General features: G+C 35.9%; 1 protein-coding gene across 1 annotated transcript; it reads right to left on the bottom strand.

The window, feature by feature from the left end:
* Positions 1–6,786: 6,786 nt before the first annotated feature.
* Positions 6,787–92,682, bottom strand: pard6a (par-6 family cell polarity regulator alpha). Its single transcript, XM_039763043.1, has 3 exons — positions 92,498–92,682; positions 82,380–82,602; positions 6,787–13,622 (listed from the first exon to the last, which is right to left on the bottom strand). Exons 1-3 carry the CDS (start codon positions 92,597–92,599, stop codon positions 12,808–12,810), a joined length of 1,140 nt encoding a protein of 379 aa, XP_039618977.1. The 5' UTR covers positions 92,600–92,682; the 3' UTR covers positions 6,787–12,807.
* Between the last annotated feature and the right edge of the window lie 20,287 nt (positions 92,683–112,969).

Here is a 112,969-nt window from a genome sequence, read left to right as displayed (position 1 = left end):
AACCTGGCAGCTTTAAACAGCATGGTCCAGCCTTCACATACCAAACAGCTATCTTTCAACCCCCCTGCTGATACTTTGAGTTTTAGGATTTCCTATGAATGAGTAATCCTGGAGAGAGGATGAAGAATACATAACAGCACTTCTTTTTTCTCTGCTGGCCTCCAGCTGTTATTAAAAATTCTTTTCTGGGCTGAACACAGAGCTAACTTGGCTATTTGGGAACTGCAAGTCTCATCTCTGACATATTTTTAGCACCTTGACGTGTTGAGACGATAACAGTAAAGGCCTGCCCACCGCATTTCCAATCCGGAATGAAAGTTCTATTCTGGGACTAAGGAGGTTTTGTTATTAAAATCCGCCTGAAGATTAAATTCAAATACTCAGCAGGAAACCTGCCTTCATAAGAAATACATTTTTTTTTTTTTTTGCCTGCAGCTCAACTTCAACAATGTAATTGCTTCAACTCTTTATATCAGCAGTGGGAACAGATAAAGCTGCTCAGAGGCTGAGCCTGCCTCCATATCTCTATAAAAAAAAGAACACAGCATGTCTTTGTTACCAATGACTCAATAATCCAGTAATTAAAGACAGCACAATGCAAAAATGGTTCCTTTTAAAAAAAAATCAGGAGTGGCCTCCCCTAGAATTTCTCGAATACTCCGATATGGGGATGGATATTTGAGGAGTAAACCACAAGTCAATGATTATATTTTTATATTATGTACATCGAAGAACTATCAAAAACAATTAAAGTAAATTAATAATATATTGAACAATTATTATAAAGCTACAGTTGAATAAATCAATAAAAAGGTGAAGTACCACTTCCGGTTAGTGGAAATAGCCCAAAAGTTGATAGAAATCTACGTTTTGTACCCAATATTTGTATGCAAAATTTGGTTGACCTAAGTGAAAGGTCTCTCAAGTTTTCACATTTACATTCACACACACACACACATGGACATAATTCCAAAAATGGTATTTTCAGACTCAGGGAGGTCTAAAAACATTGAAATTCGTCAAAATCTCGAAATGGAATTTTTGGACGATTACAATACTTTCCCTATATTTCGTATAAGAGAAAGCCGGGGAGGTCTAAAACGTCGAGATTCATCAAAATCGACATCAAATCTTTAGACGATTACAATACTTTCCCTATACTTTGTATACGAGAAAGTAAAAAGAACACTAACTAAGAAACTTCTTAATTCACACATTCAAAGTCCAATGCCCTACTATGCCAGCCAGCCAGTTTTACGCCTTTATCTGCTCAAGAATAACACATACACACACTTTGAAACTTTAAGCATGACTAAAATCTATTTTTAATTAAAAACATCCTTAAAAAACAAATATATGTAACGTATGAACAAATGAACTCAACAAAGTACTAGTCTAGCGCTAGAACACCAGCATTACTTGTATGCTGCAGAATAATATCTACTGGCGGTGGTGGTGTGCTGTACAATTGTTCATAAAAAGTCAGCCAGATCCACATTTTGTAGGTTTATAGGGCCATTAACGTAGTGGGGGGCAGATCTGGTGGCTAAGAAGGTACAATGCCTCCCATAATATTTTGGACAAAGACACAGGTTTCGTTGATTTACTCCTCTGCTCAGTATCTTGAGTGGTTTTATTCTTATAATTCAGCCTCAGATGGTTGGGGCGAGCGCTCTCTTCTACACGGTGGTGTGCTGGGGAGGAAGCATAAAGAAGAGGGATGCCTCATGCCCGGACAAACTGGTGAGGAAGGCAGGCTCTATCATAGGTACAGAGCTGGACAGTTTGACATCTGTGGCAGAGCGACGTGCACTGAACAGGCTCCTATCAATCATGGAGAATCCACTGCCTCCACTGAACAGGATCATCTCCAGACAGAGGAGCAGCTCCAGCGACACAATGCTGTCAGAGTCCTTCTCCACACTATGCGACTCTTCAATTAAACCCAGGGGAAGAAAAGTTTGCATTATACAAAATTATTGTCTGTTATACCTGCATCGAACTCTCCACCTTGCATTTTTTTTTTAACTTGCACAGCATTTTTATTTAATTAATATTGTTTTTATCAGTATGCTGCTGCTGGAGTATGTGAATTTCCCTTTGGGTCTTAATCAAGTATCTATCTATCTATCATTGGCACAGCTCTTGTCCTCATGTTAAACAATGGCAACTACAGACTACAAAGGGTAGAAATAAGCCGAGGTATCTTATGCCTTCACTAATGAAGGAATGAGCAATCAAAAACACCAATTTTTTTCAAACATTATGGTGCCCTGAATTATGGGGATCATGTAGAAAAAGTGTTGTCATTTCTACATGGTGTATCTGAAATGTATGCAAATCCCCATAAATGAAAGTCTACAAGGTCCACTTTAATCATGTCTGAATTGTTTGATTTGCAATTTTAAACCATGGAGCAGATGGGTAAATCAAGTAAAAATGTGTCTTTGTCTCAAACTTTATGGATGGCACTGTATATGGTGTGGCCCACCAGGCTGGCACCGGCAGCTTAACCCAACACAGACATGCGCGGGACACAAGTCCAAGGCATACACGGTTTTTATTTTCTTTTTCCTCATGGTAAATAGCTTCCCTGTTTCCCACAGGTACAACAAAGTCCAAACCACAGCACGCAAACAATACTCTTCTGCTTTGTTTTCTCTTTCCTCCTCCACTCAAGCTTCATCACTCCTCCTCCCGACTCTGGCTCCCCGAGTAGTCACTGCTGGCTCCTTTTATAAGGCACCAAAAGTGCTGCAGGTGCTTGATTACTCATTTCCGGCAGCACCTCCGGGTGTGGAGGAAGAACTGTCCATAAGGGCTTAGCAGCTCCTGCTGCAGCACCCACTGGTTTCGCCTGCGGATCCCAACAGAGCTGCACCACACTCAAATTCCCATGAAACCCTGCGGAGTCCGAGGCACCACTGCAAATCAGGGGGGTTGCCATCTAGCATCCTGGGGGAAGTAATTCTCTGGCCACACTTGCTCCCCCAGTCCTCCCAGCGTGGAGACGTTCTCGGCCGGGCAAGGACCCCAGGCTGCATACTACAATGGCAAATGTTATTACCTTGTCTGTCAGCCATTGAATGGGGCACTGTCTGAGGACAGACTCATTTTTATCCAAAAAAACAAAAACTCCCAGGAGGAGGAAAGAAATGCTTAAACATGGGATGAAGACAGTCACTTAAAACCATACATGAATGCATCTTCATTCAGATAACATAACACTCCATAGACAGTGACTGCTGGAGCCAAACAATTAGGCCATTTGAGGAGGAAATTGACCCTTATTCCTATCGCATTTCTCAGACGCTCAGTCTATTACTTGTCTTTGTATTATCAACCTCACAAACATGCATTACCAAAGGCAATGAATGTGTTGCACGCGTTAATTATTGTGAAGCTTTTGATGAAACACTTGAGAAACTGGATGTGTGGGGATTTTATTGAGTGTTATAATCTATTCTTGCATTTTGCCTTGTAGTTTGTACTGTTTGTATTGTATTTCTGAAGTGGCACTGATAGATTGGCCATCTAGCTCTGCAAAGAGGATTACTTGTATTCTGTTTTGTGCATTGCACACCCAACCTGTCTGGAAGGGGGTCTCACTCTGAATTGCCTTTCCCAAGATTTTCTTCCCCTTACAAGGGTTCTTTTTTAGGGGTCTCATCTTCTTTGAGAGTCAAGGCTGAAGGGCTGTCAAAAAGCAGGGCCTGTTAAAGCCTATGGACACATTCCTTGTGTGATTTTGTGCAGTTCAAGAAATAAACTGTTGTTGTTGATCTGCTGATTAATCTGTTTAGCCCACTCAGATCACTTCCAGTGCTTCCATCCAAAGTAGTGACATCCATTTCCCACATTTACTGTGTATGCGGATTCTAGCCATAATATTGAGCAGCATTGTCATTCCAGCATTTTACAATGGTACAGGGATACAATAGTAATTGTTGAATTCATTTCGAGACTACGCCATATTTATCTACCTCACTTTTCACATTTTTGGTCAAAACATTTACACTTTAGACAAAAAGTATCAAAAGAAAGCTATGTATAATACTGAAACATGATGATGGATGGATATGACATGAGATTTGTCTTCATGTACAAAAGCTAGTCATGTAAAAAAAAAGAGGGTACATCATATTAAAGGGCAGTTCTAACAAATAGATTTCCTTTTTCCGCCCTACCCCTAATAATTTACCAAACTGGTAATGAAAACTTCTGTAAAACTTTGTAAAAAGGAACAAATGCCAGCAATTTGAGGCACTTTCTTTCCAAAGGACTGCCTATGGCAGATATAATAGCAATGCCAGCACTGGATAGACACCTCACGCATGAGGCACTAGCCCATTTTTCATAATATTCAGTTCATCAGTCAGGTTGTTTCCATTGCTATGGTTTCCATAGAAGCCAAAGATAAATTTCAGTGTATTTTATAATTCTAATGAGGTCAAATTAGTTCATAATGACACTGTGCACTGAACCTGAAACGGCGCTTGGTGCCAAGCCCTCAAATAAAGCCCCCTTTGTATTTCACTAGAGTGAGAGTGGTTTATTTTTTTTAATAATCTCCGCCCGCCCTCAGAGTGATCAGAGATTCAGAGTGTGCCGACCATCCTTTCCCGGCAATGCTAAGACAATGCTATCTCTGGAATTTCATCTTGCCGAGTCACTGGCAGCCCATAAAAATGGCCTCTGCGAAGAGATAACTTCCTGAAAATAAGCTTTAGTAATATTAAGACATGCTGTTTAGGGTAGACAGCAGAGCCAAGTCAAAAATCAAAGCACCCTTTTTGAAATGCCGAGGACTTCCTTGCTTTGTGTACAGTTAGAGTGTAGGTGTACCCAAACACAGATGGTATAAAATTCCTAAGATTTCATTGCGAGTCTCTACAAATTAAGTACTGCTGAAGCAAACAAAGTAAACACAGATGCAGTCTTATGCACATTTTAGGTTCAGATCAACATCCCTTTGAAAATTTCATGTGAAGCAGTGAAGTATGCGGACCACGCCACCCAACTATATAAACAAGTTTCCTGGGATGGTTTAGATGAGATGAAAACAGACCCATTGAATCTCTTCTAAATATTGTGGTAAAGCGCATTAGGGATCTGTGGCAGTGCCGAGTTTTAAATAAAAGCTTATTGCTTGTTAACTTGTTGGTGTGATTGACTTCGCGGTTTTTCATTAACACTCGGCAGGATATTAAGCAAAGAACCTGCGCCCACAAAATATAAAGAGCCTTAGTAGAACAGAGACGGGGTTGAATTGAAATTGGAGGAAAAAAATAATGTACCGTAGAACAAGCAACAAAAAAGAGTGAGAATCGGTCTATTAGGTCCATCTAGTTCAGTGCAAGGACTTACCTTGAGAGCAGTTTGGGTCCTGCCGATTGTTTCAGAACCACAGGCTGGGATCAGGTTTCTGTAGAAGCAAGGAGGTTGAGTCTGCTGCAGATTCTTTAAAGAGCAGGACAAGACGAGGTGTTGCTGCTAGAACCAATGGAGAATGCAGATATAGAAAGAGAAAAGAGAGAGCTGAGGCGATGCAGCAATGGACTGTGACCACCAGAAGGGCTCTTTGCCTGTGAGGTGCATTGCAGCAATAAGGTCCCTGGCTGAGGAGGGTTACTGAGGATCTTGCTGGGTTTCCCCCATTTGCAGCTCCAGAGTGTGTGGAGAGGTTTGCACAATAATGTAATGGAGGATTGTTTTTATCTGGTTTTAAATCAATTTATTCATTGATTTTTTTAATTCCCAGAAAGAGCACTTGTTTTAATGGCTTATTTATTTGATTGGAGACTGCACAATGTATTTGGGTACTGCCCGTTTGAATAAAATGCACTTTCTGCTGCACCAATCTTGCTGTTTGCATCCTAAATGCACTAGTCTATCCTGGTCATGTTTATGACCCGGGTTCAAGCAGATGCTAAAGCAGCTGGTAACCTGGGCATTACATATACAGTATATGTATTTATGGTACCAGACATTTTTTTAGCAGCTTGTTTGAAAATTCTGCCTCAGCATCTTACCTGAAAGCTGCAATTAAATAGAAGGAACAAGAAATGTCCAAGAGGATAACAACTACTTTAAAAACAAAGGAGTGGGTGCAGATAGCTTTATCAGAAGGCTTTGTGTGAAGGCACAATAAAGACTTAGTATTTCCTAAAAAATCAAAAAAGGCTATGCATATTATAGGTGCCTCTTTGATAATGAAGGATACTGGTGTTTAGCTCAACTGTAGCTTTTAACTTCATATAAAGTCCAAACTCTTAGTTTGATTTACTCACCAAAAACGCTACTAAAGTAGAGATTTCAAACACTTCAAAAATCATACACATTGTGTGCAGGCTATAAATGCCTGCCGTACCTTTGCTAAAATATAATTTAAACGGCTGCAGACTGAATACTGGTTACACAGAAGCACATATAATTTCAAAAAGCACAACTGAAAAACACGCAATTGACATTTTTAAAAATCAAATACAGTATGGTGGGAAAGAATACAATGAGTGGATGGTTTAATTCCGTCAAACTATGGCCATCATACCTTTACTTTCTTTGCATGGTTGGGAGCATCATACTAGGTTGCCATTTGACTGGCATAGGGTTATAGTTCCATTACAGAGGTATATTTGGTGCACTGTGCATTTAAAGACTGCCAGCACTGCAGAGTTTCGATTTTATGGGGCCATATTGTCAACAGCTGTATATGGACCATTAGATGCAATTTTTTAAAAATAAATGATCCCATCTTTCAGATCACAAACCAAAACAAACAACTGCTTTAAGCATCATCTTTATTTTCTTAGATAATATTTTATAATCAGGTTACATGTATAACATTCACAGTATTTTACACCCAGAACCCTTTGATTCAGTAATATATTATAAATTTGTCTTGATTTCCCCTCCTATCCCTCCAAATCATGATGGATACAGAGACGTCAAGGAATTCTCATATACAAAAAAGTACAAGAATATGAAAAAATACTGTCCATATTTTAATATATAAAACGTCTTATAGAAAATCTCCCATGGTAATAAAAATTTCCCTTCATTGTTTTGTACACATATATAATGTACGTTTACCTAAAAAAAGTCTATAGTTAAATACAAGTCGGGCTTAAGACAAGCCTCAGTTAAAGATTAGAGCGTACTGCTCTTGGTGTTTGACATCAAGTTCTGAGGATTAGTGTGTCTCTTTGTCAGCCTGAAGAGTACCAACCCTCTGTCATGTAGACTGGATTCTGTGCCCAACTTTTTATTTATTAAAATTGCCCATTGAGCTCTCTTGATGTGAAATGTGAATGCAATGACAGAAGCTTGTGACTCTAAAATATACCCTTTACACCATCAAAAGTAAATGTTTTGAAGACAAGTCAAATTTACATGATCAGTTAAGCTTGGAAATGTGGAAGTTAAAAGTCAGCTAAGTTAGACTTAAGATCAATAAATCATATTTTAAAACATTTTTTATGTTGTCTTCAATATAACCCACAGGTCTCTCTGCAATTAGATTAAGCAAATTTATTATCAAGAACCATTTTTTGATTTCTATGTCCTATGCAGCACATAAGAGGAAGAATCCTGCTGTTCAGCATACTTTTTGTTGGTACTTCCACAATCTGAATTAATGGCAAACGGACCAAGGACACAAGCATCACTGCCACAACACAAACGTCTTTTATGTAAGCCATTTAAGAATTTCTGCATGTTTTAATAGATCGTACAAGTATGGAGCATCAAGGCAAGATCAAGGCAAGCCCTATGGCTGATGTCAAGAGGCTGGGTAAAGACCACATTATTTTTTAAGCCAGAATAGCTCAGTATCGGCATCTCAGTCCCAAAAATAAAGATTTTCACTACAAGCCGTGTCCTCAATCACCTTCAAACTGACTGTTTGCAATGTAAACCTGTAACTACCATGCTCACCCAGGACTGAGATTGAGTCCCTCTAATATCTGGGAATCCCAGAAACTAGTAAATCAGAATTTACTTAATCTCAGAATTAGGGAAAAAAAAAAAAGTCTCTCAGTAAGAAATTGATTGGGACGATGACTTGAAACCAGTGGAACTATCCAGGACTGGAATGGAGAACCCCTGCATTAAGCAGACAACTGTGCTAAAACAAGCATTATTTAAACTTCAGACCATATTAGATGGTTGTAAATTATATAACGGGGTAGGAGGAAATTCTCAGAGTTCTACCCCTTTCATATACTAAACCTTCATACCCAATTTTTCAAAAAGGAAAAAAGAAACGGAAACATGATAGGCTTCATATCTGAAATACATTATACAGTATATTATGCATTTCATTGCAGTTTCAGCAAAATAAAGATACAGCAAACAGCAGGATTAAGATAGCTGATGTAGAATGTTTAGTCTGTACCACTTCCCTAGATATCTCTTATGTTACATAACAGTTGAGCAAACTCTGGGTTTCTAAATGGAGACATCACAGTAAAAAGAAAATAAAAAGTTATATTCTTGGCTCGCCTTAACATTTCTGTTAGAATATCTTAAATATTGTGTGCATTATGATAAGTCACAGTTTATAATATTGCAGATACACTGCACCGTATGGCATTTTTTACTTTACAGAGTCTCTTCAGAAGTAAAGTTAACATTCTGAACCTCTATAAAGTGTCTGCCTTTGTCCTGTCTTGCACTCCCAATAGCTTTTGTTAAATCTGGTGGATGTAATATCATTGAATTAGCATGGTCCCTCCAAACAGACCATTCAAGTACCCAAAAGGACAGGTCTTAATAGCCCTGGCGTTTATAGTCAAGGGCATGGTGACTTTATCTTAGTTATAAATGCGTTATAAAGTTGGAAAAACTTGTAAATATTATAGGAATTGAGAATCTGATTATTTACTGGTAATTAAACAATCTTGGTGAAAAAAACAAAACAATTTGAAGAATGCAGAAAAAAAAGAATGTAAATGAGACCTAGTGACATACTCCAGCATGTGCAAACGTAAAACTCATAGTTACAAATAAAAACAAGAAAATCAGTATATCACCTCCCATAAGTATGCAATTGTGCTTTAGCAAAGTTTATTCTCCCAATGAGCCCCATAACGATATCACCTAGAGGTCTGGTTTTTAATAATAAAAAACAAGATTGACTAGCCAGTACAAGTCTCATGTTGGCCAAACCTTTGTGGAAATACAGTAAATCAAAGTGGGGAATTTGAAGGATGGAGGGAATGGATAGGTTTTGCTCAAAACTAATATTTTCGGATAGACAGTAGTGATAAAAGTCAGTAATCTGCCAGGCTTTGTGCTGTAATGGCTTCAAGGTTAAATCTGTACTGCACAAGTTGTATTAATATTATAATACAAAACTTTGACTCAAAAATTAAACAAATCATTTAAAAATTGATTTAGTATTTGGCTGCTAACCAGAGTCAAGTCCAAACTAATAACCCTAAGCCCAATTAACTTTTTACCCATTTATACACCAATGGAAGCTCTCAGATCAATTTTAGGACAAAACCAAGAAAAAACAGAAACTGTCCAGCAAATGAATAGCTGTTGTCCACCCATGTGCTGCACAGTTTGTGTTTTGATGGGAAGAAACATTCAAAAGGTAGACACATACATACAAACAGTCCCAAGGCTTATCACTATAACTTTCCATTTAATGTTCAAACTGTATGAAAAGTGTCAACTTAAGTTCTTGAATGTCTTGCCATCAGTTGTGTGTATATAAATTGGGCATTTTTATTGCCTTGCAAGTCACTCAGAATACATATGTGCATCATGCAAATCAATACATTAATTTTCCAAGGCAACGTTAGACAGGATGACTTTCCATCACAGGGTAATATTAACCACATACACATATCATTGGAGTGAAAGAGGAGGAAAATCAAGCTGTTGCAGAGAAAACAATGGGAAAATGGATTGAATGTGCAAATTCCACTCAGGGGTGAATGGGGTAAATTTTTAACCCAGAATCAAATATCTACAAATCAGCAGCACTCTTGTGTAAATCTAATGCAAGATTATGTTTTTATATTAGATTTCAACTCCACATTAATTTAGGGAAACTCATATTAGGCAACTGGCAACAGAAAGTCTGTACTGGTAGTCTAAAATTTTTCTTTTGCAAGAACAACTCATGAGACAGCAGTATATAAAACCAGTTTTGACAAAGATTTCACCAATCAGTAATTGGAAAATGAAAAAAGTGGTTGTAAATTTGCAAAGGAGAAACGAAAAAAAAAAAAGGATCAGATAGTCGAGGTTCCAGTTATAAACAAAAAAATATTTTGATGAACAAAAAAATATATTCCTTCATTAAAATTCTTCTTTAAACAGGAGTACACATCAGCAGCTGTATTTGTCCTTGTTAAGGATTTTATCCATAAGTGTATTCAAATGTCACTTACATTTTGAGATCTGTAATGTGCCCATACACTTTGAACCAAAGAAAAAATGGTGCAAAAGCTTTCATTTAAAACTTGTGCAAAATACATTTTTGCAGTGCAGTGTACCATTTGAAGCCAACATCCATTGTAAGAAGGCCTCACAAACAGTATTTCAGAGGCTGTAACATACACCATACCTGATCCTTGTGAGTAAAAAGAGGTAGCAAATAAAATTCTTGGTAAGATCTGGAATGACAGAAAGTGCTTTGCAGGCCATTTTGTCCAGCCCTTCTAACAAATACAACACAAATGCTCAAATCCAACTGTCAGTCACAAAATGTCTGATATACGCCTTGTGATGTCCACAATTATGATAAAAGTTTTACTGTATTGTAGGTCCTTTGTAATGTTAATGAACAGGGAACAACAGTAAACCTCACTGTTTTGCAGGATGAACCCCTCTGCATAGAGCATTGTTTCCTTTACTTTAAAGTAGCACAGCCTTTTTTTTACATATTTGTGGAACATTAGTATTATCCTATCTAACACTTTAAAAACTATATCGGTAACCTATATATTATTTCAGAAACATTTCATATATCTCTGGAAAAAGAAGTTAGTGCCCTAGCAGTTATCTCTGACATGCAAATCACTTTATATCAGACTTTCTTTGCCTTTCAACCAGGAAAAAACACTAAATTATGTTTTCTGTATATATTAAATTTCCTTTTATCGAGGTTTGCAGAAACAGAGGAAAATCCAAATTGGACAGCCTATTCAAGGAAAGCCCTAGACTGTGAGAATATAGACTCTGATGCATGTGCATATAACTGAAAGGGTGGTTTCTTGGGGCAGTTGTGCTCATATGCCTGCTAGGGGCCATGACATGGTAATGCCTAGGGATTTCTAGAAATTAAAGCCATATGCCCTTTATAAAAGACAAGTAGCGCAAAACTTTGTAAAGCAGAGTTAGGGTATTACACTAAGGTTGTCTGTTATAATATTTTATATATGCATTATCTTAAACAAGGAAATCTCTTCATACTGTGTTTGTGTAATCCTGGAAGCCAGCCCCTATCTCAAACTATTAGAAAATGTATAAAATTAAACCATTAAAATTAAAAGAAACTGCAAATAATTAATCAGCATCAATAAATCTTTGAAAAAATCTCCAAATTCAGTTTTAATATCAAATAGCATTTTATATATTGTTCTTATTTTGGGCATTCAGCAAGCAAAATGCATAATTAAAATGATGATCATAGAAATTAATATTAAATCAAGATTTAACAAATGTTATTGTCGGAATATGAATATAAAAATAACATTTCATCTTGAAATGTGAGTGTCTGAACCTAAATCAAACTTGACTAATTTATAGCTAAGCAGTGGGAAAACATTGTAAAGCAGACTAGCGTGCCAATTATTTGTGTGCTTTCTTATATTTTATTACTTCTCAAATTCAAACCACGCCAATAGATTAGAATAAAGCAATAAGTATATGAATGAGCTAAGACTATCCATGATGGCAGTACCAGTTATTATGTTTGTTATTTTATATGTATAAATATATAGAATATACTGTACCTAATAAAAGGAATATATTTCAATGACAACTTACAGGACAAAACATTTTCATAAATATAATAAAACTGTGGGGCATAATTTGCATACAGCTAAGATAAAAGCCTATCCAGTTTGCTTGAGTAAGCACACATACTGTGTGTTTATTTATATATTCATTTACCTGGCAAGCATTTTCCATTACAGACATACACAGGGAATCAGGGCCTATCCCAGCAGCCTTTGGTGTAAGACAGGGACAAGCACAGACTTATGTAAATGTTGGTCAAAGTACTACAGATTAAAATGAGTAGTGATTTATATGTCAGAGATGTGAAACATCATGCTTCACCTGTCTATAACTTAGCCTAACTTTAACTATATAAAAGCAATGGTGTCAAACATGTTTACAGAATGGCTGTACAATCAAAATTAAGGCTTAGTCACTAGTGGTCTTGTCTGGCTGGAGAAAAGAAATAAAACCCCACAGAACAGTATCAAGTACAAAAATTTAGAACTCAAGGTTTCTTGTAGTCTCCCCAAATCATAAACACCACTTTGACAATAATTTGTGAATGGTCAAAAAAAAAAAAAAAGTGTGATGTTAGGACACCAATCATGATTGTTGAAGGACTAAGAAACATTTCTCTTGTAGTCCTTCAAGGATGCATCCCCAAAAATTAACAAGCCATTGATTTTGGGGTTTAAATATTCTGGTTGTTGATTAAGTTTTCTTATTTTGGAAGAGACAAAAAACTGCTTGATGTATTCTCTAGCTTTGACAGAACAGGTCATCTCAATGCAATCTCCTAAAAAGGGCACAGTCAGTCTTTCTTTTCAGGCATGATAATCCAGTTTGTTAGAGGGTAAGAATATTGCCATCTTCTCTCATACTCTCCTGACTGGTGCTAAATTTGCTGGGGCTCCCATTGTGAGTGTTTGTGGAGCTCAGTGAGGCTTTGCTGTCAGAGAGTGAACTATGAAGAGAAAAACTTTGCTGAAAGTGCTGAAGGAGACTCTGATGGTCACCATCCATAAAACCTGATGCAAGGTATGGTGGTAAGCTGTCATTCTCAATGATCAAGTCTCCCTCATCATCACTCTCTCCTTCATGTGTACTGCAGTTACTGATATAATGGGACGCTGGGCTGGGAGTTGAGTCACTTGAGAAACCAGAACTGCCTGATGCCTTGCTACTACGTACCACATTGTTCCGTTGATTTGCTGGCTTCACAGTCACAATCAAATTGTGGCTATTAGCCACCATCATGTCTGTCACTTGATCCAGGGATTTTCCCACAACATCAATTCCATTCACCTCCAAGATCTCATCATTTACAGCTAGTAGGCCTGTACTCTCAGCTAGCCCACCTTTAACCAATCGGGATATGAAGACACCTGGCACCTTCTCCAATCCTTGGGGTGTGACCCGCACACTTACTCCATCTCGAATGTAAAAGCCTAAAGGCATATCAGTGCCATGTTTGTGTAAACGGACACGACGATGTGTCTCTGGAAGAATATCTACGTCAATAATGGAAGAGATCTGTCTGAAGTCTTGTGGTAATCCGATAGGAAGGTGTGGCTTTGACTTGTGAACTGGACGAAGGCCATGAAGCCCCTTCTTTTTACGTGGGAGAGATCCATATGGGAAAAGTCCTATGTCTGCTTCAGCTGAAACAAATAAACACAGTGTTATTATCACATTATATCACATTTCCATTTAATGCACTAAAAAAATGTATAACATGAATGAATACAACATTAGTTGTTCTTGAGGTTCATTTTTCTTTGTCTTATCAAGGTACAGTAAATGTACAACAATTCTTTCTTTAAATACTATTACCTCCAATATAAGAAAGTTGTGTATAGTACCTGTAAAATGGGCAAAATTATTATTTAAGTACAGGCAGTCCCCGGGTTGCGTACGAGATAGGAACTGTAGGTTTGTACTTAAGTTGAATTTGTATGTAAGTCGGTAGAGGTACATTATTTTAATAAATGCTATTGTTGACCGACTGAAACCGAGTGCTCTGCCGATGAATAGTGGAGTTTCACCTCTCTCTGACCTTTTTATTATTTCTACTTTATTTTCAATGGTGATGGTTTTTCTCTTCTTTACTGTATCACCAGCACTTGCATCACATTTGTGTTTCAGAGACATTCTTGAAGGGTGAAGACAAAAAGTTAAGATGAGCTCTTCTGCACAGCACTGTACATGCTATCACAGCAGGAAGGAACCCCTCGTCAGCACATCTGGTGTACTGACAACAGACAACTTCCTGCTATGTGCGTAACAGTACAAGCAGGCTTGCTATTGAGAATGACTGGGGGCAGTGTGGGGTGGTTTACCACCCGCCCACCAGACAGTCACCTCCACTACAGTATGCTGCCTGCAGCGTCCGCCCACCAACAACAAACACGGTGCAGCCAAAGGCGGGTAGTGAATTGCCCGCTACCACCCCCATTCAACAGGCAGCCAGCAGAGGCACATTATAATGCTACCCCCCCTGCCGCCATATTCACCCTCAATGGCCTCCGTTCAGCCACAGCCAGGTCACCACTTGCAGCAGTACCAGCCGCACACCAAGAATGAACAGGGCAGCAGTGTGTGGTGGGCGGGCATTAAAACACCCCCCCTCCATTCCATTCAGCCTGCGTGCAGTCAGGAGCAGTAGCTGCGGCGGCGTAGTGGACGCGCAGCGAACCGCCCCATTAAGCCTCCATCTTGCACACAAGCATTAACTGTGGCTCCGGTGACTATGGACCACAGGTCACCGTTTGCTGCCAGGAGCCGCCCAAGTGACACTACACTGCGCAAGCAGCAAAATGGCCCCCCTCCAGCCTCCGTCCAGCCACCGCTTGCAGCATCCCCAGACCGAAGATGACGAAGCAGCAGTTACTGAGGCGCATGCATCACAGCTGTGGCCCTGTTCGTAAGTCGTTGGTCGGATGTCCATAACCTGGGGACTACCAGTACTTTTTGCTCTGGAAGAATAGAATTCTACATCCATGGTATGTTTTTTTTTATTTTAATAATATCTCATTACCTTTTGACAAACATTTTCATATTACCTTTTACTCTAAGTATACAGTACATATTTTGATCAACAACTGATTATAAACACACACAACATAACCCATCTGCCTACCTATCTCAAGATATATGGTCACAAGGAACTGGACCAATCTTGGCAACATCAGATATAAGTCACAAATCAACCATAGATAAACATCGAGTCCATTGCATCACAAACTATAACCTTTGAAATGTTTTAATGCCTTTAAACAAGCGATAAAATAAGGCTCAAGAGCACAACTTAAAAAAATAACTCATTAAGAATAAGTAGAATAAATAGAAATAAAAATACATTTTAAACCTTTTAAAATAACACTAGTCATAACAGTTGAATATGAAAGTGCACTGTTCATATATTTAGACTTATCAAAACTTCATCGATAAGCTCTTCTCAGTAACGTCACTATCATTCATACAATATGTGAATTTTCTTGTAATCTAATTTACCTGGCTTTATGTCATACCATTGCCTGGTTTTTAAATTTCTTTTTTCTTCAGATGAAAATAACTACATACAACTGAACCATTAATTGCAAAATATATGCAATCAAGTTTAACACCTTGGAGAAAACACTTTGGAAGTGGGTAATTTTATACTTTAACACAGAATTACCATAGCCTACGAAAAAAACTCGTAAATCCGGCCCACCTTAAATCCCTTCACACCTCTCCGTCACAGTCATTTGTCCTGTAAATGTGCTGTTAAAGACAAGCAGCCTACTATTCCATCCCCCCCACCGCCGCAGAACGTGCAAAAATGTCAACCAGCACATGCCTTGATTATCTGGGAATGAAGTGCTGGAGTTTTAGAGTGGAAATAATAAATTGTTATTGGAACACGTGCATTTCACGTGTGTTCCGTTTCTAAAATAATCTGTGTAAACACATTGTTAAAACAAAAACATTTTTCATATTTTAGTAATAAATCAAAAAATGTAGGCATAAAGTATATAATGTGTGAAGCCTGAAGTCCAAAGATCAAAAAAACACTTTCATAAAAGGTTCAAGGACAATACAACAGCTTCCGTGGCATAGCAGTAAGAATTGCTGACATGTACTCAAGAGCCCCTGGTTCGATCCTGACTGCCTCCTATCTTTACCGTTTTCAGTAATGAGCTGCTCTTATTTTTAATATTATACAATAAACACATATAATTGTTTTTTGTCTGTAAGTGTAGGTGTACATTTATAGTACTTGTAATTTTTTTTCACTTTTATTCTCTCAGTCACGATCACAATACTTACAACCGCCCCCTCCACCTTTTTTTCCAGATTTTGCAAGTCCCCACATGTTGCTGTATGGTGGTGTTTCTTTTGTACTCCAGGACATGCAGAGGAAAGAATAGTACAGAGAGGTAAGTTCTGCCTGCTATATTCAATCATCAAATTCAAATGTTAACAGTTCACACACACGCAAGGACCGTCCTTTTTAAACGACATGTGTACCTGTTGCAATGTACACTTTGCCATCATGGACCATAAGGTGCACACTAATTCAACGTGAGCAGGAACACTCAATAAAACTGAATAAAAAAAAAATCAAGTGATGGTGAGATACAAAGAAGTTAGATTCACCAGCGTTTGTCGGCTTTTATCCCTCCAGATCACAGAATTTCCAGTTCCATTGTCTCAAAACACCACTCACATCTACAGTTATTCCCAGTTTCAGATAAAAAGTAACCGTGTCAGATCTGGGGCAGGGGTGGGTGTTGTATTGTGATCGTGACTGAGAGAAGTAAAAAAAAAAAAAAAAATATGCTAACTTTTACAAGTAGTATAAATTTACACTGGCTGGTACAGACACAAATCATATGTATGTTTTTTATTGTATAATATTAACAATAAGAGCAGCTCACTACTCAAAGAGGTAAATTTGCTGGGGAGCACGGATTATAAGTCCGTGGATCTTACCGCTACACCATGGAAGTTGTCATATTGTTCTTGCACCTTTTGTGAAAGTGTTTATTTGATATTTGGCCATCAGCCTTCACACATTATACAGTTCGTGTCTACATTTTGTTATGTACTAAAACATGAAAAACGTTTCTGTTTTAACAATGTGTTTACACATATTGTTGTAGACGGTATAGCAGGCTGTTTGCCGCTTAGGCTTATCGACACATTTAGAAGATAAAAGACGCTGACAGTGAGGTGCAAAGGGATTTAAGGTGGGCTGGATTTACAAGTTGTTCCAGTGGCTCTGGTAATTCTAGTGTTAAAAATGTCACTAACTATTATTAAAAAAGGATGTATGCCGGCTGTTCAAGAAGTGTATTTCAGTGTTCTATAGACACAAATTCTTTATTGGAGTGTCCTTTGTACATCCATCACTAAGTGAAAACTGTGATGCCTCCATTCTCACCAAAATCCAAATTACTACTCAAAACCACAAGAAGGATTGTATTATGGTCAAGCTACTGGAGCACAAGTAAATAAAATGGGGTTGCATTCAGAAAAATGTTAATAACCACTGTCATATAGCTTTTTAGCCAGCTGCAGCAAAGCACAGATGTTATGTGCACATTCAAAAGTGTGACATGCTAACTTTGACGAAAACGTGATTAAAGAAAACAAAAAAAGTATCTTGTCACAAAAATATAACATTAGTTATGCAATGCAGAAAAATGTCTCACAAAAATATTCAGTAATATAGTAACAGTAAGAGACAGCATCAAGATAAACCTAATGTACAAAACGGTTTTACTAAATAAAGGCCAAAAGTCCAGAGACCAGTTTTATATTATTGCAAACATTCCAAAATACCCTTCATAGTAATCTGACTTGTATTTCAGTAAATTAATTCACATATTTAAAAGAATGTCATATGTGGACAGGATAATTTTTACTGTAATTTTCCCTGGTACTATTTTTGTCTTCTGAATATTTTATTTTAATACCTCCTAGTCCAAGGGGCATGGGAAGATGTTTTAGTGAAAGGATACAGAAAGTCAATGTGATGCCATCATCCCATATTTAAGATAGTACTGGGCATGTTTTGCTAAAATTTATTTGGGCACTATCTACATTAGATAGTGAACATTAGAAGAAAATGGAGTACTGACTTACACTGTTATGTTTACACAAGCTTACTGGGGAGAGAAGTCACTATAATGAGCAACTAATTATAGATAATGTCAAGGGAAAATCATAATTTAAAAATATACATTTGAACTGTAATTTTAACTGTATAAATGGCCAGCTAGATATGCACAGCACAACTTAATATGTGTCCAATGATGACATCATTCATTGTAGCTTAACAAACATTATATTTAATAATAATAATGTATTTTATTTATATAGTACCTTTCCCTAACTCAAAGATAGTCTAGAAATAAAGAAGTAGATAGAGTCCTGATTAACCCAGAGATGGAAATTGATCAGTAGGCTGAGAGAAAATGGTAAGAAAGAAAAGAGCATTAGCAGCCAATGAGATTAAGCCAATGACAAATCACAAAGATCCTGCGGAGTTGTTGCTTTGGCAACATCTCCTGTGGTCCTAACAGCAGAGCAATAGGGTGTTTGTCACAATATTAATTCCTTTCATGATTTAATGCTTCTCCTAAGGAACAAATTACTGATATACAAAAAGCTGTCTACCAGCAAAAAGATAAACTTCTTCATAAATATATAGTCCCTTCCACAATTACTGGCATGCCGAAAAAGATTAATTAAAAAAGGTTATACAAAATTCACCTTTTGTTGAATTACCTTACTCTCACACTGAAAAAAAGATACAAATCTAATCTTCTAACCAAATTAAATTTATTCTGAGAAAGAATAAGCTCTCATCAAGAAATACAGTCATATGAAAAAGTATGGGAATCCCTCGTAATTCTTTGTATTTTTGTTTATCATTGGCTGAGCTTTCAAAGTAGCAACGTCCTTTTAATATATGACATACCTTATGGAAACAGTAGCCTTTCAGCAGGGACATTAAGTTTATTGAATTAACAGAAAATATGTAATATGCATCATAACAAAATTAGACAAGTGCATACATTTGGGCACCCCAACAGAGATATTACATCAACACTTAGTTGAACCTCCTTTTGCAAATATAACAGCCTCTAGACACCTCCTATAGCCTTTGATGAGTGTCTGGATTCTGGATTGAGGTATTTTTGACAATTCTTCCATACAAAATCTTTCCAGTTCAGTTAAATTTGATGGCTGCCATGCATGAACAGCCTGCTTCAAATCATCCCATAGACTTTCGATGATATTCAAGTCAGGGGACTGTGATGACCATTCCAGAACAGTGTACTTCTCCCTCTGCATGAATGCCTTTATAGATTTTGAACTGTGATTTGGGTCATTGTCTTGCTGGAATATCCAACCCCTACATAACTTCAACTTTGTGACTGGTGCTTGAACGTTATCCTGAAGAATTTGTTGATATTGGGTTGAATTAATCCAACCCTCTACTTTAACAAGGGCCCTAGTCCCTGAACTAGCCACACAGCCCCACAGCATGATGGAACCTCCACCAAATTTGACAGTAGTTAGCAGGTGTTTTTCTTGGAATGTGGTGTTGTTCTTGTTTGTTATGACCGAATAACTCAATTTTTGTTTCATCAGTCCAAAGCACTTCATTCCAAAATTAATCTGGCTGGTCTAAATGAGCATTTGAATACAACAAGTGACTCTGTTTGTGGCCTGAGTGCAAAGGGGCTTCTTTCTCATCACCCTGCCATACAGATGTTCTTTGAGTAAATTGCGCTGAATTGTAGAATGATGTACAGATACAACATCTGTAGCAAGATGTTCTAGCAGGAGGTGATCTGTGGGTTGCCTGTAACCATTCGCACAATCCTGCGCATATGACGGTCCTGTATTTTTCTTGGCCTGCCAGACCTGGGTTTAAAAGCAACTGTGCCTATGGCCTTCCATTTCCTGATTACATTCCTTACAGTTGAAACTGACAGTTTAAACCTCTGAGATAGCTTTTTGTAGCCTTTCCCTAAACCATGATACTGAACAATCTTTGTTTTCAGATCTTTTGAGAGTTGCTTTGAGGATACCATGCTGTCACTCTTCAGAGGAGAGTCAAAGGGAAGCACAACTTGCAACTGACCACCTTAAATACCTTTTCTCATGATTGGACACACCTGTCTATGAGGTTCAAGGCTTAACAAGCTAATCCAACCAATTTGGTGTTGCAAGTAATCAGTATTGAGCAGTTACCTGGATTCAAATCAGCAAAATTACAAGGGTACCCAAATTTTTGCACAGCCAGTTTTTCACATCCGATTTAATTTCATACAACTAAATACTGCTTCACTACAAATATTTGTTTGGAAAACACCCCAGTACTCAGATGTTCCTGGGAAATGAGAGACATACCACTGTTATATTTTGTGTTGAAAGGAGAGTAAATTATTATGCAGGCTGAGAGGGGTTCCCAAACTTCTTCATATGACTGTAATTATTTTTTAACAAAACCACATTGTTATTTGTCAATAATCAACTCATTCTGACAAATAAATGTTTGTTGTTCACTTTCTACAAATCTAGTAAATATATTGCATATAATTATTTATTGCATATGCAGGTTTACTTAAAATCTACTCATCTATCCATTAATGCTTCGATTTTCTACATACATTTATTACATTGTAGGGCCACTTGGAGCCACACAAGGTACAAAGCAAAAAAACAAAACCATGACGTTTTTATTTAGGACATACTTGAATTATCTTATCCTTAATGTCTTTGCAGGCATTATTTACACCAAATATTTTCCATTACAAAGTAGTCTTTAAATAATAAAGATTTAAAGACCTAATAAAAAAATTAGGTTTTAGACGTCAAGGTAAATATATACTGTATTGCAGGTTGGTTTTGCTTTCAGTTTTATTGGGCCCATGTAAGTACACAAAATAAATTTTAATGTATAATGTTTTTAAAAGAGATATCTTTTGTTGAGATTATCATCTGTCAAAATCTTTGTCTATGCCTCTGATGTGCACTCTCCATTTCTGATTTAGTAACCCCCCTCCCAATGGTTTAATATCCCTTACTGAATGAGAAATGACACTCAATTTAATGGGTGAGTGAAGCCACTTCCTCCCCTGTACTGTGTGCTACAACATTTGGAAGGATGACCTTGATCATACTTTTCAATGATTATAAATCCATTCTTTCCAGAAAGACCTCAAAGTCAGTACAAAACAAAACATCACTCCTTGCCTAAACCCTAAACAATCCAACACCAGAAGTGCATGCAATGTTTAAATAGTGGTATATGTATACAGTATATCCTGGTGAAATGGTGAGCTATAAGATGAATGCAGGTGTGTCTATATGCACATTATTATCAATATAATATTAAAAAAAAAAAAAAGTTTGGATGTATTAAGGAGAAAATGAGGTCAAATGAAATATGGGACATTAGGACTAAAACACTTTATGTTGCAAATGTAATTACTTCTTCTAAACCAAGCAGTTCTGCAAAAACAGCCTCAGTGATAAAAACTAATAGACAGATCTTAGAGGCATTATTTAAATGAAATCAGTCAACATATATTTTGAAAGCATATGCTTGAATCACTCCTACCATTCAAGCAGGGCCAAATAATTATGCTGGCCCAGTGTAAAACTAACTAAAATTGGCCTCTAGTTTCCTATGAAACATTAATCTAAAGAAAGTGGAATACAATTTAATCTGTGATGTATTTAAAGAATACAGTCAGTCTTTATCCAACCCGCTATATATCCTAACACAGGGTCAGGGGGGTGTGCTGGAGCCAATCCCAGCCAACACAGGGTGGGCCAGGGACAAACACTGGGCAGGGCGCCAGCCTACCACAGGGCGCGCACACACACACACCCACACATCAAGCACACACTAGGGACAATTTAGGATCGCCAATACGCCTAACCTGCATGTCTTTGGACTGTGGGAGGAAACCTATGCAGAGAGAGAGAGAACATGCAGACTCCACACAGGGTGGACCCAGGAAGCTAACCCAGGTTTCCTTACTGTGAGGCAGCAGCGCTACCACTGCAGCCCTCAAAGAATACAGATATAAGCCAATTAGTACATTATAGAGTCCAAATAAGAAAATGAATTTTTCAGTAATCATGATGTTAGGCAGAGTATTTTTAATGGTGGTATATTACCTTTGTACAAAGCATTAATTTAGGGTCACTCAACCTTAAACTGCACTGTGTCCTTTTTTTCCTGCCATTTATAATGTGAACCTCCATTAATAAGGTTGATGGTCTTAATTTAAAGCTGTGATAGTAGATTAAATTGTAGCACCAAGTGCTTTTAAGTCTTATATGTTCGGGTTTCATTTTCTCATACCCTCATAACATTTCAGCCTCAAGGATGTGTTACTACATAAATCCCTAAACACTTATTTAAAAAGCACTTTATATGCAAAAGCAAGAATTTATATTTGACATGCAACACAGAGACGTACACTGATGCGTCTACAGTAGCTCACCCTACTGCCCCTGCTCCTTCCCTCTCTTTGGCCCAAGCACCCTATCCTGACTGATCACTTCCAAGGACAAGTGCATGTCTCATTTTCATTTTAAGAAACCGAATAAAAAAATAGCAATAAGCAACATATTTTGTTATAAAGCTAGGCAGGTTAGTTTAATAAACTATAAGGAAATTTAATTACAGTTTATGATAATTATTGCTAAGAATTTTACAAAAAGTGTTAACATTAGCATGCGTGTTAAGTTGGTTTGCATGAAGTTATGATGTGGAATGTATGTAGTAGTGTTTCCTCAAGTCTGCTTACTCTGTCAGCAAATGAGAAAGAAGCAGTTTTGGCAATACCATATGAGCTCAGTCAGTTCAAATCTAGATTTCATTCTAGTGTCAGCAGGCTGTACCTGTAAGAGAAACACCATCTCAGGTTTTTGCAGACTGCAGCTGGATGCAATACCAACTGGCCTTCGTGATTTGACTCAGTTGCTAAGTGGTGCTATAAAGCAAGCACTAACTTGTAAACACTTCTGTATTGCTAAGCAGTAATGGCCTAGGTGTATGGCTGCCAATGAACTCTTAGGTAGAATACTGATTTGGATCAGCAAATGGCACTGGGGAATGTGTTGCTGATCATGTTGTCACTAACATATAAGGCAAACTGGCATCATGAACTTGCATGCAAGAGGTGAGGGTGAACAGAGGAAGAACCAATTGTTTTTTTAAGGGCTACCTACCATCAACTTTGTCAAAATAGCAATAGCCATTCTTCCATCTTTCATCAATGCTAGGATTATTTGTGTATATTCAAAAGACTTTCAAACTAATTTTAGTGCATCCAATACTGTTTCAGTTGCTGAAACTGATCTTCCCCTTCATCCTATCAGTTTCTTCTTCTTGTGTAGGACACCATACTCACTGACCCTTTGATTTTTTGCAATTACACTAAATAAAAGACCTATACTTCTAACAGTAGTAATGTTCTGCATCATTTTATTTGCAAATTGCTGTTTTCTTCCCATTATCACTGGACTTTACAACTTTCTACAGTGTAATATTGTCCAAGTAGTACTTCATAGGATGTAGTAGTGTTGTAGTAAACTGTTTGCTACAACTTGCAATTTTCCAAAATTTGTAAGGTTAGCCAGTTGCCCCCAGATCTACTTCCTTCACTCTCTGAGGTGCAGAATTTCCCATAGGGTAAGACCAATACATTTTATATCATCTGAGACCACCTACAATCACATTGTTTTCAGACTCTATCTGGGTGTTTTGACTTCTACCTCGATCTTTAAAATTCCTAAATTTGTACATACAAAAAAAAAATTACCAAAATTTCTAAATTCATTTAAGTTACTGGAAACATTTAGTTGTAGTTTTTGCTGAACATCAGTTACTGAAAACAAATATTCACATACTTCTTCACATACAAATAAATAGAAATAGATCATTTTCCTCAACAGTACTTACAGTATATGGAGAATTTAGACAAAAATATCTGATTTTGTAACATAAATGAAAACAAATTAATTATCTAAATGCAGCTTCTTGACAGATGTATCATTATATACTTTTATAACTATAATTCAAGGCAAAACCTCACTCTTTCTTGACTTTTGGAAATGAAACATGATATTTCACTTAATTGAGCCACCAACTTAATAGACATGAAAGCAAGCCTACATGAGTACAAGCTGCACCATACCATCCAATTACCGTATTTTAATCATTTGTAATGTGTTGGACTTTGGGGGATTGGGGGTGTTATGTGTTTTGTCTTGGTGGAGTATTATATTGCTCTACTTTCGCCTATTGTATTATTAATATGTAGCCTTTGTCGAATGCTTCAAATCTCAGACTTACCACTGTTTATAAGGTATTGTAGTATATAACTTCTTCCCACCTTCCCTTCTACATCTATAACCTCTGGCAATTAGGTGTAGTAAAAGACAAACAGAAGTTAAGTTACAATTTAAACAATGTATTATTGATAATATTAATAAATTATAACAATATGCAAAGTACATTTGAATACTGGCAACCATACAACCTGATAAATGGTGATGTGTAGTTTCAGGTGACACACAGACTTGTTAGTTACTTAAAATATCTCTAGTTACGGCATCATTTTGGTGTCAGCTTTCTTCAGAACAGGCCGCTTGCCTGTCTCAATATGGCTGCTGAGCTGTGCTCTTCATTGTGTTGTCCTTTTCAGTTCATGATGTGTGATGGTCTTTCATCAGTTTGGTAAGAGAGAGAGTGAGGTAAAGCAAGCAAATTTATAGGTTTTCTGTCCAACCCCTAGAGCCAGTAGGTCATCGTGGTACTTAAAGCTTTTTGATACAAGCCATTTCCAAACAGCCATAATTCCATACTTCAGACCAATGAGGGAACAGAACACCTTCACACCTGCCCTCCAAACTATATGCTAAGGTAAAGCTTGGCAGTTAGGCCACCTGGCTTTCCTGCGGGGATTGAGAGAGAGACTTTTGTAGAGAAACACTTGCCAAACTGGTTTGAGGCACTTCTCCCAAACCCTGTCGTAAAATCCAAAGAGACCCATTCCTAAAAGGGGGGTAAACATGAATGTTTCTCACTAATGTAGCACTAACATTACAGTGCTTGGCCAAAGTTATAAATAAAGACATACAAAATACTGTATTTATCAACTTGTATGCAAAATTTCACATCACAACATTATGAAAATGTTTTGAGCTCAGCTAATATTAAAAGAAAGGGTGCTAGCAAAATATATGCCATTGTTAAGGAACACTTTACTAGAAAATGACAGAACTACCAAAAGACAGAGATTGACCTTGAGTAAAAGTTTACATTATTTTAAAAACTGGAAACATAGTACTAAATCTCAGCATACTCGTTAAGCCTGTGATCTCAAAGAAAGAGTTATAAGACAGCACACTTGAATTAGCAGTCCCATTTCTTTAATGCACTGCAGTACAAAAACAGTTTACATTTAATCAATGGCAACCATTTGCAAAGCACAGAAAAATCTATGGAAAAGGAAAGTGACAACCACACTAAAATCAATCATCATGGTCTGAAATAACTTGTTTATTTTTGTTTATAGTTGCACCAATGATTCATGCTTTTTATGCTATAAGCTTCAAATTTCAGTCCCTTCCTAAATGTACTAATTCAAAATGAAGGAAAAAATATTTTTATTTTAAATTTTATACTTTTCATGGTTCACAATTATTAGTGATATCCGTATAAAACGTGAAATGATCAGTCATAACATTTTCCATTACTCTGTTTTCAAGAAATAAAGCAATCCTTCCATTCTTTCTCTGAACTTTGGCAACACACCTATCCATTTTTTTTCATTTACTTGGTTTGAACATCTTAAAAATATTAAGAAAAAACAGTACCCAGAATGGATGGACTTTACCCATTATTTGAAAATTAATAGAGAAAGATATTTACAAATACAATGAGTGATCACTAGAAATGTCAATAAAATATTGTTTTTGTGATTTATCTGACACTGGTACACATATTAGACCCTTTCACTATTTCAGCCAGCAGATGGCAGCAATGTTCTCTTTCAGTGCACAACATCCAATTCCCTGATCCTTCAGGTTAAAAAAAGTGATGCAATCCACCTCATCAGGGTGCTTTTTTACAGACTCTCTGTTCTGCATCGGCCGTTATTCCTCCTTCATTTTTCAGCTGCTTTGAATTATTGAAATTGCATTTTTGCTACAGACCACTCCCACATTTCCATGTATGAGATTTGCACACTCCTCCACACATGATACAGGAGACAGGAATGCTTAACTTTCATAGGTCTGCTTTTTTAATGCCAGGAGAGGTCAGAGGCCCTCTGCTGCTATTTTTGGAATGCTATCTTTTGTGATTTAGATAGCATGAGCACATCTGCAGGTTAAATGTATTCTTAAAAAGCATTGGTCTGTAGTACGGTACACCATTAAGAGAATATGGGAGCGCCTTCTATACGTTACATTTTACTTATCATTGTCCAGTTTAGCACGTTATTAGATATTTACATTCACATGTGCAGACCAAGAATGACCTGCGATTATGAAAAATACAAAAACATTTTCATTCACTAGAAAAAGGTCAGACATTATATACACCTTTGCTAGAATGTTGTACTAAATAACCAGTTATTTCCTAGAAAAGGTATACAGTTTTACTAAAACCTTATGAACCATTAGTTTATAGAAAATGTGTTTAACTTCATCTTATGAATATTCTATGAACCATATGAAATAAGGAAAATAGGAAAAAATAAATGGATATTTGTAGTTATGCAGAATGTAATTAATTAATAATCCAGGAAGTATGCAAAATGTAGCTGTGAAGCAAAGTTAAGGAGGTACTGTTTCATGTCTGGTGAATCATGCCTTTTGCCAGTGGAAGAGGCATTAACTATCCACAACACTTTAAGGGAAAAAAACTGGCTTATTATCTGGTTAATTATATGAATGGATATTTGGATAGCCATATTCTATAGGCCAGCAAATTAAGGTTGTCAATCCATTACTGACAATTAAAGGGGACTGGTGAAAAAACCTGGAATACATGGCAAGACTTGTGGAGGAAAGAAATGCATACCTACTAAAACACACTGAGAAATAAAAATATGAATTACTAGGGCATCTACACAAGATAACTTACACTAATGTACCAGGAATTCTTTATTCTCTAAATACTGCCCTTGATAATGTTACTCACTTGCTGTCTAATACTGTAAGACACATTGTTGCAACTCTTGGTGATTCCCTCTCTATTAATTTTCAGACTTTTCAAATTGTGACATTTAAGGACATTCTTTCTTCTATACTGACGTTACTATCTACTGTGTGTCTACTGTTATACCAGGCATAGGCCTAATTCAGTTTTTCAGTCTGTGTCAGACACTTTAGATGCTATACCAAAATTATACTTATTTTTCAATTAACATCTCTCTATTATAAAAGGAAATCCTGAAACGAGACTTTCTCGGAGATAATTTCAACTCCTGCAAGAGAATTTCAGGTTCTGCGAGATGAGACTTTTTGCCAAGAGATTTTGACAAGTCCCGCCCTCCTCTTAAACATTTACAACCACACCCACGGTCTACTCACTTCTCATTGGTTTGAACGTTATTGTCAGACACAGTTCCTGCGCTCTCAGCTCCAAGTGGGGTCGGAAATAAAAGACAAAGTGTAGAAGACAAAGTAGAATATCGTAAAGAGGTTCAAAAACGTTGGCATCGATGCACATGCAGAGCAGGTCAGAGATAATGAAAGTACTAAAATTCGAAAGTCTCAAAAAATTGATAGTAAAGATCGCATTAGCACTACCAAACAGAAATTATTACTCGGTCAAATAACGGAACAGTGAAAAGAGATTGAATATATGGACATACAGCAGGTGATATGATAAAAGTATGTAGATATTGTTCGGCTTTAAATTTTAAGTCGAAGACTTGTAGATCATCTAATTCATGTTTCCATCAGGGAAAAGTAGTGTTTCTTCCCAATGAAGAGGCGTATCCATGAGAATTATAAGATTTGTTGTTTGGTGAAAGTGAAATCCACATACACGAGCGGCAGAAACACAAAGTCTGGGGGTTGGCGAGCAAAGCGAGCAGGGGGTAAAGTCCCCTTGTCTCTAAAAACCATTACATCCGATCTAATTTTGCTCTTGATTTTTTATTAGCTGCAGTGCCATTGTGTAGAGAGTCATCCCACAGGAAAAAGACCCAGATAGGTACAAATATTCCGGCCTTGCGTGGTGTGCTGGCTGGGATGGCTCCAGCATAACCACGTGATCCTGTGTTACGATATAGCGGGTTGTAAAATGGATGGATGGACAAATATTTTTATATACTGTATTGTAAACAACATATGTGGTGGCATTTAACAAATATCAAATGACGTTATTGGCTGTCAGGAAAAGGGGTGACCTAGGGATACTTTGGAAATGTGAAACTATGCTTGAAATTCATTATAGAGTTATCTAATTTGTCATCATTTGCAATTTATAATAGTGTAATCCGACATCCTCAGGAAACGACATTAGAAACTTCTCAGCTAGAAGTCATGTAATGTGATCCTAGCTTTACATAAATTGATCCATTACAATAGATTACATTGCTCAAATGAGAGGTGTACAGGAGTTCTTGTGGGATGTGCTTCATTGGAATGCTTTAACAGATGTCATTACAATTTCTACATCCTATTCCTCACAAACTATTATATGTTTCATTATACACTTTTTCATATGTGACAATAATAATATATTATTATAGTTATAAGTAAACTGCAACTTATATAGTAATTAATTATATTTTTTATATAATAATATTCTATATATTATAATTAATTATATCTATATTGAGACCTCCATATTCCTGTTTCTTTTTTAAATTTTTGCAATACAATGTTCCTCATGAATTGGTGTCAAAATTCACTTTTTTCATAATTTGAGTCATCTCAGGCCCAGAGGGGACTGGGCAGTCTAATGGTCTGGAATCCCTACAGATTTTATTTTTTTCTCCAGCCGTCTGGAGTTTTTTTTGTTTTTTCTGTCCACCCTGGCCATCGGACCTTACTCTTATTCTATGTTAATTAATGTTGACTTATTTTATTTTTCTTACTGTGTCTTTTATTTTTCTATTCTTCATTATGTAAAGCACTTTGAGTTACTTTTTGTATGAAAATGTGCTATATAAATAAATGTTGTTGTTGTTGTTATCTGATGTGTACTCATCTGCATATGTATATGTAAATCATTGCAGAATTTTAGAATGCAAAATGGGCCCCAATTTCCAAAATATAAGGTGCTATACTGTCTGCAAGTGTCATTGGACAAATTCAAATCAGGATGCTGTTATGGCATTACAGTTGTAAATTTGTGCAAATGGTCTGAGCTTGTACTATTAAAAAGTGTTAGAGCATTAGAACAATTCTGAGGAGAACAGGTCATTCAACCCAACAAGCTTACCAATCCCATTCACCTAGATTCACCAACATAAAACGGCCTCAAGATGTGTGTCTTTACCACACTACTTATTAATTTTCTCCATGTTTTTGTTGTTCATTGAAAGAAGAAAAACTTAAAATCTGTATGAGTTTTGTGCATATCAAGTCAGCAGCTATGTCCTCATGTTCTTGTTGAAGGAGCATGTTCTTGTAACAGCAGGGACCCACAGTATTAATGCAACATTACTGAGGCCTTGAAAAACTTCCATTTGGACTCCATGTCCCTAATCTCTCCTGACAACATCCAGAGATGAGAATTAACTTCATCCTGAACGGAGTTATTTTCTAGTTCTCCATGCATATCCTCATAAGTAAACTGCAACTTACAAAAAATCTCCATCACAATCAAGGCTGACATGGACAAGTTAATTATCAGTGATAGGTTTAGCCCCTCGTGTCAAAGACATCAAAGAAGTAGATAGCAAATTCATTTTTTTCAGATTTATTAAATCTTAACGTTGTTCATTCATAAGATGCAAATACCAAAATCATGGCTTTGTTAAGTCAAGCAACCTTACTACGACAACCTTAACCAAAATATGTGGCTATTTAGAGTGGCATCCAAATTCCAATAAATATCCTTAATAGACCCTAGCCCTGTATCATCTGAATAGTCAATACTTGTATCCTAGTCTCTTTTCCCATTTACACCAATCATCACTTCTTGCTGCTTAGGTCAAACCAATGGTACTTACTCACTTCAACACACTATAGAACCCAGTTCTTCAGAGAAAAGCTGCTACATGGCAGTCTATGTTAAGGTTGTCCCACAAAAACAGGGAATTCTTTCCAGGACTGTATTTTGCAGAGTTGAGGGAGTGTCCACAATGAAAGAGCATATATAAAATGAATCTTGGCAGAAATCGAGTCTGAAAGAAAAGCGTATCACTAATAAAGCAAAAAATAGGATACAACATGCCAAAAATTAGGGTCAGACTTCAGACTAGGGGCTAAACTAGGAACTGGATTGGACAGGGTCCTGTTTCACACCCTTTTATGTTTTACATCCCAAATGCTTTCTGTAAAGGACAACGAACAGGACAGTAAAAGGTAGTTAGCAGTTTCATTTAGAATCACAAAATGATCTCCACAGTTGAGAGGGGGATTTAAAACTGCCACCAAAATGATCAATATCTGTCAGCATATACAGGTTGATTATGAGTATGCATTGTTTGATTATGAGAGCAGAGCTTCTTCCTTGTCAGGTATCCTGAATGTATGACAAATATTAGAAGCAAATAAACAAGACAAATTCAGTTGCTAGTGCCCATCTAAATGCTCTCTTCTTTTTTGTTTAATAATGCTGGAGTGACAGAAGTCAGTCCTTCGTATTGTTTAGTACACATCAACAGATTGTAAAGCTGCCACTTAAACACAGGATGTTGGCACAGAGAATAAACCACCTCGCTTCATTGTAACAGAAAGCCTTCAAACAATGTGAGTGGCCGTCTGCATGTTTAATTCCAATAGCTTCCTTTCTGCAGAATCAAAAAGGTGAAGAACAAAAGACAAAATCAGAAAGAAAGTGGAACTAATACAGGACATTACCCAGCTCTATCACTATTCCAAATTAAACTACTATGCAACTACTACAAAAAGTTTGCAAATAGCATACAGAAGGCAATCAGGACCTGTCATTTATATCACTGTGTGTATTCTAGAGAAAAGCCCTAATTGAAGCAGACGAGAACAAAGTACACAAGAAATACATATAGCATGAATAATTCTACATAAAATATGTAGATTTTTCCCTGATTTGTATAATACTAATGTGTGAATCAAATATTTTATTAAACAATAGTCGTAAAACAAATCCTAAACCAAAAAGAAATAAAGTAGTATTTTACAAAAAAATTCGGTCAAAGCTTAAGGAATAAAATTCCATTATAAAGATAAATGACTTTAGATACAATATTATTTTGTGCTTCTTTTAGAAGTCAATCTAAATGTGTCAGCAGCCAATGATTTGCATCCAGATTGCTAGCTTAAACTATAGTCAGCTCAAATGGATTGTACTAGCACAATATGAATTTTGAATTTTAGGCTGTCTATATTTGAAATAGGCATTATTATTATTATTAATTGGAACACAGAAGAGCAGCAGAGGAACTAAATCAAGAAAAGGAATTCAGACAAACAGGGTTCTTTACACACTTCTGTCAAGGACCCCTTTTTCTCTGTCCCTAGCAATGAACTCATTAGTGGCTCAGAAAGATAATATAAGAGGCTATCACTGGTGTAGCAGCAACATATGGCTATTGCTAACAGCATTTCATCATAGAAGTCCACTTCAATTTCTACAGTAAGCAGAGTATCCTGGATTTTAGATTTTCTTTTGACAAAACACAAACAATTCTCCCTTCTAAAAAACATACTGCCTCAATTTTGATAATGAGCTTAGGGAAAATACTTAATGTTGTGTGCATAGGACATGTGGGATTAACTTAAAAAGGAAGTTTAGTCATTGACAGTGTTAAGAAAAAAGGTCTGCCCATAAGTAATTGTCTTATTGTATTTTGGATCTTAAAAAAATGCATATTGGACAACATCTGTAGGGATAAAAAGAAACTGTCAGCAGTCCAGACATATTGAAGAATCAAGAGGCTTCAATGCTGTGTTGTATATCAACAATATACAACAATCAATATAAAAAAAAAGTATATCTATTTAACAAATTAATTAAAAGTCAAACAACCTTACCATTTTAATAACAGCTGAAAACTTGACAGACAACAAAGATATTTATAGGAGACACCAGGGCAAATATCATTTATAGAATCCATGTTTCTTTGTTTTACTTTGATACAACTACTCACTTCTTTACTTCGTTTTTAGGGAAATTATTTTTACTTCATGCAGGCAGTCAAGTCTAACAAATAGTGATGGAAAAGTGCCTCTCTGTGTGGAAACAGTAAAAAGGTGAAGGGACAAATGCTGTATTAGAATCCGTGAGCACTGGAGACCATTTTGTGGATTATAAACACCACCACAAAGCATATTTTATACACTGTTTTAACGAAGTATTTTATGAATGATCCCCAAATTGATTTATTGAATTAATTTGAGCCGACATGTTCAAATTCCTAGACTGGATACTAAACATACAGCCTTATGGTTTCCAGTCCCAAAACTCCAATGGTAGCCTATACAACCACTGGTAGCAAAGCCACATGTTACTAATAAAATACATACATATATTTGGAAAACTGTGTAATGCAGTTCTGTGACTCAGGATCTAACATGCAAAACTTTACTTTTGTCCTAGGTACAGAGATGAGTTACAAAGATAGGTTAAATTAATTAAATGAAACAAAATGACCAAGTTTAAGAACAGACATACTTGGCACCAGGGCTGTGGAGTAGGAAACAATCACTGGATTACTGAAAATGGAGTCTGTAAAACTGTACTCGCTCCAACTAATAGACATAGGACTAAGTCCTACATACAGTATGCAAGTCTCAAGTTAAGAAGATTATGTTCAACCAAGTTGAGTCGATTCACTAGGTTTAATCAAGAAAGTTGAATAATAGTTGAGAAGACCTGACTAAAAAATATGTTTACATATTCACTAATATCTGCAATTGTTCTAATTATGATAGCCTGTGTACTCTCTCGTGAAGCACCATTTGAAGCTATTTGTATATGTACTATAGTTTTTTCACAAGCGCAGTGTGTCTAATACATACAATATTTAAAGAAAGTAAATTGTAAAAGGCTATGTCAGCCAATCCAGTAAACCATAATACGCAAGGCATGAACAATCCCTCGACAGGACACCCTTTCATCACAAAGAGAACACAAACATGCACACTCTGGACAATTTAGTATTGCCAATTGACCTAACCTGCATTTCTTTGGACTGTGGGAGGAAATTCCATGCAGACATGGTGAGGCCATGCAGACTCCACACAGAGAGGACTCAGGACATGAACCATGCATGGAATTGCCACTGCATCACCATGACACTCACTTCAGAGTATCGTTACATAACCAACTGTTATTTTAAACATAGTTTATTTACATCATTTTGTGTATTTATTAAATCACTAAACATTTCCACAATTCCTCCATCATTTAGAATGCATTGCATTTGCAGAAAAGTACATTTTTCTACTTATTTGTGAACAATGTGGTCTCATTATCACCTCTCCAAAACCAAACACCAGCATTTCAAGGTAAGTGCATGAAGGTACTGCCAGTATTCTCAATTCCACTTTGAATAGTGAGGGAGATGGCTAGATTTTTCTGACCATGATAGATGTCCAAGTAGTGGATCAGTTAAACTAAAATACTACAACTTTTAGCACTTTTTAGCTACTGTATTTATGGTACCAAAAAAGGAACCCTGTGTGGAAGATGACACGTGCACAGACAGACCGACACGATAGGTACAAAATCCAACACACATTTGTTCATAGTTACATAAAGTGAAGCACAGCACACTATACTCCCCCCAGCACTTCTGGGTGTGGTGGAAGTGCGGAAGGCCAGGGATCCTCAGGCATTTGGAAGCCCCCTGGTGGTGACCACAGGCACCTACAGGGTTGAGCTTCCAAGCTCCTTTCCCGTGGCCCCCAAAGCCAGGAGGGCGGTTGCCCCATCGTGGTCTGGAGGAGGCGAAATCCCTCCTCCGGCCTTTCCAGGCGTCCCTTGCCACACCTGATGCACTACGAACAATACACTTAGCATCACAAAAATGTAATAACATGGATGTGCTGCCATTGTATGACACAAATCATCAACATTTGGTGTAAACTTTACTGTAGGTGTCACAGTCAATCTATTTTGATTGTTTTCATTGTCATAACAGTCGAAAATCTACTTTCATATATGCATGTAAAAGCAAACTGGATTAAGAACCTAAATGCTAACCCATGTAAAATCTACATTCACTATTATTCATCACCAAAAATTTGGCAAGAAGTAAATTAGTCTTCAAATTTTTTAATATAAAAGTATTAGTAAAGATCAGTCAACACATCTTCATTCATAGATAGATCATTATTTACTTGTTTATTAAAATTAAATGAATCCAGAACCCCAAAAACATTATTTTGAGTCCTGACTGTTAGAAAAATAGTTTTAGAATTTAAACTAATGAGATTTTGTAAACGATTGACCACAATAAATTTTAGTTGGTAAACATTTTATTCACCATCTCTCTTTTTTTTTTACCATGTAGCTTGTATGTTATAGGTTTTCAATCAAATAATAAATATATCAGTGAGTATAGTAAACATATTATGAGTCAGAGTCGGTGGTACCATAAATAGAGGAGTCAGAGTCAAAGGTTTTATGCATTGAATCTGCAGTCCTGCTGTGAAAACAATTGATAGTCAATATTTGGACTATGAAGAAAGTTTATGCACTCACAGAAAATTAAAAACTAGACCCCACAAAGAAAATTAAATACACTTTGTGAGTTTATATTCTGTAACCAATCTGTATTTTTTATACGTACAAGCTCTGAATTTAGCAATTAGTATATACTTGCACCTTGATAGAGTATTGTTCATAGTGCTCTGTACATGCACTCAGTGAAGACGGCTACACAAAAAGTAAGTTGTCCTGTATTATACAAGAAATGAGCCAGGAAACAAACTGATGTAAACAGCTTGAAATCTAAAGAAGAAAAATGTACAGTATATTATCCATCATGTACAGCATGTTATATGTCAAACAACTATTCCATTGTTAGCAGCCAGTTATTTGACAAACTTTGAATTTTGAAAGTAATTCCATGAATACAATAAAAAGAAAAAAAGACAAGAAAAGCTAACATTTTTATTGGGGCAAAATACACAAGTCACCCACTAAAAAGTTCCCAGCTGCCCAAAACTGTTCTCATTATACAAGTACTGTAATTCCCAAAGGAATGGGTGAAACAAACCAGGTTATCTGTTGACTTTGATAATAAGCATGTTCTAACACTAAGCATGCATACCTCCTGAACTTTTATGGGAAGAAGGAAAGCCTTATACATTGACCACTATGCATCACTACTGCATCATTAAGGGGCTGAAACAGAGCCAGCTTCCCCTAATTTTTATGCACACATCCACCTCACAGATTGATATAGACCATGCCTATTAACAAGTAAATGGACTTCCACTGATTGCTTTAAAAGCAAAAATCACATTTTTTTATTTTTGTTACTGTAAAACATTAAAACATTTCAGTGAACTCCAAAAAATTAGTCTATTAATGGTCATCAGCGCCTTTATACAAAGGTGCTATTTTCTTGATCACTCATTAAATAGACTGTACGCCTGTAGCTTTTTGTGACAAACATTAAAAGCCTTGACCTTCATGGACTTCACTAAGGTTTTTTTTTTAAAAGCTACAGCATTGCAAGTAGCAAAAAAGCATATCCTGAGGGCTCTCCTTTATAGGCTGATATTCCATTTCAGGCTAAACGGAGCTTCTTTGTGAAAGGGAGCCAGTGCACTGAAAACGTTACTCTTTGCTGTATTATTTATTGAGTCCATTCAGCTGCTGAAACTGAGCCAGGGAGTCTGATCCTATCACTTAATTTTAGGCCATGTATTGTTACTGAAGAAGACAAGATGCAATTCTTTTTACACTCTACTGTACACAATTCTCTATCAGCTGTGCTTTATAGGAAGAACTCTTTTTATTACTTTTCTATTCATACTTGGCACATCTTGGCACATCCATATAATAAAAATTGAAAACACCCTGCAGTACCAACTCATGATCTTAGTTAAATCATGCCATGATATTTTTCATGATTTAATCTGATAATCTCAAATTTTAAACTACTTAAACAGTGAGCATTTTATCATGACTCACTGCAAGTTGCCATGCCTCAGTTAACGCATGTTCATTAGGCAAGGCATAAGTCTAAATAAAAAATCCCACTACCCACTTGGTTTATTTTACAATTTACATAGACACATTTACACAAATGCTTTAAAAGTCATCAAACATCACGTCTATAAAATTATGCCGCAACAAAGGTAAGTAATGTGATTTACTTTACCCCCTTTAGATTGGATAAATAAGGCTGTCAAATATAAAATGCAATTTACTGTATTTGTTTGAAAAATAATGAATCAGGGATTCTTTAAAAGATTATGCAAAATACTGTGATGATCAAGTTCACCTTTCTTCGGAATCACTTTTTGACTAGTCCTTGCTTTTATTTTTTTGACTATACAGCATCATTGATTAGTTTTCTTCATGTGGAATATGGCCCAAATTAATAGCTAAAATGAGGATTGAAATGAATTCTGCAGTGAAACCTAAACAAAAAAAGTCTGGGCGAATTTTGCTGAAATGTTTTTCCCACAATATGCAATAGGTGACTGCCGTCCAGCCAGAAACATGAGAAGATCAGATGCATAGAAATAAACAGGAAAGGAATTGAAAATTGCCAGCTGTCATGACTGCTATAATCAATAAACAGCACCATTAAAGCATCTTACGAATTACACAGCTTTGAAAGGCTGCAATGCTAGTGCTCCCTGGAGCCTCAGTCAGTGCATCATTGTGCTACTGTATGCATTCAGATTTCCAGTCCTTTTTCTGCTATTCCTAAAGTATAGCCCCAGGGATGAGGAGTTCCAAAGGCTGAGTTCATTTATTAATTGTAGCAGCTGCTGTGGAAAGGCAAAGTTGGTCTCATCTATACTTGCTAACCCCACTAATACAGACCTTAATGCTTTTTTGAGCCTTTAAAGAGATAAAAACGTAGGTTTAGATGAGTCAAAATAAATTTGGAGCCATCAGACATTAAGCACTTGCCACAAGACATGCACTATGAAAATAAGACATTTTACGTAAAAATGAAACGAGTTTTACAGCCAGCTCTTGAGTATTTCAGAGTGAAGTTTTCTTTCACTTAAAATGTTTATTTATATGCACAAAACAGCTGATGGTCAAGTTTCATTACTGGAATTTGGATATGCCTTTGCACAGCCAGTTACTCGTCTCGGGCACATCACTATCTTTCATGCTGGACACAGCATATAATAGACGTAATGTGTCCTGCTGGTCGGTGTACATCTTTTAAAATAAGTAATACACATACCCTCAGCTATAACACTGCTAAACAACCACAGGTCATGCTAAATCATAGCAGGCCTAGAGACACTATTTGCAATGGTATTGTTTAACCAAGAAAGGAAAATTTACTGGTAACTAAACTGTAAAACCAAGAATTATAAAAAGTTTCTTAAAATACACAAGATATATCAATTTTGAACATATTTTTTCTGCTTTCATGGCCAAAACAAAACTACAGAAGGCACAATACACAAACCACTTTAATGTAAATATGATTCACTTAATCATTTAATTGAAAGTCCATGCAAACCACATTAAAAAGTTTTGTTGACCCTTATAGCAATCATAACAGTCTTTAAAAGGATTAGAAAATGAAAATATCAATATGCAATCAGAGTAAAGTCAATTTAGACAATAGTATACTATGTCACATGCATTAGAGAAGTGTGCAGTTATTATCATGAAAAGTTAATATGTTCACATAGCATACAATATTGTAAATGTGGTGCCTCCAATTAAAAAATAAATATTAAAAGTCAAATTTTTTTCTTTATTGCACAGAACATTTAGCTATGAACAGGTACAAAAACAAACAAAAGAATATAAATAGTTCTTTATTAGAAATGAATTATTCTATATATACAGTAGACGTAAAGCTGTTATGAAAATTAAAATTAGAGTAACAAGCTTTGGAATGGTTTCTGAATCTTCCAAAAAATAGCTTTTACTTTATATTATTTCAAAATTACAGTTTTAAATAAAGTATGAGTGTAGAAATAAAATAAGAAAAAGAAAATCACACTTTCTAAACTGGAAATTTCAGTAAACGGACAATTTAACTTTTGTTTAGAACTTTTGCTAACTATGAAGCGTACAGTAAGAACTGACGAGGCTTAGTTATTTTATCATTCCTGTTTCTGCATATATGCTTGAAACCTGTATGTAAAGAAATTTACAAAATCACAATACCTTTTAAAAATTTTCATATACATTTGTATAAGCAATGCCAAGGCAGTTTAACCTTAAGTTTATGCTTAGGTTCACTCAACAAGTCAGCGAGAGGAACCGAAACAGCGGTCTCATTGCTTAAAATGCAGTTCTTGGATTAATCTATTACCTTCTGTATTGCTTTAAATACAAATATTTACTATAATATGTAATTTATATTTAGTAAACAGCTCCCTGCATTTCAACAAATACTGTATAGCTATTGCTAAACATAACTTGAGCATAAGATGTAGCTGGAGTGTAGCAGCAATGATTTACCTATATTCTGGCAATGATTACAAATGGAAGATTGCATCCATATTTTTATCTACCAGATAAACTTATTCCTTCCTATACCTATTATGGTGATGAACAAAAATGTTTTTCATGTGATGAGAGACTTGTGCTGGGACATATTAAAACAAAATATTTGAGATACTTATGATAAGCTTCAGTATGTGTTAATAGACTACAGCTCAACATTTAATACTGTACTGTCAAAACTGATAGCCAAGGTCCGAGACTTATTGGCATCCTCTGTAACCTGATTTTAGAGTGTTATACTCCACGAAAAAATGAGATTACTTTTTTTTTCTCCATTACCACTACACACTACATTAGCCAAGTAATTGTGACGATGCGGGTTCATTGTATGCTCCCATCGTCCATCCGGGAGCCCTTGAACCGGTCACCATCGGTAATGTTACCGCTGAGCTCAGCATTGAGGCACAAACAATGGAGCAAGGGGATGGTGCAAAAAGTGCCAAGTGCTTTTATTTAAAACCAACAACAAAAAGAAACAGTGTTCAAATAAATAGTGCAGTGTTTCAAAAAGTCTTCATTAAATAAATAATCCATAAAAACAAGTGCTGAGTGGGGTTGAAAATCCAATAGAAAAAAACAATGATCCTTTAAAACAAGGTTAAAACAATGCTGGAAGCAGTCTCTTTAAAACCAAGCTGGTGTCTTCTTTTGCCAGGCGCCTCCCCTGCTTCTCCCATCAGGCTTCTCAACAGGAGAGTCACCCTACCTGCAGCTAACCTTACTACTGTCCAGTTGCCTTCCGTTCCCTGGCTCCATACGGCTACCTTACCGGACCGAGACTTGGGTTCCTCAACGGCCAAGCTCACCTTCCCAAGACTCCACGATTCCGGTTTCCTTCTCGGCCTTACGTGGCCAGCCGTCCTTCATTTCCTGTCACTCCAGCTCCTTGTTCGTTCAGCTGGAGCGGCCGCTTCCTTCTGTGTCGGCCAAACACCCCTGCTAGGGCTCACTGTCCAGCTGCCTGCCTGCAAGCCTTCGTTCGCTCGCTCACTCACACCTGCTCTCTCTCTTCTCGCTGCTTCCTGCAACCTCTGTTTCTTTTACTCTCACTTTGACCTCTCCCCCATAAGCCTCCAGCTGCAAGGGAAGGCTCCAGGCCACCGCTAACCCAGTGCAACTGGCGGCCCAGGTCCACAGCTCGGCCACACTACAACCACACTGCACTAAAAACAATAAATAAAAGCACTAAAACAATCCCACAATAAAACCAATCCAAGCCCCCTTTGTAAAAACAGGACATTAAAAAATTTTTTAAATGACAATAAAAACAATCAATAAATAATTGTCCATTAAAAAGCTCTGTCCTTTAAAAATGTCCTCCTCCGGCTTGGGTCCGTGGGTTCTTTAAAAATGTCTGGCACCAATCCCACTTGCTGTTCAGTCTCCAGTTCTTCTGTCCCCACTGCCAGCCCATCCCACCACTGCCACCAAATTTGACAATGCGGGTTCACTGCATGCTCCCATCTTGCTTCCGGGAGCCCTTGAACTAGTCACCATCGGTAAGGTTACCGATGAGCTTCACAGTGAGGCACAACAAATAGAGCTTTTATAAAAGTGCTTTTATTTAAAAACAACAAAACAAAAACAAGTGTTCCCGTGCAGCTGGAGGCTTATGGGGGGTGGAATGTGTTTTTGATAATCTGAGTGTATAGAAAAGAGCATCTAATTACCGGTACTCATTAAAACAAATTAATGATTCTGTTCTGTGAACTTCATCTCTCTCTCTCTCTCTCTCTCTCTCTCTCTCTCTTTATTACAGTTCTTCTGTAAGACTGAATTTCAGCTTTAAAAAGCACAGTACATCAGTGGCTTTCAATACCTTTACATCCTGGTAGGAAATCTCTTTTATTTGCAATGTATGCAACTAGACACCCAGAACAAAGTGTGTAAAGATGAAATATACATAACACGTTTTAAATTAATTATTCTCTGGCCTAGAAATTAACAAAATTTTTAATGACTTTACAGGACATTTTCCTTATAATCTGCATGCAGACCTTCATTCTACCAAAACCTTGGGATGCTTTGATCAGGTGTTTTTAGGGCTGATACCAATTACCGATTTCAAGTTGCTGAATTGGCTGATTCTGATAACGATTTTTTTTCTTTATGCCTTTAAAAAACATTTTACCCCAAACCCCTGCATGACCAGGCACATAGAAGCCTTACGTTCTATATTAAACTGTTAACATTGGTATATTTATAATCAAATTATAGACAACAGATATTACCTGTTCATTTTCTAAATCAACAAAATTAAGTTGTGTAGGCTTTTTACTCAGTGACCATATATACTAAAATAAGTAAACTTCCCCTAAAATACCTTAACTAATAAATTATGTACAGAAATTATTATCCATAATACATCCATAATACATAAGGCATAAAAAGAAAATAAAATGCTTTTAACAATTTTAATCATTAATCACTATATCTTTTTTGCTGTTAAAATATACACTTAACCATATTTATACAGGTGTTTATTTTGTTTCAGTGTACAAGTAAGTCCTAATTCTTGAGATGTAATTATAAACATAAATACAATTTTAGTATCAAAGTGCATCAAACACACAAATAATAAACCCAATAAGCTTCAAATTTATCAAATGTCCATAAGATACAAAGATAACATACTTAATTTTACAAGTAAAATAGACAAACTTTGTTGTTAAGCTAACAACCCTACTGTTTACTAAGAAGCAATTTCAAAATTCTTCTTCATCTTTTCTTTTACCAATTGAAAATGTAAGCTACTGTAGGTAATACAAACTCACCCACCATCCAAACTCAACCAGTGCCCGTTTAAATTGAAAGACAAAATAAAAAGGTCTGAATTTGTTAAAGTTGCTTTTCTTGCCGTTTGTTTAATTGCACATGGCAACTCCTTATATTTCTTTTTCTCAGTTTATTAATTATTCCACTTTCTTCAGTGTAAAGGCTACTATTACCAAGAAATGTAAAATAAACTTTGTTACAGCAGATATTAAACTGATGGCTTACCACAACTTTCACTTTTAGCATTTAATTAATATCACATACAGTTCCACCCAATATGGTAATCCATTCAGAAGTTAATGGGGTCTGAGACCATTTGATTTTCAGTTTAATTCCTGAGTAGTAAGTACCTTGCAGTGTGATTGTGAAGACTGGATTTTTCTGCCTTTTGTCTTACATGGAAAGTTAAATGAACCCCCTATGAAACCTGAAAATGTTCAGCTCAAAACCAGTGCATCAAGCCACTGATTAACTGTGTCACCATAAATATTACTTTTTTCCTTTCACTTCCAAAATCAAAAGATGCTATGTTAAACTATCTAAACACAAGGAGCTCCAAGCACACTGTATATAACTCTATTGTATTTTGGTAAGCCTGATAACATAATTTCATTCCAATCAGATCAATTATTAATAACTATTAATAACATCTGTAAATCCAAAGCTGTAAGTAAATATGAAGCACCAGGAAGACCTGTGTTACAGTAGTTAATAGTTGGAGTAACTAGACATTATTCATTACCAGACCGGACATTTTATGAGAAGCTAATAAAAAGAAGAAGGTAAACTTACTAGCAGAGAAAGTGGAGTACCAAGGGTGATGTAGAATTCCTTGGTTTGGCAATGTACTACACTTAACTACTAAGCAGTTTTTTAGGCAAATACTACTGCAATCTCAATGCACTTTTCTTAATTATAAGTAAAATTGGGTAAGAGTAAAAATAGGCAAAAAAAAAAAAAAGTAATCTTTTTTCGTTAACAACATGCACAGTTAGGGAATTGACTCAACTTGAAAATTGAACTCTTAGCAGTTCTCCTGTAGGGACTCAACATTATTAACTGCATGAGTAGTTCATTTATTATAGTACAAGTTCCAAGTTAAAAAAAATTAAAAAAAAAAAAAAATCTGACATGAAAGCTTTCTTGTATAATTTTTGTTACGCGCAAGAATATAGTTTATTTATTTATGTCATTAAATGCCTTACAAAAGGCACAATTCTAGAATACGTAACAAAATAATACACTTTTAAAATCAAATATATATACTGCACAAACATTCTGTGTACGTATATTTTATTTACTTTCTGAAACAGTTTTGTCTACAAGGTTACAGGGAGCTACGGCTGTTACTGGCATTAAGAAATAATCATCATGGTTGAAATGCAAATGACCATTACTAATTCATAACCAAAAATTAATCAAATATTATAAAACATTACAAAAATTTTGATCAGAACAGGCCTTCCAGCTTAACACTGTTATCAGTTGTACTTTCAGATAAATATCACCAAGTTAAATTTTGAAGGTCTTTCTCCAATGTACTACTGACATCCACTACTACTGGAAACTTATTCCATAAGTCTACGGTTCTCTTTACGAACATGCACAAGTTTTTGGAATGCTAGAGAAAACCAGAGCACTTGCAGCAGCTCCAGATACACACAAAGGAAAACATGCAAACTAGGTATCGACAATGACCAAGGCAAGAATTAAACCCAGTTTGTTAGAGCTATGAGACAGCATCATTAACCACTATGTCACCATGTAACCCTATAAGGAACATTTTGACACACAAAAGTCAGAAATACATATAGGGATAGGATGTATTTAAAATGACCATACAGTAAATGTTTGTGGACAGCAGTTATACCAGCATGTTTTCACAGGTGGATGGAAAATGACCACAGATGGGACAAAAGAGATTTTTTCAAAACAATCTATGTAGAGCTGCTAGGAACACTAATTGCTTGCCAAAGGTTTAATAATAATTATAATTTATGTAATGAAAATTGATTCCTGGAAGGGTAGATTTTATCTTTGGGAGTTTGGCCTGCTGGCAGTGAACCAGCTTCCCAAACCCAACACAGACAAACACAGACACAAGTTCTTCAAGCACAACATAAGCTTTATTCAGTGGGAAACACTTTTCAATCATTTCCTAAATTACAGTACCAGCAGTACACAGTAACAGCACTTTCTCCATCTCTTCTTTCTTTAATTTCCTTAATCTTGCACATGGGAGTACTTCCGGTGGTCTGTTAGCATGGTCCAAAAATACTGTACTTCCAAGTGAGGAAGAAGCCCAAAGACGTAGAGCTCCACAGTCCCTTCAGCACACCCTGGTGGCACCCACAGACCTCAACAGGGCTGTGCTGAACTCCAACTCCAGTGAAGCCCTCAGGGAATCAGAGGCACCACTGCAACCCAGGAGGGCTGCCATCTAGTGCTCTGGGGGAGATAATGCATATTCTCTTCCCCAGTCCTCCTATTAAGAAGGCATCCTGGCTGAGCAAGGGCACAGGCCATCTGCCACAGGAAGCACAAGCTGAGGATAAAGTAATAATTCACTGTTTATTAAAATATGCTATTCACGGCTGTTAGACTGAGAACTCAGGAGCTTATACAAAAAATAGTTATTTTTGAACAGCTGCACTGAACAGTTGCTTGTCTACTTGTGGGTGTTTTTACAGGTCCAAGTAGCATTATGAATGTGACAGGTGACTGGACTGCAAAACAAAGATCACATCATATGACATCTGTTATCTCAAGCCCACCATAAACCACCTTTGACGAACTGCCAACAGACAGATCACAAGTGCCTTAAAGTGCATTGTCATTTATAATTTGTGTTTATTTACTTGTATCCTGCTTCTTACGGCAAGACCAAAAAATAATGCCAGATTAAAAAAATAAAACAAACCTTATTTCTATAGCAATTTTAACAGTATGTAATTCAAAGTGCCTTATAAGATCAAACAAATAGTTACAAGCAAAGAAAAACTAATTAAAATTAGATAATAATAATGAATAAACAACACTATGTCCAGGCTTCACTCATTCAAAGGGGAAACTCAGAGAAAAACATTTTTTTTCTTACATTGAGAATATATTCATTTCACAGAGACATTGACCAGACTGGATTTTTCAATCAGTCTTTTGGATCTGTGGGTCAACTGTACTAACCACTGCACCACCACAATGCAAAAATTGTTAAATGTATTTCACTAACTCTGACAATAGTCATGTACAGAGGTGTAGCATTCATAAGGTGTGAAATGTAGAGACAAAAATCAAAGTGTACTAAAGATAAAAACGCTATGTGATGAAGGATTAGCTATAAAACAATGGTACTGCAATGGCTTTTACATTCCAATTATGATTAATGCACTTAAACGGCTGCAGTCTTTCATTCATGCAATAGCAAGCAATCACAGACTGCCCTTCTGTGGATTTGTTAACTTCTTTGTTTTACACTTAAGAAATTGCAGAAGAGAATAATCAGTGCAAGTGTATTGCAATACAGATTACAGCATGCGGAGGTAGCTAGTGGTCACAACAGTGGTAATGCCCATATCTTTCATGTCTATCACTCAACCAGGGCTTAGACACAAGACAGTCTGAGGCTGAGGAATAGAAGCGTACAATCATAAAACAAACTGGCCATATGAGTTTTTGTCCAAATGTGGAAAAAACGTTCAGACAAAACTACCAGATCTATAGTTATATTAGCAAACTACAAATGCAGTGCCTTACTTAATGTATGACAAAATTTTCTGTATCCCTTAGTCAGCAATTAATCTCCTACTTTGTTTTACCCTCATGATTAAATTTTGGAAATCACTGACCCCTGACTGTTTTCTACAGTCATGGATTATGGCCTAAGGTGCTACATTAAAAAAATGAACTTTTATTGCCTAATTTGGTCCAGTAGCACAACACTTTTTAAAAGGCCAATACTAACTCTAAATGAACTGCAGTCCACCACAGCTGGGATGGGAAAACTTGGCATACAACAATAACTGCCTTGATTTTCAAATCTGGGGATAATAAGAAATTAGCCAAACAAAGGCCATTGTTGGATGGAGGCAATCTCAGAAGGAGAGATGACTCTGTGGTCAATTGTGCCTTCAATGATAAATGATGTGATTTGTGTATTTGTGACACTACATTATTATGTGAAGACTACTACTGCCATGAAGCATGAAGTCCTTGTGGGGCTGGAAACTGTTTTATTCTGAAAAAGACTAGGGAGTAGGCTCATTACCTAGAAAAAAAATTAACCGAAGCTACAATGCAGTAGCTTAGAAATTCACAGGTGGAATATCTGAAGCTAAAACATGTACTCTAACTATCTTCATTCAACATCCAAAACTGCAGATTATTTTTTATTATTTGTTTACTTATAATTTCAAATTGTTTACTTAGAATTTCAAATTATCTATACAATTTTCATAATATAATACATCACTATTACATATTATAACAATAAAATTTAAACAAATTCAGGGGGTTGCATATGCTATACATACTAAGATATTTTATGTATGTATGACCTTAATTTAGGCATCAGCACCATAAATAAGAATATTTTTTGAGGAAGAAAACCACTGCAGTGTTTATTTTAAAGTATCTTCTGTAAACTGAAAATAGGGGCACATTTTATGCCCACATTTAAGATGCTAACTGGAACAACTGTCATTTTTTGATAAAGTGAAAAAAAACGAAAAACAATAATCTATAAAACAGGTCAGAAAATACAAAGCTTCACTTGTAAATAAATACATATTTTTAAACTGAGAATCTCACGTTTACCACAAATGCTAATATATAAGTGGCCAGGGGCCTCATGTATAAACGGTGCGTCCAAACAAAAAAGTTGTGTCTTTCCACGTTGAAATCGCGATGCATAACACCTAAACTTGGCGTAAAGCCACGCACATTTCCACGGCAGCTCATACCCTGTTGTACACAAGTTACTCTGCTCGGTTTTGCAGACTGGCAGCACCCAGTGTCAAAGCCGTGCTACTGTTCCTATGTGGTTATCCTTTATTTTATAGATCCACATCCCAGATGCGGCTTTATAAATACATTGAAATTAACCGCATATTGTTTATTAGTTGAATGCATCTGATTGTAATTAACCTGTAACAATATAATGGTCCACAGAATGGTCAAACTATTCCAAATACCATAACTGCTTTAGCGTTCTTACTCTCATCTTTTTCCATATTACTCTCACTACACCGCTCGGAGTATATATATCACTGTATGTACAGCAGCTGATCAGAAACAGAATTATTGGTATACAGCATCAAGCACACGCTGCCTCAGCCATGCTGTCTATTGAACTGCGCTCATATGACAAATGCTTCAGAGCCTTTCCTGTACTGACCTTGCAGTTTAGAAACAGTTTCATCCCAAGAACTCTAAACGCATTCCATCAGTCCATCAAGTGCTCCTTGTAGAACTGTTTGTACTTATTAGTACAATCACCTCACTGTAAATTTGCACTACAGTTATAACATTGCACAACCTGAGCCACTTTATAAAGCACGTATTTATTAATGATGACAATATAATTTTTAAGATGAAATGCAGCAAAATATGTTTATTATACAGATAAAACTTTAACTTTAACTACACGGTGCCGCAGCGCTAGCAAGCCACTGGCGCTCCGTTCACAGATTCTTCCTGCCTCGCTCTGTATTCTTGCTTGTGCTGACGCGACACTGGAAGGATAGACGGATAGAATAATTACACATGTACTACAAAGATATTTCGATGTTCCTTAAAAGTTTTGAAGAATCGGCATTCTAAGCTTACAGGTGGCTTAACATCTATTACAGAGCTGATTGTGTGGCGATTGGGTATTTGGAGAAAGAAAAGTAAGGACAGGAATTGGAGGTTAGTACGTTTGAAAGAGACAGTACTGCTACAAATAAAGTATTTCATCAAGGTAGCACACGGCGCAGCAAGCATCTTACAATCACTGCACCTCCGTGTTCCCATGTTTAATAAAATGCTTTAACTCCTATCATCATGAAAATGATATCACGTATACATCTCAGTATTTTAATTATTCAGAGAGCTGTAATATCACGAATGTGATTACAAATGTAATGGATTCTGTGTCCTGTGGGAGGAAGAGAAAGCCCAGAAGCACGTAGTGATTCACACACATAGAGCACACAGAAGATCAAAAACAAAACAAAGCATTTAACGTGCTACTTTAGTTAAGATGGGATTGAGAAACTAGTGAATTAAATGATTTTAAGATTAAAGTTTATGATGTTCTGCTATAATGACAAAATAAACTACGTGATTAAATTGTAAATTTAGAGATTAAAGTTGACATTTCATGCTTTTTACCCACTGTGTGCCTTTATTTTTATCTGCACCCTAATAAGCTTTCATATGACACTCAGACAGTGGGCCAAGACTCGCCTTTTCACGGCGACATTGATATCTGACAAGTTCTTTTTTCATTTAGGGCACTGTGTAACTTTGTGAACTTGAGCTTTTGAGTTACTCGCTATGTCACTCAATCAACTTCCTTTTGTTGTTTATACCACTGTTTAAACCAACAAATAGTATGTTTTTCTTTGCCTCCACTTGGTATTCGCTGAAATTCTTCTAATTTCCCTCTTGCTTTTGCCATTGCCTTTTCACAGAAGGCTGAGCTTAAGGGCTATTTATATTGATTTGCATATTCAAAGAAGCGTAATTCTGGGAGGAGTTGGGGTGGGACAGCAGGCGCGTGAATTCACACTAAAACATGGCATACAGACAAAAACAGAAATGTGTGTATCCACAAAAAAATCAGATGCAAAAAACTGTGCCTAAGCAAAGTTCCATACACTTCCCTTTATAAATTCCAATCAATGTGAATTTTAACACCCATTTCAGAGAATGCGAAATGGAGGTCCTACTCAGTGAAATACATAGGCAAGGAAAAATGTACTATCTGGTGGCTTAGGCAGTGGTATGAGCACAAAATTAAATCGATGGAGAGGCACTCAAATGTTCATGTTCAGAAAGTCTCACAGTGCCCAAAATAAAAAAATAATTGGTCAGATGTCAAAGTCAACGTGAAAAGGTGAGTGTCCGAGTATCATACAGAAGCATATTAGGACCACAGAGAAGAAAACAAAAATAGGGACATAATAAAGAAAAAAAAACAACTTGCAAAGTATCAAGCTACAGTCAAAGATTCTACAATAAATGGAGCACAAAACCAATTTATAGGTAGCATCTTTATTATTAAATGATTGTGTTTTGATAATATGTGAAATAAAACTGCCAACTCGGTTATAAAATCTATATAAAGTCAAGTATGCAGATAAATGAATCCTTGTTCACATTTTTTTGTTCTGATTTAGCAAGCATGACAAAGTGGCAATAAGTTTAACTGAACTGCATTTTAAATATTTTTATTCACAACATTATATATACTGTATGTCTCTGTATGTTCTTTTCTTATATAGGATGGTTAAAGCCATTACAGGGAGATGACACTGCAGCATTCTGTGCTGTCTGCAAGTGCCCACTGCATGCTCACAACAAGGACCTTCTAGTTCATGCAAAAACACAGAAACATATTGCCTATATTAAAAAAGAAAAATCGGCAACCAATTTAGCAATATTTTTTCCAAATATTTCAAATGAACAAAAAAAGTCAGAACTAAAGCTTGCCATTTTATTGCTGAATATTGTTCCATTACCACAGTGTACCACTTGTCTGATTTGCTGTCATTATTAGATGCCCAGTCCAGGGTATTAAATAACATCACTTCATCAGACCAACTACACTGCTCTTATTATGAACATTAACTTAGGTCCACAACTACACAAGGAATTGGTGCAAGATATTGAGAAGTGCAATTGTAAGTGATGAAATCACTGACATCTGTTACTCAGATGCTATCTATAGTCATACGTTAGCCAAGTTTCACAATACAAAAGATAGTATCAACATTTTTTAAAGTAATCCTAGCTACCGAAACAGATGCCACTTCTCTAGTAGTTTTGCTTGTAACAGCTTTGGTTTGCACTTTTGGGGCAAGTGTTAGGGTTGGATGCAGCAATTCTATATATAATCTGCTGAAAGAAAAGATTACACATCTTGTTATGGTAGGATTTATTTGCCATTCACTCAGTCTGGTTGGCAGTAAAGCATCTGAGGTAATACAAAGACGTTTAGAGTTCCTGGTCCGTGAAATTTACAATTGGTTCTCAGATAGTACAAAAAGGATTGACTATGCACAGTTGTACAAGACTTTAGAAGGCTCCATCCCTAACAAAATGATACAGCCTGCAAATACAAGGTGGCTACAAAGGTGTGAAAGCATAGTAAAGATTTTAGACCAGTGGGATGTCTTAAAACGTCCTTTGAATACAGCAAAGGACAAAGAGAAGTGTTACACAGTAAGTCTTCTAAGTGATATGATGGCTGATCCATATAATAAGCTGTACTTAATATTTCTAAAATTAACCCTTTGTAAGCTAAACAAAACAAATCAGCTATTTCAAGCAGACACAGCCAGCCCATCTAAACTCTTCCTGGACTTGACCATGTACTTTCGTTCTGTACTAATAATTAATCCACTTTACCTAGAAAAACTTTCCACTTCAGATCTAGGTACTTTCAATTTGGAAAACTCTCTCATTCCAACAGCAACTACAGTATCTACTGTACTTGTGTTCTAAGTATTCCTGCTTTGCTGACTCTCTTCCCAAGAAGTCTGCTGTTGAGGCAGTGAAAGAAAGGTGCAAAGTTATGCTTGTGAAGTTAGCTCTTGAACTACAGAGTTGCTTGCCAGAAAACCTAAACATGCTGGAGAAGCTTGATATGCTTCATCCAAAAGAGGCTCTTTTCACATATAAAGACAACAATTACATCCCTGGCAAAAGAGAACATTAAGCACTGTTAATAATTCAAAGACAAAGTTCAATCAATCAATCAACATTTATTAAATAGCACATATTCATACAAAAAAATGTAGCTCAAAGTGCTTTACAAAATGAATAGAAAAATAGAAGACACAATAAAAGATAAACATAAGTCAACATTAATTAACAGAGAATAAGAGTAAGGTCCGATGGCCAGGGTGGACATAAAAAACAAAACAAAACTCCAAAGGCTGGAGAAAAAAATAAAATCTGTAGGGGTTCCAGACCAAGAGAACAGACTTCAAACTAAAACCCTAAATGGTCTTTTACATGTAAAATATGGCCTACAGTGGAAGAACCATGACTGTGGGAGCTTTTCTCCAAGTGATCTGATGCTCCAAAAATTTACAAATCAAATATATATCATTTCAGCCACTGAAGATTGCTTGTACCATTTTCTGCATGATTACTAACAAATTGTTCATTATAACTGAAAATAGCAGTATTACAATAGCTATTTTTTGAAGAATCTAAATATGCAAACAGGTTAGTTAGATTATTTCGAATGATGTTTATCAAGATCTTAATGGTAACTTCTTAAAATGTTTCAAACACTCTAGCTTGTAAGTTAAACTAAGAAACTGTATTGTCTTATATTATTATATTTTAGGCTGAACAGTCTTCACTTATTTTTTCATTTCATTTTTTTCATTTGATGCACAAAACATTGCATCACATATTTAAAATTGGGTTTCTTATGAGAGATTCACGTGCAATATGTTCAGCAAGCCTTAATATATTATTAAAGAAAATTTCACTGTTTTTCTCTCATTAGCATGATTGTTTATCAAGTACTGTAAAATACTTTAACCTGATTTGAATGTAGAGCGAAAGCAGGCATGGTTATTGAAAGTCTGAAAAGATTTTTCATTTGAATAATTTAAAACAATAGTTTAAGTGTACTTGTACAAGTGACAAACCTTTTTTTTTACTTCAGAACAGTGCTTAGTTTTTTAGTTTTTAAAACAGTATTTATTAAGCATGTAAATTAGTTCTTGGAATTGGGAGGAAAAGTATTAAAATGGGGGGGGTGGTGGGTGATGGGTGGCTGATGAAGGGATGTTTACTGTCATACCTGGCAACCATGCCACCAACAGGTGCTGTCAACCTTTGTATCGGGGTTCTGTTCCCTGCCGTCGTTCTTTTGGCATAAGCAGAGCTACCCATCGAGCCTCTTCCACCACCTTCACCTTCAGCCCTTGTGAGAAAGGCCGTCAGTCAGACCGCTCCTATTCCTAAGAAAGCTCTCAGAGGGAGTGACCCTTTCAAATACTCTGGCTTCCATGACCATAGACATATTGGATAGACGCCACATTCACTTTGTTGCCCCGTAGACTCGATACATCAGCGTGTCCGCCATATTGAGAGTGGCAAAGTGCCATTTAAACTAATACAGGTAGACGTGGAAACTGGGTTTTCTGATGAAAAAACAATAATGTTTAAAACAGTATCGTTTACATAGAACAGATTTTTGTGAATCGTTTAAATGCAGTTGTTTATATCCATTTATACACTAATAATGGCAATTATTAAATAATAATAATAATTATTATTATTAAATTATTCCTCCCATATAAGTAACATTTCTCAGACTGCCTTCTTCCATCTCTGAAACATTTCTAGACTTTGTCCTGTTCTTATACAACACAGTACTGAAGTATCGGTTAATGCCCTAAACACCTCAAGTATAGATTAATGTAATTCTATTCTATCTGGCATCCCACAAAAACTTATCCATCACTTACAACTTCTTCAAAATTCTGCTGCCAGGATAACAACCTGTTCTAAATCCACTGAACATATTACACCTATTCTCTCTTAACTTCACTGGCTCCCTGTTAACTACAGAATACAATACAAAATACCACTCTTAACATTTAAAGCTCACAGTCTTGCTCCCCCCCCCACCTCACTGATCTCCTCCAGACTGACACTCCCTCTCGCTCACTCAGATCCTCATCTGCAGCTCGACTTTCTGTACCACATGTCAGACTCAGTGCTCTGGGAGCTCGAGCGTCTCTCATAGTGCTCCTCAACTTGGGAATTCTCTTCTCTCTCATATACATCAGCTCGATTCAATAACGCATTTTAAAACTATCAAAACTTATCTTTTCAAACTGGCATACCAATTATGAATTTTGCACTGTTACTGCCAGTTATCTTTGTTTGTTTGCCAATTACTGCTTTTTGATTTATTATTCTTGTTTTAATTTTACTAATGTTGTTTAATTTTGTTGTAAGGTGACCTTGAGTGCTAAGAAAGGCGCCTATTAAATAAAATGTATTATTATTATTAATTATTGAGACGAAAACTTGACCAATGTCAAAGTCAAAATATTAAGACTGCAACTGGCAGAGCAAGACTGTGGAGAGTTTTAAATGTTAAGAGCGGTATTTTGTATTGTATTCTGTAGTTAACAGGGAGCCAGTGAAGTTAAGAGAGAATAGGTGTAATATGTTCAGTGGATTTAGAACAGGTTATTATCCTGGTAGCAGAATTTTGAAGAAGTTGTAAGTGATGGATAAGTTTTTGTGGGATGCCAGATAGAATAGCATTACAGTAATCTATACGTGAGGTGTCTAGGTCATTAGCCGATACTTCAGTACGGTGTTGTGTAAGAACAGGGCAAAGGCAAGAAATGTCTTTCTTTTAACAGTGAAATGATACACTCAATGACACAAATACACTATTTTATTGTATACAAATTGGCTTAATTTCTGAAAACATTTCACTCATTCCTTTCTCAATCTCTCTCTCTCTCACACACACACACACAATGTGGTTACTTAAATATATACAGGATAGGATCTAAAATCCTTGAAACAGAACTGTCTTACATAGCTTTTTTTGTGTGTTGCCACTCTAATTTGAGAGTATTCAGTCTGGCAATATGGTGCCGTGGAAGACTGACACAACTAAACACATGAGCATAAAATGATGGTTGTCAATTTCAAACTGTGCTTTCTCAATGTGCTCCTTGATAAAAAACACATCATCTGAACCAATCTCAGCCCGAACAAACTGACTGATCAAAGATACGCTGACAGCTTGCCCTAATGTCAACTGCTGGATAACACTCTCAGCTACTTTGACCACCTTGACTGTACCCTCAGAAGGAATCATCAAACCTCCTTTGTTTTTTAATGTGAGCAAGTGGTAGCTTTAATCATATGATGCCAGTACAGCATCTGTTACCAAACTAGCACGGCACATATCATAGGACAGCTTTCTCTAAATCCCATCTAAGTGCTACCTCCCACTGCTTCCTGAGGTGGATTTCTCTGGGAAACCTTCAAAGTTTGAGAAATATTAACAGCTAACAATAATCTACATAGTTAGTGACTAAATACGTTTAGACAAAACTTTGTTTGGAGGCTCACTTGAGCACATAAATGCATAGCTTTGCTAGCCTGCTTTAACTAAAGTTAAGATTATAAAACGGGATTTTCTGTGGCCAAATATAACCAAAATAATTGTTCAGCCTTACCTATGAAATGTAATCCCCCGGGATCTTGTTTGGAGCGTACAGCGGTTTGTACAATCCCAAGCAGCACATGCGTGAGGCATCTTTCTGCATTACTTCACTCCATAGCAGTGCTACTCGCAATATGGCAGCAATGCTGACGTACAATGCTGTTGGTCATGCAGCATCTAGTAATTCTATGTCTATGCCTACGACCCTGAGGCTCACTCCCAACCATCTGCCTCACTCCATTCAGCTTGGGCGCTCTCGCTCTCCGTCATTACCTGTCTTCCGTTTACTTTTAACCTCCATTGCATCTCCCATTTCAACTTCTCTCAGTCACTGGCCAGTCTGTTTCCTTCTCATTCCTTTAAGACCGTCTTCGATCTTTTCACACCCCCTTCTCTAATGCCAACCCCCCCGTTATGCGTCAATTTTTAAATTAGTTTAGATTATGCCTGGGCGGCACGGTGGCGCAGTGGTAGCGCTGCCGCCTCGCAGTTAGGAGACCTGGGTTCGCTTCCCGGGTCCTCTCTGCATGGAGTTTGCATGTTCTCCCCGTGTCTGCGTGGGTTTCCTCCGGGTGCTCCAGTTTCCTCCCACAGTCCAAAGACATGCAGGTTAGGTGGATTGGCAATTCTAAATTGGCCCTAGTGTGTGCTTGGTGTGTTTGCGTGTGTCCTGCCCTGCCCAGGATTGGTTCCTGCCTTGTGCCCTGTGTTGGCTGGGATTGGCTCCAGCAGACCCCCGTGACCCTGTAGTTAGGATTCAGTGGGTTGGAAAATGGATGGATGGATGGATGGATAGATTATGCCTGAATTTATAGTTTCTTTTAAGCAAATAAGAAGCTTATTAACAAGAAAAAAATTATCTATGCATATGCAGTAGTAACATTCTCTAGTTATGCAGTGGCACTGTCTAGAGGAATCTAGAAAAACAGGATATGCAGCTTACAGCACTTTAAACTTATTTCAGGAATGTCCCAATCATTCAGCATAATTCAGAAGCTAGAAAAGCAGGAACTGTATCTCTCACACTCCCTCAAAAGCCAGTAGGAGGCTTGCATTTGTTTTCTATATAGTCTAGTGTCCATAGAACACTCACAAAATGCCAAAAATCATTCTTATTAATTTGTCATTATGCTAGGTGTAACTAGAATGCTATGCCATTCACAGTGAATAAAAGTGGTGTGATGAGGTTCTTAGCACTTTAGGTTAGCAGAAATATAGCTGCAAATATTAGTTGTGTTGCCTCTGAACCAGTATCTAGCTTTGCTCAATGCACTTAATTTTTAACAACTCGTAGTATTTACAGCACATAAAAGTGGTGTGCTGAGGTTCTTAGCACTTTAGGTTAGCAGAAATATAGCTGCAGATTTTAGTTATGTTGTCTATGGACCAGTATCTAGCTTTGCTCAATACATGTAATTTTTAACAACTCTACCTTACTTGCCAAAATATTACATTTAAAAATTTGTTATAAAACTTTGTACTGGGATCAAAGCCCTAAAATAGGCCACTCTTAAACTGTAATTTTTGGTCCTGATAAAAAATGATGAATGACCAGTATCCAGTGATGATGGGGAATATGAACAGTACAGGTTTTGTAGAATATTCTGAATACAAATACAATGTTTTTGAGTACTCTATATAACCTTCTGTTGAAGTGTTTCCTATTAAATATTCTTTGGTTGCTACAATGAAATACCTACTAACTGTGCCAAGGTGGACAACAATATCAAAATACAAATAAGACTATTTCAAAGGGATACAATATATATTTGTTTAATTCTTTTTTTAAAAAAATCATGCTTGTCAAGCGTTTATATACTGAGACTCCAACCTAAGAACTTAAAGAAGTATGTACCAATACCATAATGGTTCTCACTTTTTAAATCAATTAAGACTGAATGCAAAAACTAGTCCATTTTTACTGCATAGCAATTAAACACGAGGCAGAGAAAATAAATCAGGAATTATGTATTCCATACTCTGCCAAAATAAATAAAAGCAGACAGCTTTATGTATTTCAAAACAGAACTGGAAAGTATAATCATGATGGCTAAAGGAGGTTATTATATACTGTGCAAGTTGGTAATACTGTGAAAACACAAACAAAACAAAAAGCCTCTGGACAAAAGTAGCAAAGGTGTAACTAACAACAAATTACGTCCCTAATGAGTCACCGTCAATAAACAGAGCTTTACTACATCTCCCTTGGGCTGCTTATGTAGTTTTTGGCTTCAGGTGCTCTATTACTCCAAGTTGTATCTTGAATAAATTGTATCCACAGCATAGGAATACTTAATGTTGAATTGTGACAAAAACTTGTACTGGTTTTTCAATTTAAATTTAAATAATTTTCAATAGCTGTTAAAAATTTAGCTAAAAAAAAAAAATCAACAATGCTACATGTCTATTTGCTTACCAAATGATGCAACTACTTATTGGGAAGAACACAATCAATAAATACTTACTGTAAGTGATGATGCCCTGTATGTCAACAGCTGAAAAGACAGACTTACTGAAAACAGAACTAACAAATTAAACAGCCAGTCATGCTGCCTTGTCGTTGAATATTGACTTTGATTCAGTTTGGTGATACTGTGCTTCTTGCAGGGTGAGTTCCTAGCCTACACTCATTGCTATGACTCCTTTGTTGCCTCCTTGTAAAAATGAATTGAATAAGGAGGTTGAGGAAAAGGCTTGGCAGAAAGTAGTTTCAGGGTAGTAAGTGAATGTAGCATTTCATATTTTTTGAAAAGGAAAACAAGATCTTACTTTTTCCAAAAAAATGTATTTTACAATGTTATAGTTTTATCGTATTTCACAATACAAGGAGAAAGATTAAACCATTTAAATCTAGAGACGCCATACATTTATAATCAACATCTTTTCAATCTTCCATATAGCTTTGGCACAAAAGTATGTCAAACAAAACATGGCATTCAGAAGCAAATAAGAAGAAGTGAACTACAAAACTATTAGGGTTTACAAAAACCAGAGAAAGCTTTCTGAACTCTGTTACAACTGCTAAACCAACTCAAAAAGCACAACACTGAATCCAGAGAATCACCTCTAACCGTTTCTTCAAAACCCTACAAGAATATAGGTACTCTTACTAACTTCTCTTTTCAATTAAATATGCTTGCCCAACATCATATTTGAAAAGAAGACGGGCACTCAATTTGTCAGTGATCCCGGCAGCCCCCAAGAAGGTCAGTCAATAACAACATAATATAGATGTGCTACATGAGACTTGTAATAAACGGAGGTAAAAAAAAATAATACGTTTATTTCCACTTTGATATGACATTAATTTGTTTTGACACATTTTCTAACAATGTGAATATATATAACTCAGAATATGTATTATTTATTTACAAATAAAGGAATGAAAATGGATTAATAATTGGGAAGCGATTATCTATCCCAGTAAATGATGTAATATGCTAAATATACATTTCACAGTATATTGGAACCATTTAGAATTATTACTTTATGCCTCCCCCCAACTCTGTCTCTTTGCTTTGCTCTCTCCTTTGGTCTCCAATTTTTACCAGGGTCTAGTTTAAAAAACATTCTCCAATAGTCTCTGTTGCTTGCTAATTTGAACTATAAAAATTAAAATATATTGAAATGCATTGTATGTGTAGGGTGGTCCAGATCTAATTATGCAATTTTCATTACACTATAACTTATTAAGTTTATTACACAGAAAATCACCCAAAAAATCCTGGACCATCAAGAAGTGTGTGAACTGACGACATGAAGAATCATCTTTGCTCCGAACTGGAATTGTCCCTGCATACAGTAAATCAAAGTCATCCAGATGATCTGGATCTGCATAATTAGATCTGGACCACCCTGTATAATTGCCTTTGTATAACAAAAAAAGAAAGATGCTCAACAATACTCTCAAATTTACAGCGTCTAAGAAGTATTTTCTCCTTTACTAAAGTAGTTTTCTTTTTCTTTTAAGAGTTATTGTTTTTACGCCCCTTAAAATTTCTTGATCTTTATGGATAAAATCGTAGTGCATCATGCTGATACATATAAACTCACATTAGAAGCACATTACAGGAAAAATCTAAATACTGTAGTTAAGAAATTGTGACTTCACCTTTACTTGCATTACTGAGGCACTGCACATTTTATCTAAAATTTAGGTAAAAATAGTGATAGGTCTGCTCTCACTAAATACTGGGAATATTACAGGAAGAGTTAATAAAATTGCAAAATAAAATTCCATATTCTCAATAAAAAACAACAATTTCAATGTACTACACAAATGGCCTGCTTAATATAAACAGGTAATAACATTTAGGCTGACATGGTAGCATCCAAACATTACTTGTATTAGGGATAGCATCCTTCATGTCCCTTTTGTGCAGTCATAAAGGTCAAGATTTTTTCATTTTAACTATAATGCTGGGAATACTTTCCTCAATGATTGTTCATATAACGGTAGCAGAAATGGTGGACCTGTTTTGCGGCTATTTAATGGAAATGTCTATACCTCTAATATCTACAAATGATTTGTACTTTAAAATCAGAATATCCAAGATGATTAAAAATGATGACAAAAAATTATATAAAATTACAGCACCCACTACATTCGAATTTAAAAATTAATTTCATAATCCATAATAAGTATACATTTAGTACAAGCGCCTCTGAACAGATGAATTAGATTTAGGTAGAAATTTGCTGAAGACAACTTCACGGAATCCTAATCCATGTAGCTGTGAGGTCAGTAGACTAGATTACTGTAACGCACTCCTCTCAGGACTACCCAAAAAAGACATAAATCATTTGCAACTAGTGCAGAATGCAGCTGCTAGAATCCTAACTGGGAAAAGAAAATCCGAACACATTTCTCCAGTTTTGATGTCACTACACTGGTTGCCTGTGTCATTCAGGATTGACTTTAAAATACTGCTTATGGTTTATAAAGCCTTAAATAATCTCACTCCATCTTATATATCGGAATGCCTGACACGTTATATTCCAAATCATAACCTTAGATCTTCAAATGAGTGTCTCCTTATAATTCCAAAAGCTAAACTTAAAAGAAGTGGTGAGGCGGCCTTCTGCTGTTATGCACCTAAAATCTGGAATAGCCTGCCAATAGGAATTCGCCAGGCAAATACAGTAGAGCACTTTAAAACACTGCTGAAAACACATTACTTTAACATGGCCTTTTTATAACTTCACTTTAACTTAATACTGATACTCTGTATGCTCAATTCTTCATAATAACTATTCACAGTGGCTCCAAAATCCGTACTGACCCCAACTCTCTCTTCTGTTTCTTTTTCCGGTTTCTTTGTGGTGGCGGCCTGCGCCACCACCACCTACTCAAAGCATCATGATGCACCAACATTGATGGACTGAAAGCCAGAAGTCTACGTGACCATCATCATCAGGTCCTTCCATGAAAACCCTAAATACAAAGAGGACTGTTTGACTTATGTTAGGTAGATTGCCCAGAGGGGACTGGGCGGTCTCTTGGTCTGGAACCCCTACAGATTTTATTTTTTTTCTCCAGCCTTTGGAGTTTTTTTTTTTTCTGTCCACCCTGGCCATCGGACCTTACTCTTATTCTATGTTAATTAATGTTGACTTATGTTTATTTTTATTGTGTCTTCTATTTTTCTATTCATTTTGTAAAGCACTTTGAGCTACATTTTTTTGTATGAATATGTGCTATATAAATAAATGTTGATTGATTGATTGATTATGCCTGCAGTAATATTATAGGTATGAACAGCCTTCAATCCATTCTATGTAAATAGAATGGATGGAAAATCAATGAAAGATCCAACTTTAAGCCAACCATGCTGAAGATATGCACAAAATTTAAATGCCTCTCCCAACAAATAATGCTTAGTCTCTGAGCCTTCTAGCATAGACAGAGACATAGACACAGACAGAGACAAACATATCCCTGTGACCCATCTGCTTTCAAGGGCCGGAGAGACAGCATCTTTGCCAGCATGTAGTAGACAGATTAAAGGAAAGGATTATACCTCTCCATAGTGTTCAACCTGCTCACATTGGCTAAGCATAACCTGCCAAGTCAGTTGTTATCAACTATTCTGAAAATTTGATTTTGTTTTTCTTAATGTGAGATACAACAACCACAGAGCTTATCTGAAATATCATTTTTTTGTACTGAGGCTATATTTATTATTTAACAGATGCTTTTAATAAACACAAATTAATAGAAATGAAACGTGATTCACTGATTACTGCTGTAGACATTTATTACATGCATACCTGTTCCATTTATAAAACATGAACAGACTCACAGACACAGTTTCTAGCAACATGGTAGAGCATTGAGCAACAGCATAAGACTTAAAGATGGTATGTAATGTCTTTAATTACAAATAATTTTGTCAGGTTTTCTGGCACAAAAGTCACTAGAATATGTGCATAAAGAGAGAACATGACACCCAGCATGAAGTTCAGACTTCTCTGCTTTAATATGACTTTGAAGTATTAATCAACCTTCAAGCACCACTCTTTCTGTCATGTGGAGTCACATGCCAACTAGCTGCTTAATTTGAGAGAAGATTTTGCAGTTGAGACCAAATTTGAAAAGGAAAAGATTGTTCTTTTTATCTAGGCTCTAGACTACTAGTTCAATTGATGACAATGTAAATTATCCAGCATAAAACATGAACAGGAACTTCCTGGAAGTTGGATACAAATGTTGCGCTAAAAAAAACAACACATAGAGCACAAAGACCTGTAAATAGTAATATTTGTGCAAGTCAAAGTAAGCATTGCTTCCTATAGTATCCACTGTCAATTTACGCCTTTGAATTATTTAAATAAATTAAATTTACATGTTAAAATTAAAACTTTCTACATTGATTTCAGGTCCCATCCAGTGATGTTTCCTGTATTGCTCTGTGCCAACATAAGGCTCTAAGAACGTTCACATCAAAATCCGATCACAAATACTAAAACTGAAATATCTGGATTCAGTAAAGAAAGAAAAGCAGCAAATGATAAATATTTGCCAAACACTGTACAAAAGGACACAAATACAGAAATGTTTCAATTTCTGCTTCCACTGGACAAAATCACACAAGGCAATGTGAACTAGTTATTCGTCCACTTTCTAACATTATTTGGTTCAGAATCATGAGCCTTACAAAAATATGGTACATAAAGACTACTATTAGTAGTAGTATTATTAATGACAAATACAATACATATGGCCATGTAATGATAATTTAGAATCAGAATAAACTTTTCCAGATAACAGCAGTTAAATTTACTTCTAGAATCACTTCTTCCCCCTCACCCCTTTTTTACAACTGATGAACATTAGATCTTAAAATGCAATGCATATTTTTACCGGTTTCAGCAACTAAATGGAAGCAACAAGCAAAGAGGTAGTCCCAATGGGCTGGGAGCTGATCAAATCAAAGCAGGCCCATATATCTGCTTTTCAGAGTATGATCTAATGCTAAAAGCCTTATTAATCACTTTAAGGACCTGTGCAGCTGGTGAGAATTTAATGCCATTTTAACTCACAACATGCCACATTGTAGCCTTTTTTTCTCCATATTAGGCCTACCTACATGAAATAAGTATAACAGACAACCATACTGGACTTTTTTTTTCCACTCTACCTTATTGCCTACAATTCTGTCTGGAATGACATGCTCTAAAGATTTCTTATAGGTTCTATTTAGGAATGTTAAGCTTGAAAAGATTCTAAACTTGCTGGATCTCATTTAATCATATACAGTGGATGTCAGCATTTTTCATGATTCAACTTGTCTCCTTTCAGGAAGCAATTAAATATATATACAGGAAAAAAATACATCTGCATGGGACAGTTGGGTTATTTTTAGTAATAATGGAGAGTTGTGCATCCTTATGTGAGAATAAAATGCAGCAAGGACTCTCTGGAGATTCTCAAGAAACAAAAAAACTAAACCACTATAAATAATCTGAGGTAACACTAAACAGCTCAGAATCATTTGTAAAACATTATTCAATATGGTACATTTTGTAAGAAACATAGAAGACTATGTAGTCCAATATATCCTATTAGGGACCTTTCACAGCTGATTTAATCAAAGAAAAATAAGTTTTAGTTCACATTCTTACTAATCTGTATTTATTACTTTTTACAATCATATGCTCACTGATCCAAAAAAACAAACATTATTTAAGCCATCATGCCTAGAAAGACAGTGTATTCTGGGTGGTGATTTTAATAATGAGAGGAATGAGAGGAATTGCACAAGTTAAAAGAATGAGTGAGGGGGAAAATAATGGGAAAGTCTGTATTCAAAGAATAATCAGTTAAGAGATCCTTCAGAAATATGTATTTAATATCACAGCCAATCTTGGAATAACTAGGTGCAAAGCTAAATCCAACCCCAGATGGGATGTGAATCAATTGCAGGGCATATTCACACATAACCACATTCACTTCTAGGGGACCAATTTATAGTTGTCAAAAAAATCTAACACAACATTTTAAGCCATGAGAAAAGAATCTGACGACCTTTTAAAAGACAAAAACAAGAAAACACAGAATTGGGGTAAGGGATTGGGGGCTGGGGTGTATTCAAACTCCAAAACAGAGACCTAGGATTCTGTAGGTACAAAGGAGCTACAAATTAATTTCAATATGTATTTTCTTAAGTCCATATGTCAACAGATCACAAGATCAACTGTACTTTATTTAAGCCAAGGAGAAATGTAGCTGTTACAGAAACTCAAGAAAACAAAGAAATTCTAAAACAAACAACAAACATCATCCACTCAAACAAAAACATGAATTAAAAAAAGAAAAAAAAACTTTGGAATTGGCACTAATAATAAGAGAACACTAAGAATAAGGCATTATAAAGGCATATTGCCTTAGGTATGAAGGAGCCCCAGTTGCTTTTCATGACTAATGGGAATAATTTTTTGGTTAAAAGTATTTAACAGAAACTTTTCTATTTTTTAATTGATGGAGACCTGATATGTAAAGATACACTTGGCTTATGCTAACATACATTGGAGAATGGACCCCTTAAGTCCAAAAGATATTCTTTATTTATTGCAGCATAATGTATGCCAGTGACAAAAATGCCTATTACATTATAACTGCTTTATTTAGATTTCTGTGTATAGTTTGAATATTCTCCCTATTTGTGTTGTTTTTCTCTTTAGAATGTGTATGCTTAAATTGGTCATTTATGAGTGGGTATGCATGTGTGTGAGTAAGCATGTTCTGCAGAAGGCTTGCACCTCATACCTCAGGATTGCTGCGTGCCTATTGTTAAAAATAATCTATTGATGAGGATTTTTTTTTTTCTCAGAATAAATTTACTTCAGTTAAAGATTGGATTTCTCTCTCTTGTTTAATGTGAGACTGTGGTAATTCAACAAAACAAGACTTTTTTTTTATATACAGTAATCCCTCGTTATATCGTGCTTCGACTTTTCATCTTCACTCTATCGCGGATTTTATATGTATGCATATATAAATATATAATGCAGATTTTTCACTGCTTCATGGGTTTCTGTTGACAGTTAGTTTTCCCTGGTGACTTCATACAACGGGACACTATTGGCGGATGGCTGAGAAGCTACCCAATCAGAGCACACAGTTAAGTTCCTGTGAACTGATTGGCTCAGCGACAGAGCGCCGAATTCAATTATGGTGCGTTAACCAGGAAGTCTCATCTCGCTCATTCAGCATCAATGTGTTTCGCTGTGTAAAGAGTTAACTTTTGTGCTCTTTTGTGTTTATCTTTGTGCATAGTCAAGCCTTTCATTATGGCTCCAAAACGATCTGTCTATCGTAATGGCTGTAACATGTGATGTCGGACACGCTCGATATATTTAAAATGATATTTAGGTTTTACTGTATATAAACAGTGTGTTTACATACATAATTTCAACGAATCTTACCTAATATCTTAAGAATACAAAGGGTTTATGCTGTATAACTGTGCGGGAAATGTTTATACTGTAAAAGTGTGGGAGAGTTTATAAGGGCTTAAAATATATAAAAATAACCACATGAACATATGGTTTTTACTTCGCGGATTTTCACTTTTCGTGGGGGGTTCTGGAACGCAAACTCCGCGATAAAGGAGGGATCACTGTATAACTTTTTTACTTCTCTTTAGCACGGGTGCATGGGACTGTGTGTGTTTGTGTATATATACATACACACACCCACGCACATAGAGAAAAAGAGATTGTGTCCATTTATAGTTTAACTAGATTACATTTACACCTGACATCAAAATGAGTCTCCAGTGTCTGCATCATATCCAGATGGAAATTGGTTAAAGTCCCCATATGTACACACCAATTTGGGGTTTAGTGTCCGATTATGTTTATCTATGAAGAACAATGTAACACATCTACTGACAAGCATGGAAATATGTTGCTTGTAATGATTCCACAAGGAAAAAGTAAAAACATGACTAACTGCCATAAAGAACTTTATTGTTTTAGAATGAAGCTAAAGACCAGACAGACTCTTGAAGGAGACAGTAACTCAACTTCACATATGCATGTACAGATTACCACTCTGCTCACTTTATAAGGTGGCAAAGGTGTCAGGGCTAGTCACCCTACCACGGCTTACCTGACTACAGCACCTGCTCTACATGACTCTTTTGTCTTTTTTGCTAACTAGATTGTTATATGTGGAGAGAAAACACATTTGCATCTTCAATTAAGTTAAATGTACGTAATCATTGATAGAAATGGTGCAGTGCTAAATCCAGAGAACAATGAAGTAGCTTCTATAATTAAGTTATAAAAAAAAAATGTCTGTTGCACCTCTACATAACAATCATCTTTTTCCACCTTCTCAAAAATATATACTATTCAATGTCTGGAAAATGTCCAGGATTAAAACACTTGTACATAATGTCTTTGCATTCTACAAACAATTACGCTTCAAACACCTTCAACACCATTCCGGCACTAAATTCAAGCTAGAAACTGAACCTGCCCAATTTTCCTCCTCTTCCACCTTGTTCTATTCTATTCTAAGAATTGTTGATCAGTCTTGAAGACTCAGATAGCATCTCTACAATTTATAAAAACATTTTAAAGCCTCTTCCTTACAAAGACCCCAGAGTACATTGGGGAAAGGATCGGTCACTTAATATTTCAGAAAAAGAGTGGAAGGCAGCCATGCAAAGAATACACTCAAGCTACACATCTGCAAAGCATTCAGTCATTCAACTTAAAATCTTTTATTGAGCACATTACTCTCATTTAAAATTATCCAAAATGTTTCCAGGGCAAGATACAACATGTGAACATTGCAATCTAGCTCCAGCCTCACTGGGCCACATATTCTGGGCATGCACCAAATTTACAATATTTTCGATAAAAATCTTTGAAGGCCTATCAGACAGCTTTGGTGTCACAATCACTCCTAACCCATTAACAGTTGTGTTTGGTGTATTTCCAAAAAAAAATTTTTTAAATATGGCAGGAACTAATCGATAACATTTTAGAATAAGCTTCCATTTTGGGGAAAACGATACCCTTCTTTTCTTGCTCCTTTTATAGAGTAGCTTCGGTTGTTGGCTCCTCTATCTTTCTCTTGGGTAGGGGTTGAACTTTGCTTTGATTTGTTAAATTTGACTTGACTGTATGAAATGTTATCTGTTTGTAATTAAAATAAAAAAAATATTTAAAAAAATAAAAAGTCTACAGTGATCCTGCATTTTAAAAATTACTTTTGATTTTTTTTTTTTATTTCCAGAAGTACATAATCATTATAATCATCATGCTTAATTTAAAAATACTTAAGATAACTAAGAAGTCAGCAAATTTTGTCTGCAGTGACCATGTTTTGGTGATTAGTGGTTATTATTTATCCCTAACATATGTTTAAGAAATTCAGGCACTAGTAATAATAACTTTTATAATAAAACACACAGCCAGGTTTTTTAAATTGGTTTTATTGATTTTATGCTGTAAAAAACACAGGCAGTATAATAGCAATAGTAGAATAAATGTTTTTGTTAATCAAAAACAAGTCACCTTTGTCAAGAAAGCAGTAAAAAGTACAAGACAGTAAATATCATGTAGTGTGTAAGTGGAGTCTGACATATTCTAATGGGATACTGGAGGACCTTGGAATAATAAAGGCTGAGAACTACTGCCCTAGAACAAGACCAAATCAAAATGCTGTTGTCTGTTCTTCAGTGTAGCCATGTTACAGACTGAGGAGATTGTTCCTCCCCCACACTATGCAACTCTTCAATTCCACCACCCTGACACTCTCTCCTTGCATTTTTTAACTTGCATTGCGATTTTATCACTGTTTAATTAATATTGTTTTTATCAGTATGCTGCTGCTGGAGTATGTGAATTTCCCATTGGGGATTAATAAAGTATCTATCTATCTATCTATCTACAGTATCTATAGAAAACAGGTACACTAGTACCTTAGCTAAAACAGCAACATACTGTATTCCTGTACAAACAAATGATGCATTTAAGAAAACAACATGGAACCCATTGTAATACAGGTAATCTGAATCTTTAAAGGCATTGACAAAGTGATCAAGTTTTGACTCTTTGAAAAGTATAAAATATATGCAGTAGTGAATGGTATTGCCACCACAGAGAATTCAAGCCCCTTGTTTTCAACAGTTAGCAAGGATGCTTTAGGTGTGTTCTCCTTATATTAGTACTCTTTGCCTCCTCCAACACTTGTTTCCACCTACAATGCAATGACATGCTGTCAAGTTTATGGAAAATGTTTTAATTGGCAAAGCATGCATATGTCTTACAATGGAACAATATTCCCATGCATGTCTGTTTCCTGCCTTGTTAAAGATTGAACTTGCCCTCCTATTAATGATGCCCATAACCTTGCAGCCTTATAGAACTCTGTTGAAAAAAAAGGGAAAACCTAGTTATCAAGTAACAAAAAAGAATACCAACTGAAATGTTTTGCTAATTGGAGGTTTGCTATATAAAATGAACAAGGACTGTAATCTCTGCAAACTTTTGGATTAGACAGATACTTGTTAATCACTCCAACTTCATCGATGTTCAAAACTAACTGTACAAAGTGTATGCAGTCTAAAACAAAAAGGAACCTGGAGTAAATTAGAAGCTGTTTAATAAAATAAATATAATGCATAAAAAGTGACATTTTTTTGTTATACACGTTTAAGAAAATACCACAGTGAAAATTTAATTATTGTTCTTTCCTTTATTCCAAATGCTATACGCTGTAAGTTTTTTATTGCTAATACATATAAACAAATTGTTAGGTGTTTAATCTGCATAAACAGACAAGAAAAATACATAACTCATTAATGGAAAGGGGGATAGTTCCAGTTTTTAAGCAACTTAGAAAGACAAGTTTCCCAGAAATGTCTTCTGTTTTCTCTTTAAGAAAGGATTATATTAAAACGTTTCAATAAAGAATCGAGGGCTCAACACAGAGAGTGATGTGACAGAAAGGGATATGAGGGATGAGAAATAATCCTCACTCAGGTTTATCATTCCTCACTATAAAGAATAATGAGTGAAAATGAAAAACATTCTAGTCTTTTGAAGTGAGGTGTTGTGGTAGGCATTCCAAATTTAAAATGCAAGAATGGGATTTTACAGTTCCAAGATAATTCTTTACCTTTCCATGTGTTTTCTTCAGTCAAAAAAAAACTGTCACTAAAATGGACGCTTGCAAGACTGATGAAAAGTAATTTCAAAAACAATTAATAAGAACTGAAATCCTGTTCAACTAAAGCCACCAAGTGATGTCATATAAAGCAAACCAACAAGCAAGTATACAAACATTTTCCACTGATGAACACTATTGAACATTATTGAAATCCCTTGTCTCATCCAAAATTAAAATAATATCTAAATCAAAAATGGATAAGCCTATTGACTCACGTTTAACCTCAAAGGCTGTGGATCCTAATCCTATAAATTTTACCTTATCTTACCTGTGGCATAAAGAACTGTTTCATTATTTTCTATCACTTTTGAAAGTCATACAAGAAATGATGAAACACCAAAAACAAAACATACCATGTTAAGGTGATAAAATGTTCAAATGCTTTTAGCTAAATAAAAAAGAAATAATAAAATATAGAGTTGTTGAACAGTTTTAGAGACACACATCTAGGTTTCATTGCCAACTTGCAAACTAAAATTGTATACAAAACCACAGATTCATGTAAATACAATTATTTTAGAAATTTCTACATTTTACCTTACAAGTGATTGCTACCTTATTTTGATACCCAAGTTATTCATTCTTCATAGGGAAAGCATGCATACTATTTGTTAAAGTACTTCATAACTATCCTAAAAATATGCTTGTACAGAGCCCTAGGTACAAACTTTTTAAAACTAAGAAATCACTACAGATATTTCCTTTTCTTATTTTACTCTAATCCTTTAAGCAAATAAGACAATTAATAACAAGGTAAATATCAGTTTGCACATAAAAATGCTCTTCAAGGCTGATATGAAGGTAAGATTATCTAGATTTTGTTCAATAATTTTATCTAGATATTTTTCTACTAATTTGTGTTCTACTTAGGTTTATTGTTCTAAATGCTCCATTTTCATAGTCATTGAACAAGTTTTTTTCTTTTGTGTTAGCATGTGCAATACTGACAATTATACAGTCCTTTGTTTGAATTTTGATACAAGTTAAAACTGCACGTTAAGTGCTAAAAAATTGCAAAGAAAACAAAAGTCAACTATTTGAGAGATTATGTTAAAACGTATCTGCCTACAAACAGAAAACAGATCAATCATTTAGAACAGTGTAAAAATGGTTATAAAAATCAAAAATAACTATTAACCTAACCATTGTTACAATTGACCACTTAGATTAAATCAATGACATTCTAAAGAACAAGTTATCCTGTATCCACCTATCCATTAATTTTCTAACTTTGTCATTTAAAAATTATATGGCATAGAGAGTATAACACTAACAGGACACCACGTGAAAGATAAAAAAAAATATCAGCATTTTATGAGACAATAAGACAAATATAAACACTTGCATACATATTTTTCCACAATCAGACAGTTTCAAGATGCTATGTCATTATATGGCCTCTGTTACTTATTAAGTCTGCAATTGTTTTATTAAGATTTTGTATTAGTCCAATCAGTCAGTATTACAAGAAGGCAGTACAAACTCATATACAGACCCAACAACTTGGAAAGTCTTGGTGATCATATGCAATATTGGATTATTCTAAAGTATGATTTTGTTCATTAACTTGTTTTCATTTACTGATAATGGGCAAAATGTGAGGTCTTCTGGTCAAACCATAAGTGCAACTCACTCATGAATCTATTTAACCTTCCTCTTATGTTGGCTTTCTGTTACTATTGCTTATGTTAACGGGTCGGTTTTGACCCGTGTCTTTAATCAGCCATATTACCCTCAAAACAATTATTTATCATGCAATTTTTTTCCTTACCTCTTGGTTACTTTGTTACGCTTCCTTGTCTATTAAAAGAATGTTTTTAATATTTTTGCTGTGACCTCATGAGCTTTTACTTTAACAGCATACCTCTCGTTTTCAATTTTAAAAAATGATTAAATGAACCCCAAGAGAATTATTTAAATAAAAGGTTATGTTACCTGACTATTACTGAGGGGTATTAGAACACATCTCTTAAATAAATTTTTTACATATATTTTTTATTATAATATTAATTACTATAGTAACATCTATGGTGTTACGGGTCAAATTTGACCCATATATATTTATTTCAAAGAAAAAGGCAAAAAAGTATTTTCAAAAATAACTTTAATAAAAGTGGAAAGCTAAACAAGTAAAGCTCAAAATGTGGATTTGCAAGGTCAAACAATGAACAATCAAGCAAATCAAACCAACAGAAATGAAGCACTAGTTCCAAAAAACGTCTATGTGTGCAAGAACATGCATGTGCATTTAGATGCATGTGTGGCAAAAAGTGACACTTTTAGTGTGTTCTTTGCAAATATATTTTTTGCAGTAGAAGCAGAGTACGATTGTCTTTCTGTCTTTATTGCTAGGGTAGACCTGACACCTCTTTCTTTTAGAATAAGGTGGCCTCAGTGGGGTTGTGGCTGTGGCTGTGTAGGTTGATGTTGAGGCAGTGCTGGCCGAAGAGGATGCTGACACTGATGCTCTTTGTGTTGCTGATGGTGTGGAAGGAGTTCTATGTGAGCTCTGCAGCTGCCTGACCAAGGCTGCAGCGGCTGGGGCCCGGGGCACCCGTTCCCTTCGCTCAATGTGTGTCTTGACAAGGGAACTTCCTAACTCCTAAAGAAACATTCTCCACTTGTTTTTTCTGGTTGAGTTCCACCCTAGGTGAATGTGGGTCCACAACACAAATGCATTGTATGCAGACACATCTAGAATGTTATAAAACACAACCATTGGCCATCTCCAGGTCATTCTCTGGCAAGTGTAGGTGGCAGTCAGCTTGTCCAGGTTGTCCACTCAAACCTTTGTTTTTATTATAGTCCAAGATAATTATGGGCTTTTTGTCACTTGCTGATGACACAGCTGCGTCTTTGTGAAAAGTGGACATAAGTATCACACTCTGGTGTTTTTTTGGATAATATGAAACAACCATGGTGGTGTCTGTAAAAGCAAATTTTGAAGAAAGTGGAGCCCTGTCCTTCACCTGCAAAATTTCGGAAGGCAGCTCAGGTTTATTTTTTTTTTTACTGTGCCCACCATGGTAAGTTTCCAACTGAGAAGTTCTTGTCCAAGGACATAGCTGGTAAATAAATTGTCACATGTGATATTGTGACCCCGCAGTCCAGTAGTCATATCGAGGACTACACGTTTTCCTTGATTTTTCTCAGGAATGCCACTTGAATGTTTGTCTGTGTAAATCTGTAGATTCCAATTCATAGCTGGTTTTTGCATCACAGGCTGCCCAAATTTTTATGCTGTATTTCCCTGGCTTACTAGGCATGTACTGCCAGAAATCATCTACTGTTACATCTGGCCCTGGGTTGAACATCAGTGGAAGGAGCTGCACCCACCTTTCCCAGACATCCCTGATGGGAGCAAGCTTGTCAGATTTTTCTCTAGTTTCTCTGTTGTCAAATCTAAGGACTCTTGATATCATTCGAAATGACTGAAGTGACATTGTTGCCCGGAAAATATTTCTGCCTGTCGACGCATCCCAGACACTATCAGTGGCCTCACTGCTGGATTTGTAAACACCAGCAAGAAGAAGAACACCAATATAAGCATCCAGGTATTCCTCATCAATGTCATTCCACATGTCGCCATAAACCTTTTTTCCTTCAAGGTTTGTCATAGCAATCATGACTTTCTTTAGTGACAATGGCATAAACAGATCAAAACATGTCTTGATGTCACTTACTCTCGTCACAGCAAACCTTGCGATTGCAGGGATCATTTTGATGACATTTGCAGCAGCTGCCCTGCCATGTAAGTCAGGAGGTACTGAGCTCCAACAGATGTTACCACTTTTGGATTTGAGTGTTTCAGTAGGAGTGAGTGCAGCTTCAGCATCGGTGACCTCCTCATCAGACTCATCAGATGTGTCTGTGCCTTCTGGTAGATACTCTACAATGTCTTCCTCCTCAAAAAACTGCTCATCTGTATCACTATTCTGTTCTGTGTCCTCTGCCTCATTTTCAGAAAAGATATGATCCAGAGCTTGGCTTACTGTAAATCTTCTTCTCATTTTTGACTGCAAACAGGAGATGTGTACTCTGCAAGTCACCAACGCTAAAGTAAATTTGTCTTATGCAAACCTTACATGTCTGAACATGTCTGCCTTTGTTTGTTTGTTTGTTTTATTTGTTGAGGTAAGGAGACACATAGGCAAAGAGAGAAGCCCCTCAAAGTGTGTTTATGATTTTTGTTTTGACCCTAACTATTGTTTTATGACCTTAAATTATAACTGGGTCAAAACTGACCCTACCAACACAAAGGTAATAATTTTCACCAGAGCATTTTATAATTTAGTACAATTGTTTTTTTTTTGTTTTATTTTAATTAAATACAGATTCCTGACAAAGTCAAAAAGCCTTGATGCAATAAACAAAATTAGGTAGAAGTTTTATGCATTTAAAAAGTAAAACGGGTCGTTGCTGACCCTAACACAAGAGGAAGGTGAATCATGAATTTCATCATCACCGTATTCATTCCACTCTTCCTGGTGAACATCACAGTTGCAGCATGCTAGCTGGGCTGACCAGGCCTGGCAGGCTTTCCCAGGGAGGCTGTGAGGTGCAATCCCTTGAAACACACCCTCTTGTATTCCTTTCCAAAATGGAGACCACTTCTGGCCCAGTCCTTAGGCACAGTATCCACCTTCTACTAAAGGTGGAATACTAAAGAGGCAAGTTAGTGAAAATATTTAAGAATATCCAGTGTTTTCAGCATTACCAGTATATCTCACTCACTTGTACAGCCTTGCCTCCACTGGTCATTTTAATCAGTAATGTTTCATCTACCCTTCCAGAATCAGCAAATGGTTTTTCAATGCAACTTTTACATTGTCCCTCCAAACTCTATCCAGACATGGATCTTCACTTCAGCCGCTGCTGTAGCTGCCACATTTTTTGCCAGCTGGACTCTCAGATATGGAGACCAACTTAGAAATATTGCTCAGAAGGTCCTTTCATCAACTTGAGAGCTTTGCTTACTGGTGTTGCCCAACACCATGCCCTTGGGTTGCCACCGTGAAAAGCAACTGTACGTTTTTTCCACTTCTGAATACAGTGTTTGTTGTTCCCAGCATACCATAACTACATGTTTGGGTATTATAGGTTTGACTAGTGAGTGTTCAAACCATCTGAGCCAGCTCATTAATAAAGAGTAAATAGTTGACAGATCAGGCCTTTTCAATGTCAGAGTGTTCAGGACATAAAGCTTCAGATCAGATGAAGCAACTACAAAATTAACTACCAATTTTTGGACCAAGGTACTCTATTGCCTAGTACACTAATGAGCAAGTATCCCAGTATACCTATTTCTTAAGGTCAGTGGGAGTTTAATTTTGAATAAGGCATGGAGTGCCTTTTTAATGGTAGTTCAACTCATAGTAGCTTGAAATTTATTTATAATAATGAAGTTTGTTATTAGCTTATGTTACTTCTTAAATAAAGATTTTACACCTTTGATATGGCCTTTGGGTAGTAAGAACAAAATTAACAAAACTATTATCAATCACACTGTTATTAAAATGCTTTGATGATAAACTGTGAAATGCAATTCAGATTTACCACTGTATTCAATAAGCTCCAGTATACTCTTACATAAAAGGGTGCCTGGCTACTGATGTTTATACAAAAAAAAAAAAAAAAGTCAGTGGAAGAGCTATACATAAGCAAATTTTAAAATGTACCTGCTTTGACAACGATATGCTTAAGTGTGTCCTGATTTTAGCCTTTTACAAAACTTGCATTGCAAGAGCAACAGTTCTGGGGTTTGGCTGGTTTAAAAGTAAAATAATTATAAATGTCATATAAAAAACACAAGAAGGGTTTAAAGAAAGCAAATGCTATGTGATTGAGATAAAGAACTTATTTGATTTTCTTAGGTCACTAATTGACAGATATACACGCTACAATAAACTCTGTAAAGGGTGGTCCAGATCGAATTTTTCAACTTTTAATGCAATGCAGGAAAACAACACAAGACAAAAGAATTGTTTGAAATATCCATATATATAATTTGATACTATCCATATGTATGGTGTTCGCGTCAATACCTCGACTCTATACAAGTTAGGACCATGCAATGGGACTCTGCCTCTGTAGTCAGAACATAACGTAGTATTGCATGATTGGCTAAGAATGTTTGAATGCTTCAGTGATGACTCTGGACAGCCGAGCATAGTAAGTCAGTGTTGGTTCAAGCAGATAACAGTAAGTTTGGTTGGTTTTTAGAACGTTATTTTGGTGGGGAGTAGTTTCCAGGATTAACATTGTCGACTGACTTAAACCCTTCGACAGCTCCGGAACTGTATGTAATTTAGAACATATCACCATTTGCTTGGTACGTCGAAATCTATCTTTGAGCAGTTCGGTTTTGGCATCCGTCCTTCTGACATCTATTGCCAAAATTGAGTAATGATGGCTGGGTATTAACAATTAACCTCTTTCAACCTTCGCAAACATATGCAGTTTTTAATATCTGGAAAAAAATTGGAATTAACTTGCTTAGAGATCTTTATATAGACAACATCTTTGCATCCTATGAACAATTACATTCCAAATTTAACATTCCAACTACACATTTCTTTCACTATCTTCAAATCAGGAACTTTGTTAAACAGAACCTTCCAGATTTTCCTCATCTTGCACCCACATCCATGCTGGAAAAAATATTGCTCAATCTCAAGACTTAGACACCATCTCTACAATAAAATCATTTTACAATCCCTCCCTTTCAAAGATCCAAGAGGTCACTGGGAAAAAGATCTCTCAATTAATATATCAGAAAAGGAGTGGAAAGTAGCAATGCAGAGAATTCACTCAAGCTCCATATGCGCAAAGCATACAATTATACAACTCAAAATTATATATTGAGCACATCTGTCTCGACTAAAACTCTCCAAAATGTTTCTAGGGCATGATCCAACCTGCGAACGCTGCAAACTAGTTCCAGCCTCACTGGGTCACATGTTCTGGGCCTGCACCAAATTAACATCATTCTGGATGAAAATTTTGAATTACCTTTCAGACAGCCTTGGACTCACAATCCCTCCTAACCCATTAACAGCTGTGTTTGGTGTTCTTCCAGATGGACTTAAAGTGGAGAAGGACCAACAAACTGTGATTGCATTCACTACACTTTTGGCACGCAGACTTATCCTGATAAACTGGAAGAACCCAAACTCTCCTCTTTTAAGTCAGTGGGAAACTAATGTGTTATACTATTTGAAATTGGAAAAAAATCAAATACTCAGTTAGAGGATTTGTACAGACTTTTTTCAAAACATGGCAGGATCTAATCAGTAATATTTTAAAATAATCTCATAAAGCACAGAGAATTTATTAATTTAGGTACGTTTACAGGTCTTAAATGTCATGCTGTTTGGCTTGCTCTCTCTCTCAGGAGTGGGGATCGATTTGCTCTCAACTGAATGTTTCTTTATGTAAAACTTGATTGATTTGTATGGAATACAATAAAATTAATAAAAGAAGGAAAGAAAAAAAAAACAATGGTCATTGTTTAAATTTTAGCCAATCTCAGATCTAAAATGACCACGCCAACGTAATTATTACTCTGACTCTGATTAGAGTCATAAAATACGGTTTGTTTTGAAATTTTGTTAGCCAGAAAAAAATCAAATGAGGTGCGCCGAAGAGCTGAGTTCACATCTCACAGCCCCATTTAAACAGGAAGCTCTTCATTACATCGGCTAAAAAGGTCTATTTTAAGCACAAATCAGTGCCATGATAACAAAATCATTTCAAAGACTTAAAAAAACAAGTAATTCTTTGCAGAGAAAGTATGGATTTCACAAATGTAGAATTTGTAGCCCAATTCAATCGTGCTCCCAGTCGCTAGTCTTATAATAAATGAAAATGGACTTTCATTGAGTTAATTCACTGATTTTCCATGTAATGTCCCACTTGTCCTCCATTCAGTTGGATACAGGCTCGGAGTAATAAACTTAATAAGCTATAGCGTAATGAAAATTGCATAATTAGATCTGGACAACCCTGTATACATGTCGCATAATAAACCACTTACAAATCAGACTCTTTTTTTAGCTAAAATGTTAATTAATTACCTGCTATGTTTCATGTCAACTGCTGTCATATTCTTTGCCATCTCATGTGTACAGTACATTAATTTCCCATTTCTTCCTCAAGTCTGGTTTGATGTCTGGCCATTTGCCGTAATTAATATTTTACCTAAATTATTCTGTAATAATTTGCAATGTTTGCAGCCCTATGTGATGGACAGAACTTTTATCTAATTGAGTATACTAAAATAAATACATTTTAATAAAAGCAAATACACAATAACAAAGGTAGGGTAAGGTGTTACAAAGGAAAATATAGCTGTGATTAACAATTTTAGAAAAAATTAGAATTAAAGATCATAGTCTAAAAAAGCATCACTGTTTAGCTGTTTAGAGAAGAGAAGACAAAACACAAGTGACAGAGGCAGTTTTATAGTACAAAAAAAAAACAGAAGGTTACTTCACTTAGAGCGTGATGTCTCCCCTCTCTAACCTTCCTCCCTCATCCCTTGGGAAAGGCATGCCACTAGTCCTAATGCACACACATATAACCGATTTGCTGCACAGTTAAATTTACTGTAGATCATTTTCCCTGATTGACATCAAAAGAGTTTTTTTAAGCCCGTATTAAAACAGAAGAAAAGAAATTTGCAATGAAATCTTTTTGTAGCTCATAGATCAATATATGTTACTTCAATATCTTTAAGGTTACCTCAGCAAAATAAAACATGTAGCTCATCCTAATTTGTAGAACTAAGGACAAAGGTCACATATTGAAATTAAGGATAAAAGGTTATATACAATAGAATATATTTAGCAGATCATACAGTATAAAGGGCGAACATCGGAAAAGCAATAAGCTCACATGGTGTCTCTCTACTTCTTCTGGAACAGAGTTAAGATGATGTGAATAACGCAATTTGAATAAATAAAAAAACAAAAATAAATAAATAAATGAAATTCACCATAGTGGTTCCACAGAGCAGTCCTAAAACGACAGAACATTAGTCTGTAGAACTAGTGCTCAAAGGTAACAAATCAAAAGATCTGAATTTTGAACACTTGAACACAACTTGCTTGTAATATCTAATTCTTATTTACTCTATAACATCTGTCAAACACACCTATTTTCTTTAGCTCACTTTTCCATAATAGAATTCCAGGAAAGCTGGAAGTTAGCACTTAGTAACAGCCAAAACCAGGATCCAGCCCTAGATAGGATGTCAGTCCAAGGCTGGGCACATTTATACCAGAACCATTTAAAATTGACAGTTAAACTGTCAAATTCCCCACAGAATGTAAGGCAAAAACTGCTTGGCCTAGTCAATTTAATAACTAGATTGGGAATGAAACTCGCATAGAAAGAAAAAAGAAAGAAAACACGCATAGTGTTAAAAAAATAAAACTGAAAGATTCCCAGGTCAAATCAGTGCCTGGCCAGTCATTCTACTATGCGAACCTAGTACCACTAGAGAAATAAATATTAGAAAACCACTGTCAGTTTTACAGAGTTTACAGTGTTTTTTTACTTTGCTTTAACAGTAACAACATTAGACTGTTCTTTACAAAAGAAGGTTCTACACGCTACAAGAAATATTAGTTACATGATGAAGCTCAGTGGCATGTATAGTGTTTATGTGTTTTACAACATGTGCCTTGTTGTTAAAGGTAACAATATTACCAAAGAGATAAATAATATCTTTAAAAAAAAAACAAGAGTTATGCAATATAAAACTGAAGTCATCATTAAACAAATAAGGTGGGTAATCTGGAGCGGACTTTCTCATGAATATGCTAATTTAGATGTTACTCATGAGATAAAAACTAAAATATGATAGCTGCAACCTAGGGGCAGACAAGAAATCTATCTGCATAAAGCAAATGAAAGCAATTTTATAAGCCATGCATTTAGTTTACTGGATACATTAAACTGTACCCCTGTTTAAACAATCTTTCCTTAATTTTTCAAACAATGTATCTGACTCAATTATAATTAAAATACATAAATAGTATGTGATTTATACAGATAGGCAATAGTGGAAAAACTCATAAAACTGCATGATAGTCATATTTTTCAGATCACAATGATTGTGTTCAACATTTTCATATTTAATTGACAGATTATGGGCTAAATAACAATCGATATTCATATGGTGCCTTTTGATTCTTGTAATAGCTGAAATGCAACCATTAACCAGTTTATTTAATGAGTTTGCAAACCAACATCTTAAATCAGATCTAAAACAATGTACTAGTAAATGCCTATGGATGAGATTTCATAAAAAGTGCTTTTACAATGCATAAATGTCTTCTCAGAAAAGGCAATATACCCATATACAGTATGACATGATCATGAAGAGCTTCTACAACTATCACTTTTGCTATTCTAAGTTCTTGTGTTGCTTATTAAATTTATCCCATCAAACCTGACCCTCCCCAAAATCTGACTAAACTGTTTCATGAGGTTTTCTACATTCATTTATGAATAAAACTGCCCTACATTGTCTCCTCAGAATACTTCCTTTTTTCCAACCTTGTATGGCACCCCCAAAGATTCCTTTTCAGTTTGATTGTTCAGTCATGCTAAAAGCCTTTTAGAGACATCTCTAAACTCGTCATCTCACAGCATCAATACACTTGTTACTAGGAGCATTTCAAATACTTCTGATTATTACAGAATACAACTTGCTTTTGCAAAAGCAGTTTATACTAGGCTTGATTAAATTCTGTGTTTAATATCGATACAAGCTAGAAATGTTAACAAAATAAAAAATGTTTAATGGTTTGAAAAGTCAAGGTTACATTAACATAACAAAGGTTACATACAGTAAATATACAAAACAGTGTATATTTTTTGGTACATTACAGTAAATAGTGTGATAAATTGAGCCGTTTTATGAATCAATACAAAAAGCCAATGATAGTCAAGACACATCTGAGGCTCATGAAACTGTTCTATACACTATCTTAATTTTTCTCAATTTTTTAAATTTACCATCATGACACAAATATACTAATAAGCTTTCAAAAAACAAGCATCAAAAACCAAGACTCTCAATCTGAGGTCGGAATTCTGTTTTCTTACTGATCTTAACATCTGTGACTCTACAGCGGATGCTGACTGTATAGGTTGACCTCTACACTCCTTGTAAGATTAATACAATCTCCCATTATTATGTGCTTGTTCAAGACTTAAAGATTATGTTATATAAGCCTATCCCAGGGCTTACATCTTTTGAACCAAGTATCATTCCCATCATTTTAATAATGTTTAAATTCATCAAAACTCTTACTAATTACACTGTTAAATTACACCAAATATTGTACAGGAGGCAAAAAGGGCTTAAGCTGTGGTACTGAACGTAATAAACTTTTTAAACACTTTGCTTGACTGTTGATTGAAGGAAGCAGAGACAAATATGTGAAAGTCACAGTAACAGTTATCAGACATATAAGCTGTGAATTTAAAAATCTAGGATACTAGAATTAATGTACAGTCCATTTTCTCTCTAAACAATCCAAACATTGATTTTATACATCTAATTATAATAACTGTTTTATATTCTTTCTATAAACTCTTTCTATAGAACAAAATTAGTTACATATTAGCAATTCAATTTTGTTATACACGCACACTTTCTAACTTAAAACTATTGGTTAATAATAGCATTCACAAAACAAAAATGTAAAAAAATATGTAAGGGAAATCTGAAAAGTATACAGTTTACTCGTATCTTCTAGCTGTCAAGTATGCTGGGATTGTGATAAGCAACACAAAATTAAGATACAGAGCTTCTTCGTTGTGTATCATCAGAAGAACTACATGAAGAAAATCATATAAGTGCTACTTATTGCTGTATAGTAGCAGATTACACTGTATAATTCAAGCATGGCCTTCACGTGATCCTGTACAAACTTTAAGCATTTCTCTCATACGAGTACATTGTTTAACTTCTTTTAGAGCAGCTTTAAGTATAAATCCAATATAAACAAAAAGTTATACAGCATCATTAGAGATTTTGCTGTTCTGGATGATTAATTAATACTAAACTTTAATTGGCATTCATTTTAAACAACTATGATAAAATATAAGAAATCATATAAAAGCTTATTGAATAAACTCAGCATGTTAATGGTCTAGTGGTTAGACCATTGTTTCCATATGTGTCTCAAAACAGAAATGTACAATTCCATGAAAACGTATTTGCCCCTTTCCGTTTTCTTCTCTTATTAGTAATATTTAATACTTAATTTTTTCATGTCTTTACCAAACTGCAACATTATATAAGGGGGCCTAAGTGAACAAAAAAACTTTTTTTAATTTATGAGGTATATTAAATAAGCAAAGTTATCCAAAACCAAACCCACACTGTGCAAAAAATAATTACACTAGTTACATTAGCACAATTAAAGTAGTTGCTTCCTTATACTTCTTACCCGAGTAGAGCATGTCATCTTCAGCTGCAAGGACTACAATTAAATGCTTCCTATAATTCAATATCACATTACCGTTGTAAAAATATCAAAACATCTTTGACTGAAAAACATTAGGTTTTTGACCTTGAGCTGCTTGTTTCAGATACTGCTACAACAACATCTACTGGGTTAGGTCTAGACTTTCAGTAGGCCATTCCAAACTTTAATTTTGTTTCTTTTTAGTCGTTGTCATGTGGATTTTGTTTGGCTCACTATTTTGCTGACCCAACTACTCTTCAGCTTCAGCTCACAGTGAGATGACCAGGCATTTTTCTTGAAAATTGTGTTGTGCAGAGCAGAATTCATGGTTTCTTTAATTAGGGCAAGTTGTCCAAATCCTGAGTCAGCAAAGCATTCCCATATCATCACACTACCAATATCTTTTATTACAGTTATGATTCTCTTACTGTACTATTTTTTGTTTGATTTACACCAAAGTAAATAGGGCACATGCTGCCAAATATTCACCTTTGTCTCTTATACTCAGAGAATATTCTTCTAAAAGGCCTGGAAATCATCTAGGTACTTCCTGGCACATGGAGAAAAAAAGCACTTTTGCTCTCCATGGTCTACAGTTGTTTTGTTTTTCTACTCTCACACAGTGTTTGGATTTTTTTTTTTGTTTGTTTAGTCATGGACACTAAATTTTAATGAGGCAAGCATAACTTCCTGTTATTTGGATTTTTTTCAGGATCATTTGCAGCTTACCAAACGATTTGAATTTTGACATGCCAATCATTCATCTTCGTGAGAAGATTAACTACCTGCTACAAGTGTTTTTTATTTTGTTTTATTTATTTCATTTTATTTCTATTTTGGATCTTCCACACTGCCTCAACCACCTCTAAAAACATAACTTTTATGCATGCAAGCCACTTTAATGCAAAGACTAGTGTGCATGTAAAAAAGAACTGAAAATCTCATACTGACCTTTAAGTATTTTGACACTCTTGATATCCTTCAGCTATGAAACATTCTGACCTGTCATTGTTTACACATGTTTTAAACAACTATTATCATACACTGATAATTTCTGTATTATCTATATATATTATTTACTTATGTATTTTATTACATATCTATTGACTATAAATATGTATCTAGATTGCAAATACTATACATTGCATCAATGTTCATATTGCTTAGTACACATCAATATTGCTGCTACTTCTTTGTCTTGTCTTTGCACAATGTCTTGTCTTGTTTGTGCTTTAATTTTAAATTTTAATTTGAATTCTTTTTCTCATTTATTTTTAATTTATTATTTGCACTTCATGTTGTTACACTGTGGACCCTGAGCTTCGCAGTTTTGTCTATCTGTATGCTTGTATATAGTTGAGATGACAATAAAGTTCGCTTTGACTTTTGACTTTGAGATAATGATTCTCACTCTGAACTGATGGAGACAAACAGCCTCAGAAATGGCTTTGTAGTTATTTCCAGACTGAAATCAATATTTTTCTGATATCATCAGGAATCCCCTTTTCATTGTGAGATTCTGCATCTGAATCTTTGTGGTAACAAAATTGATTCTAATGATATAACCAAAAAAGTGAGATTTACTGGCCGTAATCAAGACTGGCTGAGTTCAGCTGGCTAAGTGTATTCCTTTAACCGTACTGATTTAACTAGGAGTCTGTTACTTCATATGGTGTTAGCTGGTGTTGCATATCTTTGTTAACTAGTTAAAATAAGTTTAAAAAGGTACTCAGTTATGTACTTAGTTGCTCTTTATTATTAGATTTTGGTTAAAGATCTGAAAACATTCAGTGTCAAATGCTTTCTGTACTTGAGTAAATCAGAAAAGGTAGTATAATTTTTCAGCGTACTATAAATATTGCCACCAAAATCAGAAATATACCATAAATGCAGATTTGTAATATGAAATAGTAAGAGCTTATTTGTTCAGATAACAGTTTAAGCACTCAAGCTTGTAAAAGGGAATGCCAAAAATTTATTTCAGGACACCATAGACACAAAATGTTTACGTTGGAAATGTTATAGTATAAAATCCAAGTAATGAATATTATTATTCACTAAAATTGAATTAATTCAAATCATCATACTTCATTAGTTTCTTCCATGCCTTTTTTGTCAATATCACAAAGAAGATGCAAAACAGAAGTAAGATTAAAATAGAAATAAACTTTGTTTTACCTCTCTTCTGTATAATAATCCGGAGAAGCGGATTGGCTGAAGATAAGGCTTTGTTGTAGTTGTCATCATTGTTAATAGGTAGCAAATCTCCATGAATGTCTGTATATCCAAGCAGAACATCCACACAGGGAATCTGATGAACTGACTGAATTAGCCTGTAAAACTCCTGAAATCCCCCAACATTTGACCTCTTCAAAGCAAATCTTCTAAATTCTGCATTGAACTAAATAAAACAAAGAAAACATTTATGAACGTTTTACAGATCATCAGACAACCAGTGCAATATAAAATAAATTATTTAATAGTTAGCTGACTTAACTACGAAACAAAAACCATTGCAAATAACTGAAAATGATGCTTTATAGCTATGCAAAAAAAAAAAATCACAACTTAGAAGATTGAAAAAAATTGTCTTTGTTATGTAACTTGCCTTATCTGCACTTCCTGAATCTTTGGAAAACTAGCATATTTCCTTTACTTACATGGGCATTATTTCCAATTTCCTTTTTTCACAAATTTTATTCTCTTATTACATATACTTCTCATATTCATTCTGTTCTAGAAAAATAACATTAAAGTAGGGCAGAAAAATGGGAACCATAATTCAAAATTCTCTGGCCTTTTATATTTACTGAATCTTGCATCAATTGCACAACATATCAAACCTGTTAAAGTGGGTGTCCACTGTTTGTTGGCATGAAGAAAACAAAAAATAAAAAATTAGGGCGGTGTCACTGCAAATGATTAGCTACCAGTAGGGTTGTCATAATACCAAAATGTCAAACTTCGATAAGATTCAATTACCATTATCAATTTCCAATATAGTATATAATGTAACTCAATAAAATATGTATTTAAATGAATTGTAAGTCTGTATGCAGTAAAATCTTAACATTGATAAAATCAAATAAACTTTAGTCGTAAAATGCAAATACTTCAAGTAGTGCAATGTTTTGTAAAACATATGTAGAAAGCCCTGAAAATTATTGGAATCTTTTGTAAAAAGTATACATAAAAATATATAAAACAAACATGAAATAAACATTCACGTAAAGAGAACATTAATGAGATCTTTTGTAAACAATTGTTCAGAAAAGCTAAAATTGTCATCTTCTTATTCTAATGAGTGGATGGAAACGGATCTAAAACTCGAGGCATGCCAAATGATAGCCTAACAGGGTCAAAAGCCAATGTGAGCTGGAAGTATTCACACATTTGTAATGTAGGCAGTAGAATTAATACATTTTGCAGCATTTTGCAGATGCCAGTGAAGATGGATATGGCACTGTCACATATCTTCTCTTGTTCTCTTGACCCTTCATTCCTCATGGGGAAGTCAACAGTTGCACCACTGAAGCTTGTCATGATTCCAAGATTGGAGCTAACAGCTGCCACTGTGGCAATCAAAATGGACAAGATGCTAAAAGGTGAAATTCAAACACCCCTAGAAGAATCTACGTTTCAGACTGACAGCACTTTAGTGCTAAAATACATTTTGAATGACAACACTCAATTCAAGACCTATGTCAGCAACAGAATCATAGTGATCAGAGATCATTCACAACCTTTAAAGTAGAAGTATGCCACATCTACCGCAAATCCAGTTGTGCTGTGAAAATGGTACCATTCTTCGAATGTGACATAAAACCGAGGTCCTGACTCTCTGTGATCTCTCTCTCTCTCTCTCTCAACACTTCACCACCTAACAGCTAACATGTGGTGGGCGTACTGGTGCAAAATGGCTATATGCCACATCATCAAAGTGGATGCTACACATTAGCGGAGGTTGAAGTGGCTCTCCACTCACTGAAGCACTTTGAGTAGTGAGAAACGTAACATATAAATATAAATAATAATAACATAAGCCACAATCCTTCAGCAAACTGCTGAAATCTTTCAGCTATCAGTATTTCTGTCCAAAGATTGACAGATACCGCCAGATTATTTATAGTTATAGCCTCAAAATAGCCGTCTTATTTTGACGGGCACAAAAGTAGCAACAGGTAGCACAGTAAAACTATTTGGGGCACACTTAGGCTTACTCATCTGAAAATAAATACATACTGCAAAAAATTATTTTCTGGCCATGCCAGCCATTGATAACACTGGCGCCACTTGAAAGATCAAACTCCTCATAAAAACTTTGAGACGAGAAAAGGCAGACTACAAAAAGGCTTTACAACATACATCGCCTAAATATGGGGACACTGGCACACAGTGCCACAAGGCAGGCAAAACAAATACATACTTTTTGGTATCTCTGAGATACAGGAAGTGCAACTAATGTAATGTTCAGACAAAATTGGCAGAAAATTGTAATTGAATACAATTAAATTTATAAAAAATTTAATTGAGCAGGTACTGTACATGCCTCACTTAAACACAAACATAAGAAAGAGCGGCTATTAGAAATTTGAATGTCAAAAGAACTGCAGTATTCAATATTATACCTATAAGGTTAAGTACTGGTGTCATGAAAACAACTGTGAAGGTCATAGGAAGTACAAAATACTACCTTTAACCACTAAAACACAGGAAAAAATATTCTCCAATACAAATGTAAACAGATCTGAAAACACATTTAGCCTGCTGGACAGTGCAACAGTTCAAACACAAATTAGTTCAGGATTAGACCAGAAAACCTCAGATTTAATCGGTCTGTCTGTCTTTACATAATGCACGTAAGCTAACTTGACTTTGGCATGCTTTTTTAGGACAGTAACAGTTACTTAGTTACATGCTACAAAAGAAATGTGACTCTTAACACACCAACCAATGGTAAATGAGCAACTTTTTAAAATACTATATACAATAGGCATGTTTACACCATGGGTTCAGTTCATGGTATTACTTGATTCAAATTCACCCTTAAAATTCAAGACTTTATATGCACACTATTGTACATTTACTGGGAAAATTAACTCAAAAGGAGAGTTGCAGGAATGAGTACTGTATTGCCCATATCTAAAATCATCATCCTGAACCACCTTGGCACATCGAAAAAATAAGTACTATGATTCAGACCCCCATATGAGTTCTGATCTTATTAAAAGCAAAAAGGAAAGGTACACTATGAAGCTTCTCGTTAGTGTGTGCACAGCAAACTCCTATCTCAAATTTCACTCCTCTTAATGTCTAAAAGGCTCAATCCTATGTCTAAATCAAAACTGATACATTTGTTTCCATAAGATTTACGATTAAGATTTCAAAATAAGAAAAAAATTTAGTGTTGCTATAAATTTCTGAAAATACAGTACAATGTTGTTGTTTGCGGATACAGCAGCCAGTTTAATCTCAATATAAAAGCTGAAAAATTACTTTCTTACAGGTTTGTATAAAGCATAGCAGCATGCCTTAATAACACTGAATAATTTATTACGAGTCTCTGGAATGTTATTAATTTAATACAACAAGCAGATACACTACTGGTATAAAGTTTTGGAACACCTCGGTTTTTTCAGTTTTTATGGACAGTCACAGTTTTTAATGTCTTAATGCTTCATGAAATCAAGGCACAGAACAAATAAACAATGGCAATTTAATTATTGAATAATTTAAATCATTAAAATATTATTATTATTGCTTTTTAAATTAATTATTATTAATTATTAAAGGAATTATATCAAGGAATTAAGTATACAAAAGTATATTCAAAGTAGCCTCCTTTTGCTGATATAAAAGCAAAACAGTGGTAACCCTTTTAAATTCAGCCAGTCACTCTGTCTATGTCTACAACTCAGCATCCAGCAAAAGAACCCCAGACCATCACACTCCCACTTCATGTTTAACTGTTGGTGACACACACATGGGGGACTCATCCTTTCACCAACTCTATGGCATATAAACACCCTGTGTGATGAACCAAAGATTTCAAATTTTGATTCCTCGATCCAGTAAGACTTTCTTCCAGTCTGCAGTCCTACTGCCACTTGTCCTATCAAACATGCAGTACAACGTACCCTCTTCACAGTAGACTTGCTTTTTTCAACCACTGTTAAGCTGTTCAGCTGTGAGACACCTATCAATCAAGCTGGTGACCCTAAGAAACTTGTCTTCTGATTGGGTTGTGATCTTGGGTCCGCCAGATCTCTTCCAGTTTCCAATTGGATTTGGATTTTGTAGGACACCGTACTCACTGACACTTCTCGAAATGAAAGCCCTACACTTCTAAGGGTGATAATGCTCTGTCTCATTTGATTTGTTAATTGCCATTTTCTTACCATTCTCACCGGAATTTACAACTTTCTACAGTGTAATATTGTGCAACTAGTACTTCAGTGAGTGAAATAACACAGTCTGTTCCAACTCTGCTTTAAGACAGACAGAGGGATTTTAAGTAAACAACAGAACTTGGGACACCTGTGCAAATTGCTTGCTTCAACTTGCAAGGCTTAATTAATTTACTTTAATTGCTGTAGAATATCTGCAGGTTGTAATCTATTAGTTGCTCCCTGAAGAAGGCCCATTTGTCATATTCTGAAATTTCCTTTTTTTCACCCAATTGTTGCTAACCTAAACTTTTAATTTAAACCTGTGGAAGTTTACTGCTTACCTTTTCACCATTTTAGGTCATTTACTGCATTTCACGTTATTAAATCTGAAGGAAAATTGGAAAACCTGAGGTGTTCTAAAACTTTTGATTGGTAGTGTATGTACAATTGCATAATAAATTGTGCAATTATTAAAATATTTATTTTGAATCTCTCTTTAATTTATTAGAATCTATTAACTACATTTTACATATGCCTAGATACAATTGAGATACAAAATAGTAATGATATTAACAGATAAAAAGATATTCATTATAACTACAAATTAACTGAACTGGACCCAGTGAACGTGCTGTGGCAAAACTGGGAAGCTTTATTCCTCTCAAAAAGGAAGCAAACATGAATAATAAAACCAAAGGAATCTAAAGCATTTTGTTTTTCACTATTCAATGAAAAGTATTATTTACACTTATATTTAACCAGGTACAGCATGTTAATAATTTACAGGTTGTTCAAGTATGCTATTCTACTGAAAGTAGCAGACAGAATTTAAGTAGGAATCAAAAGATGAAATGTTAGTCAAAGCCTAACCAGGTTAATTAACCAAAAAGTCAAATCAATCGGTTGTTAAACCCAAGGCAAAACACTAAGCTCTTAGTCAAAGCACACAGAAAATAATTCTTTAAACCAGGAAACTCCAAATGAAATACATCGGTAAACTTCATGCAGATCATGATAGAACAGTTTATGATGTAATAGAACATAATGATGAGCAGTTCTGTCCAACAGCAAACAATATGACAATATCCATGGAAAAAAAGAAAAGAATTGTAAAGTGACAATGCCATAAATGACAAACATCTTATGACAATTTAATAGATTTGTGGTTTTTTAGGGGTTTTTGCTGTGTTTATTATTGGTTTGTGTCAGTACAGTATAAGGTTTGGTAATAAATGAGAGCTGCATAATTAAAATGGTAGTCCATATTTAAAATGACACCCTAAGAAGTAAGACAGTATAGCTGGTACACTGTTTAAAAAAGCAGTGTTTAACCAATAATAGCAATTAATTGCATCAATGAGTGAGAAAACATTTTTATTTTTTTTTTAGACAAATGGTAAAAAAAAAATAGAAATTAGGCTGTTTCAGATAAATACATCTCTCTATTCTAAAAGAAAATCTTGAGACGAGACTATTGCCAAGAGATTTTTTTCCAAGTCCCTCCCTCCTCTCAACCATTTTTCAACCACGCCCACGGTCCTGCACTCCCAGCTCTTATAAATTTTTATATTTTCCTCACTTTAAGATCCCAATAAAAGAAGACTTATTATGTCCAGATCTTACTGTACAATTTCATCCTGATGGGTAATCAACAGAAGAAATGAGCACACGGACAATCCTTGCACCGAGAAACGATGAAGTCAAATGAATTAACGCAAAAATTTTTGATCAGTTACACGGCAAATTGGTTAAATACGTATCAATAGACTATGCTGAAACAGTTGGTGGTGATGGTGCTATAGAAAACGCCAACTTACAATATCCCAAAGAATATCTACAACCGTTAACCGCGTCCAGTCTTCCACCGACCGAATTACAGTTCAAAGAAGGATGTATCATAATGTTATTGCGTGATTTATTTCTGAGTGATGGTCTATGCAATAGGACAAGATTAGCTGTATTCAAAATTGGTCGAACAAATCTGACATGTAAAATTTTAGCACGCAACAAGAAAGGTAATGTAGTACATATTCCACGGAAAACTTTAGATACCAAAGACGATGTTGATATGCCATTTGTATAAAAACATTTAGAGTTTCCCATTAGAATAGCTTTTGCAATGATAATTAACTAGTCACAGGGACAAACATATGAAAAAGTCAGTTAATTATTAGAGAGAAAGAAACGATATTTACTCACAGGAATTATACATTGCGTTGTCACGATGTAAGTCCAAACATGGAATCAAAATTCAATGCGATATTGACGAAACTTTAATTCAAAAAATTAAGTTTTACAGTAAAAGTTTTAAAAGTATCTGTGTCGTAATTTCAAGCCAAACAGAACAAAAATGTATAACGCAACAAATGCCTCTAACGCAACATGAAACATAATTTTCTATTTTTCACTATGGTTAATTGCTTGCTGTAATGTAAAATAGTTAGTTCTATTATGCATATGTAACAATTCCCATGAAAATAACAATGTACATCCGCTTCCCCATACGTGAGTGGCAGATCCGCAAAGTGGCTAGCATGTAGTTTGGCAACCCTAGTTACCTAAGAAACTAAACAATATGATTGTGTAATTATGAAGTATTTTACTGTATTTTCATCTATGCCACATGGATAACTATTTTCTTTACACATTTTATTACTTGAAAAGGTATGTATTTTAAGGGAATTGTATTTATGTTTGTATTTTTATGGTTACTACGGTCAAAGAGAAAGCAGATTCAGGAAAACTTGAAACCCAGATGAAATCACTTACAATTGCTCAAATACTTCAAATGCAGTCATTAATACTTTTTCCCCTGCTGTGGTTTTTTTTGCTCCTAGAAGTCAGAAAAAATAGTGCGACTGTCCATCTCTCTTTTATATAAATAAAAGGACCATGAATGTACATGTATCACAAATGAAACACCTGAATTTGTTGGAGAATTGGATTCAATTTTTTTTTTCTGAAATCCAATCCAGCCAGTACTCGCCCAATACCGATACTATGCATCAGATCGGTGTCATCATTAATTAATAGTCAGAAACATAAAAAAAATAAAAAACAGCTTTTATAAAAGAAATCTATATTAAATAAATTGGATTTGACAAAACTATAAGACCATGAAGTATAAATGATGCTAGGAAGCAAACTGCCTGTCCTTTTTGTTTTTGTTTTTCTTTCAAGACTAACACAATCAAATCAGTATCAGATTTTGAGTAAGTATATATATTTTATATCCATTTTTCAAAATACAATTTTTCTCAATTAATGATCAGAATTCACTTCCATTTTGTAGACAAATTGAAGGTATATAGTAAAATAAATAAAAATGCTTTCTTTATAAAAACTGTAATTTTCAAAAACAGTTATAAAACATTGTGATATATTTTATCTGCATAGCTATCAAATTCAGATTTCATTAGAACCTTAAAAAGCTAGGAGGCAGTGAAGCTCATAAACGCTATAATGAGATATAATGAGGTTTCTAAATACATTATCGCACTTAGTTATGCAGAATTAATTTTCTTTCTATCCAAAACAATATTAAGCTGTTAATAAGAAAAGTGAGGACCCAGACTTAATTTAACTACATGTGAGGATTTCAGGAAATAAATATCAGTTTTTTGGAGCATGTGAAAGAGTTTGTCATTTTCTTCTCTCACTTAAAACATGTGTGAGTATATTGTAGAGCAAGACAAAATGTTCCAAATTAAATTACACACATTTTACATTCACTTAAGATTGTGTAAAACTGTTATATAATGCTAGCATTTCCTATATATGCTTCTGATAGACACCTTACATAGCAGGCTTTTTTCAGTACTTTGCATACTGAATGACTAATTCACCCAGAATTACACAAGATAATTGAACACAGAGAGGAGAGTTATTACAACTACACTTTTCATTGACACACTGATATAACCAGTAATTATATATAATGGAAATACAGCGGTTTAATAAAGAAAACAAATGTTATCCGTACATTGTTAAACATAAAGCAATTTAGACTGCTTTAAAAAATTCTAGACAAGGATGCTTTTATGTAATTATGAAGCACTAGTCACAATGTTTAAAAAATAACACAAACAATGTAGGAAAAAGAGCCCCACACTGCAGTCACGGGGAGATTGGAACAGAATTTGCAAACAGATCAATAAAAGGCCTGTCTTAAATCCATACAATCAGAGATAAACAGTTTGACAATATCAAACAGTCAGTAAAAATGCCATTTAATGACATTTTTGTCAGACCAATTATGTTATTTGTGGTTTCTCCAATCACAATATTACTCTAATTGAGAGTTCTTAGTTTACACACTGAACTCTGCCTCACTTTAATGATGCCCATGAAAATGTCGAAGTCTGTTATTGGTAAGACAAGCCTTTTTAAATGGAGCATACTAGATGGATACCATATTTATCCAATATCTTTGTATCTGAGTTAATAAGAGAGGAAGAGGCATGTAAATTTAACAAGGGGTACAGTCCATAAAAATTCCTCAAATAGACAGTGAAATTCTGAAATCATTCAGGTGAGGGGAAACAAAGTTTCGAAGTAAGGTAGTTATCACAAATCATTCATTACATGTTTACTGGCAACATGCAAGTAAGAATTTCATTGTACTGTGTACACTTAAAAACCATCACTCTATAAGATTATTTGTTACTGTTTGTTGATTTCTTTCTTGTTTATGCAAAAATGTTGTCTGAATAGAACTGCAATTTAAAGTTGCATGGATAGACATTGAGGCAATCCTATCAACATGTAAAATGCAGCCCAATTCGTATTTGAATGTCTGGGAAAAGGAAGAAATCCTATTATCAAAAAAAGAGAAAATGCAGGGTAACAGTGGCGCCTGGGGAGCATATTCTGAAATCAATCATGAATCAGCACAGTTGTGAGAGGAAAAGCATGAAAGAGAGCAACCTGTCCCAAAGACAGGCACCAGATGTCGACCCTATTACACAGGAATCGCAAAGGACTAAGTATCTATCTATCTATCTTACTCTCCAGGCAAGATTTTGATGTTCTACTGCATTCCGTGTAATTGAAACGCCCTACAAAGGAATACAGCTGTCTCAAACAATACTCCGTCCAACCATTTTCAGATCCACATATTTGCACCTGTGAAACTGATACAGTAACCTTTCGACATCAAGTCATCCTGGCTGTGAGACATACAAATAGCTAGCTCCTGATCGGTACTCTAGTGCAGTATAAACTTGGCACTTCGGATGCTGACACACAAACAACATCACTGCAATGCACTCTAATAAGCCCGAAAAAGAAATGCAATCACCCCGGGTTTATCCTTTCAAATAAGAGACAACACTACCCAAAATACACCAGCTTTATTTATCTTGTTGATGTAACCCTCCGACATGCAGGAGCAATGCGATGGCCTTAAACTGCCCCCTTTAATGGGACCTGACAGACACACCTGGTCCAGCACATTTAACGGATCGAGCTTTAGCCGCGTTAACAAGACAGACAGTGCCATGCTGGCTGGGGCACAATGATGGGAGTCTCTGGTCTCAAAAAAGGCATGCGAGCAGGCTGCAGAGTGAAGACAACCTTCTGTCGCCAAATCCTTCCCCAGACTGGCAACTCGGTACTCTGCGAGCGACTGTCATCGTTGCTCTCCGCGACGTACGCTGCCGACGCCGCGCTCTCGCTCAAGTGGGGGAGGCTGCTTGGCAAGCGCACTCCGCACTTGCAGGTGTCACATCCGCAGCATTCATTAGTTGGAATATAAACAGCGAAAGGCCACGGCTCCCCCGACACAAAGCTGTCTGGAGCTGCTATTCCAACGCAAAATCCAAGAACCACCCCCCCTTACCCCGCCGCGAATCATTTACTAAAATCTCTTGTATTATGATAGCCGTGATAATACCGCGAGAAACTTACTTTGCTTTTGACCTCAATAACGTTGTCAGGGCTTCTAGATGGTGTCCTTTGATGCCGCGACATGTCTGTCAGATGTCGTGTAATCCTAACGTTGAAAACCATGTAAAGGGTTCGTCTTGCTCACACCGTCTGCTGCCCAGCCACCGCTGAGTACTACCAGCGGAGCCCGCTTGCTTCTAACACACGGCCCGCTGAGCGAGAATCTCCCTGCAAGGGGCGTGGTTATCTTTTATACTCACAACACTGACGTCTCATGGAGGGGGCAAGGATACTGCCAAAGTGATATCACCCGGCACGTCACACCGATATCGTCTGGGCAACAGCGACAATGGGAACAGGTGCCTTCACTCTTAAAGGGATAGAGAACAATTGAGAGATAAAAAAAAGGGCTTCCCCGGTTAGGTTACGCATTGCTTCACATTTTTATTTTTTGACAGGAAGTTTGTGGGGAGGTGAAACATATACGAGTCTCATATTTATTATTAAACCACTTATATTGATACTATGTTCCAGCCATTGTATTGTTTTATTACAACCGGAGAACTGATGTCCCGTTTATGGCTGGTTCCTACTTTGTGCCCAACGCTGTGACATAGAAAGTGAGGTTAAAATGAATGGCTTGGCATAAAGCGAGTTTATACTTAATTCCGCAGCTCTGTACTGAATAATCAGATTAAGAACCCCCTTCTTTTTTTTTTTTTGTTACAGTGTCACATACCCTGGAAACAACTGCATGCGAGTTCATGAGAAGGCACTTGGGTGACCAGTCTTACTAATTCTTACGGGGTCAATTTTTAGATTTCATAATATAAAGTTGTGAGTATTTGAGGTTGTGTATACGCCTTTATCAGGAGATGCGGATACATTACTATTTTAGTAAATCTTTTTTTTTTTTTTTTGTACATTTGGAGCACATGCAGGTTACGTGAATTGCTTAGGACCAAATTGCGTCAAAGACGGAAACTGTTCCAGGAACTATGTGATTTAAAGTCTCCTGACTACAGTACACCCCACTGTCTACACAGTAAAATGCATAAATTAAACACGCTTCCTTCATCTTGTCTATAGTGAATTCGACACATAACATGCTGTATTTCATAGTAAGAGACTTATATCAAGACTATATTTCATCATTCATTTATTGGTTCACTTAATCATTTATTCATAAATCCTCAAAATTATGTAATAAAAAGTCATTTTTAAATTCCTTTCATTTTATTCAACCATAAATTAATATTTCCTTTCTTATTATGAAGAAAGGATGAAATCTTTATTTGCAATTATGCTTGTGTACAACAGAAGTCTAAAGTGGGATTCAAATCAGCTCTCGGAGGTTGGACATGGGGATGGAAGCCACAGCTCTGGGAAAAAAATGTACATGTTTCTCAGTCCGTTTTGTGTGGAAGCTGATAACCCTATACCACCTACCAGATGATATCGGATCAAACAGGGAATGTCCAGGGTGTGTTGTTTATGTGCAGATTCTGCTAGCCACCTTCTTCAGTTGGCTTAAACAGTTACTGTCCAGATTCAAGAAGCCCACCTACACCAAACGATGCAGATCCACAGAGTCACATAGTGGGAGAGGATTGTGGAAGTTTTTGAGGAAGTTAAACCTTTTTTTAGTTTTCTAAGGAATGTGAATCTCTATTGGGTCTTGTCATCCATCCTATAAATGTGAAGGGTCTTTCACAGTTCCTGCTAGTTTATTGTGAATGCGCTCTGAAGTGGTGAGTTTTTGAGCTTTTGTAAATTCTTTATGCCTTGTGCTCTTTCTGGATTTTTTGACCATCTGCTCTGTGTTTTGACCTTGCTTTTGGTTTCTATATTTGGACTCTGTTTACCTTGGTTTGCCTTATTGTTACAGGCAATTTCATTTTGCCTTTGTGCTCCACAGAGCTTTATCGTGATGGGAATACATTTTTCCGAGGAATAAATCTTTAAAAACAAACAATCTGTGCTTGCCCTTATTACTAGCCAGGGTTAATGCCCTCTCGTGGACATTATTGGACATATTCTGGATTATATGCTTTCCTGGTCTTTAGAGCTTGGGACTCCTACTCCACAACAGATGCATGGTCTGATAGTCCCAGGTGTGCAGATGTTGTGGATTTACATGTTTCTGGGTTGCTTGTGTAGACTAAATCCAACATGTTACTCTCTGTGATAAACTTCACTTTTTTATGAATTTAAGAATTAAAGAGAGCATGGCACTTGATGCTGCTTCACAGCTTTAAAGCCCCAAGTTCAATTCCTTCACAGTTGGCATGGGTTTTTTCTTTTCCAGGTACAGTACTAGGGTTTTCCTCTAACATCACAAATATATGCATGTTAGGTTATTCAGTAGTGTTAAACTGACCAGACATACTGTATGAGTGAGTGGCCATAGGGGCTTGCAATGGACTTGTGCTTTGTCCAAAACTAATTGTTGCCTTTTTCTTTAATGTTGACAGGATAAGCTCCATTACAATTCTCCCAGTTTAGTGGGTAGAGAAACAAAAGGCTGTCTGCTTCAGCTAAGGAGGTGATGTAGTGGTTAAAAATATGTGTCAAAGTACAAGATTTCTGGGTTCAAACCACTGCCGTTTCACTGTTATCCTGGGTTTTAGTAGGTAGTCCCGTTTCCAAAACCTGCAGGTTGTCTGACACTTAATTTGGCCCTGTAAGACAAAGGGTGTCCTGTGATGGACTAGCACATTACCAAGGGTAGGTTCATGCCTTGTTCTCAGTGCTGCCATAATAAACTCTACTTCCCCCCTACAGCCATGTACTGGAAAATAAATAAAGCTTTTTAAGAAATGTTTAAGCATACTTTCCCTCACCCTAATTATGCTAGCTTTGTGCCATGTCCTTTTTGCAGTAACAGTAACATTTTACATCTTATTCGTGCTTTCAATAGTTTGGGCCAGTGATCATGCTTTCTTTACTGTGTGGCCGTTAGAGAGCACTATAACCTGACACAAAGACGCAGGAGGCACAAGTCCAAGCACACGTGAGGTTTATTTACAATTTCAGTGTCCCAACAAGCACAAACACACTCTTTTTTATTTTTCTTTCTTTCTTTCTTTTCCTCTTCTTTATTTTTCTGTCTTTATTTTCTTCTCTTTCTCCTCCACTTTTCTCGGCAAGCTTCATCCTCCTCCTCCTCCTTCCAACTCTGACTCCCCGAGTAGTGTCTGCTGGCCCCTTATGTAACGGCTTCAGGTGCTCGGTGATGAACTTCCGGCAGCAGTGCCCAGGACTCAGTGTATGCTGCAGCACCCCCTGGCAGCGTCCATGGACCCCAATGGGGATGTATCAAACCCCAACTCCCATGGAGTCCTACGAGAGTCCAAAGCACCGCTATCATCAAGGGTGGCTACCACCTTGTATTCCGGGGGAGGTAATGTTCCAGCCACATCTCCTCCCCTGCTCTGTCCGGTGTGGAAGCGTACCAGCCGGGCAAGGGCCCCAGCCGTCCACGACAACTGAAACCCAATACATGAGTACATTTTGTTCAGTTATCTGCCAATAATGATATAGAATATTTGTGTACATTTGTGCTTGTCTAAAGCCCCCCAAAAGATATTTTTTAGTCCTTTCTTCTCCAGGATAGTTTATGTTATACAACATTATAACAAGTGTACATCATGTGTATTAAACTGTGGACCAGTCTGTAAAGGAATTAAACTTCACTACAAGAGAAAATTCATTTAGGGAGTTGTCAGTTGTCCTTCACATCAATTCCTTGTATTTTCTGATCATGTTGTAGGAAATAACATTTCAAAATAATCCTTGTTTATCTTTACAATGAATTACTCATTAAATATACCTGTAAATTGCTTTTTCAGTTGTTTATTTGACCTGATGGTAATATCTTACATGCATAGACACTTATGTTGGATACAAAAATATGCAATAATATTTACATTTAGCATCATATTTAAAAGGTAATATTATTCATCCAAAATATCTGCTTATAAAGCAATCTTTCACTTTTTTCATATAATGCTTATTTATTATTGGAAATTTGTCTCACTATTCAAGTGACATTTTGAAATAGTATAGTTACTAACTTCAGATACTTTGGTTCACTTTATTATTTCTGTAAAAGTGTCTTGAAGAATAGATTGTCAGATTTCTTGAGGTCCCTTATCTCAGAAACTGGCACAAATCTTGAAAACCATTGCATTCGTAGTTTGTTTTATTAAAATTCTGAAAGGAATGCAAATACTCTCTGAATGTTATGTTATCTGAAGGATCATCATGTTCTACTTGTGAAGCAGATTTACTTTTAAGGGAACAGTTTTGTTTTGAAAATACTAAGTGTATTAGAATTGGGCTATAAAAAATGTCATTTAATTTTGCGGAAAACAGCCCAAATTAAGTGAGCCCACTAGCCCACTCTAGACATGAAAATGAAATGAATAAAATGGGCGAAGGTGATTTTGGAGATTTACTCAAGTTTGCTCTTAGTAAAATCAAGTGGCATTTATCATGAAAACAACAGAAAAGGGCCCTGTAATGCAGTCTTTCCTTACACAAAGGTGGTTGTTGTTTTAATTTCCAATATACATGAAAAGGATGGTGAGAGAGAGGTGAGAAATAGAGTTCTCTCGATTCTGTGTTTTTAGAGACACCAAATAAATTAATAAAAAGTAATTCTTTTTGAAGTGTGGGAAGAAAACATACTGTAGTACTCAGAAGAAATCCATGAAGATTTGTAACAAATCTGCAACCTCCACACAGAAACTGAATACAGGCCCCTAAAGTTATGAAGAAAAAGTGTTAACCACTGTGTCACATTAGGATAAAATGTAGTATTTTAAAAATGTAGTTAATAAATGTTCCCAGCATTCATTCTTTGAACCTCTTTGAGAAAACACAGATGACCTTTGATGGGAAGTTCCTGTTTTATAGATTTTCTCTTCAGCTGTAAACAAAGCAAAAAGGGGAAAATGACTTCTCTGTCTTGTTTGCAGATAGATGTATTATTAACGTTCTTATATTGATAGACAGAACAAATAATAAATGCATTACACTTGAAGGAAAACCTGCTTTTTAGTTTTGGCTTAATAAAATAACATCAACACTCTGTTTCATCAAAAAAGAAAGTGCTGCCACCTTAGAGTAAATGTGCCGTTTTTTAAAACATTTAGTTAATAAATGTTCCCAGCAGTCAAATAAATTCTTTGAACCTTTTTGATAAACCATAGATGACCTTTGCTGAGGAGTTCTTGTTCTATAGATTTTCTTCTCTTCAACTGTAAACAAAGCAAAATGGGAAAATAAAATGAATTGTCTGCCTTGTTCGTAGATAGACATATTTTTAACATTCTTATTTTGATAGATAAAATCAACTATAAATGCAATAATACATTTGCAATAAAAGCTAATTTTTTGCTTTTAAAGTTTAGTTTTTAGTTTTAGCTTAGTGCAATAACATCATCACTCTCTGTTTAATCAAAAAAGAAAGTTTTTCTTTGTGGTGGCCCAGTGCGACTAGCCATGCTGTCTAATGGCTCCAAAGTTCTCGGTTCAGATACCAACCCTGGGCTGTACCTGTGTGCCATTTTCTAAGACTCTGAATGTCTGCATGGATTTTACCCGATTTTTCATCCATATCACAAAGATGTGTATTAAGGCTAATTTCTGGTTCCACATTGCACATGTGTGTGATAATATCCTTTATAAAGGTCTAGTTTCTGTCTTATTGAATGGGACCTGATGATCCAGAATGTCTTAAGCACAAAATATCATTCTAATGTTTCTTGTTTAACTTTATGTTTAGCTAATAATTATACAGTTTACATTACTTTACATTATTCTTTGACAACATGTTTGAACCCTTCCTCAGTAATTCATTTTTTAATACTAATATATTTTTACTGCTTAACCTACTCACATGCTCAGGTAGATTCCCTAGTTTTATATAAAAATAGTCAGAGTGAACACAAACCCATCATTTTCATATTCGCATTTGTGTAATGTGTCAAGAGTTCCAACAAACAAAGATTCATCTTCTTTTTTACTGTTCAATCCGGAGATTTGTTTGTAGCAACTCTCCACTCCTCGTGTTTTTCTGCCTTCCTTTTAATTTCTTGCTACTTCCTGCATCCTATATCTTTCATTATTTGCTCAAGATATTACACATGTGGTCTTCCTTTGCCTCTCTTCCCCTTCACCTGTCCTTCCATTACCAATTTCAGGAGCCCTTCATATTTCAATAGGTGTCCCCCAAGCACATGTCTTTGAACTATTTCCATAAACTGTGCCTTTCACCTACTCTTTGGAGAACGCCTTTATTAGTTATTTTATCAGCCCATTTAATTTTCAACATATGCCAGTAGCACTATAGTTCAAATGAATTTAGTCTCTTTTCCTCTTTAACTCCTAAGGTCCATGTATCATAGCCATATAAAACTACACTCCAGATAGAAGATTTTAGGAGTCTTTTTCGGATTTGAAGACTACTATTTTGAGATGTAAAGAGCTTTACCTTTTTATTAAAAGCAATTTTTGTTAGATTAATTCTGCTTAATACTTCAACTTTATTTCACACATCCCTAGCAAACCTTCTTCCCGGATAAATAAATGAATCTACTTGTTCATTACCAACATCAATCTACACTTCACTTGTTCATCCTTCTTCCATACCATTACTTTTGTTTTGGATTCATTTATCCTCAAATTATATCTTTTCTCCATAATTTCATTCATTTCCAACATGTATTTGAGGTATTCATCATTTTCAGTTAGATAGCAATGTCATCCACAAATCTGAGCATATCTGTTCTTTCACCCTGCACTATTACTCCTACGTTTACTTGTTTTCTAACTTTTTGCAGAGCTTCTTCTATATACAGTGCATATTGAACCCAATGAGTTATAGTGCACACCCTTGTCTAACTTCTTTCCAGATTTTTGCCTACTCTTGTTGCATCCCTCCATATAAAATAGCTCTCTCCTTCTTTTATAGATTACATATCAGTCTACGCTTTCTATGGCTTATTCCACCTTTTTTCACAATCTCAAATATTTTGTCCCACTTAACGTTGTCAAAGGCTTTTTCTGTATCTATAAATGTTCTCATATTCTGCTCCATCCTTTTTTCTATGATTATTCTTAGAGCTAATATTGCTTCCCTGCTACCCCAATTCCTTCTAAATCCAAATTAATCTCATTGCTGCAGCTTTTCATTCTATGCACCGAAGGACAATATGAATAATTATTTGTGATGCATGTGTCACTAAGCTTAATGCATTTTATTGCACCTGTTTTCTTAGGTATGGAGATCATGATATTTTCTTTAAAATCATCAGGGAGTTTTCCACACTCATGTATCATGCAGACCAGCTTATACTGTAGAGTGTGTTCTTCATCTTTATTCCTCCTGTTTTAAGAAGCTCAACTGGAATGTTATCTACTCCTGGAGCTTTGTTGTTTTTCAAGTATTTCTTCACCATTGCAAACTCTTCTCTAAGTATATGTTCACCAAGACTGTCTACATCTATTTCAGTTTCTATTTCAATATTATTTCCTGGCAGTTCTTCCTCTCCATATAATTATTCAATACTCTTTCCATCTTTTTATGATTTCTTCATCTTTATCTATACTATTATACTGCAATTTTTATCCGTTATTGCCCTACTTTTATCCGTTATTGCCCTATTTTATTTATGTTCCCCAAAAATTAGCAGAATATAGAATAGAATATTTGTCTTTATTGATGACCATATTTCTTGCAATTCATTACTTCCATTTAGATCTCTATTCTTATCTGTTGCCTGTTTATACAATTTTAATATCCATCCATCCATCCATTATCCAACCCGCTATATCCTAACTACAGGGCCACGGGGGTCTGCTGTAGCCAATCCCAGCCAACACAGGGCACAAGGCAGGAAACAAACCCCGGGCAGGACGCCAGCCCCACCGCAGGGCCTATTCTAATATATTATTATCTTTTAGTTTTTCTAGCTTCCACTTATTCCTGCTTCCCTTCCTTAGTTTTTTGAACTTCAACTCACTTTTTATCATAACTATACAGGTGCATCTCAATCAATTGGAATATCATCGAAATGTTAATTTATTTTGGTAATTCAATGCAAAAAGTGAAACTCGTATATTATTTAGATTCATTACAAACAGAGTGATATATTTCAGGCTTTTATTTCTTTTCATTTTGCTGATTATGGTCTACAAGTAATAAAAAACTCAAAATTCAGTATCTCGGAAAATTAGAATATTGTGAAAAAGTTCGATATTGTAGACTCATGGTGCTTCACTCCACTCAGCTAATTAACACAAAACACCTGCAAAGGTGTCCTGAGCCTTGAAATGGTCTCTCAGTCTGGGTCAGTAGGCCACCTAATCATGGGGAAGACTGCTGACTTGACAGTTGTCCAGAAGTCAGTCATTGATATCCTCCACAAGGAGGGTAAGTCACAAAAGGTGAGCTAAAGAAGCTGGGTGGTCAATGAGTGCTGTGCCCAAGCATATTAATGGAAAGTTGAGTGGAAGGAAAAAATGTGGCAGAAAAAGGTGCACAAGCAACAGGGATAATCGCAGCCTTGAGAGGATTGTGAAGCAAAGTGAAGCAAAAGCATCCGAGACATGGGCTACAACTGTCGCATTTCTTGTGCCAAGCCACTCTTGAACCAGAGACAACTTCAGAAACATCTTTTCTGGGCTAAGGAGAAAACGGACTGGACTGTTGGTCAGTGTTCCAAAGTCCACCTTTCAGATGAAAGTAAATCTTGAATTTAATTTGGAAATCAAGGTTCCAGAGTCTGTAAGAAGAGTGGAGAGGCACAGTTGCTTGAGGTCCAGTGTAATGTTTCTACAGTCAGTGATGATTTGGGGAGCCATATCATCTGCTGGTGTTGGTCCACTGTGTTTTGTCAAGTCCAAAGTCAGCACAGCCGTCTACCAGGAAATTTTAAAGCACTTCATGCTTCCATCTGCTGATAAATCCCATGGATTCTCAAGAGGAAGATAAGAGACACCAGACCCAACACTGCAGACGAGTTGAAGGCTGCTATCAAAGCATCCTGGGCTTCCATAACACCTCAGCAATGCCATAGGCTGATCGCCTCCATGCCATGCTGCACCGATGCAGTAATTCACGTAAAAGGAGCCCTGACCAAATATTAAGTGCGTACATGGACATACTTTTCAGTAGGCCAATATTTCTGTATTAAAAGTAATTTTTTTATTGGTCTTATGCAATATTCTAATTTTCTGAGATACCAAATTTGAATTTTAATTACTTGTAGGCCATAATTAGCAAATTGAAAAGAAATAAATGCCTGAAATATATCACTCTGTGTTGTGACAGATAGGGGGCGCTGTCGTACCCTTGAACCGTCAGCTGCCAAACACCAGATAAAAGTCCAATAATTTGTTTTATTACAATAATAATGTGCACAAAGCACCCTCCACTCCACTATACTCGTAAATAATAAACAATAACAATAACCAAAAACACAATCCTCCACTCCCAGACGCGTTGTCACCCTGCCACCCGACTCAGCTCCCCCGTCTGGGATCCCTCATAGTCCTTTAAAGTCCGTGACCTGGAAGTGTTTCTTTCCCTCTGTCCGTGTGACTGGTAACACTTCCGGGTCAGATAAAAACTCCTTTTCTTCAACCCGGAAGTACGTCATTTCTCCTGTCCATGTGACTGGGACGTACTTCCGGGCTGTAGGTAAAATAATCCTTGTTCCTCCCTGCAGCAGCCTCTAGCAGCCCCCATGGTATCCAGCAGGGCTGTGGATAAAAACTCCATTGTCCAGGATTCCTTGCTGGCATTTGGGGGCACCTCCATGCTGTAGGGAGGGCACCATCTGGCAGCCAGGGGGTATTGGCTGGGATGAATGACGGGCCATATATCACAGTGTGTAATGAATGTATATAATATATGAGTTTCACTTTTGAATTGAATTACTGAAAATAAAACTTTTTGATGATATTCTAATTTATTGAGATGCATATATCACAACCCAGGTAGCTACTACTATCTTTGACCTGGTTCTAAAATCTTTTTTTCACCATTATATTATTGTTATTATTATTATTATTATTTTAGTAGTAGTAGTAGTAGTAGTAGTAGTAGTAGTAGTAGTAGTATTATATAATGGTGAAACAAAGATACAAATCTTTCAAATTAATAGCAAATAGTTTAGCTGCAGTGGTTAAAGCTATTACCTCAAATATTTAGATTCCTAGGTTTGAATCCCATACCCGATTACTGCATGTGTGCACATTCTCCCAGTTACTGCAAGGATTTTCTCAAAGTTTTCCTCTCATTTCCCATATTACATTACTTGGCCATTCTAAATGGGCCAGGCATGAGTGTATGTGTGAGTGGCTCTTGCAATGGTTTGGCACTCCATCAAAAGCTTTTTTCTGCCTTGCATCCAATATTGCCAGAGCAGGTTCTATCCCCTTATGACTCCAAGTTAGTTTCTACAAGATTGAAAATGTTGTGTTATGTAAAAGTGAATAATTTAAAAAATAATTGCAATGGATTTGTTCTACATCACACTAACAACTTGAGCATTCATCATCAACATAATGTTTCAATTTCTTAACATAAACAAAACACATTAACAACTTATTTTATTACTCTTACTTAAATGCTTTAATGAATTTGATGTTTTGCTTTTACATCATAACATTGAAATGATATTGAATTTTAAATAACTTTGTATAAGCAAGACAGATGTTTTAAGGTAAGGTAGTTGTGATCAGCTAATCATGGTGGCAGATTGTGGTGATGTGACAATAATGACTTTATAAACCTGAAATGTCCCTGTAGTATTGATTCTATATATATGTTTATGTATATATATTTTTTTTTTGCTTTTATATATTATATAAAGTGATACATGTTTTGTATTATGATGGATGCGTCCTGCAGGTATGACAGATTTTACTAGTTTTCTGGATGCACTTTTAGAGATGTAAATTTTCCTTATTCACTTATTATTATTATTATTATTATTATTATTATTATTATTATTCCCAAGTAATTAATTAATTGAAAATACATGTACAAAGATAGATAGATAGATAGATAGATAGATAGATAGATAGATAGATAGATAGATAGATAGATAGATAGAAAAAGAAATTACAGTGTACAGAATGGTAGAAGCTATGAGCAGAAACAGAAGAACAACTGAGACATAAAGTAAGACAATGATTGTTAATATGCAATTACATCTACTAAAGAATAACTGACTAGCCATCACTGTGTACAATAAATTCCTTGTTCTGTAGTAAAATATCAATCATAACATTCGCAAAATTACTATGGAGACCACAGCCTATCCCAGCTGCTTTAAGCATAATTGGTGCACCAGTCCAGCGCACCCATATTCGCACACTTCTACAAGGCTAATTTAGAGTTACCAATCAACCCAATGTGCACATTTTTGGAATGCAGGAAGAAGCCCGTAGAACTCAGAGAAAAACTTAGGCAAACATGAAAAGAACTTATAATGTCCACAAAAACAGCAAACTAGGCGTGCAACTCTAACACAGGACACTGAATCCATTAAACAGCAGTGTCTATCACAATGCTGCCATACAATCTAAATATAAGTCATTCTATGCATCTATAAATAGCATCTTTCAATCACAATTCAAGCATTATTTTTGTGCCTAATATGTAGTTTGTTTTACAATCACAGTACACTCTTAAGTTAAAGAAAGGAACTGAACAGACTTTTAAAGCTTTAATCAAAAGACTACAATAGCAAACAAACTTACATCCATTCTTCCATCTGTTTACTTTCTATTCTTCATTCAGTTCAGTACTGCAAAGGAAACACTGCCTATTCCAGCAGCACTTGGCATAAGATATGGACCAACCCAACACTTATGCTGGACCTGTTTACAGAACTATTTCAAGTATATTGTGACAATACCTTGTTGGTTACATCCCCTCTAACCACAGATAACAGAATGCTTTCTTTGTTTTGTTTCTTTTGTTGTTTTTGTTTTGTTATTCAGAGAATGAGAAATAATTCTACAATTAGAGCCCATGCAGATCGCATGGTGAATCAGTGACGAGGACTGAACCAGCAACCTTATGATTAACCATCTAACCCATTAGTCACAAGACTATACTTATGACCTGTATAGCACAATAATTAGACACATACTGTATCTGTAAAAGCATGTAAATGGTGAGGCACAAGTACATACTCTAATGGATGTAGACACATACCTTTAGAACACATCACCTGACCTACATGCACATCCATCTTCACATATATTGTATATCAAGCACTTGGAAACACATCCGCACATCCATACTTAAGCCTGAAGTTACTTACTTTCCTACAACTATTGAAGAAAATATGCACAGTTATCTATAGAATATAACATTATGTTAAAAACTGTAAAATGAGAATGAGCAGGGAATGCAAGAAATGCAAGACAAACAAGCAAAATCAGCATATCTTCACTTTAAGTTAGCAGTAAAGTGACCAGATCCAGATACTGTATTAGGATTAAATAGTCTGAATATTTATCCTTCAAAAGTATACCATTCAGAACAGGTCAAAATTGGAGAATCATCACTGCATACTGCATAAGAAAACAAGAAGAATGGCATTCATCCAATACCTCTGAGCATAATTTTCAAAACTTGGGTTCTATTGTGCCTTCTTTTTAAAAACTTCATGCTGAAATAAGAACACATCATTTGCCTGACATTAAAGGACATGAATACAAAACAACAAAGTTCTCCTTAAACAAAACAAATTCATCCAGCCAGTACCAACTTCAAACAAAGAACACCAAAAAATTAAAATCCTTGAATAAACATTACTGTTTGTCTTTAGATATTCTCATTGTGTCCTTGTTTACATGATGCTTTTTCATATATAGATTGGTTTTCTTTTTAATTTAAGGCAGATTAAAGCAGAGCGGCTGTGTCTATTTCATTATTTAAAATGTAATAAGTCCAACCATGCACTACAAGCGTCTCCTCCATGGAAGACTAGTCTCGGAAAATGCAGTCAAAATATATGAATTTAAATTTGCAATGTGCCAGATATATTTCTGTGACTCTGCTGTTCTAGTTGTATTTTATGGATATTGTGGTAGCAAAAATAACTATAGCAGTAATTATTGCAATAATGTGGAGTACAGTGGCACAGCATACAGTCTGGTCTGATTCAATGTCCATGACTCTTTATGTTGATTTAGCTTTTGTGGGAACTTCCACTTCCTTGTTACAGACACACTCAGTATAAAATTACGAAAATAAGAATTAACAATAGCCCATAGAAATTGATGGATAATTCGTTATTATCACTTTCAAACACCTCTGTATTAGCTATTTTATTATTAAGATTAAAAGAGTGAAATTCTCTGTTTAGAGTTATTTGTCACAGTATTCTCTTCCAATTTCTGAGACCGCTTTATTATGGAAATAACATTGAGCCTGTTCTGCAGCTTATTTAGAAAGGTAAGCACTAACTGTCACTGGGACACTAATCCATCATAAGCACACTTGCACACCAACATTTCTAAAAAATATTTTAAAAAATCCAGTTAATCCATAAATTACCCATCTTAGTGATGGGTAGAAAACTTGTGTACCATCCAGAGGTTTGCAAATGCTAGGGCTGCCACTTCAATCACCACATTTACCACACTGTATTACCCAGAACATGTAATTTAACTATCATGCACTCAGACTGTACAAATATACATAAACACAATGTTTCTCAGTCCTGGTGGTGCAGTAGAAGTGCTACCGTCAAGAGATCATCGGTTCACATCCCGTGTTCTTCCTGTGGGGCAGTGCTTTGACTGGTGAAAAAAGCGCTATATAAATGTAAGGAATTGTTACTATTTATTATTAATAGCTTGTGATAGCATTCACTATAAAAAGGTGATATATGAAATAATGAATATATGATCAAATACTTCTGCTTGTAATTCTTTCTTTGCGTTCTACTCACATGTTAGACAATCTAATAATAGGTTGAGAAGGTCTTGCAGTCAGTATTCCAAACGCAATAAATTCAGGAAATAAGTGCACCACCTTATAGAGCTCCGATCCTGTGATAAGACCACTCCAGAGTCCATCACTGTGAAGCCAATGGCTAAAGCTTTTACATTTGTTAACCTTTCTCTAAAACATGCCTAGCATTTTCAATTTTCTTTTTCCTTTCAAGTAAATGGGGTGGCCATTTGCTCATCCTGCTTAATCCTGTACAGGTTCATGGGGGTCTGGAACCTATCGCCGCAAACACAGGGCACAAAAACTGGAACAACCCATTGCAAGGTGAACACATTTGCACGCACAAACAAACACTAGTCGTTAGGTGAAGAAGTGTCTGTTTTCTTTGGAACTGGAACAATACAGAATGTGTTTCACAGCAATGGCACTTTTTGGAGTCTTACCAACAGACTGAACAGGAAGCAGAGGATACCACGAAGTGGCTCAGCACAGGCCTTAAGAATATGAGGACTGACTCCACCTGGTCTCATGGCTTTTCCTGTGTGTAGCCTCTTCTGTTGTGCCCTCACTTGGTCATTATTTAAGAACCGCTCACACTGAAGGTCAGTGGTAGACTCATTAAGACCGATTTCAGGTAGTCTGTCATTCTAATGCTAGGACCAAGTCAGCACATGGTTTCAAGAAAATGGATCTTGAATGTCTAAATCAGCTCATAAGTCAGTCATCACCATGAGCAACTGATTCCAAAAAGCTAATTTCCTTCATATATAACTGTGTAGTTTTTAAACCATGCCAGACAAGCCTTGCTGTGACAAACCATTAGGCTTTTAGTAGGCTATAAGACATAATATTTAGAGCTTTATGAATGGAGTACATCACACCTGTGCTTTACTGAGCTTTGGTTTCCAATCTTGAGAAGAGACAACAGGTACAGTAGCTAATATAAATTGACGTAAAAAGAAAGTTCTTCAGTGCAAATTTGCAGTATTGGCCCTCTTAAAAGGGAATTAAATACAGTGTGTGCATCATATCACTTTTGAGTTTGAATATGTTTGTCACATCAATGCACATTATAATAATGGCTCAGTGATATGAATTATGATGCAATTGAGTCATCATTTAGCTGGTTTGGCTGCATTTCCCTATCTAATCAATGGTGTCATCATTACCCACGCTCTCCAAAATATTGCATACAGGCCAGAATTGCAATAAATATATGCAATTTCTCAAGTTTTCTTTTATAAATCCCAGTTGTTACGTGGAAAGTCGAGTATGCACATTTTCAGTCTCTTTTTGTACATATGTTTAAAAAAAATTGTTCCCAAGACATTCCTCCAAAACTGAAGACCTATCAAGCAGAAATGTCATCAGTGAGGTGACTAGAAGGGCAGTGAAAACCATATATCTTCTACCAAAAATGATGGCAGCTACTGGCCATAGTCCCTGCATATTACAATCATTTTGGGTATTCTCCACTAGTCTGGACTGTGGTGTAGAGTAACAAGACAGAAACCATTTCTCACAAAAAAACAACATCTAAAACCTCAAAGTGCAGCATTAAACTCCAAAACCCATGCAGGAAAATGTCTTATGATCTGATGAGATTAAATCAAACCTGGCGTTGAGCCACCACAACTCATCACCCGAAGAACAGAGCACCCATTGTCAGCCACAGTGGTGACAGCTTCATGTTGTATGGCTGCTTCTCCTCAGTCAGGACAAGATATCTGATCTGCATGATGAATAGCTCCAATAACTTGAGATATTTTGGCACAAAACCTGCTGCTTTCTGCCAAAAACCTCAAATGAAATAATGCATAACACTTCAAAAAGATAACAATTAAAAGCACAAAGTCAATTAAACCAGGGAGTGAAGAACAATGTCCTAGGTGAGCCCAGTCAGAGAGCTCTAAGCTTATTGAGGCCTATTCTAAGAGATTGTTTTACTGTTATAGCCAAAGCAAAAGGTGCTTTCATTAATGTGTACATTTTTCCAACCAAGGCATTCAAAGTTTATTTAATTGGTTACAGGATCGTAATAAAGGTGAAAAAGGCTTTACATGGTTTGTTTTGATTTCAGCATTTACATCAACAGATGAAAGTTTTGATAAAGGTGTGAAAAAAGTGATATCCACTCCATCATATGGCCTACTCTTGAACACAGGACCAATTTAGAATCATCAGTCAATCCAACATATATATTTTTAATGACATGGGAGGAAAAGTGCAGTACTCAAGAGAAAAAGCAGTTAAGACACAGGACAAGCTTAAAAGCAGATTACAAGAATTGAACTGCAATCCATGAAACAGTTATACTAACCCCTGCACCACAATGCCACTATCAATAGATACAAGTTCATCCAAATTTCTACAGCTAGAATACTTGCAAGTTAAGTAACTTTTAGCACACAGTAAGACAGTAGCATTGTTCAGACTGTCATCCTTGTGGTTACCAGTGACACTGTTATCCAAACTGTAGACACTGCTGCATATAAAGACACTAAAGCCACACTAAGCCTCTTATAGTCATAGCGTGTCATTCTGTTTCATGTGATATAACCTGTTCATTATAACCATGACCTTAAATATGATGACGTCTGTTCATTATTTTTAACTGTTCATTTAGTTAAAGCTTTATAGCTCATCTTGACAACCTTGGATAGAAAGAATTAACTAAGCTTTAGATAATACACTGCTCTATTATAGGGTACACTCATATACATTCACTGAGTTAATAACTAATTATATCTTTCAGATGTAAGAAAAAACTCAGTTATTCTGAGGAAACTTAAATGGACACGAGGAGAATATGTCAAGAAGTGACCATGCCAGAAATCAAGCTCAGGCCCCGGATGAAGAAGTAGTAATGCTAAGCACTGTGTCATCATCCAATAAAGGGGATTTGTGAAATGAATGGATGCTTGTATTTCTAACAGTGAGGTATGTATGTGAGGTCATTTTGTAATACCGCAGCGCCCAGTTCAGTTAAATTATCTTTTATCTTCTTTTATCTAATGTCAGAGGTTAAGAATATATATTTCAAAATGCCTGAAAGTTGTATTTAATTGTATGTGTATGTACTATTGTAAAGATTGTGATTATGGAAAAAAAATCTAAAGAATTCTTTGTTACTTCAGAGAAAATTTTAGGTTCACCTGCAAACCTTATCACCATGGATTTCTTTCTGTCCAGACACCCCTGGTTTAAGTAAAACTATCAGTAGTTTTGTTTCTTTCCTTTGGCTAATCCTCACTGGCAGTGGATATTGTTTCAACTTCCGTACTTGGCCGTACTTGCTGACTAAGTTAATTAGAGTTGCTTTTAGCCCTGTTGCCTCTCACTTTTACTGCCTTCTCCTGTTTTTGAGCTTTAATACCATCTATTGAAAATGCTCACTGATTCTCTCTAATTGGCTTTGTCTTTGTCCTTGTCTTTGTAAACGTATCTGACTCCTTGATGTGGCCTGCTCAGTTAACACAATATCTAAGCAACACCAATGCCTGATCGCCTCCTTTTCTCTTTTATTTTTTTTTCTTATCAGCTTGCTTGTTGGTATTTGAGGAATGTTGGCAGGAGACGATGTTTGCTACAGTCAAAAGAGATATTAAACACTTGCAGTCCTCCCTGCACCATTTGGTCAAGGTGTGCCAGTCAGATTGTTTTTTTATTCCATCTAAATGTTAAATACAAAAAATGGGCATAATTAAAAATGTATTGCATCCAGGTAATCTACAATATGTTTACTGGTGGATGGGCTTGTCCCTTAACCACTTCAGCACTGTTCAAATAAATGTACCCAAACTTAAGAAAACATTTGTTCTTGCTCATGTGGCAAACTCAAATGTCCACTTTCCTCTCAGCTATAGGCCTCAACATGATTGTTCTTCCAAGAATTATTCTCATTTAGTTCTGTGCTTCCTGCCTAATGAACAGTGTGTGACTCAGTAGGAATACGGTGTACCTGCACTCTCTAAGAAGGTATGCTCTATCATTTACTTCATCAGCCTGACATGTCTTCTTGAGGCATAAACACATTTTAACCAGAGAAATATCATAGATCATTCTTCAAATGAAACATCCAGTCACCCTTGAGTCAGAGGTGCAAATGTAACTTTGATTTAAATAAAGCACAATGATCTTTGTCCTCTCAACTCTTCAGTATAAGACATGTTGCCTGATGTTAGGAAATATAAGTAAGAATTTCACTGTACTCTGTACATTTAGCAATAAGGATCCTAGAAAACCATAAAATCTTTAAACCTATAAGGGAGTACAAAATGGACAGACAGCAATAAAAAATCTTTCTTTTATTATGTTCCATCACTTTCTAGGAACATCATAATGTAAGATCTAAAAAAAGTATACTGACAATGATGTGCCATCATCAAAATTTTTTTACTAGTTTTCCAAAAATTAATAGTAGCAGCCAAACATCAGTGGAACACAGACACACAAGTGTTGTACCTTATAATCTTATCTTTTGCACTTACACTTGCATATGAACCAAGAGGAACGAGTAATTAACTTTACAACACCCAAGAAAGTAATGGTCATTTTTTCATATAATCAGCTACGTACGAATACATTTGGGCAGTTTTGGAGTCAACTGGTAAAAAGTCTATCCATCCATCCATCCATTTTCTAACCCACTGAATCCGAATAGGGTCACGGCGGTCTGCTGGAGCCAATCCCAGCCAACAAGGCAGGAACCAATCCTGGGCAGGGTGCCAAACCACCACAGGACACACACAAACACACCCACACACCAAGCACACACTAGGGCCAATTTAGAATCGCCAATCCACCTAACCTGCATGTCTTTGGATTGTGGGAGGAAACCGGAGCGCCCGGAGGAAACCCACGCAGACACGGGGAGAAGATGCAAACTCCACACAGGGAGGACCCGGGAAGCGAACCCGGGTCTCCTAACTGCGAGGCAGCAGCACTACCACTGCGCCACCAAAAAGAAAGGCACAAAAACAATAAAGACACAAAAAACACAAGAAGCAAACCATTAGTGATGAGCGAAACAATTGCTGTAAACTGAATTTGCAGCAAAACTCAGTGTTTCTCTTCACAACAAAAATCACAAAATAAATAGTGTTTCACTTCCAGCGATGTTGGTGCCATTCACACAAGAACAAAGGCTTTTAGTTCCTGTCTGTCAGTGTTTCCATGCATTCATTCTATGTGTCATTTAGTGTTTAAGTAAAGATCTCTATCAAGTATGAAAAAAATCACCAAAAGTGTGCAAATCCTCCACTAGGATAAGGCAGATAGATGCTAGGTAAAAGCATAAGAAGTGGGTTTCAGGAGCAGTGACTTTCCGTGTACTTAGTTTTCCAAAGAGCATGATGGTTTGTTTTCATTTTTCTTTATATGGACAATATGTAACATGACACATTATTAAAATCATGCTGCTCTCTTCAGAAGTGGCATAAACAGAATTGATTTTACTGGAGTGGTATGAATTATTTGCTTTATGCAGCTGCAGAAAAGTGCACAGGTAAATATGTAAAGTGTGAATGAGGGTTTAAGGAGCAACATTAACATCCCCAAAAAACTTTTAAACCCCCAAAATGCTCTTTAATCAGTTTTGCATTTAGCAATTGTTAATCACCTGTGAAATTAATTTTAGTGTCAGTTTCGTGAAACTGAATGTGAATTGAAACTTGGCTGTTTTGTTCATTACTACAAAGTATATCATTTGTTAAAAGAAAGGACATTCATTCACTTTTACCACCCCCTTAATTTTGTCATAGGATGGATACCTGTCTTTCTTCCTGACATGCCCCTCTCACTACAGTTTCCAGTATGTCTCGCACATTGAGCGTTACTAGCACACACTAGTAACAATTACACTGTACACTAATACCAATTACTGTACACTGTACTATATACATGTGACAATAATGACCCTATAAAGCTATTTGTTACGTCTACCAGTAAACCTGAAGGACAGTCACAGGACAGACAGTGAATGAGCAGGTATTAACCAAAAATTGCCTTGTTTTTCACATGAATGACTTCATGTGGCCTGCTCAACAAGTGTAAAGCAAAAAGCATACACTTCTAGGCGTAACTTATATTTTATCCATTCATTATCCAACCCACTGTATCCTAACTACAGGGTCACGGGGGTCTGCTGGAGCTAAGCCCAGCCAACACAGGGTGCAAGGCAGGAAACAAACCCCAGGCTGGGTGCATACACACACACACACACACCACGCACACACTAGGGACAATTTATAATCGCCAATGCACCTAACCTGCATGTCTTTAGACTGTGGGAGGAAACCCACGCAGACACAGGGAGAATATGCAAACTCCATGCAAGGTGGACCTGGGATGCGAACCTGGGTCTCCTCACTGTGAGGCGCCGCCATGCCACCCCTTATATTTTATAAGCTTTGAATTTGTTTAATCATTTCCTAATATGTTACCAAATAGATATTGTACTGTACAACTACAAATATGAAACTGAGACCTTTACCTTTAAACAAAGA

Source organism: Polypterus senegalus, chromosome 9 (genome assembly GCF_016835505.1).
Source record: "Polypterus senegalus isolate Bchr_013 chromosome 9, ASM1683550v1, whole genome shotgun sequence".
Lineage (NCBI taxonomy): Eukaryota > Metazoa > Chordata > Cladistia > Polypteriformes > Polypteridae > Polypterus > Polypterus senegalus.
The sequence above is the reverse complement of the archived record's forward strand: the minus strand, read 5'-3'. Positions and strand labels throughout refer to the sequence as shown.

What these genes read in the sequence shown, in the direction of transcription:
- pard6a (XM_039763043.1), bottom strand. Translation starts at nt 92,599, where the DNA reads ATGGTTTTCAACGTTAGGATTACACGACATCTGACAGACATGTCGCGG. An exon ending in TTATTGAGGTCAAAAGCAAA is followed by an intron (nt 82,603 to 92,497) that starts GTAAGTTTCTCG and finishes TGTTTTATTTAG; the next exon opens with TTCAATGCAGAATTTAGAAG. An exon ending in GATTATTATACAGAAGAGAG is followed by an intron (nt 13,623 to 82,379) that starts GTAAAACAAAGT and finishes TATTTGTTTCAG; the next exon opens with CTGAAGCAGACATAGGACTT.